This window comes from Schistocerca serialis, chromosome 4, assembly GCF_023864345.2.
Source record: "Schistocerca serialis cubense isolate TAMUIC-IGC-003099 chromosome 4, iqSchSeri2.2, whole genome shotgun sequence".
Lineage (NCBI taxonomy): Eukaryota > Metazoa > Arthropoda > Insecta > Orthoptera > Acrididae > Schistocerca > Schistocerca serialis.
In genome coordinates this window covers 884,253,338-884,397,516 of record NC_064641.1, presented here as the reverse complement: position 1 = coordinate 884,397,516, position 144,179 = coordinate 884,253,338, and the positions used below count along the sequence as shown (strand labels likewise).

General features: G+C 43.4%; 1 protein-coding gene across 2 annotated transcripts; it reads right to left on the bottom strand.

Moving 5' to 3' along the window:
- Positions 1-74,404: 74,404 nt before the first annotated feature.
- LOC126475033 (uncharacterized) lies at positions 74,405-143,661 on the bottom strand. 2 transcript variants are annotated; one of them, XM_050102578.1, is made up of 3 exons: positions 143,345-143,661; positions 133,767-133,951; positions 74,405-74,867 (listed from the first exon to the last, which is right to left on the bottom strand). In XM_050102578.1, exons 1-3 carry the CDS (start codon positions 143,581-143,583, stop codon positions 74,641-74,643), a joined length of 651 nt encoding a protein of 216 aa, XP_049958535.1. In that variant the 5' UTR covers positions 143,584-143,661; the 3' UTR covers positions 74,405-74,640. The 2 variants fall into 2 exon arrangements, with proteins under 2 accessions (XP_049958535.1, XP_049958534.1); XM_050102577.1 differs by lacking the exon at positions 74,405-74,867 and adding an exon at positions 78,004-78,356.
- Between the last annotated feature and the right edge of the window lie 518 nt (positions 143,662-144,179).

The window sequence follows — 144,179 nt, the reverse complement described above, 5'->3', positions numbered from 1 at the left end:
ACAAATTTTGAAGTAAGTTCAACAGCAACTAGAACATACGAAAATCCATTAGATGTTCTGACAAGCGGTCCCAAGAGATCAACAGCAGCAAATTCTTTTAATTTAGAAGGAATGATAGGAAACATCGGAGCACGATGTGAGACAGTAGATGGTTTCGCCTTTTGACAAAGTTTACAAATAGACAAGACTCTTCGAATTCTCTTTTCCATATTGTTAAAATAACAAGTCGTTCGAAGAATATGATAACATTTTCGTGGACCAAAATGTGCGTAGCTGAAATGAATGTACCAAATGAGCTGATTAACAAAATCGTCTGGAATGCAAAGTACCCATAGCTTGTCATCAACAGTGCAGCGTTTGAAGAGTATGTTGTTTCTAACCAGGTAATAATGCCGAATCTGAGTGTGTGTCTTTTCATGCCATTTACTTTTGATGTCTCCAAATCGGATCTTTATCTTGTTCATGAGCAATGTCTTTTAAAGATGTGGTGATGAAGTTTTCAAAGGCGACTTTCTGAATGTAAAGAATACTGAAATTTTTCTCGAGGTTGCCTTCTTTGTTACTTTTCTCAAGCCCAGCCGGTGCGCGTGACAGTGCGTCCGCAACAATGTTCTCCTTGCCGGGAATGTAGACTATTGTGAAGCGGAATTCTTGCAGAAACAATGCCCAACGTTTTAACCTGTCATGATTTAATTTTGAAGACATAAGAAATTGTAATGCACGATGATCACTGTATACTTTTACGTGCTTACCAGAAAGAAAGAAACGGAATTTGTTAAATGCCCAAACGATTGCTAAAGCTTCTAATTCAGTAACGGAATAATTTTTTTCAGATTTGGTTAGCACTCGGCTAGCAAAAGCAATGGTTTTCTGAATGGTAGTGTCATTTTCTATGGCTTCTTGAAATAAATGGGCACCAAGACCGACTTTGGAAGAATCCGTGCTAAGGCAGAAATCTTGTGACAGATCTGGATGAGCTAATATTGGCGCATGAAGTAACGCTTCTTTTAAAGAATCGAATTCCAACTGTGCTTGTTCGTCCCAGTTCCAAATAGTATTTTTTCCAGTGAGAGAACAAAGTTTTGGTGTAACAAGAATTTGCATATTCAGAAAACGACGGTAAAAATTTACGAGACCTAGAAAACTGCGGACTTGTCTTTTTGTAGACGGAACTGGAATGGCTCTGATTGCTTCTAACTTTTCAGGATCCGGCTGAATGCCTTCAGAAGAAATAATATGTCCCAAAAACTTCACTTTTGTCCTACCGAATTCAGACTTTTCCAAGTTAACTGTAATTCCAGATTCTGCAAAAATGCGTAACAAACTGTTGAGGATGCGATTATGTTGTTCCCATGAAGCTTCTGCTATTAGAATATCGTCCACATATAAGGTGATGTGACGTTTTAAGAACTCAGGCAATATGGAATTTAGCCCGCGAATGAATGCTGCTGAAGAAATGTTCAAACCAAAGGGAAGTTTCCGAAACTGATAACAAACGCCGAAACAAAGGAAAGCTGTGTATTTTCTACATTCTGGATGAAGTTCGATCTGATAAAAGCTGGATCTGAGATCAATGGAAGACAACACTTTTACACCATTAAAATTTTGAAGAAGTTCTTCCATCGTCTGCGGCCTGTCTGATTCAGGAATAATGATAGTATTCATTTGTCTCGAATCCAAGACAAGCCTGATCGATCCATTTTTCTTCTCAACAACATGTAATGGATTGTTGTATGAGCTTACTGCAGGCTCAATAATGCCCTCGTCGAGCATAGATTGTATTTCTGTTCTAACACGGTCCCTATAATGTGCTGGAATTACATATGGTCTAACACAAAATTTAGTATGCTCACGAACACGAAATTGGTATTTAAATCCCTTGATTGTTCCTGTTTTGTGAGTAAAAACTGTGGAATGTGCTTGTAAAATCTCAAAAAGGTCCTGCCTATCAGTGTCATTACAATTCTCAATTGTTTGAATTTTATTCTGAATTAACTTATTAGTGTCAAATGCGCCGTCGATATCATCCCTGTCAGTACTTGCAGAGTGATTGTTAGTGTCTAGTTCCGTAGAAAAGTCCGAACTGTTGTCTAACAGAAGGTAAAGCCGATTAATTTCCTCGTCATGGTTTGAGAGCCAATCTTCAAATTTCAAAGCTATTGACTTACCTTCTTTCTCTAAACCTATTTCAGCATCGTGAAAGTTTAAGATTGCTTTGTATTCATTCAAAAGGTCTACTCCCAATACAATTTCCGTCGACAATAAAGGAACAATAAGAAAGTTCATAGAGAAGCTGTGGCTTTGGCAAAAGAATTCTAAATTGGTTTGTTGGCGTACATCTACACTTTTTCCAAAGATTGCACCTTGTAATTTAATCTTACGTAACGGAAGTGTGGGGCAATCGTTCGATTTATTGCATTTGCTAAAGGCTGTTTCACTAATTACTGAGATGGGACTGCCAGAGTCAAGTACTGCCGTAAATTTTACGTCATTTACTGTAATGCAAATCACAGGATATGCAACGTTGTTATGTTTTACGTCGTGTTCTTGGAGTAAGATGTCCCTAATATCTTCCATTTTTACGTAATTACTAGCTACGGCAGCTGCGTCGTTAGTGTCATAAGAACGTTTTGTGGCTGCCAGCGGTGTGAGTCATTGCCTATTGTCTCTTTGTTGGCGCGCGTCGTTATTGGGATTTGGAGACCTAACTTCTACAAATTCACCGTGACGAGAGGGCCCTGCCCTGTTTAAATCCCGCCAGTTCTGATGCAATTCGGGTCTGTCGTTACGATCACATCGTCTGTCGTCATGTCGGTAGTTCCTGTAGTTTCTTTCTTGTCGGTTAAGTGGTGGAGAATTTCTCCCTGAATCGTAACTGCGCGCTGGACCGTTGCGTCTCAAGTTATTCTGTCTCCCGTAATAATAATTGTTTTGATTCCCATATTGTCTGTTTCTCTGATTGTCTCTGTGATAGTCATTACCGCGGAGAGGTGATCTTTCCCTTTAATTATTACTACTCTGCCAACGGTTGTCATACGGGTGGTGTCTGTTTTGGTCACGATTTGTGTTGTGAGAATAGCCTTGTCGCGTCCAGTTATTATCGAGGAATTGTGACGGATGTGACCTGTAATTGTTGTGTTCCTGTTTCCGCATTCCGCGATTGTCAGTGTCAATTTCCAATTCTTGTAACAGTCCCTGAAAAGCTTCAATGTCGTCTTTGCAACGTCCTGCCAAAATAATGTGTCGTAAATGTTCAGGCAATTTGATTAAGCAAATGCGGATAAGTTCTGAGGGGCTGTATGGGTTTGACAGGTACTGATTCTTGTGCAACATGTGTTCAAAATATTTCATAAGACTGGAAAATTCAGATTGTTCGAAACGTTTCATCATTATGATGCTATGTTTTACTCGATCTTGTGTGGCTTGAGACCAATATGCTGAGAGGAAGGCACGGTAAAACTCTCCTTCACTGTGGCAATCGTGAATTACCGATCGCATTCTTACAGCTGGTTCATTCTCCAAGTAGCCACACATAAATTCTAATCTGTGCTCTAATGACCAGTTGGGAGGAAAACAATGAGAGAATTGATGGAGCCATGCTTGTGGATGAATGTCGTTGCCAGAATTCTTAAATGTTTTGAATTTACGTGTAGTAATGAACAGCTTATAGTCAAAATCATCATGTCGGCGAGTCGCATATCGGTCATTGTTAGGTCGTGTCGGCCGTTCCATATCAAAATTCGGTGCACATTGCCAATTTCTTTCATAACTTCCGAAATGCCCTGTGTTATTATTTTGTGGCTGTTCCGTATTTCTGTGTCCCTCTTCCCGTATTGGGGCGCGAGTATCCTCTGAAATACGTAATTCTTGAATTACCTGTGTCAGCTGATCTTGTACTTCTCGGATTTCTCTTTTGTACTGTGTATTGATTTGATTTTGATTCTGTTTGAATTTTCTAATTTGTTCATACTCTTCTGTGTCAGTGAAGGCTACAGGTGTTGTGTTATTCAGATCATCATCTACCTTTGTAGATAAGTTAGTGAACTGATCTGAAAGTTCAGCTACTTTATCCGATAGTGAAATTATTTCCTCTGTATGTTTTTCTGAACCAAGTTTCAGAGTATCTACTGTGTCCTTTAAGTTTTCCTGAGTTTTTGCAAGTTGCGTAACCGAATCGGTAGATGCAACTGAGTCAATTTTAGCTTGCAAGGTGTCGTGATTTTCATGAACAATGGTTTGCAGTTCTTTTATGGCTGCTTCGTGATTCTGTAATACATTTTCATGCCGCGAAAAAATAGGTTGAAAATGCTCACAAATTTGTGTTTTTACGTCATTACAGACCTTTTGACATTTCGATTCGATGTTATGTAACTCAGTGGTTAAATCTTCACGTGTTTGTTCAAGTGTAGTGTCTAACTTTTGAAGATTTTGTTCCATTGTGTCTAACTTTTTGAGATTTTGTTCCACTGTGTCTAACTTTTTAAGATTTTGTCCCATTTGTCTCTGATTTTGTTCAAGTGTTGTGTCTAACTTTTGTAGTTTTTGTCCCATTTGTTGCATTAACTGTAATAACAATGCACTGGTATCTGAAACTTGTTCCTCAGTGCTTTTCGGCAGTGAAGTTGCACCGGCAACATTCACATTTTGACAAGCGGAAAATGTGTCTTGACTCATTTGGGAAAACGGTGAGGACGCAAAACCTGAATCTACAGTATTTGCAAAATTGTGTCCTGTCATTTCGGATTCCTGAGGCGAGCTGTTGCCGACCGATCGATCGATAATGCTTCCCTGTTCACTACCTGTTTCACTGTCTACACCATTGTTTGCAGCCCGCTCCATTTCCCTATGCACAATTACCAAATTACTACTTTGAACATCAGTTAATTCATTACTCGGTGGCGCTAACACACTGCATTCATTTTCACTGTCATTTCTCAGTTTACTTTGGAGCCTAGTATTACGTTTTTCACACGCCATTATTGTCACAATATTTCACACGACAACACAGAAAAGCACAATTTGAAGAGCAAAAATAAGAGAACATATTAACATAACACTGAAAATAATATCTAGTTAATTGCAAGCGTAGCTGCGAAATACTTGGTGCAAATCTATATGCATGCCACAACTGTTTTACTGTACAACAATGAAAGGCTACAACTACAAAGGGGATTCTCTCTACAATTACGCGCTAGCAATAAACAAAAGCTACACTAAATACACAAACTACAAGAAAAAATCAGAAGATTCCAGTGAGGTATCCTCGGCTAAGGGTCGCCATATGAAACGTCCCCTTTCAACAATTATACAAGACTGTGCTTAAAGTGACACACAATATTTTGTTAGCGCAACGCAATCTGACTTTCAAAATTCACTACAAAAGAATGGCCCTGACTAACATTAAACTATACCTTTCACAAATCACTTACCTCACAAAAATCTTCGCTGCTCAAGCTACTGCAATACAGCGAGCGCCACTACTGCCAGCTAAATAAAAGATTCAAACTATGGAAGGCACTAACTACTGATAGGGATAGTTAGCAAATGAAAGATATTAATAAAGAACAAACTATGTATTTACCTTGATATCATCATATATAAATATAGCAGTTCATGACAAATTTCAAAACTCCGCCATCTCTCTCCCCACATCCACCACTGCTGGCGGCTCACCTCCAACTGCGCAACGCTACGCGCTGTTCACATCCAGCTGCCGCTGCCCAACACTACAATGGCGAGTATTACAACAATGCAAAGCAGACACAGACTGCCCACAGCACAGCCAGTGATTTTCATACAGAGGTGGCGTTACCAATAAAAAAACCTAAACAGCCTACTTACAAGTATTAGGGTCATAGTTTAGCTAGAATATTTAGAGAGGAGTATGTCCGACGCGAGTATAAAGGTCCAGACTGTGATGTGGACGGTCTCGCGCTCGTGGTGTGTGAGAGAGGCAAAGCAGACGATTTTGAGTCATCACAGGTGACTTAGGTTAGTGGCTTTGTTTGCCACAATTTTCTTGTGTTTGGTAGCGAAACACGAACTGACCATCAGAATTGAAGCTTGGCTTATTTGTATAGACAGAATGTGAAATAAGTTAATGTAGGTTAGTACACGTTAGTGCACATTAGTTAACAGAAGCAAGCATTAGTACATGTTAGCTAACGAACATGGATCGGTAAAAGGACGTGGTGGTCGGTAGGGACTTCAACTATTTCATTTCAAGTCCAGGTGGGTGTGGCAGTGGCGAAAATTGATTCCAAGTCTAGGCGGACGTACCAGTTTTCCACATCAGAGAGGTTAATTAATTGATCAGATTAATTAAATAGTCATGCCGACTTTGTTACATTCAATTGCGGAGGTACTAAGCTAGGTGCACGTGATGGCTCATGTGTATGGACGTGTGTTTTCGCCAAGATCCTGGATTAGATAATCGAAGCATGTGGGCTGAATAATGAGAATCAGGTGATCAGTTAACTTAGTGAGAGCGTTCTTTGTCCGACAGAGCCACATGGTCGATGGCGCGTTGTGAAGTCAAGGAAGTTTCCAACTCGGTAGAAAAAACATTCCTGTTCGAGCATGTCGGTTCCTGTCTATCGGTCTTGAATTGCAAAGTTTATGGGGATGAGGGCGTCCTTTGTGCTCCATCACACGTGCTGGTGGGGCGGTATGTGGCGTGAGGGTGGTTTGGACAGAGCAAGCGTGTCGGTTCCTGTCCGTCGGTGCTGAGAATTTGCGAACTTTAGTACCTATATAGCTTTCAGCGTATCACGTGATAGAACTACCCAAACATCTCGGGCGGTTGTGTGAGTTAGGTATCGGCAGGTTCGAACCTGTTCAGAAAAATAAATTTGGGGTGAAACATGTCCTTTGACCAGCACATGGTCGACAGGTTCCATCCTGTCCAGCGTTAAGTGCTCGCGGGCTCGGAAAGATGTTTACGTAGTCAGACTCTGAGGTGAGCGCGGCTGACCATTTGTGGCTGGACCCTGAGGCGCCTCTCGTTGCCTACCTGGCGCGCTGGCTGTGGGGCTGTGTGGGCACCACTGGTCGCTTGACATCTGCCGGCCAGGTAGCTGCCGATGGAGTGGGCTCAGCCGGCCTCGCGTACGTCAGCTGCGCTCTGGAGCATGGAGAAGTCAGTTGGGACACACCTGCATGACTGTAATGTCTGAAATAAACAATCATTTTCCAGGTATTTGCAGAAGACTATGTCCGTCGCGTGTATGGAGGGTGTGTGACGTAAGCGGGGTGGCGGCGCAGCGATTGTACAGTTATTACGCGCGTGCGAGAGCGAGTCAATTAACGTGTGTTCTAGTGCAATCCAAACGTGCTGTTATATAGTCATGGCGGATCCACTGTCGAGCAAACATTGCCACCAAAAGTGTAGCACTGCGTTCTCGCTCGCACAGGGACACGTGGTGGACGGTGAGCGGTTGGCATTGACAGCTTTGAACGTGCCCAGGAAAACAACTTTGGTGCCAAAAGTGTGGCAGGGAACAGCTGACGGTTGTGTGATTCAGCTCCGAGGCAAACAATTTTGGCGGGAACCGTGCGGAGGCGGCGAATACACGTTGTGAGCGGACAAGGGGCCGCTGCGACGTCAAACTCGGCAAGTTCCAGCGTGTCCAGCGAAAACATGTTTATGACGTGGGAGCGTTCACTGGGCTCGGCCCCAGCTCGAGTGGCCGGCCACCTCACGTGACAGGCGTCGGCAGTGTCTCTGCGTGCTGGCCAGGGGGTGGCGAGGATTTGAACTGATTCAGTTGGAGCGCGGACGTCGTGGTGACTGCACTGCGATATCAAAGATGTGTGTGCTGACTGTGTTAGAGAACAAGTGATGACCGCACTTCTTGAAATAAAGTCTTCAGTTCCTTCCCCCCTGCAAAATCAAAGGACGTGGCTTATGTTAGTGTAAGAGCAGGTTATTATTTGACGCGATTATGATAGGCTACCAGTGAAAAAAGATAAGTGACGGAGAAAGCTCGTATGTGTGATCAATTATGGTGTTGGGATTTGAACTTGTGATAGATTTTTGTTATGGATGTAAGGAAAATGGCTTTCTCGCTGAGAAAATAGGACATCTTGAATAAATAATAAATTGAAGTACAATTTTCGAGACATTATCGTGTTGGAATTTGAATTTGGCGCAATTTTCTAGTGGAGGTAGGCCTATAGTAATAATAATAAATAATAATAATAATAATAATAAATGATAATGAATGATAATAAATGATAATGAATGATAATAAATGACAATGAATGATAATGAATGTTAATAAATGATAATGAACAATAATAAAGACAAGTACGGTCTTTGCATGCATTATCCTGTTGGAATTCAAACTTCCCGCCATTTTTTCTTCTGGATGCTTAGGTTAGTGGACATAGCACAATTGGCCTATTTTCCAGCCAAAATTGAAACTTCTCGCCATTTTTTGCTGAGGTTAGGTTAGTGGACGTAGCACAATTGGACTATTCTCACGCAAAAATCCGCCATCTTGGATGACGTCATGCGATGTTGCCAAGTCTACATGCCGCCATCTTGGATGACGTCATCACCGCCATCTTGAATAAATTTGGCAACAATGCAGAGTGTGCTGGCACGAAGGTTGTCCCACTACTACCGTTGAGCGCCCATAAGCCCGAACACACACACACACACACACACACACACACACACACACACACTCATAATCGCCCCAGTACCACACAAAAGTTGGCCTAGATGCTGTTGCATTTAATGGCGATGTATAGCTTCTGTGTCCCATCGTCAATGTGGAATGTGACAGTGGCAAGGCTGGAATAACCATGCAAAAGTGCATGAGTTGCAAATTTTTTTACTCAGTAGAGGGTTCATGTGATTACCGTAATCCCCTCACTCCCATAGAAACGTCGGCTTAGACACTGTTGTATGTAATGGCGACGCACTTTATCTGTCCTATTGTCAATGTGACTGTGCCCAGGCTAAATAAACATGCAATAGTGCATCGGTTCGTAGTTATATATACTTAGGAGAGGTTTCATGTGGTTTCCATATTCTCCTCAGTACCACATAAAAGATGGCCTAGATGCTGATGCATGGAGTGGCGATGTATTTCCTGTGTGTCATCGTCAATGTGACAGTGACAAGGCTAGAATAAACATGCAAAGCCGCATCGGCTACAAGGGATTTTTAGTCAGGAGAGGTTTCATGGGCATACCATAATCGCCTCAGTACCATAGAAACGTCGGCTTCGACCCTGTTGCATCCAATGACGATGTAACTTCTGTGTCCCATCGTAAATGTGACAGCGAGTAGGACAGAATAAACATGCAAGAGTGCATTAGTTACAATTTATTTTACTCAGGAGAGTGTTCCTGCGATTACCGTAATCGCCTCACTCCCATAGAAACGTCGGCTTAGACACTGTTGTATGCAATGGCGACGCAGTTCATCCGTCCTATCGTCAACGTGACAGTGCCAAAGCTAAAATAAAGATGCAAAAGTGGATCGGTTAGAAGTTATTTATACTTAGGCGTGGTTTCTTGTGCTTCCCATAATTTCCTCAGTACCACAGAATAGATGGCCTAGATGCTGTTGCATGCATTGGCGATGTAATTCTTCTGTAAAGTTTGGAAGGTAGGAGACGAGGTACTGGCAGAAGTAAAGCTGTAAGTACCGGGCGTGAGTCGTGCTTCGGTAGCTCGGTTGGTAGAGCACTTGCCCGCGAAAGGCATAGGTCCCGAGTTCGAGTCTCGGTCGGGCACACAGTTTTAATCTGCCAGGAAGTTTCATATCAGCGCACACTCCGCTGCAGAGTGAAAATCTCATTCTACTTTTGGAATGTCATTGGAGTACAGGATGTGCATATGTTACGAACAATTTTTCGTTGCACTATGCAAAGAAATGAGGTCATTATAACAATTAATATATGGTCGTTATTGATTGCGGTGTCGTTGATGATCTACGCGGCGACGTTTAGCTCGCGACGGCGCCGGTTGGTGTGTTCGGTGCTCGGCGTTCGCGGCGGCTGCGGAGAGGTCAACGCCTGCTCGCCGTCGCGGAACGTCCGAATCAGCTGATCGGCTGCACATTTGGCGATGCGTTTCTAGGCAACCAACGTAATATTTCCCTCCCGCTGCAGATGGTTAGCTAGTGGTAAAGAAGCATTTATTAATGCGGCAGTTGTTGTTAAGTTTTCGCCAGTTTCCGAGTGTCAAGTCAGCATTGTCTTGCAGAATACATGACATGGATCTTCTCCCGTGAATGCAGTTTGCTGAGACACTATTTCCATTACATGTCAGTTTTTGTCTTGATAAAATTATTTATGTTTTCGCTGCACTCGCAGGCACTGGTGAGTGTCCCAACACGAGCTTAGCACAAACATTAGCCGTTTCTGTGGTCGCTGTTTTGCAACAGTCCACGCATCGCATTCCAATCTCGCATTGTTGTACTCACTGAAATTACGTCTGTCCCAAAAACATTGACTGTGGGTTCACTTCACGTTAACAGTTCACATTTATAAGCAAATTCACAGTTTTTCGTGCGTAATATTGGCGTTTGGCGTCTCCACCGCTGTTGAACGTTCAATACTAGCACTTCACTGTCCGTATCACAGTTTCACCTTCACAGTTTTTCACACTGCTTAAAGTAACTGTTTCGATTAGTTCACAAACACTAATGTATTTCATTCAGTCTGAACTGGATTTTGGCTCGTGCTGGATTTTACCAGTCTCACGCACTAATTACCACTTTCCATTTTCCACTTACAGAGTCGTAACTGCATTCAGACTTTTGACTACACAATTGTATTTCCGTCTCATCTGAGGTAAGTCCCCATGTCATGTCTGCCCACTCATTGCGTACTTGCCCTCCAGAGCCAGGCTCGACCTTACGAAACTTTACCTCTCGCATTATTTTACACGTTTTGTAATCTCGGCCTAGCGTGCAAGTTCCTAGATTAGTGTTAGATTTGTGACTTTTGTTTACACGATAAATTCGTGCAAATCTCTGCCTTAGCAGATGGCAATATATTTTAACAGTGCTTCGCGTTAGTCGCGTTTACTGATTTGCTTTATACCTTGTCCACAACACCTGACGTACCTTAGGTGATGTACACCCTGCACTCATGTTGTATAGTAAATTATGATTGAGCATATTTCAGGATCGGTATAGACATAAATACATGGAATAACATATACACTATAATATTGAATTTCATTAAGTTTCACTACTACTACAGTTCAAAAATATTCATGACACACTAATGAAAAATTCTTTCATCATTAAATGCTGTTGGATTTTTTAAAAATATTTTTAAAGCATTTTTAAAAAAAATGAAATTTGTAAAATATTCTTAAACCTACGTTCATTTTTCTTTCAAAATGCAATTGCTTTCAAATTACTGTCATTCCTTAACATCTATAAAATTGAATCGCACTAATCTTGTGTGCCTCATTGTCTTTACCTGTTACACTAAAATCTACATTTACACACAGAAAAAATACACTATAAACTTAACCTACTATTCATGTATGTAAAAGTTGCTCTACTGCGCTAACTTCTTTAACTCTTTGTAAGTATTTTTTATTATTTCCTTCGTAACTGCCTCCCTATTTGACCACAGGATGGTGTAGTTTGCGTGACAGAAAGTATCGTGAGGTACCACTTCGATGTTATAGTCGTAGCCCTCGATAACACCGGGTTTTTCCGAAAACACATTCTCTTAACCTGTACGTAGCTGAATCAATTCATTTTGTTGTTCTTCAGTCAAATGTTCTGACTCCATGACTTTCATGGCTGTCAGTTTCCTTTTTTCCTCTATGTCTTCAGTAATAAACTCTTTATAATATGCTTGTCTTGTACTTAAGTAAGAATATAAATTCATTACCTGTATTCCTTCGAATCTAGACTGAAAGCTCCGGCAATATTTACCGTGCACTTCCCGTATCCTCAAGAATGGCAAAATTACACGTCTACCCTCATTCATAAGGCTTACTTCCCCGCACAAGAGGTCGATTTTTGCGTCCCTCTGGCGTAAAAATTCCATCCCCAGGATGCAAGCAACACCTAAACCCTTAACTACTAGGAACGAGCTTTTCATTGCTTCATTTCCTACCGTAAATTCGACTTGCACCTGGTGCTTTATGATATGAGATTGTGCACCTATTGCACCTGTAACACGACAATTCTTCACTGGCAATACTGGTATTCTATTATTTTGACTCAAGTACTGGTAAAAATTTGCACTCATGACACTGGTTGACGCAACGGTATCGACTATTATCTGTATTGGTGCTCCGTACATATCTGCTTGCAATATAGCCTGCACAACACTTTTGTCGGTTAGGTTACATTTCTGCGGTATGTCTACAAGTTCCTTTTCTATTTTTATTCCCTCATTTTATCTCAGCATAGAAAGTTTAAGGCTGTCATCCGTGAATGTGCCCTCACTACACCATCCCGCAGCCAACGACGGAGAGCGTATTGTGGCTGTTCTTAGTTTAACGGATGAGCATTAGTGGGTTGACAGTTGTCTGTCACTTCCACTAATCTCACATTGTGGTTATGGTTGTTGTTGTTGCTACTGTTTGGTTGGCCGCCCTGCCTCCCAGATGGTGTATTTTGATACTGTGTACGGCTCTGGTTTTGCGGGGGTCGGTTGTAACTTCCTGACATGTTCTGTGATGGACCTGGATTGACGTTCCATTGTCGGTTCATTATAACCACGCCACTGGTTTCGGTTGTTCCGCCATTGCGGATTACTGTTACTATTATATCCATTAGTCATGCGTCCATCATGATGTCTCTTCCGATTTTGACGATTATAACCGTTGCCGTTATAACCATTGCCATTGTTTGTGCTTCGATTCTGTTGCCGGTTCTCTTGCCTATTCCCGTTACCATTTGGTACTAAGTTACTACTGTTACTATGGCTGCCATTGTAATTGACTTTTTGTTGATTACAGCCTGCATGGTTCTACTTGTTTTCGGTTTTCTTGTCTTCGATCAATAAGTCAACAGAATCCACTATTTCTATGAATTGTTCTATATCATATTCCGGCACATTGATGAAATATCTTTTAATTTCACTGGGCAACTTCATTTTTATTAATCTGATTATGTCACGATCGGACATGGGCTCGTCGAAGTACCTGGTTTTGTTTATATACTTTTCATAATATTTGCTTATCGTTCCCACCTTAGGATTGCATATTTCTGGACTGTACAACTCCTTGCGTAGTCTTTCTTGGACGCTATCGGACCAGAATTTTTGCAAGAATGCACCTTCAAACTGTTGCATAGTTAGACATTTTTCGGACATGTCGGTGGCCCATAGTGCCGCGTCACCTTTAATAAAGGAGACCACGAACTGTATTCTTTGCCTTTCCGTTCATGTCCTGGGCAACTCATCCCTGAAGCTCTTAATGAATACCACAGAGTGGACATTTCGTTTGTCGCTATTGAAGGGTTGGAATGTCCTCTGTTTTAGCACATTGTCCTCTTTTTTGCACGTCTGATTGCTACCTTCTGTGACATTCATTACTTCGTGATGTGCGCTGCACGGTATCGCATATTGTTCGTGCCCGTAATTCACATTAGGTTGCGGTTGCACACTCGCGCCCTGCGTACCGTCTGCGTTATTATAGTAAGCAGTACGCGGTGTCGGATTCATTATCTGTCCGCCACTGTTTACATTGCTTTCCAATAAAGTCTCCGCGCGACCTCCTGTTGCCAATTCGGCAACTCCGCTGTCACACGGGATTTGATCTGTGTCAATTCGGCGTGTAGTGCGGCAGCGCTAGCGTCAGTATTTACACTCGCGGCCGCAGTCGCTTGTTTTTGAGCTGTTGTTACATCGCTTTCAATCTTTGCAGATATCTCGCGATCCTTTACTTTTAGCCATTCATTTAATTCTTTTTCGACTTTTTGAGCTTGTACTTCCAAATATGTATCAATACTTTTCCGTCCATATCTCCACATTATGCACGCGGTTGGTTAAAGTCTGGATATTGTCTTCAAGCCTAGCCTGCGATTTTGCATCTCGCCGGCTAAGTTTAGCACAAGATCGGGTATTTCTTTGCAAGCGTCCCGTATCTCGGTTAGTTCGCCTTAGATACTATCTAGTTTCGCTTCACTGCACTGCTCTTGCTCACTGAGCTTTTGAGTAAATTCTTTCCCTTGCTCAAGTAGCATCTGAGCCAGTTTTTCGTCTCTTTGTTGCCCTTGCTCATAGATCATCTGAGCCAGTTTTTCATCCCTTTCTCTGTCTCTTTCTTTTTCCCTCTGTTATTTTTCCCTTTCTTTCTGTTCTCTTTGTTGCTCTTGCTCATAGAGCATCTGAGCAAATTTCTGATCTCTCTCCCTATCTCTTTCTTCTAACCTGCTCAGAAATTCTGCAAATGGGTCTGCAATCGGTGAGCACACTGGTGCCCCGCTTAATCTACCACTCGATTGGCCCCTCTGCCCAGGCAATGGAATTGTTATTCTATTCCCATTCTGCTGTGTAGCGTCATTCAATGTCCACAGATCCTCGCCCACCGCTGCGGAAATTATGTTATCCGAGGCGGTGGCTTGGGATTCGTTTACATTTTGCAAATGATCCTCACTTTCCATGATAAAAGAATTTTGTTCGTCTGGTACGAATGCTTTAGGTTGTCCTATCTTACACATAATAAATTCACTTTAAGCCACTGGCAAATCTTTAAGACTGATACATACACGAATAATTATCCCCTCCAAAAACAAACACATAAATACACAAATACACATAATTAAATTTGCACTCAACTTACTATTTATTCACCGAAAGTATCTCATGTGCATATGGGTTCGATATTCCGCACAGAGCTACACAGAATGCTTGCTCAATAGGCCTTACCTTTGTTATTTCTCTTTTACGTACCCCTTTTTCTTTTCTACACTTTTTCTTCTCCAGATCTCCTCAGGGTGTGGTTTAGTTGTTGAACATGTAAAATAATTCATATAGGCATTAATATTTTACAACAAATAGTCACATACATAATTACATTCATTTCAGTAGTATCATATTAATAAATCTCGCATTTTCTTTGATCGGGCCCCAAAGTTGCGGCGCCAATCTCGCGTCCGTCGGCCGTCGTAATTTAATATATTATTTACCACAAAAATTTATTGGTAATGGTGATTGTTGCCGACTTGCGTGGTGGGCCTTAATCAAAATGATATTTCATTCAGTTTTGATTTACAATTAAATGCTTTTGTGAAGTTCTCTTTTTGAACAATATTTTTCTTCAGTATAAATTATTTGTTACGTTAATGAACGTTAGACTCGCTGAATCTTAAAACATGAGCATATAAGTTGAACAATGGAATAAACTTTTCATATTAATTTCCTCGGATAGTCAGTTCACTTTAAAGCAAAAAATCTTTAGTTATTAATTACAATTGCGGCCCACACTCGCGCGAGCGTATTTTTTCTTACCTCCGTTAACCATTGAATTGTAGTCGGAGTCCTGGCTCTGGCTCTCGGCTGTTGTACTGAAAATAAGAATCTTAAAACTACGTATTATCTGCAACGTCGGGCGGCTGTGGAGAAAAATGTATCTTATATTAATAGCGGGCGAGTTTTTCGCTGCCGCTAATTTTTATAAGTTAATATCGCCACGTAATGGCGTCGTTGGCTGCATCGGCCGCTGCGATTGTTGGACTGTAAATTACTCGAATGCAAGTTAATTCAAGGAGGACGGACATGAAATCGGCATCACCTCTTAAAAATTAAAAGTGCTCAATAATATTAAATCAATATATTATTTACTTAATTAGTACAAATATACTTACATTTGCCAGCACTCGCAAGATGTCCGTATACACGCAACCAAGACAAGAGAAGAAGTGAAGACGACTAAAAGATCAACAAAAGAGCGTATCTTGTGGTCTCTTTAGATAATTTTGTTATATTTCTTTGCCCTCGAAACTTACACAGAGAAATTATTATAATACGGATACATGAGAAAAATGTATATTATCCAATTTTTAAATGTCTCTTCTTTATAAATACTGTTTTTTAAGTCTTTTCTTATTATTTCACTGTGGACGCTATACAAAGCTACAATAAACATTCAAAAGTGCATCAGTTATAAGTGATTTTTAGTCTGGAGAGGTTTCATTGGCTTAACATAGTCGCCTCAGTCCATACAACGGTCGGCTTGCATCCTGTTGTGTGCAATGGTGAAGCAATATCTGTGTCCCATCGTCAATGTGACAGTGACAAGGCTAGAATAAACATGCAAAACTGCATCGGTTCCAAGTGATTATTGTCAAAAATGGTTTCATAGACATACCATAATCGGTTCAGTACCATTCAAATGTCGGCTTGGATCCTGTTTTAAGCAATGGCGAAGCAATACCCATGTCTCATCGTCAATGTGACAGTGCTAAGGCTAGAATACACAGGCATGCGTGCATTGGTTACAAACTATTTCACTCAGGAGAGTGCTCACGTGATTACCGCAATCATCTCCGTACCATAGAAGCGACGGCATAGACACTGTTGTATGGAATGGCAACGCAATTTGACTGTCCCATCGTCAATGTGCCAAGCTAAAATAAACATGCAAAAGTGCATCGGTAAAAAGTTATTTTTTGTCAGGAGCGGTTTCATTGGCTTAACATATTCGCCTGAGTACCATACGAACGTCGGCATTGACAGTATTGTATGTAATAGCGAAGCAATTTCTATGTCCCATCGTCAATGTGACAGTCCCAAGGATAGAATAAACATGCAGGAATGCATGGGTTACAAATAATTTTACTCAGGAGAGGGTTCATGTAATTACTGTAATCGCCTCACTACCACAGAAACGTCAGGTTAGACATTGTGGTATGTAATGGTGACGCAGTTTGTATGTCCTATCGTCAATTTATATTTAAGAGAGGTTTCATGTGTTTACCACAATCTCCTCAGTACTACAGCGAGAAGGCTAAAATAAACATGCAGAAGTGAATCGGTTATCAGTAATTATTAGTGAGGAGAAGTTTCATTGACTTAACATAGTCCCTCAGTACCATACAAATGTCGGCTTCACCCTGTTGTATGCAACCGAAGCTATTTCTGTGTCACGTCGACTATGTGCGTGTGCCAAGTCTATAATAAACGTGCAAGAGTGCACCAGTTACAAGTTATATACATACTCAGGAAGTTTTTCATGTGTTAACCGTAATCGCCTTAGTACCTCAGAAACGTCCATTTTGATGCGTTTGTACGTATGCTTTCTTGTCAATTTGACTGTGCCTTGGTTAGAATAAGCTTGCAAAAGTGCATTGGTAACAAGTCATTTATACTGAGGAGGGGTTTCATGTGCTTACTGTAATTGCCTCAGTACCCTTGAGAAGTCGGCTTCGACGCCGCCATATGCAATGGAGAAGAAATTTCTGTGTCGCATCGTCAAATTGAGGGCACAAAGGCTAGAACAATAATGCAAAAGTCAATCAGTTAGAAGTTATTTATACTCACGGGAGGCTGCGTGCACTTACCTAAATCGCCTGAGTGTCGTGGAAACGTCTACTTTTACCGTGTTGGATGCAAATGCGGAGCAGTTTCTGTGTCTCATCGTCAATTTGACATTGGCAAGGATAGAGTATACATGCAAAAATGTCTCAGTTACAAGTTATTTATACTCAGGAGATGTTTCAAGCGATTACCGTAATCGCCTCAGTACTAAAGAAGCGTCGGCTTAGACCCTATTGTATGCAATGACGAAGCAATTTCTGTGTCCCGTCGCGAATGTGACATAGGCAAGGCTAGAATAAACATGCAAGGGTGCATCGGTTACAAATTATTTTACTCAGAGCGGGTTCCTGTGATTACCGTAATCACATCAGTACCACAGAAACGTCTACTTAGACCATGTTGTATGCATTGGTGAAGAAATTTCTGTGTCCCATCGTCAATGTGATTGTACCCAGGCTAGAACAAGCATTCAAAATTGTATTGGTAACAAGTCATTTATACTTAAAAGTGGTTTCATGCGCTTACTGTAATTGCCTCAGTACTATAGGAAGTCGACTTAGACCCCATCATATGCCATGGAAAAGCTATTTCTGTGTCTCATCGTCAATGTGAGCATGCCAAGGCTAGAATAAAAATGCAAAAGTGCATTGGTTACAAGTTATTTATACTGAGGAGATGTTTCATGAGCTTACCGTAATCGCTTCAGTACCAATAGAAACGTCTGCTTAGACCCTGTTGTATGCAATGGGGAAGCAATTTCTGTGTCCCATCGTCAATCTGAGGGTGCCAGGGCTAGAATAAACATGCAAGAGTGCACAGGTTACAAGTTATTTACACTCAGGACAGATGTTTCTTTTAACCGTAATCGCCTCAGTACCAATTGAACCGGTTAGACAATGCTGTTGCCATGGCGAATCAATTTCTGTGTACCATGATCTATGTGACAGTGCTGAGGCTAGAAAAAACATGCGAAAGTGCGTCAGTTGCAAATTATTTATACCCAGGAGAAGTTTCAAGCGCTTACCGCAACCGCATTAGTACCATAGAAACGTCGGCTTGGACACTGTTGAATGCAATGTCGAAGCAATTTCTTTGTCCCATCGTCAATGTGACAGTGCCAATGCTAGAATAAGCATAGCAAAGTATATAGGTTACAAGTTATTTATTCTCAGCAGAGATTTTATGTGCATACCATAATTGCCTCCGTACCGTAGAAACGTCGGCTTAGACACTTTTGTATGTAATGGCAAAGCAATTTCTGTGGTCAATTGTCAATGTGATGGTGCCAAGTCTAGAATAAATATGAAAAAGTGCATCAGTTACAATCTTTTTGTAGTCAGGAGAGGTTTCATGTTCTTAGCGTTGGACAGTGTTACTAATCAATTCTTTAGAAAAGCCAGGTTACAATCTCACGACAGTTATTTAAAGGAAATAGGGAGCGCGGGGTCACTGGTGATGGACAAGCTTATGATTGTTTTACAATATTTAATTGACTCAAACCAGAATTTATTATAAACTCCAATTCGCACATTTTGCCTCTTACTGGTGCAATATACAAATTTTCACTTAATTGAATTACATAAAAATGAAGAAGAATCATATTTTGCGTCCGCAGTCACGGTGAATAATCAATCATAAACAATCGTTCTTGTTTAACCATATCTCAGAAGACTAGTACACACTACTTACTTCCAACACAAAGTTACAGAGCCACATAATACCTCAACTTCATTAAAAAAACAAAGATCTTAAAGCTTAGTAAAACTGAACTGCCAACATAAAGGCACACAGTGAAACATGTTTATACTAAATATGCAATGTGGGCCAAGCAAGGTCGCAAAACTGGCACACAGGAAAAATAACCATTTGAACATTCATTAAAGATACACAAATGATTAACATAAGTGTTAAATAAGAATGGCTAGTAATAACTCAACCAGTAAAATAACTTACAGAAACGCTAATATTAACAAAGCGGCCTCACTTAACTTTAGAGAACAGCGTTAAGGCCCTCAACAGTATTTGGAAACAATAACGGTATGGCCGGCAGGCAATACGAGCGTTCACTCGCCACAGCCTCTGCACAGGCACACTAGCAGGCGGTATATACAGGGTGTTTCAAAAATGACCGGTATATTTGAAACGGCAATAAAAACTAAACGAGCAGCGATAGAAATACACCGTTTGTTGCAATATGCTTGGGACAACAGTACATTTTCAGGCAGACAAACTTTCGAAATTACAGTAGTTACAATTTTCAACAACAGATGGCGCTGCAAGTGATGTGAAAGATATAGAAGACAACGCAGTCTGTGGGTGCGCCATTCTGTACGTCGTCTTTCTGCTGTAAGCGTGTGCTGTTCACAACGTGCAAGTGTGCTGTAGACAACATGGTTTATTCCTTAGAACAGAGGATTTTTGTGGTGTTGGAGTTCCACCGCCTAGAACACAGTGTTGTTGCAACAAGACGAAGTTTTCAACGGAGGTTTAATGTAACCAAAGGACCGGAAAGCGATACAATAAAGGACCTGTTTGAAAAATTTCAACGGACTGGGAACGTGACGGATGAACGTGCTGGAAAGGTAGGGCGACCGCGTACGGCAACCACAGAAGGCAACGCGCAGCTAGTGCAGCAGGTGATCCAACAGCGGCCTCGGGTTTCCGTTCGCCGTGTTGCAGCTGCGGTCCAAATGACGCCAACGTCCACGTATCGTCTCATGCGCCAGAGTTTACGCCTCTATCCATACAAAATTCAAACGCGGCAACCCCTCAGCGCCGCTACCATTGCTGCACGAGAGACATTCGCTAACGATATAGTGCACAGGATTGATGACGGCGATATGCATGTGGGCAGCATTTGGTTTACTGACGAAGCATATTTGTACCTGGATGGCTTGAACTGGCGCATATGGGGAACCGAAAAGCCCCATGTTGCAGTCCCATCGTCCCTGCATCCTCAAAAAGTACTAGTCTGGGCCGCCATTTCTTCCAAAGGAATCATTGGCCCATTTTTCAGATCCGAAACGATTACTGCATCACGCTATCTGGACATTCTTCGTGAATTTTTGGCGGTACAAACTGCCTTAGACGACACTGCGAACACCTCGTGGTTCATGCAAGATGGTGCCCGGCCACATCGCACGGCCGACGTCTTTAATTTCCTGAATGAATATTTCGATGATCGTGTGACCGCTTTGGGCTATCCGAAACATACAGGAGGCGGCGTGGATTGGCCTCCCTATTTGCCAGACATGAACCCCTGTGACTTCTTTCTGTGGGGACACTTGAAAGACCAGGTGTACCGCCAGAATCCAGAAACAATTGAACAGCTGAAGCAGTACATCTCATCTGCATGTGAAGCCATTCCGCCAGACACGTTGTCAAAGGTTTCGGGTAATTTCATTCAGAGACTACGCCATATTATTGCTACGCATGGTGGATATGTGGAAAATATCGTACTATAGAGTTTCCCAGACCGCAGCGCCATCTGTTGTTGAAAATTGTAACTACTGTAATTTCGAAAGTTTGTCTGCCTGAAAATGTACTGTTGTCCCAAGCATATTGCAACAAACGGTGTATTTCTATCGCTGCTCGTTTAGTTTTTATTGCCGTTTCAAATATACCGGTCATTTTTGAAACACCCTGTACTTATCTATAGTCCGACCGGCCTCACAATGAGCGGTCCTCACAAAATTCCATAACCGCACCGACGCCAGGAAACGAGCAGACTTAACAAACGACCTGCAGCACAAATAGATTGCAATGAGAACAAGATCAAATCACAGCCGCACTCGAATATATAATAAGCACGCACCCAAATTCTTAACGGAGCAATACTCTACCATTACCCGTCGCTCAGTCAATTAGCAGGGAACTTAGAGATCACTTCCAGTTAAAAGTCATACGTAACTTAGAGCTTGCAAATTACGATCTGGGAGGCTGTTCAGCATAAGTCGACGAATCCACCACAATTTTGCACGTTAAGGCGCCCAATGATCGGCACCGTGCACGCGGCGCGACAAAAGACAAGGGCGGCGAGCACGGCGAGGCCCACGCACCAGGGTTAGGGACGTCAGCTTTTTTTCAACACATCGTCAATGTGAAGATCCAGGGGTTACAGTAAACCTGCAGTCTCACTATAAAGGTTCCAAGGACAGAGCGTTTGAAGCGTTGTTCCCCTGGACAGAAGTTGGCATGGTGCCTGTTGTATTCAACCCCGATGCAATTTCTGTGTATGATCGTCAATGTGAAGGTCCAAGAGACTGTAAATCTGCAGTGGTCCAACGGATATTATAACTGGACTCCCAGGAATGGTTCTAAGCACAGACACTTTGAAGGGTTACTCGCCTGGACAGATGTCGGCATGGTGCCTGATGTATTCAACGGCGATGCAATATCTGTGTTTCATCGTCAATGTGAAGGTCCAGGGGTTACAGTAAACCTACAGTAGTGCATCAGAAACTACTACTGGACTCCCAGGAAAGGTTTCAAGCCCAGACCGTTCGAAGCGTTACTCACTCTGACAAAAGTAGGCATGCAATTTCTGTGTTTCATAGTCAATGTGAAGCTCCGAGTGTTGCAGTAAACCTGCAGTGGTGGATCGGAAAGTACTACTGGAGTCCAACGTGAGGTTTCAAGAACAGACCTTTTGAAGCGTTACTCGCCTGGACAGAAGTCGGTATGGTGCCCTTTGTATTCAGTCCCGATTCCATTTCTGTTATTCATCGTCAATGTGAAGTTCCAAGGGTCACAGTAAACCTGCAGTGGTGCATCGGAAACTACTACTGGACTCCCTGGAAATTTTCCAAGCATAGATCGTTAAAACCGTTACTCGCCTTGACAGAAGTAGTCATGGCGCCTGTTGTATTCAATCCCATCGCAATTAATGTGTTTCATATTCAATGTGATGGTCCACGGGTTACAGTAAACCTCCAGTGGTGCATCGGAAACTACTACTGTCGTCCGAGGAATGGTTCCAAGCACAGGCCGTTTGAAACGATACTCGCGTGGACAGAAGTCGGCATGGTACCTGTTGTATTCAATCCTGATACAATTTCTGTGTTTCATCGTCAATGTGAAGGTCCAAGGGATACAGTAAACCTGCAGTGCTGCTTAGGAAACAGCTACTGGACTTCCAGGAAAGGTTTCAAGCATGGACCATTTTCAGCGTTACTACCCTGCACAGAAATCGGCATGATGCCCAGTGTATTCAATCCCGATGCAATTTCTGTGATTCTTCGACAGTGTAAAGCTCAACGGTTACAGTTAACATGCATTGGAAACAGAATTGGACTCCTAATACTCGTACAGGTTCCAAGCACAGACCGTTTAAAGCGTTAGTCCACTGGATAGAAGCCGGATTGGTGCATGTTGTATTCAAATCCGATAAAATTTCTGTGTTTCACCGTCAATGTGAACGTCGAAGGGTTACAGTCAAATTGCAGTGGTTCATCAGAAACAACTACGGGACTCCCAGAAATGGTTCAAAGCACAGACCGTTTGAAGCGTTACTCGTCTTGACAGGAGTCGGCATGATGCCTGTTGTATACAATCCCGATTAATTTCTCCGTTTCATCGTCAATGTAAAGGTCCAAGGGTTACAGTAAGCCTGCAGTTGTGCATCGGAAACAACTACTGGACTCCCAGGAAAGGCTCCAAGCACAAACCGTATGAAGCGTTACTCGAATGGACAGAAGTTGGCATAGTGGGTGTTGTATTCAATCCCGATGCTATTTCTATGTTTCATCGTAAATGTGAAGGTCCAATGGTTACAGTAAACCTGCAGTGGTGCATCTGAAATTACTACTGGACACTCAGGAATGGTTTCAGACAATTTGAAGTATTACTCCTCTGGACAGAAGTCAGCATGGTTCCCCTTGTATTTAATCCCGATGCAATTTCTGTGTTTCATCGTCAGTGTGATGGTCCAATGTTTACAGTAAACCTGCAGTAGTGTATCGGAAATTACTACTGGACTCACAGGTAAGGTGCCAAGCACAGACTGTTTGAAGCGTTACTCGCCCTGACAGAAGTTGCATGGTGCCCCTTGCATTCAATTCTGATGCAATTTCTGTGATTCATCGTCAATGTGAAGTTCCAAGGGTCACAGTAAATCTTCAATGGTGCATCGGAAACTACTACTGGAGTCCTATGAAAGGTTCCAAGCACTGGCCGTTTGAATCATTACTCGCCTGGAAGGAAGCCTGCATGGTGCCTTTCGTATTCAATCCCCATGCAATAATTACTCTGTTTCATCGTCAATGTGAAGGTCTAAGGGTTGCAGTAAACCTACAGTGATACATCTTAAAGTACTACTGGACTCCTAGAGTCAAAGCATAGACCGTTTGAAGCGTTACTCGCCTGGACAGAAGTCGGTATGGTGCCTGTTGTATTCATTCCCGATGGAATTTCTGTTTTTCTTGGTCAATGTAAAGGTCTATGGTCACAGTAAATCTGCAGTGGTGCATTAAAACAACTACTAGGCTCTTAATAAGTGTTCCAAGAAAAGACCGTTTGAAGCGTTACTCGCCTTGACAGAAGTCGGCATGATGCCTGTTGTATTCAATCCCGATGCATTTAATGAGTTTCAAGGTCAATGTGAAGGTCCAAGTGTTAAAGTAAACTTGCAGTGGTGCATCGGAAACTACTACTGGACTCCTAGGAAAGGCTCCAAGCACAGGCCATTTGAAGTGTTACTCCCCTCGACAGAAGTCAGCATGGTTCTTGATGTATTCAATCCCGATAAAATTTCTGTGTTTCATCGTCAATGTGAAGCTCCGAGTGTTGCAGTAAACCTGCAGTGGTGGATCGGAAAGTACTACTAGACTTCCAGGAAAGGTTCCAAGCACAGACCGCTTGCAGCGTTACTCGCCTGCACAGAAATCGGCATTGTGCCCTTTGTATTCAATGCCCATGATATTTCTGTGATTCATCGTCAATGTGAATTTCCAGGGGTCGCAATAAACCGGCAGTGGTGCATTGGAAACTACTACTGGACTCCCATCAAATGTTCTAAGCACAGATCGTTTGAACCGATACTCGCCTGGACACAAGTTGTATTCACTCCCGATGCAATTAATGCGCTTCAAATTCAATGTGATGGTCCAAGGTTACAGTAAACCTGCAGCGGTGCATCGGAAACTACCACTGGAGATCAAGGAATGGTTCCAAGCACAGGCCGTTTGAAACGTTACTCGCCTGAAGTCTGCGTGGTGCCTGATGTATTCAAACACTATGCATTTTCTGTGTTTCGACGTCAATGTGAAGGTCTAGCGGTTACAGTAAACATACAGTGGTGCATCGGAAAGTACTACTGGACTTCCAATAAAGGGTCAATGCATGGACCGTTCGTAGCGTTACTCCTTTGGGCAGAAATAGGCATGGTGCCTGTTGTACTCAACCCCGATGCAATTTATGTGTTTCATCCTCAATGGAGAGGTCAAGGGTTACAGTAAACCTGCAATGGTGCATCATAAACAAATGCTGGACTCCTAATAAAGGTTCCAAGCGCAAACCGCTTGAAGCATTAGTCCCCTGGGCAGTAGTCGGCATGCCGCCTGTTGTATTCAATTCAAATACAATTTCTTTGTTTCAGGGTCAATGTGAAGGTCGAAGGGTTACAGTAATCCTGAAGTGGTTGATTAGAAAAAATTACTGACCTCCCAGGAAAGGTTCCAAGCACAGATCGTATTAAGAGTTACTCGAATGAACGGAGGTCGGCATAGAGGGTGTTGTATTCAATCCCAATGCAATTTCTGTGCATGGTGAATGTGAAGGTCCAAGGGTTCCAAGGGTTATAGTAAACCTGCAGTGATACATCGGAAACTACTACTGGACTCCCAGGAATGGTCCCTATCACAGACCTGTTGCAGCGTTAATCCCACGGACAGAAGTCGTCATGGTGCCCTTTGTATTCAATCACGAAGCAATTTCTGTGTTTCATCGTAAATCTTAAGGTCGAAGGTTTACAGTAAACCTGCAGTGGTGCATCGGAAACTACTACTGGGCACCCATAAAAGGTTCCAAGCACAAACCGTTTCATGACTGGGTGTTGTGTGATGTCCCTAGGTTAGTTAGGTATAAGTAGTTCTAATTTCTAGGGGACTAATGACCATAGCTGTTAAGTCCCATAGTGCTCAGAGCCATTTGAACCATTTGAACCACAAACCGTTTGAAGCGATACTTGATTGGACAGAAGTTTGCATGATGCCTGTTGTATTCAATCCCGATTAATTTATCCGTTTCATCGTCAATGTGAAGGTCCAAGGGTTACAGTAAACCTGCAATGGTGCAGCGGAAACAACTACTGGACTCCCAGGAAACGTTCAAATCAGAGACCATTTGCAGCGTTACTCCCCTGGACAGAAGTCAGCATGATGCCTGTTGTATTCAACCCTCATGCAATTTCTGCGTTTCATCGTTAATGTGAAGGTCCAAGGGTTACAGTAAACCTGCAGTGGAGCATCGGAAACAACTACTGTACTCCCAGAAAAGGTTCCAAGAACAGACCTTTTGCAGCATTACTCCCCTGGACAGAAGTCAGCATGATGCCTGTTGTATACAACCCTGATGCAATTTCTACGTTTCATCGTCAATGTGAACGTGCAATGGTTACAGTAAGCCTGTAGTGGTGCATCGGAAACAACTACTGGACTCCCAGAAAAGGATCCAAGCAGGAACCATTTTGAGCGTTACTCCCCTGGGTAGAAGTCGGCATCGTGCTTGTTGTATTCAATTACGATGAAATTTCTGTGTTTTATCGTCAATGTGTAGGTCCAAGGGATACAGTAAACCCACAGTGATACATCGGAAACTACCACTGAACTCCCAGGAAAGGTTGCAAGCACAGATCGTTGGCAGCGTTACTCCCGAGGGCAGAAGTGGGCATGGTGCTGTGGCCTTCAGGAACCAAACTGACAGCCTGCAGCCGCGTGTTTCCCACTTCATAGGCACACCGAAGCACTACACAACTGACAGGCAATATTGATGAACGGCCACAACAACAACAACAACACAGCAAAGACACCAGCGGCCACCAGGGGCCACTACCCGCCCACATAAACATAAGGAAGAGGTCGCTGCAGATCCCGGAACTATTTTCACACGTCAAACCACGTGTTGGAAAATAGTTCCGAGGTACTCATCTGCCAAAGCGCTATAAAGGCCTGCAGTCGGCCTCACATCGGCAGTTCATCGACCGCCAGCAAACGGGGATAGCTGCCGCCGTGGCAGCCCGGCTTGAATCTTCTCGCTGATCTCTGGATTAGGCTTGGTGTATCGGCGAAGTCTCTGGCGGAGACTAGTAGGAAATTATTTCAGTTGTTTTCTATATTATTCTTGTATGTAGTTGTGATGCAAAGACTGATCACTGTTTAGTGTTGGTGTTATACTTGGATAATTTGTTTTGGTTAATTGAACAGTCCAATAAATCGTTTTCGGACTTTATTCGTTAGTTTCTTTTGCTTACGCAGACACATCAGTGGCGATGAGTTGGTTCGTAGTTTTCACGCTTTTGTTGCTCTTTCTCCTACATGGCAGTGGATATTCCTGGACTCGATCAGCCCTTGGCGCGCGTCTTCGCGCTTTTAGCGAGTATGCAGCAGACGAATGAACTTATTATACAGCAATTGCAGACTCTGTCTGCTGCGAGTGCTCCGTCTGCTTCCCCACTAGTGGGGCTGCGAGCCAAGCCTCTCGCTTTTCCTGTTTGACAAGTCGTTGGAGCCTTGGGGGAATTATGTACCACGGTTGGAACAACATTTTTTTGTCGCATGACGTCGTTGGCGACGTGCAGAGGCGCGCGTTTTTTCTCGCCTATGTCGGTCCAGAAATATATCATCTATTGCAGCAGTTGCACCCCGACACGGAGCCGCATGCTCTCTCAAACAAACAGTTGACTTCGAGTTTGTTGGAGTATTTTGATTCTCAGGTCCATGTGGCGGTAGCCCGTCACAAGGTTTTTTTTTTTTTTTTTTTTTTTTTTTTAAAAAAAATCAGAAGCTCCCCTCCCAATCTTACAGGGAGTGGATTTCCACACTTCAAGGCCTCTCCCGGGACTGTCGGTTTGTTTGTGGTAACCCCTCGTATTAACAGTCGTATGGTTCAGCGCTCATTCGGAACATGCTTCTCGTACATGCTCTGGATGACTCCTAGCGGACCGACCTTCTTAAGTTGAAGGATCCATCGTTGGATACTTGCTTAAATGTTGTCCGCGCTCATGAGCAGTCTACTCGCTCGTCGACCGAGTTGTTTCCCGCTGTGCAGGTCTTTGTCGCACACCCGTCGCGGCGCCCCCCCGTCTGGAGGGGCCTCCCCCATTCCCGGATCAAGGTGCTCGGCCGCTCCACCACTGGACCAGCAACCGCGAAGGCGGCGTCAGCCGCCCCAGCCGCAACAGCGGCAAGGGTTACCATCCTGTCAGCAATGTTTCATTTCGCACTGGCGAGCTGCTTGTCGGTTTCGACGTGTGACCTGTTCGGCCTGGGGAAAATGGGGCCACAAGGCGGAGGTGTGCCGGCGTCCTCTCCGATGCTCGTGGACCACATGTCTGTCGACACTCCCGACTCTCTGGAGGACGACCCCGTCCCTCCGCCGCAGATTTCCTTTGTGCAGTCCGACTTTCCACCTTCAGCAGCACCAATCACTCTGATGGTACATGTTGATGGGGTCCCCCTCCTATTTCAGGTGGATACAGGGTTTTCCGCCACCATCATCGATGCTGACTCCCACCGTCGTTTGGGTTCCCCACCTCTCTGTCCTTTTCATGCGGCCCTGCGGAGCTACAGTAATGATGTCATTAAACTCCAAGGGTGGTTCTCTGCTCGGGTCCAGTATCGCTCGGCTGACTTCAGGCTCGGGTATTGGTCCTCGCCGCACCCACGGCCACGATCCTATTGGGCATGGATCTTTTCCTGTTATTGGGCTTGGAGATCCATGATTCGGAACCAGCAGTCCAGTCTCTTTTGGCGGGTGACCACCTACAACAACTGTTGCAGGAATTCCCGGATGTTTTCTCCACCCCATCTCCGGGGGTTTCAGGGTTTGAGGCCCACATTGAACTCCTTCCCTCGGCTGTCCTGAAATTCCATAAGACTTGCTCGGTTCCTTTCGCCCTCTGTGCCAAGTTACGGTGGGGGCTTCAATGCCTGGAGGATGAGGGTATCCTTAGCCCCATTCCCCATAGCCGTTGGGCTACGCCCATCATCGTTCTTGAGAAACCCAATGGGTCCTTGTACATTTGTGGGGATTTTAAGGCCACTGTCAATGCTCAGTCTGTTATCGATTCTTACCCCATCCCGAAGGTTGAGGACATTTTGTCGAAATTGGCTGGTGGCAAGGTGTTTGCCAAAATTGACCTGAGGGATGCATACCTCCAGTTACCAGTCCAAAGCTGTTTTGGTCATCTCCACTACTTTTGGGCTTTTCCGCTATAACCGCCTTCCTTTTGGGGTCACTAGCGCTCCCGCCATTTTTCAGCACTATCTGGAGTCCGTGACGAAGGACGTTCCGGGTACAGCGAACTACCTGGATGACATCTTAGTCACGGGCACCTCCGCCACCTCTTCCGCGTCCTCCAGCTGCTGGCGTACGTTGCAACAAGGAGAAGTGTCTTTTCTTTGTGCCTCAGGTGACCTACCTCGGCCATGTCCTCAGCGCCTCCGGCATGAGCCCCACACCACAATATATCGAGGCCATCCAGCAGCTTCCACCTCTGCGGGATGTCTCCCAGCTCAAGTCCATCTTGGGCCAGCTTAACTACCACCACCGTTTTCTTCCACACGCTGCGCCTTGGCGGAACCTCTCCACCATCTCCTTCGGAAGAACGTTGTCTGGCACTGGTCTCCAGCTTGTGATCGGGCATTTCGCCGTCTGAAGGCGACTCTCCTGATGCCGGCTTGCCTGGTTCCATACGATCCTGCATTGCCTCTCAAATTGGCTGCTGATGAGTCTGACTACAGCATTGGGGCAGTGCTGTCTCACATCATCGACGGGGTGGAGAGCCCAGTGGCTTTCGTCTTGAAGACGCTCTCTCTGGCTCAGTGGAACTACAGCCAGATTGAGAAGGAAGCGCTGGCGATCATATTTGGCTTCAAGAAGTTCCACGATTTCATATATGGTCGTCGGTTCACCTTGTACATGGACCATAAACCGTGGGTCTCATTGTTCAGCTCTACGTCAGCCATCCCCACCCGGGCTGCTCGCTGGCTCCAGCGCTGGGCTCTGTTCCTCGCGGGTTATTCCTGTGACATCCGGTTTTGGGCCACGGCGCTGCATGCAAATGCTGACCTTCTATCTCGCCTACTGGTGGGGGCCGACCCCGTTTTCGACGCCGACCCTGTGGCTTGTTTCCACCTCAATGCTGCTGAAGCCAATGCTGTCACTGTCTTGCTGTTGGATGGCAAGCTGGTGGCCCGTTACATGGCCGAGGACCCTACCCTCTGGACTTTGCTGCACCCCATCCAACAGGGGTGACCGATGGACAGTCGTCACCTGTGGTCTCTGGAGGTCTGCACTTTTTGGCACCGCCACCAGGACCTTACTGCCCGAGATGGCGTCCTCCTCATCTTAGGAGATGCTGATCGTTGGAGGGTGGTCCTGCCTTCCTCTCTCCACCAACGCGCCTTAGAACTCCTTCACATGGGACATTGGAGTGTTGTCTTGACCAAGCAGCTGGGATGCCAACATATCTACTGGCGGAGGATGGACGCCGACATCGCGCGCATGGTGGCTTCATGTCTGTCATGCCAGCAGCAGCAAGTGGCGCCACCACGCCACCTCGTCCCGTGGCTGGATGCTCCTTCTCCATGGTCCCGGTTACAACTCGATTTCACGGGTCGCTTCCTTGGATTTTCCTGGCTTATCCTGGTTGACGCTGGTAGCAGGTTCCCTTATGTCTCCCGCATGACCTCTACGACATACGCCCAGACCATCCAAGCAGTTTCCCACGCTTTTGCAATTGAGAATCTTCCGGAGATGCTGGTGACTGAAAACGGCCCTCAGTTTACCTCGGCCGAATTCAAGGCTTTTTGCACCTCCTTGGGCATCCGCTCCTTTTTGTCCTGCGTCCTACGGATTGGCCGAACGTTTCGTTCGCATCTTCAAGGTCCATATGTCCAAGCTGCGCCCTCCCCACTCCCTGGACGATGCCCTTAATATCTTTCGGTTTTCCTACCGCTCCACCGTCCGAGAGGGGTCTTCCCCGACCGAAAAGCTTCACGGCCGCCCTCATCCCTCCGCCTTGTCCCTCCTGCATCCCCCTTCACCCCTCCCGGCGCCCCCGCACTCACCGCAGCCACGTTTTTGTCTGCAGGATCCAGTCTGGGCGCTGGTCTTCACCCAAAACCGTTCCCGGTGGGTGCCCGCATGGATATCGGCTCTCCTCAGTCGAGCTATGGCGGCTGTCACCCTCGACAATGGGTCTGTCTCCATGAAGCACATCAATCAGCTCCGCCCTCGGTTTGAGACGCGGCCCGTTCCACCGCCTCCGCAGATGCAGCCGGATGGCGGGGGGGTTGTCCCTCCTCCTCCCGCAGGGCCCCAACCGCAGCCGCCACTGCCTTCACCGCCTCCGCCGCCTCCGACTCCGACTCCGCACCCGCCGCCGTCTCCACTGTGTCCCAGATCACCGCGGGCGATCGCGCCTAGAGTATCAGCAACCAAACTGACAGCCTGCAGCTGCGGGTTGCCCACTTCACAGGCACACCGAAGCAATACACAACCGACAGACAAATTGATGAACGGCCACAACAACAACAACAACAACAACACTGCAAAGACACCAGCAGAAACCAGGGGCCACTACCGGCGCACATAAACATAAGGAAGAGGTCGCTGCAGATCCCGGAACTATTTTCACACGTCAAACCACGTGATGGAAAATAGTTCCGAGGTACTCATCCGCCAAAGCGCTATAAAGGTCGGCGCTCGCCCACACATCGGCAGTTCATCGACCGCCAGCAAACGGGGATAGCTGCCGCCCTGGCAGCTCGGCTTGGATCTTCTCGCTGATCTCTGGATTAGGCTTGGTATATCGGAGAAGGCTCTGGCGGAGACTGGTAGGAAATTATTTCAGTTGTTTACTATATTACTCTTGTATATAGTTGTGATTCGAAGACAGATCACTGTTTTGTGTTGGTGTTATACTTCGAGAATTTGTTTTGACTGATTGAACAGTCCAATAAATTGTCTACAGACTTTGATCGTTAGTTTCTTCTGCTTACGCAGACGTATCACATGGTGCCCTTTGTATTCAATCACGAAGCAATTTCTGTGTTTCGTCGTAAATCGTAAGGTCCAAGGTTTACAGTAAACCTGCAGTGATGCATCGGAAACTACTACTGGACTCCCAGCAGAGGTTCAAAGCACATACCGTTTGAAGCGTTACGCTGGAGAGAATTCGGCATTGGCCTTTATGTACTCAATCCCGATGTAATTTACGTGTTTCATCGTCAATGCGAAGGTCCAAGGGTTAGAGTAAACCTGCAGTGGTGATTCAGAAAGCACTACTGGAGTTCCAGGAATGGCTCCAATCACAAGTCGTTTGAAGCGTTAGTCGCCCGGACAAAAGTCAGCATGGTGCCTGTTGTATTCAAACCCGATGCAATATCTGTGTTTCATCGTAAATGTAAACTTCAAGGGTAACAGTAAACCTGCAGTGGTGCATCACAAACAACTGCTGGACTCCCAATAAAGGTTCCAAGCACAGACCGTTTGAAGCGTTAGTCTCCTGGACAGTAGTGTGCATGGTGCCTGTTGTTTTCAATTCCGATACAATTATTTTTTGTTTCACCGTCAGCGTTAAGGGCGAAGGATTAAAGTAAACCTGTAGTGGTTCATCAGAAACAACTACTGGACTCCTAGGAAAGGTTCCAAGCACAGACTGAATGAAGCGTTATTCTAATCTACAGAAGTCGGCATGAAGCCTGCAGTATTCAATCCTGTTGCAATTTCTGTGACTCATCGTCAATGTGAAGGTCCAAGGGTTACAGTAAACCTGCAGTGGTGCATGGAAACTACTGCTGAACTTCCTGGAATGGTTCTAGGCACAGAAAGTTTGAAGCGTTACTCGCTCTGACAGAAGTCGTCATGGTGCACTTTGTATTCATTGCCACGGCAACTTCTGTGATTCATCGTCAATGTGTAGTTCCAATGGTCACAGTAAACCTGTAGTGGTGCACCGGAAACCACTACTGGAGTCCCAGGAAATGTTCCAAGTACAGTCTGCTTGAACAGTTACTCGACTGGAGCAATGTTGGCGTGGTGCCTGTTGTATTCAATCGCGATGCAATTACTGTGTTACATATTCAATGCGATTTTCCAAGGATTACATTAAACCTGCAGTGGTGCATCGGAAACCACTACTGGAGTCCTAATAAGGGTTCCAAGCAGCGTTACTCCCTAGGACAAAAGTAGGAATAGTGCCCTTTGTATTCAATCCTGATGCAATTTCTGTGCTTCATCATCAATGTGAAGGTCCAAGGGTTACAGTAAATTTGCTGCTATCCGTCGGATATTGTTACTGGACTCCCGGGAATGGTTCAAAGCTCAGACCGTGTGAAGCATTACTGGCCTGGGCATAAGTCGACATGGTACCAGTTGTATTCAACCGCGGTGCAGCTTCTGTGTTTCATGGTCAATGTGAAGGTCCATGTGTTACAGTAAATCTTAAGCTGTTCATCGGGTATTGTTATTGGACCTTCAGGTACGGTACGAGTACAAAGCTAAGACCGTTTGAAGCATTGCTCCACTGGACAGAAGTCAGCATGGTACCTGTTTCAATCAAACGAGATGCAGTTTCTGTGTTTCATTGTCAATGTGAAGGTCCAAGATTTACATTAAACCTGCCATTGTCCATCCGAAATAGTTACAGGGCTCCCAAGAATGGTTCTAAGCACAGACCGTTTGAAGAATAAATGGCCTGGACAGAAGTCGTCATGGTACTTGTATTCAATCGCGACGCAGTTTCCGGTGCTCATCGTCGATGTGAAGGTCCAAGGGTTACAGTGAACCTGCCATTGACCACCGAATATTGTGAAGGTCCAAGGGTTACAACCTGCCGCTGTCGATCCGATATTGTTACTGGACTCCTAGAAATAATTCAAAGCGCAAACCATTTGAAGCATCACTCTCCTGTTAAGAAGTTGGCATGGTACCTGTTATATTCAATCGCGATGCAGTTTCTGTGTTTAATCGTCAATCAGAACGTCCAATTGTTACTCTAAATTTGCCGCTGTCCATTGGTTATTGTTACTGGACTCTCAGGAATGTTTCAAAGAATAGACAGTTTGATGTATTATTCGCGTGGACAGAAGTCGGCATGGTACCTGCCGTATTCAATCGCGATGCAGTTTCTGTGTTTCATAGTCAATGAGAATGTCCAAGGATTGCAGTAAACTTGCCGCGGTCCATCGAATATTGGTACTGGACTCCCAGGGATGGTTCAAAGCACAGGCCATTTGAAGCATTACTCGTCTGGACAGAAGTCGGCTTGGTCCCTGTTGTATTCAATCGTGATGCTGTTTCCGTGTTTCATCGTCAATGTGAAGGTCCAAGGGTTACAATGAACCTGCCGCTGACCATCGGATATTGTTACTGGACTCTCTGGATTGATACAAAGCACAGCCGTCTGAAGCATTACTCGCCTGGACGGCAGTCGGCATCGTCTCTAATGTATTCAATCCCAACGCAGTTTCTGTATTTCATCGTCAATGTGATGGTCCAAGGGATACGGTAGACCTGCCGCTGTCCATCGGATATTGTTACTGGATTCCCAGGAAAGGTTCAAAGCACAGACTGTTTAAAGCGTTACTCGTCTTGGCAGATTTCGGCATGGTGCCTCTTGCATTCAATCGCGATGCAGTGACTGTCTTTCATCGTCAAGTGAAGGTCCAAGGGATGCCATACAGCTACCGCTGTCCGTGGATATTGTTACTGGGCTCGCAGGAAAGGTTGAAAGCACAGACTGTTTAAAGCCTTACTCACCTTGTCAGATTTCGAGATGGTGCCTGTTGTATTCAGTCGCGATGAAGTTTCTATGTTTCATCGTCAATGTGAAGGTCAAAGAGATACAATAATCCTGACGTTTTCCGTTGGATATTGTTACTGGACTCCAAGGAAAGGTGCAAAGCACAGACTGTTTAAAGCGTTACTCGCCTTGGCAGATTTCGTCATGGAATCTGTGGTGTCACCACCAGACACCACACTTGCTAGGTGGTAGCCTTTAAATCGGCCGCGGTCCATTAGTATACGTCGGACCCGCGTGTCGCCACTGACAGTGATTGCAGACCGAGCGCCGCCACACGGCAGGTCTAGAGAGACTTACTAGCACTCGCCCCAGTTGTATAGCAGACGTTAATAGCAATGGTTCACTGACAAATATGCTCTCAATTGCCGAGACGATAGTTAGCATAGCCTTCAGCTACGTCATTTGCTACGACCTAGCAAGGCGCCATAGCATTTGATATTATTTTATGAAGCATGTACAGTCAAGAGAGATGTTCTACAATTATGGATTAAAGTTAAGTATTACAGCAACTGCGTCCGTTTTGCTAAGTTCTCATTTCCTTGTAATGTTCCAGACCTCGCCCCAATCTGCGTGAGCTTAAAAGCGTGCATTTCGGCCTCCTCTAGCAACACGGTGTTGGCTCTTCTGCCAACACTACAGTTGGCAACGAGGATTTAACGGTCGTACTGCTCTAATTTACTTGTGTCATGGCTTCGCCACAATCTCCAGATGTACTGTCTGAATTTTATCGCTTGCAGAATAAGGAGACGCGGGCGTTATTGGATGCCCTTGGACAGCTCGTCCATGGTCAACGTGCAATGCAAAACGATGTGGCAACCGCCGCTCCACCGCTCCCGCAGCCACAAAACGCAGTTGCACCACCTTTTCGTCCTTTTGATGCGGCACTGGAAAGCTGGACGGAGTGGTCACGCCAATTTGGATTACATCTCGCCGCCTACAGAATTCAAGGTAACGAGCGGCAGCCTTTTTTGCTAGCATCCGTCGGGGTGCACACGTACCGTGTGATAGTGAAATTATTTCCCCGACGCGACGTAGCAACTCTGTCCTACGAAGAAATTTTGTCTGCTTTAGATGCATATTTCAAGGAATCAGTCAATGTCGTTGCAAAAAGGTATACGTTCTTTCGTACCAAATGTACGGCCGGTCAAACTAATAGGGAGTGGGTTGCAACCCTGCAAGGCCTTACTAGGGATTGTGCTTTTGAGTGTGAATGTGGACTCCCTTATTCAGATACTATGGTACGTGATGCAATTGCACAGAACGTTTCTGATGTTCGTATAAGGGAACAGATTTTGAAACTAGTCAATTCCTCCCTTCAACAAGTGATAGACATATTGGATCGACAGGACACACTTGACTTTGCTCAGGAATCATTTGAAACTTCGCCAGCTGTGTCACATTAACCGGCCCGCCGGGCGAGCTGTACGGAACAGTAAACAGCCATCGTGCCCGTCCGCGCAGCTGCCGTCAAGCTCTCCGCTAAGTGTGCTGCGCATGCACGCAAATGCAGTGCTAAAATCATGCCCGCGGTGTGCTACTAGACATTCGGGTGACAATTGCCCGTCACGCCAAGCTATTTGCTTTTTCTGTAATAAAAAAGGACATGTTCAAAGTGTTTGCCAGAAAAAGCTCAGAACGGACACACACAACCATTCCAGGCCCTTTGCTTCGCGCCGGAATCGGAATCGAACCAAGAATACTCAGGCTCGTGAACCTTCGCCCATGGACATTCATGTAGTTAATTTCACTCCGCCCTGTGCCACTCTCTCTAACAGTGACTGTGTTCGTCCCACAAAAAGTGTGCGTCGACGTCGCCAGAAATCCCATCAAGTCGCAAGTGCTTCTGTACCAGTGTCAGTTCACGTTGCACGAGACAGTCGCTCTTGTCGTCAGCAGGACAATAAACTTTTTGTAGACTTGGACATTCGTGGCAACGTGATCCCATTCCAGCTCGATACCGGAGCTGCAGTTTCATTGATCAATAACGACACGTACAAACAACTGGGCACACCTCCGTTGTGTGCCGCAAATGTTAAGTTAAATAGTTATTCCGGTCAGGATACCCCTATGTTAGGACAGTGCAGCTTTCTTGCAACATACAAGGGACAAACAAAACTTGTGTCATTTTACGTACTTCGTTCTTCTGCTGCAATGAGCTTGTTTGGTTTAGATTTATTTCAGTTGTTTAACTTGTCTATAGTCAATCAGGTCCTATCAGTGAACCAGACTGCGCCTTCAGACAGTGTTTCTCGTCTATGTGAAGAATTTGCAGACATTTTTGCACCGGGTCTTGGTTGCGCTAAGAACTATAAAGCACATTTGGAACTGAAAGTAAACGCGCAACCGAAATTTTTCAGAGCGCGCAATGTTCCCCACGCATTGCGTGATGAGGACGCAAGAACAGTACACGATTTGGAATCACAAGGTGTAATTGAACGTGTGCAGGCTTCTCTCTGGGCATCACCCTTAGTAATTTTGCCAAAACCTTCCGGAAAATTGAGACTTTGTGTGGACTTCAAAGCAACAGTGAATCCACAACTAGTGATTGCAACTTTTCCTTTACCCCGCCCAGAAGATCTTTTTGACAAACTGTGCCCGGGTAAATATTTTCGAAGTTGGACTTCGCAGATGCGTACTTGCAAATACCGGTGGACGAAGAATCCCAGCGAGTTTTGGTGGTTAACTCGCATCTTGGTTTGTATCGATTCAAAAGACTGACAATCGGGTGTGCATCCGCCCCTGCGTTGTTTCAGCAATATCTACAAACTGTTTGTGCGTCGGTCCCTACTGCGGCAAACTATCTGGACGATATTGTGATCTCTGGAAAGACGGAAGAAGAACATTTACCCAATCTCAGAACATTATTTCAGGTATTGCGACAAAATGGTCTTCGCTTGCGGAAGGACAAATGTGTGTTTTTGCTCGTGACTTACCATACCTGGGCCATTTACTCAATGCCCAGGGCTTACATCCCAGTCAAGAGCACCTCCGTGCCATACAAGACTTGCCTTCGCCGCCGAATTTGAAGCAGCTACAGAGTGTGCTCGGAAAAATAAATTACTATCATCGCTATGTGCGCCATGCATCTTCCATTTCAGCTCCGCTTCATCGCTTACGCCGTAAAGGTGTTCCGTTCATCTGGACGACGGAATGCGAACGCGCCTTTCGCCATTTGAAATCGGCGTTGCTTTCAAATACTTGCCTTACGCCATTCGATCCCTAGAAACCCCTTTTGTTGATGGTAGATGCATCGGATTTCGGGATCGGTGCTGTGCTTGCGCACAAAGATGGTTCGCACGATCGCCCTATTGCCTTTGCGTCCAAATTGCTCTCGTCTGCGCAACGAAATTACTCACAGATCGAGAAAGAAGCTTTGGCTCTCGTATTTGGTGTTACTAAGTTTCATGATTTCTTGTATGGTCGTCACTTTACCATCATCACAGACCACAAACCTTTGACGTCGCTTTTTCATCCGAACAAGCCTGTACCTCCACGTACAGCGCAGAAATTCATTCGCTGGTCTATTTTCCTCTCGCAGTACCGCTACGATATCTTGTATCGCTCCACTGCTCAGCACGGAAACGCCGATGCGTTGTCCCGTTTGCCTGTTGCTGAGGATAGAGCATTCAATTCCTCCGAACTTGCTTGCATGTTCATTGATGCGGAAACCGTTGACGTGGTCGACTCCTTTCCGATTGATTTTCGTCGTGTAGCTACGGCCACAGCTGCTGACCCTGTCCTTGCTACAGTTTCGCGTTTTGTTGCTGCGCAATGGCCCTTGTCAAAGTCACGGATCGAGGATCCGTTGGTTCGCCGATTTTTTGCTCACAAGGAGAGACTTTTTGTTCGACGTGGTGTTTTGCTGTTGCGTTCTGATAATGATCAGTCCAGGGTCGTGGTCCCACGTTCATTACAGTCCTCTGTCTTACGGCTTCTCCACCAAGGTCATTGGGGTATAGTGGGAACGAAACAACTTGCTCGTCAGCACTGTACTTGGTTCGGAATCGATGCTGCGATTACGAATATGTGCTCTTCTTGCATGGCGTGTGCCGAACAACAATCCGCACCACCGCGGAAATTCTTAGCATGGCCGAAAGCCACTTCCCCTTGGCAACGCTTACACATCGGTTTTGCTGGTCCATTCTGGAATGCTCGATGGTTGGTTGTGGTAGATTCATTCAGTAATTTTCCTTTTGTTGTTCGGATGTCTTCCACGACGTCATCTGCCACCGTCCAAGCGTTATCCGCTATCTTTTGCATTGAAGGTCTTCCACGGACTATTGTTTCCGACAATGGCCCACAATTCATGTCCGCAGAATTTCAGTCATTCTGCAAGGCCAATAGTATTCAACAGCTGACATCCGCGCCGTTTTCGCCTCAGTCCAACGGTGCCGCTGAACGATTGGTCCGGACTTTCAAGTCACAGATGTTGAAGTTGAAAGAGTCGCATTCTCGGGAGGACGCGTTATTGCTCTTTTTGTCCTCGTATCGCTCTCAGCCCCGAGATGGTCGCTCGCCGGCTGAGTTGCTCCACGGTCGTCCTCATCGAACCTTGAAGTCTTTGCTACATCCGCCGCATCAGGTTCCTGTGCAGCGGCAGCCACCTGCTTTTGCTCCCGGCGACGTTGTATACTATCGCAACTATCGAGGTTCACGGCGTTGGCTCGCAGGGCGCATTCTTCGCTGCCTCGGCCGCGCTATGTATCTGGTTTTGGGGGCCTCTGGTGAGGTGCGTCGGCATCTCAATCAGCTACGCCTCTGTCGTCGCACGGGTTCTGCCGCTAACCGTCTGCTTTCAGCGACGGTGCCGTCCGGTCAGCGCCCTGGGGACCCATATACTGGCTCGCCTCATCCCCAGGTGTTACCGACGCTGCCTTCAATTTTGCCCCATGGCGACGCGCCGCCGCCGCCTGTTCTCCCGCCGGCGCCGCCCGCAGTGAACGCGTCGCTGCCACGGCCGGGCGCCTCCCTGGGTCACGCGTTGCCGCTCGCTTCCCGTGACCAGTTGTCCACCGACATGGAACTCTTGCCCGCTCCGGACCAGATGTCGTCTTCGCCCGTCGGGTACCTCGACGCGATGGAGGTCGACCCTTCGGCCCCTCCTGTCTCTCTATGGGCGCATCCACCGCATGTTGGCGTGCACCCTGGACTAGGTTTTCAGGCGTTTCCTAGCTCCCCTCGGACCGAATGGCCGGGTGCGGGTGGCACAGCCTCGCCTGTTGTTAGGCTCCCCACCTCGTCGCATACGTAAACATGGTGTCCTCCCCACGGCGGGCGGAAGTCTTATAACACGACCGTTCGCCGATTTGCGGGGGAGGAATGTGGTGTCACCGCCAGACACCACACTTGCTAGGTGGTAGCCTTTAAATCGGCCGCGGTCCATTAGTATACGTCGGACCCGCGTGTCGCCACTGACAGTGATTGCAGACCGAGCGCCGCCACACGGCAGGTCTAGAGAGACTTACTAGCACTCGCCCCAGTTGTACAGCCGACATTAATAGCAATGGTTCACTGACAAATACGCTCTCAATTGCCGAGACGATAGTTAGCATAGCCTTCAGCTACGTCATTTGCTACGACCTAGCAAGGCGCCATAGCATTTGATATTATTTTATGAAGCATGTACAGTCAAGAGAGATGTTCTACAATTATGGATTAAAGTTAAGTATTACAGCAACTGCGTCCGTTTTGCTAAGTTCTCATTTCCTTGTAATGTTCCAGACCTCACCCCAATCTGCGTGAGCTTAAAAGCGTGCATTTCGGCCTCCTCTAGCAACACGGTGTTGGCTCTTCTGCCAACACTTCAGAACCTATTGGATTGAATCGCAATATAGTTTCTGTATTTCAGCGTCAATGTGAAGGTCCAAGAGATGCTGTATACCTGCAGCTGTCCGTCGGATATTGTTACTGGACTCCCAGGAAAGATTCAAAGCAAAGACTGTTTAATGCGTTACTCGCCTTGGCAGATTTAGGCAAGGTACCTGTTGTATTCAATCGCGATGCAGTTTCTGTGTTTCATAGTCAATGTGAAGGTCCAAGGGATGCAGTAAACCTGCCGCTGACAGTTGGATATTGTTAATGGACTCCCAGGAAAGGTTCAAATCACAGACTGTTCAAAGTGTTACTCGCGTGGGCAGATATCGGCATGGTGCCTGTAGTATTCATTCACGATGCAGTTTCTGTGTTTCATCGCCAATGTGAAAGTTTAAAAAATCCAATAAACCTGCCGCTGACCATCAGATTTTGTTACTGCACTCCTAGGAAAAGTTCGAAGCACAGACTGATCAAAGCGTTACTCGCTTTGACAGATGTCGACATGCAGACTGTTGTATTTAATCGCGATACAGTTTCCGTTTTGTCATTGTCAATGTGACGGTCCAAGAGATGCAATAAACCTGCCGCTGTCCATCGGATATTGTTACTGGAGTCCCAGGAAAGATTCAAAGCAAAGACTGTTTAAAGCCTTGGCAGATTTCGGCATGGACCCTATAGGATTGAATCGTGATATAGTTTCTGTATTTCATCGCCAATGTGAAGGTCCAAGGTAAGCAGTAAACCTGTCGCTGTCCGTCGGATATTGTTACTGGACTCCCAGGAAAAGTTCAAACCACAGACCGTTTAACACGTTACTCGCCTTGGTGACTTCTGCATGATGCCTGTTGTATTCAATCGCGTCGCAGCTTCTGTGTTTCATCGTCAATGTGAAGGTCCAAGGGATGCAATGATCCTGCCGCTGTTCGTCGGATATTATTACTGGCCTCCCAGGAAAGGTTCAAAACACTGACTGATTAAAGCGTTACTCGCCTTGAGAGATGTCGCCATGGTGGCTGTAGTATACAATTTCGTTGCAGTTTCTGTGTTTCATCGTCAATGTGAAGGTGCAAGGGATGCAATAAAACTGCCATTGTGCGTCGGATATTGGTACTGGACTCCCAGGAAAGGTTTAAAGCACAGACTGTTTAAAGCGTTACTCGCGTTGACATTTGTCGCCATAGTGCCTGTAGAATTCAATCCCGATACAGTTTCTGTGTTTCATCGTCAATGTAAAGGTCCAAGGGGTGCAATAAACTTGCCACTGTGCGTCGGATATAGTTACTGGACTCCCAGGAAATGTTCAAAACAGAGACGGTAAAAGAGTGACTCGCCTTGACATATGACGCCATGGTGGCTGTTATATTCAATCGAGACGCAGTTCCTGTGTTTCATCGTCAATGTGAAGGTCCAAGGGATGCAATAAACCTGAAGCTGTATGCCGGATATAGTTACTTTACTCCCAGAAAAGGTTCAAAGCACAGACTGTTTAAAGCCATACTCATATTGACATTCGTCACTATGGTTCTTGCAGAATTCAATCGCGATGCAGTTCCTGTGTCATTGCCAATGTGATGGCCCTAAAGATGCAATAAACCTGCCGTTGTGCGTTAGAAATTGTTACTGGACTCTCAGGAAAGGTTCGAATCACAGACTGTTTGAAGCATTTTTAGCCTTGACAGAGGTCACCATTGCGCCTGTTGTATTCAGTCACGAAGCAGTTTCTGTGTTTCATCGTCAATGCCAAAGTCCAAGGGATGCAATAAACCTGCCACTGTGCGTCATATATTGTTACTGGACTCCCAGGAAAGGTTCAAAGCACAGACTGTTTAAAGCGTTACTCCCCTTCACAGGTGTCGCTCTGGTGCCTGTAGTATTCAATTGCGATGCAGTTCCTGTGTTTCACCGCCAATGTGAATGTCCAAAGGATGCAATAAACCTGCCGTTGTGCGTCGGATATTGTTACTGGACTCCCAGGAAAGGTTCAAAGCACAGACTGTTTGAAGCGTTACTCGCCTTGACGGGTGTCCCCATGGTGCCTGTGGTATTCAATCGCGATGCAGTTTCTGTGTTTCATCTCTAATGTGAAGTTGCGAAGGATGCAATAAACGTACCGCTGTGTGTCTGATATTGTTATTGGACTCCCAGGAAGGGTTCAAAGCACAGACTGTTTAAAGCGTTACTCGCCTTGACATATGTCGCAATGGGGAGGGGTTTATTAGTTATTGGGAGCTCCAACGTTACGCGGGTGATGGAGCCCCTTAGGGAAATAGCGGAAAGGTCGGGGAAGAAGGCCAGTGTTCACTCTGTCTGCTCCCAGGGGGTCTCATCCGAGATGTGGAGGAGGCCCTACCGGCGGCGATAGAGAGCACTGGGTGCACCCGACTGCAAATTGTTGCTCATGTCGGCACCAATGACTCCTGCCGTCTGGGTTCAGAGGTCATCCTCAGTTCGTACAGGCGGTTGGCGGAATTGGTGAAGGCGGAAAGCCTCGCTCGCGGGGTGGAATCAGAGCTAACTATTTGTAGTATCGTTCCCAGAACCGATCGCGGTCCTCTGGTTTGGAACCGAGTGGAAGGCTTAAACCAGACGCTGAGACGATTCTGCGGAGATCTGGGGTGCAAATTTCTCGACCTCTGCTATCGGGTGGAGAAATGTAGGGTCCCCCTGAATAGGTCAGGCGTGCACTACACGCCGGAAGCGGCTACAAGGGTAGCGGAGTACGTGTGGAGTGCACATGGGGGTTTTTTAGGTTAGAGAAATCCCTCCCTAGGCCCGACAAGACGCCTCCTGAGACGCGGCAAGGTAGGAGTAGGCAAAATGCAACAGGGAATAACAATATTAATGTGCTAATAGTAAACTGCAGGAGCGTCTATAGGAAGGTCCCAGAACTGCTCTCATTAATAAACGGTCACAACGCCCATATAGTACTAGGGACAGAAAGTTGGCTGAAACCAGACGTAAACAGTAATGAAATCCTAAAATCAGATTGGAATGTATACCGCAGAGACAGGCTGGACAGTGAAGGGGAGGCGTGTTTATAGCGATAAGAAGTACAATAGTATCAAAGGAAATTGACGGAGAACCGAAATGTGAAATGATTTGGGTGAAGGTCATAGTTAAAGCAGGCTCAGACATGGTAATTGGATGTCTCTATAGGCCCCCTGGCTCAGCAGCTGTTGTGGCTGAGCACCTGAAGGATAGTTTGGAAAATATTTCGAGTAGATTTCCCCACCATATTATAGTTCTTGGTGGAGATTTTAATTTGCCGGATATAGACTGGGAGACTCAAACGTTCATAACGGGTGGCAGGGACAAAGAATCCAGTGAAATTTTTTTAAGTGCTTTATCTGAAAACTACCTAGAGCAGTTAAACAGAGAACCGACTCGTGGCGATAACATATTAGACCTTCTGGTGACAAACAGACCCGAACTATTTGAAACAGTTAACGCAGAACAGGGAATCAGCGACCATAAAGCGGTTACGGCATCGATGATTTCAGCCGTAAATAGAAATATTAAAAAGGGTAGGAAGATTTTTCTGTTTAGAAAAAGTGACAACAATCAGATTTCAGAGTACCTGATGGCTCAACACAAGTTTTGTCTCAAGTACAGATAGTGTTGAGGATCAGTGGACAAAGTTCAAAACCATCGCACATTATGCGTTAGATGAGTATGTGCCAAGCAAGATCGTAAGAGATGGAAAAGAGCTACCGTGGTACAACAACCGAGTTAGAAAACTGCTGCGAAAGCAAAGGGAACTTCACAGCAAACATAAACATAGCCAAAGCCTTGCAGACAAACAAAAATTACGCGAAGCGAAATGTAGTGTGAGGAGGGCTATGCGAGAGGCGTTCAATGAATTCGAAAGTAAAGTTCTATGTACTGACTTGGCAGAAAATCCTAAGAAATTTTGGTCTTATGTCAAAGCGGTAGGTGGATCAAAACAAAATGTCCAGACACTCTGTGACCATAATGGTACTGAAACAGAGGATGACAGACTAAAGGCCGAAATACTAAATGTCTTTTTCCAAAGTTGTTTCACAGAGGAAGACTGCACTCTAGTTCCTTATCTAGATTGCCGCACAGATGACAAAATGGTAGATCTCGAAATAGACGACAGAGGGATGGAGAAACAATTAAAATCGCTCAAAAGAGGAAAGGCCTCTGGACCTGATGGGATACCAGTTCGATTTTACACAGAGTACGCGAAGGAACTTGCCCCCCTTCTTGCAGCGGTGTACCGTAGGTCTCTAGAAGAGCGTAGCGTTCCAAAGGATTGGAAAAGGGCACAGGTCATCCCCGTTTTCAAGAAGGGACGTCGAACAGATGTGCAGAACTATAGACCTATATCTCTAACGTCGATCAGTTGTAGAATTTTGGAACACGTATTGTGTTCGAGTATAATGACTTTTCTGGAGACTAGAAATCTATTCTGTAGGAATCGGCATGGGTTTCGAAAAAGACGGTCATGTGAAACCCAGCTCGCGCTATTCGTCCACGAGACTCAGAGGGCCATAGACACGGGTTCACAGGTAGATGCCATGTTTCTTGACTTCCGCAAGGCGTTCGATACAGTTCCCCACAGTCGTTTAATGAACAAAATAAGAGCATATGGACTATCAGACCAATTGTGTGATTGGATTGAGGAGTTCCTAGATAACAGAACGCAGCCTGTCATTCTCGATGGAGAGAAGTCTTCCGAAGTAAGAGTGATTTCAGGTGTGCCGCAGGGGAGTGTCATAGGACCGTTGCTATTCACAATATACATAAATGACCTTGTGGATGACATCGGAAGTTCACTGAGGCTTTTTGCAGACGATGCTGTGGTGTATCGAGAGGTTGTAACAATGGAAAATTGTACTGAAATGCAGGAGGATCTGCAGCGAATTGACGCATGGTGCAGGGAATGGCAATTGAATCTCAATGTAGACAAGTGTAATGTGCTGTGAATACATAGAAAGATAGATCCTTTATCATTTAGCTACAAATTAGCAGGTCAGCAACTGGAAGCAGTTAATTCCATAAATTATCTGGGAGTACGCATTAGGAGTGATTTAAAATGGTACGATCATATAAAGTTGATCGTCGGTAAATAAAGCAGATGCCAGACTGAGATTCATTGGAAGAATCCTAAGGAAATGCAATCCGAAAACGAAAGAAGTAGGTTACAGTACGTTTGTTCACCCACTGCTTGAATACTGCTCAGCAGTGTGGGATCCGTACCACATAGGGTTGATAGAAGAGATAGAGAAGATCCAACGGAGAGCAGCGCGCTTCGTTACAGGATCATTTAGTAATCGCGAAAGCGTTACGGAGATGATAGATAAACTCGAGTGGAAGACTCTGCAGGAGAGACGCTCAGTAGCTCGGTACGAGCTTTTGTTAAAGAACATACCTTCACTGAAGAGTCAAGCAGTATATTACTCCCTCCTACGTATATCTCGCGAAGAGACCATGAGGATAAAATCGGAGAGATTAGAGCCCATACTGAGGCATACCGACGATCCTTCCTTCCACGAACAATACGAGACTGGAATAGAAGGGAGAACCGATAGAGGCACTCAAGGTACCCTCCGCCACACACCGCCAGGTGGCTTGCGGAGTATGGATGTAGATGTATTCAATCGCAATGCAGTTTCTGTGTTTCATCGTCAATGTGAAGGTCACAGGGATGCAATAAACCCGCCACTGTGTGTCGGATATTGTTACTGGACTCCCAGGAAAGGTTCAAAGCACAGACTGTTTGAAACATTAATTGCGTTGGCATATGTCGCCATGGTGCCTATAGTTTTAATTCGCTATGCTGTTACTTTGTTCCATCGTCAATGTGAAGGTCCGCTGGACGCAATAAACCTGCCGCTGTAAGTAGAATATTGTTACTAGACTCCCAGGAAATGTTCAAAGCGCAGACTATTTAAAGCCTTACTCGCTTTGACATATGTCGCCATGGTGCCTGTAGTAATCAATCGTGATGCAGTTTCTCTGCTTCATCGTCAATTTGAAGTCCAAGGGATGCAATCAACCTGACGCTGTGCGTCGGATATTGTTACAGGACTCGCAGGAAATATTCAAAGCACAGACTGTTTAAAGCGTTACTCTCCTTGACATATGTCACCATTGGGCCTGTAGTATTCAATAGAGTTGCATTTTCTGTATTACATCGTCAATGTGAAGGTCCAAGGGATGAAATAAGCCTGCCGCAGTGCGTCAGATATTGTTACTGGACTCCCAGGAAAGGTTGAAAGCACAGACTGTTTAAAGCGTTACTCGCCTTGACAGATGTCTGTATGGTGCCTGTTCTATTCAAACGCGATGCAGTTTCTGTGTTTCAACTTCAATGTGAAGGTCCAAGCGATGCAATAAACCTGCCGCTACGAGTCGGATATTGTTACTAGACCCCCACGAAAAGTTCAAAGCATAGACTGTTCAAACCGTTACTCGCCTTGACAGATGTGGCCATGGTGCCTGTAGTATTCAATCGCGATGTAGTGTCTACGTTTCATCGTCAATGTGAATGTCGAAGGGATGCAATAAATCTGCTGCTGTGTGTCAGATATTGTTACTGGACTCCCAGGAAGGTTCAAAGCACAGCTTGTTTAAAGCGTTACTCGCCGTGACCTATGTCGCCATGGTGCCTCTTGTATTCAATCGCGATGCAGTTTCTGTGTTTCATCGCCAATGTGAAGGTCCAAGGGATGCAATAAACCTGCCGCTGTACGTCGGATATTGTTACTGGATTCCCAGGAAAGGTTCGAAGCACAGACTGTTTAAAGCGTTACTCCCCTTGGCATATGTCGACATGGTGCCTGTAGTATTCAATTGCGATGCAGTTTCTGTGTTTCATCGTCAATGTGAAGGTCCAAGGGATGCAATAAACCTGCGGATGTGCGTCGGATATTGTTACTGGACTCCCAGGAACGTTTCAGAGCACAGACTGTTCAAAGCGTTACTCGCCTTCGCAGATGTCGCCATGGTGCCTGTAGTATCCGTTCGTAATCATAATCCGTTTCATCGTCAATGTGAAGGTCCAACGCATGCAATAAACCTGCCGCTGTGCGTCGGATACTGTTGCTGGACTCCCAGGAAAGGTTCGAAGAACAGACTGTTCAAAGCGTTACTCACCTTGACAGATTGTGGGGCGGCACGTGGAATTAAATGTTATTATTTAAATGTTCCTATTATTTGTGCTGTTGTTTTGCCGTTCTCAACACTGGCTCTCTAACTACAATCTTGGCAACCAGAAAGTGATTATCAAAACGTGAAGCCTGTAATTAGAATTCCTAGTGCCCACTTCATCTGAGAAACACACTTATAGCTACAGCTTATAGCACTGAGGAATTAGGAGATTATCTGGGATTCATAATCAAAAACGATCGTGGAAAAAACGTTCACTGTATTCTGAAAGTCACAGATGAAAAAAAAGAATCCACACAATCTGACTAACAGAGCAGTTCAGAGTCTAATGCGCTGATGCAACTATAACTGTCCAAATTAAATGTTTAAGTGAATGCTCGCCATAATTTGATGATAATGTTCATCAAACGCCACGTTAAATAATGGTAGAATGTCCGTCTCGCGACGGCACGTGAAAATACGACATACGCAAACTGAAGATCGATAATTAAAGTCAACCCAGAATTAACACTTCACTCGAGAATGATTTCATGGTTACACGTAATCCGAGTAACTCAATACGACATCCGAGGCTGTTTATAGCAATGATACCGACGCGACCCGACTCCCGACACAGATGGTGTGCTATTCAGCGTCTGGAGAGAACTGGGGCCTTGCTTCCTCGCGCAGCGTTCTTATATATAAAGCCGCGGTGCGGACGGCTAAGGGAACGCCTGATCAAATCGGCTCTCCCGACTAGCCGCTGGGCTAGTAATGCACCACATTAAGGTATTGAATAAATCATTGCTTCCTTTGCTGATGGCCGATGAAGCTCTCAATTTAAATGTGCATTCAGCACCCAGGTAAATAATCATAATAAAAGTTTGATGTGGCTAAGTTAAATATTTTGGGCGAGAGAATTAATTTAATTACACTGCACGCAGTAGACGAGCTCTGAACTTGCCCTTCGGAGATACGCTATCGCTATAGTTCTATAGTTATTCAAATGAAACTTCTCACATCTTTATGGTTATAGCGGATCTCCATTCTACTTAAATATAAACATCCTAGCCTTATTTATTAGCCTACTTAATCTATCTTGCTTCCTTAATTTTTAAGACAGAAACCAGAAAATTATGAATTTCAACTAAAATCTTAATATTAAATAATTATGAAAAAGGAATCTAAATATAAATTTTTAAGTCTCTAGCTCTTTTCTGTTGCGCCAATGATTTTTACCGAAAAACGTCCAAATTTCGAAAATGGTTAAAGTTATCGAACTGATATTCAACACATATTAATTTAGTATTACTCCTGACATGCTAGAAACATTTTAGGTTATTTACTTGATTTTTAAAGTATTGCGCAACATTTATGACGTCAGAGCTAGTTACAGCGGACTGGCTGGCACACAATGGAAAGACTGACGTGAATTTACTACAGCGTGAGTAGGCTGCTTCCCTACAAGATGTCGCCATGGAGCCTGTAGTATTCAATCACAATGCAGTTTCTGTTTTTCATCATCAATGTTAAGAACCAAGGGATGCATTAAACCTGCCGCTGTGTGTCAGATACTGTTACTGGACTCCCAGGAAAGGTTCAAAGTAGAGACCATTTAAAGCGTTATTCGCCTTACCAATTTTCGGCATGGAGCCTGTTGTATTCAATCGCGATGCAGTTTCTGTGTTTCATCGTCATTGTGAAGGTCCAAGGGATGCAATAATCCTGGCGCTCTGCGTCAGATATTGTTACTTGACTCCCAGGATCGTTTCAGAGCACAGACTCTTCAAAGCGTTACTCGCCTTCACAGATGTCGCCATGGTGCCTGTAGTTTTCAATCGCGATGCAGTTTCTGTGTTTCAACGTCAATGTGGCAGTCCAAGGGATGCAATACACCAGCCGCTCTGCACCAGATATTGTTTCTGGACTACCAGGAACATTTCAGAGCAAACACTGTTCAAAGCGTTACTCGCCTTCACAGATGTCGCCATGGTGCCTGAATTATCTGTTCGCGATGCAGTTTCTCTGTTTTAATCGTCAATGTGAAGGTCCAAGGGATACAATAAACCTTCCACTGTGCGTCGGATATTGTAACTGGACTCCCAGGAAAGGTTCAAAGCGCAGACTGTTTAAAACGTTACTCACCTTGACAGAGGTCGCCATGGTGCCTGTAGTATTCAATCGCGATGCAGGTTCTGTTTCATCGTCAAAGTGAAGGTCCAATGGATGCAATAAACCTGCAGCTGTGCGACGGATATTGTTACTAGACTCCCAAGAAAGGTTCAAAAAACAGAATGTTTAAAGCGTTACTCGCCTTTAAAGTTGTCTGCATGGTGCCTATTGTATTCAGTCGCGATGCATTTTCTGTGTTTCATCGTCTTAGTGAAGTTCCAGGGGATGCAATAAACTTGCCACTGTGTGTGGGATATTGTTAGCGGACTCCCAGGAGAAATTCAAAGCACAGACTGTTTAAAGCGTTACTCTCTCTGACAGATGTCGGTATGGTGCCTCTTGATTCAAGTGCGATTCAGGTTCTGTGTTTCAACGTCAAAGTGAAGTTCCATGGGATGCAATAAACATTGCCGCTGCACATCCTATATGCTCACTGGACTGGCTGGAAAAGCACAAAACACAGACAGTTTAAAGCGTTACTTGCCTTGACATATGTCGGCATGGTGCCTATTGTATTTAATCGCGATGCAGTTTCTGTGTTTCATCCTCACTGGGAATGTCCAACGGTGACAGTAAACTTGCCGCTGTCCATCGGATATTGTTACTGGACCCTCAGGAATGGTTCAAAACACTGACCGTTTAAAGCTTTCCTCGCCTGGGGAGAAGTCGGCAGGGTCCCTGTTGTATTCAATCGCAATGGAGTCACTGTATCTCATCGTCAATGTGGAGATCCAGGGGGAACAGTAAATTTGCACGGGTGCATCAGAAAATACAACTAGACTCCCAGTTAAGGTCCAAACCGAAGACCGTATTATGCTTTACTCGCCTGGACAGAAGTCGGCATAGCGCTTTTTGTTTTCAATTGCGATGCAGTTTCTGTGTCTCATTGTCAATGTGAAGGCCCAAGGGTAACAGTAAACCTGCACTGGTGCATCGGATACTACTAGTAGACACCCAATAAATGTCCAAGCCGCAGACCGTATTATTCGTTACTCGCTTCGACAGACGTCCGCATTGTGCCAGCTGTATTCAATCGCCATGCAAGTTCTGTGTTTCATCGTCATTGTTGAGGTCCAAGGGTTACAGCAAACCTGCTGGTGTCTATCAGATATTGTTACTGGAGTCCAAGGAATGGTTCAAAGCACAGACCATTTAAAGCGTTACTCACGTGGACACAAGTCGGCATGGTGCGTAGGGTATTCAATCGCGATGCAGTTTCTGTGTTTCATCGCAAATGTGGAGGTCTAACGGTTACAGCAAACCTGCTGGTGTCTATCAGATATTGTTACTGGACTCCCAGTAATGGTTCAAAGCACACCCCGTTTAAAGCGCTATTCGCTTGGACAGAAGTTCACATTCTGCCTCTTCTATTCAATCACAATGCACTTTCTGTGTTTCATCGTCAATGTGAAGTACCAAGGGATACAGTAAACATGCTGCTTTCCATCAGATATTGTTACTGGATTGCCAGGAACGGTTTAAATCACGGACCTCTTAAAACGTTACTCGCCTGCACAGAAGTCGCCATTGTGCCTGTTGTATTCAATCGCGATGCAGTTTCTGTGTTTCATCGTCAATGTGAAGGTCCAAGGGTAACAGTATACCTGCCGCTGACCATCGGAAAATTTTACTGGATTCAAAGGAATGGTTCAAAGCACAGACTGTTTAAAGCATTACTCGCCTGGACAGAAGTCGGCATGGTGCCTGTTGTATTCAATCGCGTTGCAGTTTCTGTATTTCATCGTCAATGTAAAGCTCCAAATGTTACAGTAAACCTGCCGCTGTCCATCTGGTATTGTTACTGGACCCCGAGGAATGGTTCAAAGCTCAGACCTTTTAAAGCATTACTCCCCTGCATAGATGTGGGATTGTGCCAGTTGTATTCAATCGCAATGCTGTTTCTGTGTTTCATCGTCAATGTGAAGGTCCAAGGGTTACAGTAAACTTTCCACTGCCATCGGATATTGTTACTGGACTCCCAGGAATGCTTCAAAGCACAGACCTTTAAAAGAATTACTCACCTGGACTGATGTGGGAATGCGCCTGTTGTATACAATTTCGATGCAGTTCCTGTGTTTCGTCGTCAATGTGAAGGTCCAAGCGATACAGTAAACCTGCCGCTATCCATTGGATATGGTTACTGGAGTCAAAGCACAGGCCGTTTAAAGCATTACTCGCCTGGACCGTGTCAGCATGGTGCCTCTTGTATTCAATTGTGATGCAGTTTCTGTGTTTATCGTCAATGTGAAAGTCCAATGGTTACAGTACACCTGCCACTGTCCCTCTGATATTCTTACTGGACTCCCACGAATGGTTCAAAGAACAGACCGTTTAAAGCGTGGACAGAAGTCGGCATGGTCCCTGTTGTATTCAGTCGCGATGCGGTTTCTGTGTTTCATAGTCAATAGGAAGGTCCAAGGGTTACAGTAAACCAGCCGCTGTTCATCCTATGTTGTTACTGGACCCCGAGGAATGGTTCAGAGCACAGACTGTTTAAAGCGTTACTCGCTTGGACACAATTTGCCATCGTGTGAGTTGTATTCAATCGCGATGCAGTTTCTGTGTTTCGTCATCAATGTGAAGGTCCAAGGGTTACAGTAAACCTGCCGCTGTCCGTCGAATATTGTTACAGTACTCCCAGGAATAATTCAAAGCAGAGACCGTTTGATGCATTATTCGCCTGGAAAGAAGACGTCATGGTACGTGTTGTGTTCAAGCGCTTACCATAATCGCTTCAGTAGCTACTGCTGAATGCACTTGCGAAGCAGTTGATGAAATCCATCATCAATGTGATAGCGCCAATACTAGATTAAACATGATAAAATGCTTTTGTTACAAGTTATTTATACTCAGGAGAGGTTTCATGAGCTTACCGTAATCGCTTCAGCACCAACAGAAACGTCGGGTCAGACCCTGTTGTATGTATGACGATGTAGATGAAGATGAAATGGGAGATACGATACTGCGTGAAGAGTTTGACAGAACACTGAAAGATCTGAGTCGAAACAAGGCCCCAGGAGTAGACAACGTTCCATTAGAACTACTGACGGCCTTGGGAGAGCCAGTCCTGACAAAACTCTACCAACTGGTGAGTAAGATGTATGAGACAGGCGAAATACCCTCAGACTTCAAGAAGAATATAATAATTCCAATCCCGAGTAAAGATGGTGTTGACAGATGTGGAAATTACCGAACTGTCAGTTTCATAAGTCACAGATGCAAAATACTAACGCGAATTCTGTACAGACGAATGGAAAAACTGGTAGAAGACGACCTCGGGGAAGATCAGTTTGGATTCCATAGAAATATTGGAACACGTGAGGCAATACTGACTCTCTTGTAGACTTAGAGAAAGCTTTTGACAATGTTGACTAGAATACTCTCTCTCAAATTCTGAAGGTGGCAGGGGCAAAAAACAGGGAGCGAAAGGATATTTACAATTTGTACAGAAACCAGATATCAGTTATAAGAGACATGAAAGAGAAGCAGTGGTTGGGAAGGTAGTGAGATAGGGTTGTAGCCTCTCCCCGATGTTATTCAAGCTGTATATTGAGCGAGCAGTGAAGGAAACAAAAGAAAAATTCGGAGTAGGTATTAAAATCCATGGAGAAGAAGTAAAAACTTTGAGGTTCGCCGATGACATTGTAATTCTGTCTGAGACAGCATAGGACTTGGAAGAGCAGTTGAACGGAATGTACAGTGTCTTGAAAGTAGGATGTAAGATGAACATCAACAATAGCAAAACGAGGATAATGGAAAGAGTCGAATTAAGTTGGGTGATGCTGACGAAATTAGATTAGGGAATGAGACACATAAAGTAGTAAAGGAGCTTTGATATTTGGGGAGCAAAATAACTGAAGTAGAGAGGATATAAAATGTAGACTGGCAATGGCAAGGAAAGCATTTCTGAAGAAGAGGAATTTGTTGACATCGAGTATAGATTTAAGTGTCAGGAAGTCGTTTCTGAAAGTATTTGTATGGAGTGTAGCCATGTATGGAAGTGAAACATGGATGATAAATAGTTTGGACAAGAAGAGAATAGAAGCTTTCCAAATGTGGTGCTGGAGAAGAATGCTGAAAATTAGATGGGTAGATCACGTAACTAATGAGGAGGTATTGAATATAATTGGGGAGAAGAGGAGTTTGTGCCACAACTTGACAAGAAGAAGGGACCGGTTGGTAGGACAAGTTCTGAGACATCAAGGGGTCACAAATTTAGCATTGGAGGGCAGCGTGGAGGGTAAAAATCGTAGAGGGAGAGCAAGAGATGAATACACTAAGTAGAATCAGAAGTATGTAGGTTGCAATAAGTAGTGGGAGATGAAGAAGCTTGCACACGATAGATTAGCATGGAGAGCTGCATCAAACCAGTCTCAGGACTGAAGACCACAACAACAACAACATCCTGTTGGAGGTTGAACTTGACACCATTTTCTAGGGGATGGGGGGTTATTTTAGTGGACGAAGCCCAATTGGTCTATTTTCTCGCCATTTTCGTGGTGTGACGCATTATCCTGCTGGAATTTGAATTTCCCGCCAATTTTTTTCTGGAGTGTTAGGTTAGTGGAAGTAGCCCAATTGACCTATCTTCCCGCCAAAATCCGCCATCTTGGATGACGGCATGCACTGTTGCCAAGTCTACAGGCCGCCATCTTGGATGATGTCTTCACCTCCATCTTGAATAAATATGGCAACAATGGTATGAGGGGATATACACAGGTTGTCCCACTACTCTTAGGACCCATACAATATTGGCTACCAGTTTGTTTTTCAAGGATCTAGATCGCTCCCACATGAGCACAATGTGCTCCCTACAAAAACATTATTTATTACTAACTGGACATGAAAACGCAGGTACTTCCACTTCTAACGACATCCTAACCAACACAAAGCAACCCATCCAATACTAACCCATGTTCCATCGGAACACATTGGTGACTGCAGCATAAGTCTCCAGGTGTGAATTGGAACAGAACCTCCTTCTTCCCGTGGAGAGGAAGGGCACTGCGCAGCTAGCAGATGTCACAAGCCTTTTGCAATGTGAGACTTTCTGGAAGAGAGTGAACAGGGTTCTGGAAGATACCGACGGGGAGGTGGAGCCATGCCGACTCCATCGCCATGGCCAGCAATGCTTGGTTTCTGAGTTGAGGATCCATGGCACTTACAGCCCGATCGAGGCGGTCCTACATATTCTCCATTGGATTTAAATCTGGGGAGTTTGGCGGCCAGTTGAGTACTGCAAACTCTCCCTAGTGCTCTTCGAACCACAACACGTACACAGCGAGATGTGTAACACATTGTCGTGTCCTGCTGGTAGATGCCTTCGTACTGAAGAAAAGCAAACTGCATGTACGGATGTCCATGGCCACCAAGGATAGATGGATTCTTGCGCTGATCCATTGTGTCTTCTAGAGCGATGAGATCACCCAGAGATTACCACGGAAATATTCCCCACACCAGAAAACTCGCTCGTCTGGCCTGGATCGTTCCGACAGTTGTAACAGGGCCATACACGCCAACGGCCAACATTCAGTTGCGGTACTGAAGTGCAAATTTTAGCCTTCGTCGCCAATGAACAGTATTCAACATGGATGCACGAACTGGGCGCCTGCTGCAGGGGCCTGTACGCAGCAGTGTTCACTGAACGAACGTTGGGGAGACATCGTTGGTAGCCCCGTGGTTCACCTGGGCAGTCGTTCACTCAGCAATTGCAGGTCCAATCACGCCCTTTTACATCTCAGCAGCCGTCGTTCACCGTGTAATCTGCGGCCCTTGGGCACCATCATGGACTCGGCACCATTTTCGGATACCACCATTTTGTCAAGCATGTTGTACATTACCACGGCGGCATTCGGACAGTTTAGAAACTTAGGCGTGTCGGAAATGGTTCCACGCTTGGCCCGCAAGCCAATTGCCCTTTTGGAGGTCAGATAGATAAACCGCCCCGTTTCCGCATTAGGACAACGACTGCACTGTTTTCCGCCCCCCCCCGCCACCCCCCCCCCCCTCCGAAGTGCTTTGTATACTCTCCACTGCTAGTACTGCCACCTGCCGTCTGTCATTGTTACTGCACGTTGACGTCGAACATAGGCGGTAGTCACATTACTGATACTAAAATGTAGACTTTCACGGCCGGAAATATCACGTCCATTATAATCATCCGGGCTATTATGCCGTGGTCGGTTGATGAATTCTGTGTCAATTCCCAACGTTTCGTCTCCGACTGCGGGAGACATCTTCAAGGGGGTCCGTAGCTCGATGGAAGGTCCAACACACCCACTGGCTCGCTACTGACTGCCGCTAAATTCCGTGTCCGCGCGCTCCCGCGCCGCAGCGTAACGTCACGTGTTTTGAATGGAGGAAGAGGTAGACGGAAAATTACATTTCCTCGATGTGCTTGTTTTTAGAAACGAAAATGGTAGTTTGGGCCACTCAGTATACCGCAAACCCACGCACACGGATCGTTATTTGCACCGGGATTCGAACCACCACCCACAACAGAAGCGGGGTGTTATCAAGACGTTAATGGACAGAGCTAGAAATATCCGTGAACCTGAGTTGCTCGACGCTGAGATGGAACATCTCCACAATGCACTAATGAAGAACGGATATTCGTCCGTCGAAATGAAACGTGAGTTGAGGCAGCCACGCAGAAATCATAGTGACGTACAGGCTACTGCAAAATTTAAGGTTTTCCTGCCGTTTGTTAAAAATGTAACGGAAAGAATAGGGAGGATCTTGACGAAGCGGAATATTACCGTAATTTACAAGCCCACCAGGAAGATACAGGAAAACCTTAAGCCTGCCAAGGACTCTCGCAAACCATTGGAAAAAGCTGGAGTGTGTAGGATCCCATGCAGCTGTGGAGATGTTTACGTGGGTACCACTAAAAGAACTGTTTCTAAACGTTTGGAAGAGCACAAGGGCAATTGTAGAAGAGGAGAAACGGAACGATCAGCTGTTGCGGAGCATGCTTTCCAGCCAGGGAACCACAATATTCGTTTCGAAGAGACGCAAGTACTAGCGGCCACAAGCGGATATTACCAAAGGCTCTACAGGGAGGCAATCGAAATCGCTAAACACCCTAATAATTTCAATCGAAAGGAGGAGGGTGTGAATTTAAACGGTATATGGATGCCGGTGTTAAAGAAGATGTGTACCACCCGTCCAATACTGGGTGATGGTAAAGGTGATCGACGGCGACGGGCAGCGGCCAATTGCACTGACGTTTTCAAAACACGTGACGTCACGTCGCGGCGCGGGAGCGCGCGGACACGGACTTTAGCTGCAGTCAGTAGCGAGCCAGTGGGTGTGTTGGACCTTCCATCGAGCTACGGACCCCCTTGAAGATGTCTCCCGCAGTCGGAGACGAAACGTTGGGAATTGACACAGAATTGATCAACCGACCACGGCATAACAGCCCGGATAATTATAATGGATAGTCACATTACTGTGACTCGACTGACAACGTTGATCATTTTTCCATATTTCGTATTGTGGATGGCTCTCTTGGAACTGTCCTCGCCACTTATAGTAACATAAACGCGAACTTTTTAACTCATCACGTCAGCACTTACATCTTGTTTACCAGGTTGCTGAATAACCTTAAACTGAAACTCACTTATTCTCAAAGCCCACCTTGTTAGTCTGGAACTTGGGTCCTCTAAGGTAAATGCCCATTTTAATGCGGCATGGTCTCTAATCACTGTAAGAGGAGGAGGATGAGATTAGTGTTTAACGTCCCGTCGACAACGAGGTCATTAGTGACGTAGCACAAATTCGGGTCAGGGAAGGACGGGAAAGGAAATCGGCCGTGTACTTTGAAAGGAACCATTCCGGTATTTGCCTAAAGCGATAAAGGAAAGTCGCAGAAAACCCAAAAGGCGATGGTTGGAAGCGCATTTTAACTGTAATCCTCCCAAATGTGAATCCAGTCTGATAGCCACTGCGCTTCCTTGCTTAGTGTGCTCATTGTAAATTTTCTTCCTGTCAAGATATATCTGTCATGTGTTGCACCAAGAACTAAAGCACGAAGCTCCTTTCCTGCTGCTTTATTTAATCGGCTGGAAGCATATGATGTTGAGTGTTAATGGCTGTCGGTTTCTTGAGACGAAATAACACAACAGCAAAGTTTGAAGGCTCTGTTGTGAGAATGAAGGCCTTCCTAAAACCTGGACAGGCTAACACTGGAGCTGTGATTAGAGCGATTTTAAGTCCTTCCATTCCCTTTTTGCATTCTGTCGACCAACTAAATGTAGTTCCCTTTTTGAGTAGCTGTGCTATATGCTATATTTGCATAACTGGCTATGAAACGTCTACAGAAATTCTATAATCCCAAGACTGGTTGTAGTTCCTTTAAATTCTGTGGTTCAGAAAAGTTCTCGATAGCTTCAATTAATTTTGGATCAGGTAATCGCCTTCACTGCTCTTAACATATCGAATATAGTTCACTTGACATATATCTATTGATAAACACAGATTTGCGCAACTTATATGTTCGAAAATTGCTTGAAATACCTCAGTACGGTGCTTCGTGTTTACACTGAAAGCTATTACATCGTCCAGGTATGCAAGAGCCTGTGCTGATGGGAGCCCTCATGGAACTGAATTCATCAGGTGCTAAAAGGTGACTGGCGCATTGCGATGTCCAAATGGCATATGGAAGTATTTAAGTGCCCCTGTTGCTGTAACAGATGAAGTTTTCGCTTGGGCACCTGGACTCACTGTCAGTTTATGTTATCCACTTGTTAGATTGTAAACCGAAAAAATACATCTGCCCAAGTGATTCAGGGTATCTACCAAGTTCGTTAATGAGCAAATGTCTGGTGTGGTTGCTACATTTAGAGCTCGGTAATCAACGCAAAAACGGAACTGTGATTCCCCAGAAACGGACTTCTAACAATAACAGCTGGTGAAGACCAGGCTGGATCTGCACGACCTTGCTTCTAGTAGTTCTTTAGCCATTTCTTCTCTTTGGCTGAATGGTACTCTGTAGGGTTTCTGAGTGATCGGCGCTGCATTTCCAGCATGTATACGACGCTCAACCAAATGAGTGACAGGTAAATTTGAAACTTTTCGGAAAAGATCGCCATACTCCAATAAAATAGGTGCTAAAAATTGCTGCTCTTCAGCTATCAAATGTTCTAGCTTTCACCAAATCTTGTTCTTAATTTCGACTTCTTGTTGCAATTTTTCAGTACCACTATAAAAATGTCTTCGTAGTTGCGACATTTGAAACCTCATTTGGAATCTGTATCAAATCACTTTACTTATGCTCGACAATTTAGCAACCATCATAACAGCGCATTTTGTCTGGTGACTCACAATTATCGGCCGTTTTTTACATTGGGGCGACTTGACTTCGACATAGATTGTTTTTACTGCTCCCTGGAGAATTTGCTGATGCTGATGAATTTGTACATCATCTCGGAGGGTTTGAACTGATGCGTCGGTTGCGTGGTCCAATACCACAAGTTGAGTACTGCTGCTCGTTTGCTACCAATCTGAAAAACGATTTTCTAGGAAGCAGTTACTACGCCCTGGTCTGATATTTCCTTCTGTGACAAAAGTCTCTGTCTCGTTAGCATACAAGAAATTAAATCCAAGTACACCACCATAGCGCATTTCATTATTTGGAACTACTTGTAGCCTCGCTGTTTCTTTTTCTTGACCTAAACATAATTCAGGATCCGCCATTTAACCTGTGTGCCTTCGAACATGGCACTCTTAGCTTATCCTTTTTGTCAATGTAACAGCACGTTAGTGAAGTCTGTGCTCCTGTGTCAGTAAGTAGCTTGATTTGTCATTCACGAGATACAGCACCAACCACAAAGACATTGTCGATCTCATTTGTGCTCGATCAAACAAGAAACACTAGTAATAGGGCAAACTATGTTTCAGGACACTTTGTTAGTGTGAGTTGCCTAGATTCAGAGACAACCCTATTTTTCTCTTTTGAATGACAGGTCCTTGTTCTGCTAAGAGTAGCATGACCCCCTGGGGATAATCCATCCTTTTGATTGGCAGATCCTTAACCTATTGTTCAGCGAAGTGGGTTTCATTGTCGCCTCACCTCTCCCCCTCAACTCTGGAAAATCCACTCGCCGGTACAAGCACACTTTTGTTATCAATTTGATTGACTAATTAATTAAATCTATCAATTAATTAACCCCTCCCTCTCAGGGAATCCCCCCGGCCCTCCCCCACCTCGAAATTTGTGGTAAAAAGACTCAGTTGATCGACCATTTGGAGGGAAATCGATTGCAGTATATGGAATATTGTTTATTTAAACACTTTATGGGTTACGAGACATAGTATGGAACATAGTTTATTCATTTATGTAAGGAATTTGGCTGATGGCAGGTTAACAATTGCAGGGTATGGAATATTGTTTAAACAATTTAGACAATGTGTCAAATATTGTTCACATAAGAAATTTACTGGATAGAAGGTGATATACAGAATATTTAAACCACTGTGACGCTTTTTTATTCTGATCGTGCAAGGAATATAATCATGAAACACCAATACACGTAATTACACTGTTAAAAAACTTTCGATCACGAAGCATTCACCGTCTACTGAATAGCTCAGAATACCATCCACTCTGGCTGCCTGAAGTCAGCAGGGTGCACCGGGGACCCCACAAAGCGACATGTCCGTCAACGGCTGCGCCACGCGCCGGTGTCCTAGAGGTGTCCGTTCGGGCCTTGCGACTGACAGACAGGATGTTACGCAAATCCCCGAACAAAAGCTTCAGGGGACAGCAATCCTTTGACACCTGATACCCGAGAAATTCCTGTCAAAACGTGTGCTCTCTGTCTTTCTCCTCCTGTAACGTGTCACTACCGGGCCAGCATGCACCTTCAGTTGAGGTCAGACTGAACCACAAATAAAGCAGTGTTTACCTGCTAAAACCCTGTGGATTACCGACACACGTGAGAATTCCTGCCAAGGCAATTGCCTGACTGACAATGGAGTCCACTGGGGGCTCTAACCTGCCTCTGTGCTGCAGAGGAAGGCTCTCATGACAGCAAATTTAATTATATAGCATAAGATATACTGTTTATTTATAAAATTCAATTCCCAGGGGCTGTATATCACTTTTATTTGGTGGGAAAAGCTCACACCCAGCAACTACATGTCCTAATTATGTAATTACACTGCTGCAGATGGGAGGTGTCGTCCTTTGGAGACTTTTCATGTGTGTGCTCACCTTGACATGCAGTGATTAATTGAGCTAGTGGACAGTGTCACCACCAGAGACTGTCTCACCCCCTTTCCCTTCACCTCCTCGTTCCCCATGCATCATAGAAAAAATTGGTAGGAAAAAGACTCATTCTGTGCTGCAGAGGAAGGTTCTCACGACACGAAATTCAAGTCAGTCAATAATATATTGATATATATTCTTTCTTTAATTAGTTTGCACGAGGTAGGCTTCCCCCACTTGGGTAGACATCATGGCAGCACCCTCCACCCTCGCTCCCCATGAAATAATAACCGTAATCACTAGGGAATGGAATGAAGTGCAGTGTAGTAGCCACCGTCTGGGGTCTCCCGATTGTGTGTCTATCCTCAGGGCGCCGCCACGAAGATCAAAACAGCCCAATGTCCTAATTGCAGATCACGTTACTAAATACCATCAACTATGGGCCGGATACCGGCCTCTTTTGAGCTCATGATCCCCAAATGAAGCATCAAGTGGCGGCATTCTGTTGATCGACCAACTCCAAACTCGCTTCATGTCTCTGTTTCTCTCAAGAGGCCATGCCCTTCTTGTCTGTGTGAAACATCTCCAAACACGAAGATGGAGGTTTTCATCTCTCCTCAAAATACAGTATTCACATTGGCTAATGCTGGAGACAAAGGGAAGCTGACGCAATTTCGATATCAAAAATAGAGTGAAATAATCCATTTGCACTACCCTGTCAAATTAATTGTTTAACAATTTACAAGAGTCAAAACACTCATTTCCACCTTACAATGATCCTTCTTCACAATGAAACATATTTTCAGCGTTTGAATATAACATGCAAACCTTATGCAAATCAGATAATAAAATTTCCGTAAGAAATAGATCATAGCGCTAAATATATCCGAGGTCTTGTACACATAGATGTTTGAGAGCATAAACATCCTCCTCCACCACAACATTTCCAGTCAACATATGTGGTAAAAAAAAAGTCCTGACGATCATGCAATGGGCCGTCCACTGAGTGCAGGATAGCTCCGTCTGCGCCAGCTGGGAGAGGGAGACCCACACCTGCGCCAGTCATGCCTGCCCGCACCAACTGCATGCATGCACCCAGTACAACTATCAGAAACCATAAATTGATCAATCAGGCATTTCACATCGTGATTGGGTTTTTAAAAATGTTATAGAGTTTCTAAATTAGTTCTCTCCACTACACTTGCAAGGAGGGAGGTAGGTTCAACTGCGTGATAGAATAGTGACAACAGCAAATACCACTGCAAGACAGACCCCACTGCAATGTATTGAGAAGCACTAGCGATATGCTGCCGTAGCTAGATGTCACAGATTGCTATCAATTGGGAATCTGATGACGCGATTGGGTTTTCCCTAAATTGCTTCCTTCCGCTACATTCGGAAGAAGGATGAGGAGAAAGTTTCCACTGCATGATAGGGCAGAGACAACAAACAGCAAGTGTCACTGCAAGAAAGAGTCCACACGATGTATTGAGAAGCGCTAAACACGACGCACTTAAACCATGACCCAGTCTGTAGCAGCAGTTACCATGGGTAGATGTCGGAGTACGCTGAAACACTGGAATATCTCGCGCACTCACCTCCCAGACGTCCGAACACAGTGCGCCCGTCGACTCGTACACCAGCGCTGGCGTTCGGGGACCAGAAGAAACTACACTCCTGGAAATGGAAAAAAGAACACATTGACACCGGTGTGTCAGACCCACCATACTTGCTCCGGACACTGCGAGAGGGCTGTACAAGCAATGATCACACGCACGGCACAGCGGACACACCAGGAACCGCTGTGTTGGCCGTCGAATGGCGCTAGCTGCGCAGCATTTGTGCACCGCCGCCGTCAGTGTCAGCCAGTTTGCCGTGCCATACGGAGCTCCATCGCAGTCTTTAACACTGGTAGCATGCCGCGACAGCGTGGACGTGAACCGTATGTGCAGTTGACGGACTTTGAGCGAGGGCGTATAGTGGGCATGCGGGAGGCCGGGTGGACGTACCGCCGAATTGCTCAACACGTGGGGCGTGAGGTCTCCACAGTACATCGATGTTGTCGCCAGTGGTCGGCGGAAGGTGCACGTGCCCGTCGACCTGGAACCGGACCGCAGCGACGCACGGATGCACGCCAAGACCGTAGGATCTTACGCAGTGCCGTAGGGGACCGCACCGCCACTTCCCAGCAAATTAGGGACACTGTTGCTCCTGGGGTATCGGCGAGGACCATTCGCAACCGTCTCCTTGAAGCTGGGCTACGGTCCCGCACACCGTTAGGCCGTCTTCCGCTCACGCCCCAACATCGTGCAGCCCGCCTCCAGTGGTGTCGCGACAGGCGTGAATGGAGGGACGAATGGAGACGTGTCGTCTTCAGCGATGAGAGTCGCTTCTGCCTTGGTGCCAATGATGGTCGTATCCGTGTTTGGCGCCGTGCAGGTGAGCGCCTCAATCAGGACTGCGTACGACCGAGGCACACAGGGCCAACACCCGGCATCATGGTGTGGGGAGCGATCTCCTACACTGGCCGTACACCACTGGTGATCGTCGAGGGGACACTGAATAGTGCACGGTACATCCAAACCGTCATCGAACCCATCGTTCTACCATTCCTAGACCGGCAAGGGAACTTGCTGTTCCAACAGGACAATGCACGTCCGCATGTATCCCGTGCCACCCACCGTGCTCTAGAAGGTGTAAGTCAACTACCCTGGCCAGCAAGATCTCCGGATCTGTCCCCCATTGAGCATGTTTGGGACTGGATGAAGCGTTGTCTCACGCGGTCGTCACGTCCAGCACGAACGCTGGTCCAACTGAGGCGCCAGGTGGAAATGGCATGGCAAGCCGTTCCACAGGACTACATGCAGCATCTCTACGATCGTCTCCATGGGAGAATAGCAGCCTGCATTGCTGCGAAAGGTGGATATACACTGTACTAGTGCCGACATTGTGCATGCTCTGTTGCCTGTGTCTATGTGCCTGTGGTTCTGTCAGTGTGATCATGTGATGTATCTGACCCCAGGAATGTGTCAATAAAGTTTCCCCTTCCTGGGACAATGAATTCACGGTGTTCTTATTTCAATTTCCAGGAGTGTATAAAGAGCCACAGCCGCGGATGGGCGTGTATGCCAGCGTGCACCATCCCTGGCGAAAATCAAAAGTATAGCAACAGTCGTTTCGTACCAATATGAAACTGAATACTCGATTTACATCCATGATGTGGCAGAGAAATGGGCTACTTCGCAAACATCTTTGTTCGTCTAGAGGAGGGTACCGAAACAGGTTATCCATCGATGGTCATGTTTCATCACACATGAGTTGGAAGTCCTCTGATGACTGTGGTTTGGAATGGTTTGCTTTTAACGATCGCAGGTAGACAGTGCTCTAAGTCGCACACAGATCACACAATTGTATATGGGTTGATTGCAGGTTGTACCACACAAGTGATGCGGCTCGAGAGAACAACGGTAAAAATTGTTAAACGCGTGATAACATCTCCCTCTCAACCGATCACTCCATCTACTTCCTATCGTCCTTTAACGCAGATCCATGTAAGTTTAGAAGCAGATGGCTCTTTTTCGCAGGAAAACATCAAAGGCAGCAGTTGACTTGCAAGTATCAGTATAACCTCAATAGACATACTGTAGAATGTTACCATACAGCTGACGCCGCAAGGTTGTGATTAGCGGAGAATACAGAGAAGCACATTGTAAATACTATTTGTTAGTTTCAAACATCTAAATAGTCCTGCACAGGATCAAACACGCAATCCATCCTGTAGCTGTGTACTGCAGTCGCCCCAAGCGGTAATACAACGCTCTTTAGCTCAGGAAACTTTATAAAAATTTATAAAGCGATTACCGCTAACTTTGAGGTCATACTTGGGCTTGTGAGCCGACATATATACATTTATTATTCTATATTTTATGGTCATCCACGATAAGCATCTTATTCCAATCGTCTTATCACTGTTGATGCAGAATCACTGTTTGCCTGGCTCCGGTGCTTCCATGTCAATGTTTTTTCACATTCCTCTTTCTGTCGCATATTCCTTCCCCTGTACAAGAATTACCCACACCAAGCAGAAGACATGCAAGCACTCCCGCATTTCGGCGTATTTTCCCTCCATTTACACGTATTATCCGTCCATTTTTATCCATTTTATATCACATCTACACATGCAATCCGGACACCACTTCTTGTTCCGTATTCTAAAATTGCTTTTAAGTGTAGTACAGTTGCCAAACCTTGCGTAAATGCATTATCTTTCCCGTCAGACGGTATAGTATAGCACTGTGCTCGAGTTCATCCAGTTATCTCCAAGCATGCAAGTGGATCATCAGGGAGAGGGCAAGTCATGCATCTCTGGAAACCTTTGTAGTGTTTGGGTTACAGAGAATCGATGTTTCCTTTGATATGTAAGGTAGTGATTTTATCACTTTACAGTTTGCCGCCATAGTTTATCGTAGATAAACTTACATGGGGAATGTATATCATGCGCTGGGGATATATTTCTTACATTGGAGTATTAACAGCGTTCAATTCCGTATGATTAATAGGACAGAAGCTGCACTGCTTTAGCGTTATAGCACGTTTTAAGTGCAGAAATGTGTTCCTTAGGAATGCATGTATTTGTTATCTCTTACCAATACCTTCTTGGTACTGACCTCACGCACTAGAACAATTCTTCTAAATCGATAGCGCAGAAGATTTACGTAAAATGCTTCAAACTATGTCCGCCTAGCGCTCCATCATGCATACACCATATGCTTCTTCTTCATAACAATCTGTTATATCATCACAACACTTTCATATCTACTACACACCGATAAGAGATGCTACCCTCATCGATATGTGCGGATCTGGAGACATCTTGTGCACTTAGTAGGGTGCTGAGATTGGTGCGGAACAGTAGTTACAGACTCGGCTTGCTCTGTTTCTTTACAAGATGTGGAATGTGGCTGTTTACTTCTAGTCAACTGCAAATTAGATCGGCTATTATCCTAAGAATGCGAGAATGCTCTGTGACTCCCATCCACATAGGGAAAGACGGGCGATCGTAATTGTAAATTACGCCCTATTATCGAGGTGCTAGAAATATGTAGATCGCTGTCTGGTATATTTTGGAGTGTGTGTGTGTGTGTGTGTATGTGTGTGTGTGTGTGTGTGTGTATATACAGGGTGTTACAAAAAGGTACGGCCAAACTTTCAGGAAACATTCCTCACACACAAATAAAGAAAAGATGTTATGTGGACATGTGTCCGGAAACGCTTAATTTCCATGTTAGAGCTCATTTTAGTTTCGTCAGTATGTACTGTACTTCCTCGATTCACTGCCATGATTTCATACGGTATGCTCTACCTGTGCTGCTAGAACATGTGCCTTTACAAGTACGACACAACATGTGGTTCATGCACGATGGAGCTCCTGCACATTTCCGTCGAATTGTTCGTAGGCTTCTCAACAACAGATTCGGTGACCGATGGATTGGTAGAGGCGGACCAATTCCATGGCCTCCACGCTCTCCTGACTTCAACGCTCTTGACTTTCATTTATTGGGGGCATTTGAAAGCTCTTGTCTACGCAACCACGGTACCAAATGTAGAGACTCTTCGTGCTCGTATTGTGGACGGCTGTGATACAATACGCCATTCTCCAGGGCTGCATCAGCGCATCAGGGATTCCATGCGACGGAGGGTGGATGCATGTATCCTCGCTAACGGAGGACATTTTGAACATTTCCTGTAATAAAGTGTTTGAAGTCACGCTGGTACATTCTGTTGCTGTGTGTTTCCATTCCATGATTAATGTGATTTGAAGAGAAGTAATAAAATGAGCTCTAACATGAAAAGTAAACGTTTCCGGACACATGTCCACACAACATATTTTCTTTCTTTGTGTGTGAGGAATGTTTCCTGAAAGTTTGGCGGTACCTTTTTGTAACACCCTGTATATGTCATCTGTCTATATTCGCAGTCTAAGATATGGTACTCGAAAAGTAGTGGATGGGTGGTTTAGCGGTGATAGAGAAAGTAGGAAGCATGCTGCCATGTCACTGGTCGGCGTTGAAAAACTGGTGAAATTGCTAAAATTGATTGCGCTATCAACTGTGACACTTATTAAATTACATCGACGATGTCTTTTCCATCCCATCCGCCCACTGGTACGCCGTTGATTAGCACATAATGATTGACTGACATCACTTGTTTGAGATGAGGAAAGTCCTGGTGGAGGGGCAACAACTTCCGGAGATGGCTAGCACCGAAACAGTGATCGCATACATGACTGCAATATGAGGAATCATTCGAAACAGAACACTGAGCCATCTGCTACCCCATCACTGTGAAAGATGAGTTTAAATGTAGAGGTCATCAGTCATATTCCGACAGCTGTTTGGAAACAGTCCACAATGCCGGAAAACTCTTCCGGTTTCTTTACGTTGTGACTGTCTTTTAATTTAATCATCCAGTACGCATGTTATAGGAGCAGCAGCAACATGATTTACACCATACTATGTCCAGTTCACTATGAGAGCCAAGGGACGAAACATGTTAAGGTCACTTTAGCACCTGAAACATACCTCGAAAGCGTGATGGAAAAAAAAAATGTATGAGAGTGTAGAAAGCTGTTGTAATACAGTGCTTGGATCTGTTACAGCAGAAAAAAACAGCGTATCAGACAACAAAGCAGGGACCTTCTCTTGCCAATGATAGTCTGTGGGATGCTCCAATGGATCAATCCCTGTATATTTAATAGGATCGCCACATGCCAGCATATAACTGAAGACAGGGATGGGGAAAAATCTTCTCGAGTTCTCTGGCGGATGATATTAGCGGAGCTGTTATAGTTCTCAGTTATTCTCTGTTGGATGGTACAAAATAATGATAGAATGTTTGGGTGACAGAGTGAATGCTCCCTGAGAGACCCATATCGCCTTTGGAGTGCAGTATGTATATGTAGTTCAAAGACACACAGCAATGCGGGAGGAAAACCCTCGTCCTTCTTCCAGTTCCCATACTGCCTTTTAGACTACCTGGTGTTATAGGAGAAAGCTTCAATTTGGCGCTGACCTTACACATTATACACCATATGCAAAGATACGACAAAAGTCCCCATTTTCACAGAGTGGTCAAAAAAGATGGACCTGTCACATTAACTCAGCTCAACTGGTTTTTCCACGGGATGCAGAAGGTGGTAGATACAGTGTTCTCCGACTTCTGCTCAGTTTCGACTTAAATTGGGACGATCACAGTGACTAAGCTGCAGGGATGGCGGGGCAGAGACTGAGGAACAGTTACGAGATGGAGAGGGACTGTTTAAAGCCATGTTGGGGTTTTGCTGTAGCAGATAGGTTCAAAATAGGTGATTTGTTTCGGGATATGAGAGTGGTACGAATGTGATTCACCAGTGGTTGTAACCATTAAAAAGACATCTGCACAGGATCCAACGCAAGTATGTGGTTCATAGGAGAGACTTCACTCCAAATTACAGACAGCATTTCTACCAGAAAGCGAAACGCTATCAGCAACTCTTGTGTCTGCATGTAGACCCAAGACCACTTTTTAAGCAGGTGACGGTAACACAGTCGTTGTGATCGTGTTTTTAATAGTGCAGTCTTTACACGAAATGTATGTTGCCAGTGGGAGAATCCTTCTGTGGTCACTTCAGATATCGGTTCTCAAAAGTGTTCCTCGAAAAGAATATCGTTTTGAGTGCAACCTGACTATTGAAAAGGAAAACTTCTCGACATGCAAAGTGACTCTCATGATCAATTTAATTAATTAGCCTATGAATCTGATATCAGAGACATGCCGCCTGGTGGGTAGAGGCAATGCCTATGAAACCGCAGATATGATTCTTAACTTGACGTTTTCTTTCGTTGGGATGATATCTTTCCACAATATTTGAATCTCTCACCTGTACAGGGAAAGACGCATTGCACAATACATTTCAACTGTTGTCTATTGATACTCAACATTTTAGGCCCTGGAGACGAATTTTTCTAGTTAAATGCTCAAGTAATCTTAAATCTGATTTTTGTCGCTCTTGCTGAACAGAAATATCTCACCACTTACATTCAGTTTCCTACATACAACCATATTCAGTGTTTCTGTAACTGTCTTATAACAACTCATTCCCTGTCCTAACATTAATTAAATTGAAAAGTTTGGGTCTGCTGGTGACTAGGAGATCTAATATGTTGTCTTCACGAGTCACTTTTCTGATTAGCTGCCCGATGTAATTTTTGGATAAGGCATTTGCAACAGTTTCACATGAGTACCTTTTCCCACTACCCGCCTTAATCATTTGTCTCCCAGCCTACAGCTGACAAATTGAAATCTTCTACTTAATACTAAAACATGGCCAGAAAATTTATTCAAAATATTCTCCAAGTTTTTCCTCAAATTTTTCACCACTACTGCTCCAGAGGCAAGGCTTTATAAAAGTATCTGATGACCATATTTGATCATTTAACACTTATCTGCACTCAAATATTTCACAGTAGTAATCTATACTAACCTCATTAGATGATATCACATTTTTACAGTTATAAATATGACTCCAGGATTGGTATTCAACCTATCTTTGCAATACATATTCCAACCAGAATTTAGAAATTCACAGCTATTAACATATGGCTTCAGCCAGTTTTCTGTCCCTTGTACCATTTGGGCATTTACAAGTGAAGCTAATTCTGGGGACCTTAGACTCTCCTGTACCTGGTGTCTCAAACCTTTTGGTCAAACTGAAACAGGTGATAGTGGGTCCACAACAGATTATATGAGATAGGGAACCAACAGTCAGAAATGCATGTTTGTTGCTTTTTGGTCATACGTATCATACATCATATAACAACAACATAGCTCACAGTAATTGTTCAAAGTGACGACCACCAACCTCAGGGCACGTATTGCAATGGAACATGCAGTTCTGTTGTACACTGTAACAGACAGCAGGTGTAAACAGCGTACACTACTGACTACCAGATATACCGTACACAACGTAGCTCATAGCAAGTGTGTCATGTGACAACCACACGCATCTCACCAATGCATTAACCTGTGCCATACACACACTGCTATCCCTGGTGTCAGTTGGCCATTGATGTGTCCATGGTGAGCTACGTAACTGTATATATACATGACACTTAGTCAAAGATGGAACATTACTTGGCCCAGGAGGTGGCAGAGAGGCATTTTTTGTATGGTGTGGCAGGATGTAGTGCCCATAAAGCAGCACGAATGTACAGAGAACACTTCCCAACAGGCATCATCCTAATAGGAAGAACCAACTTAAGAAAGCTGGCCAAGGCTCCTGCCAAAGACACATCTGCACACCTAACCTTGAGGACATTGTGTGGCCGACCGCCCAGCAATAAGCAGGCATCACTTTGCCAGTGAAATGCACATTTCAAAGGATACAGTGTGGAGAGAACTGGGGGAAGGGACTATCGATGCTGGCTGCCTCGGTACTCAAGTTGTATGTTATACACCATTTAAAGTGGATTCTCACTGTTTAGTAATATGTAAATAGATGTACTATTGTGTACCATTTTTGTGCCATGTAACAAGCATCTGTGAGCAATATGTATAAGGACATGGCCTTTTGGACAAGGTGCTGTGTGCTTTTAAATATTTTAGCAATGACAAACGTTTATAATGCACTGAGTTTTATCCACTTGACATATTGTGCATGAAATTAAGTGAAAAATGAACATTTCACTACAAAAAAAATGTTTAAGATCTGAAGATGACAGCTAAGACTTGAAACCGGTTGTTTTGAATAAAGGATATTTTGTGTGATCTTGGGTTTCGAATGATTTGTAAGAAAGAAATGTAAAGTCTTCAGTAATGAAGTGGGATACCTAGGCCATATCACCAACGAAGGCTGAATCCAATCATCCAATGCTAGTGTGAAAGCAATAAAAAAGCTGCCTCATACAAAGAACATCAAAAAACTAGACTCTTTCATTGTAAAAGTAAATTACTACAGCAAATTCATCAAGGGATTGGCTTGAATCACTGCACTACTAAACCAGCTTCAAAAGAAAACTGCACATTACAAATGAATCATGCAGCAAGAAAGAGAACTTTTATAGTTTAAGAAGGAAATTATTAATGGAATGAAACTGTTGCACTTTAGCCCTACTCAAACTGTGGTATCAGCTACTGATGCATCATTGTATGGAATCTGAGCAATATTGTCTCACAAGTACCCATACGAATCAGAAAAATTCATCACCTTTGATACAGGACAGGTACAGCCAGATTGAAAAGGAATAACTTTTCAAAATCTACAGTGTCAAAAAATTTCTCCAGTATTTGTATAGAAAAGTTTGAACTGATCACAGACCACATGCCTCTGGCTTCAGTATTTCATCCAAGCAAGCAGATACCAGTAATTGTAGTTCAGAGACTACAAAGATTGGATATAACAATGAAATCCAATACAGGTCCACAAAAAACCATGGCAATATTCATGCCTTATCAATTTGCTCACTGGTCTGGATGAAAAATTCCATATACCTGAAGACTTCTGCTTGCAACTTCATGAAGAAATTAATAAACAGATAAATTCATTTCCCACTGATCATGAAAAATTGTAAAGGCATGAACAAATGATGCAGCACTAAAAATGGTTTTCTATTATGTGAAACATGGAAACCCAAACTATTTCCCAAGAAACACAACTTTTTGCAGCCATATTTTGACAAAAGGATTGCAATGACTTGTCACTTCTCCAGACAGATTTTACAAGGGTTATATCCAAAAGGTAATTTGGAAGATAGTTCATGATGGACATTGGGGCACTGTCAGAATGAAGCAAATAGCAAGAGGATGTTGCTGGTGGCCAAAAAAGGACAAAGGAATCGAAGAAATGGTGTGATGAACTTTATCAATAGATAAAACAAAATCCAAAAATGGATTTTCAGAACAAGTCCCAAGAACAGAACCATAGGAAAGTATTCAAAATCACCATGCTGGATCATTCTAGATAGCATCCTGGTTCGTAAGAGTGGACACACATTCATATTCCTCGTATACGAGGGTTGCCAGAAAGTAATGCACCGCATTTTTTTTTTTCTTCAACAATTCTTTATTGAGCATAATAAGAATTACACACATGAAAGAATGGAATTTTATCTACAAATCCTATTTTTCCACATAATCACCATCCCATTCTATGACCTTCCTCCAGTGCGAAATAAGGGCGTGTATGCAATGTCGGTACCAATCCATGTCCTGGTGGTGGAGCCAGTGCTTCACTGTGTGAATCACCTTCTCATCATCCTCAAAATGTCTTCTACAAATGGAATCCTTTAATGGCACAAACAAGCGGAAGTCTGAGGGGGCTAGGTCAGGGCTGTAGGGTGCATTGGGTAACACCCTCCAATCCTGTTTGTGATGTGTTCAGCAGTCCTAAGACTTGTGTGGGGCCGAGCATTATCGTGTTGCAGCAAAATGTCTCCTGGGTTTCTGAGGTCACCGGAAGCATGTCTTAAGTTTTGTTAATGTGTTGACATATGCTTCTGAATTAATGGTACCACATCACATCAGTGAGAATCACATCTTCACAGTCCCAGAACACGGTGATCATGACCTTACTGGCAGAAGCAGTTGCTTTAAATTTTTTCTTCTGTAGGAAGTGGGAATGGTGCCATTCCATTGACTGTCATTTTCTTTTGGTCTCAAAATGGTGAACCCAGGTTTCATCACCCTTCACAATCTATCCAGGAAAAGAAGGCCTCCCCCTCAGATTCAAAATTTTGCAACAAATGCTTTTTCTGTGCGATTTGGGATCCAGTGTTAGGCACTGCGAGACCCATCTTGCACACACTTTTGAATAGCCAAGAGCATGGATAATTGCATCCACACTTCCTTTGCTGATTGACAAATGCAGCACTAACTAACTGCCAAGTCGTAATCCGTCTGTCCTCGCGAATGATAATGTCATCTCGCTGCAACATGTCAGGGGTGACATCCGTGGATGGTCTCCCTGACTGCTGCAAATAGTGGAGCTCTGCTGAACAGCCTTCTGATGACATCACCCTCCGTGCCCAGTGACTAACTGTGCTTTCTTCAACAGCAGATGCTCCATAGACTTTGCAAAAGCATTTGTGAATATTCCCCAGTTTGTTTCTTAACAGTGAGAAATTCAATGACGGCACATTGCTTGTAACATAATTTACCTACAGGTGCCATTTTGTAACTGTCCTGCACCTACACTATCTGTTGGAAGTGACGGAAACTTGGTGCGCTCACTCAGGAAAAACTGTGGTGCATTACTGTCTGAGCAACCCTCGTATATGTATTTGACATAACGTCAACTACAGAAGGCACACTAAAGGCACTCCAAAAATTTTTTGTCACAAGATTCCCCAAGACCATTGTTTCTGACAATGGGGCACAATTTGTATCAAAGAAAATAGAAGATTTCTAAGGCAGGAATGGCATGGAACACATGACCACAGTTCCATTTCTACAGTTCCATTTCACACTGCTTTGAATGGTGGAGCAGAAAAATCTGTCAGACCTTTCAAAGAAGTCGTAAAAAAGACTAACCAAGAAGGAGAGAACAAGAAAGATGCCCTCCAGAAAATGCACAACTCCAAATCCAATAACTGGAAAACCACCTACTGAATTGCATGGCTGTCAGCCAAGTACCACATTGTAGCTGATTCTCACATCAAAATAAGATACAAACCCAAAGAAGAGATCCTAGTTCCAGATCAGTTATCAGCTATATGACAAAAATTTCTCAAATGAGCTATCAGTTGATTCACCATGGATCATTGGCAGTGTAATCAAACAGCTGAGAAATATCCTATACATCATGAAACTGCCTTACCAACCTGTCTATAGGCATCAAAATCAGCTCAGAAAATGCAGCATTTTTAAGAATACTGGACAATACAGAACTGAAGATGAATGGCACTTAATTCGACTACCTCCTGAACCAACAGTACAACAGAATAAAAATGGACACAGGGACAACACTTCACGGACTGGACCAGAAAATATACAGTTTGAGGTGAAACATAATGAACTTTAAGAAATCAACAAGGATTTGCTGAAGTGGGTACACGACAGCCCATCCTGAAATTAGCTGGATAGGAAATGTTGTGTGTCAAGTGTTCTACATTTTTAAAGAATTTCTATCCAGATATAGAAGTGCCATGACTATCAGTACTGTATTCAATTGTTAATTTGCCGTGCTTGTGTATTTTACAGAACATATGATAGCACAAACCTATTGCTTTGTGCTGTGTTAATAAATATGCATATTAATATATACGTTGTTTCAATACTTACATTAATTACAACTAATGTGGCCACTAAGTAATAAACATGTTATCTGCTAACAAAGTGAGTGGCACAAGGTCACATAGAAAAGCCAAATAATTGCATAACTTTAAGACAAAGTTCTTCTACAAAGCAATTGGCTCTCTCTCTCTCTCTCTCTCTCTCTCTCTCTCTCTCTCTCTCTCTCTCTCTCTCTCTCCCCCCCCCCCCCCTGTCTCACTCTCCTGTTTTTTAAACAAATGTTTAACATCATGAAAGCATTTGCATTTAACTAATTTATCTTATTGAGGACAATACACAGTTTCTCACCATTTTGTACAGCATCATCATTAATTAAAATGGAATTAAAAATCATCGTCAAATATAGTAACACTAATAAAATATGATACTAACAAGTAGTACCATTATCAACATCATTTCAGTCTTGCATTGATGACTCAGTATAAAACCAATCACAGTTATTGAAACCAATCACAGTTATTGCAATAATGACACTATCACTGAAAACAAAGTATAAAAATGCATTACTATCAACACGTATCTAGTGAAGGTCGTGAAAATTCTGTCCATAGTTTTTCAAATTCACTAACAAATGGTTGAACAATATTTGTCTGCGAAGTAACAATGACATTGTCCCAGTTGCCACTTATGGCCTGTAATGTCCAATTGAATGAGCCGGTTGCGAGAAGTTCATCATCCACAACGAAAAATTTGTGGTGCATCAAGTATGGAGATTTCTTCATACGAACTGGTATACCTGCACAACAGTTTAAATCAGTTCAATAAAATTTAATGTATGAAACATATAGTAGAGACCAAGATATTAATATCAGTTAGTTCCATTTCATTAATTGGTAAACTCACTCAAACCGGGGCAGGAAATTTATAAAATCATTGCATTTCTGTAATAATATATTTTTCTTACTTTAAGTTATCCTTAAAAGGTGAAGTAATAATGTAACTGTACCAGAAATTGAACCAGGGTCTTCTCACTATTTTACAGACTGTGATACTATTGTCAATTGCAAGACAGTGTGCAAGTGTGGAGCAACTTTGCTATTTTGGACTGCAGGATATTTTTGAAGCTTGAGTTCTGTTGTGGGACCAGGCTTCAGCATCAACACCCTTGCAATAAGGTAGCTGGTGAGAAAGAATAACTGAACACTTGTATGACAATTCTTTCTCAGCATGCCTTTCTCTGAAAAAACAACATATCGCATACGAATGGTGACACTGATACAGAAACTGATCTGTTTTGCTGGCTCAGTCTTCAGCAAATTTTTTGGAAGTAATTTGGTTTTGTTGCAAACATCAGTAGTAAAAATCACAGCAGATATTTTAGTTTCGCTTCAAAACAGCATACTGCAATGAAAATTGCTAATTTCTTGGACAGAACATACAAAAGAACAAGCTGGATATCTGTCAAACGTTCTCAACCTAGTAGTCAGAGATAAATGAGGTGGAATGCTGAATGGCTAGTGTTATCCAAATGCAAATGTACAGATTAACATAAAAATCAACCTAGTACTGGTGACTCAGTTCCAGCACAAGGAACTTTGATGTTCCATAAGAAGGTCCCTAACTTTCAACAAGAATGGGTTGGTAACTGTAAATCTGTCCACTTACATTATGTTTTAGTTCAAACATATGTATATGTATATGTATGGCTGTACTCAGATGGCAAATAATGATAATAAATTAAAAACAACATATTGACATAAACCTAACAGACCCACACGAGACCCAAAAAACTGTGCATATAAAAAATGACCCTCCTGAGGTGGGGGGTGAGGGTGGGGGTTGGTGGAAAGATCTAAATGTTGTGGCATGGAGACGGAGCTATGAAAAATGACCCAACAAAGGAGAGTAAAGAATGACAGGCAAGACAGAAAGGCACAGGTGGCCCTCATTAGAAGTGAAAAAGTTAATAAAACACTGTCACACCTACCAAATCACTGTAACAATCTGGCCCCCCTTGCACGCCGCACGCACGCAAGCACGCACGCACACACGCGCACACGCGCACACACGCAAGCACACAAAGTTGATAAGATTGTGTACTTGGTCAACATTAAAGAGCTCTGCCAAAAGAAGGAGTAATATGGAATTTTCGAATTTTATCCATTTTTGGTCCTCATCTGTCAGTTAGAGGACCAATTGGATGAAAATCAGTGTGGGTTTAGGCCTCTTAGAGGTTGTCAGGACCAGATCTTTAGCTTACGGCAAATAATGGAGAAGTGTTATGAGTGGAACAGGGAATGGTATCTACGCTTTATAGATCTAGAAAAGGCATATGACCGGGTTCCTAGGAGGAAGTTATTGTCTGTTCTACGAGATTATAGAATAGGAGGCAAACTTTTGCAAGCAATTAAAGGTCTTTACATGGATAGTCAGGCAGCAGTTAGAGTTTACGGTAAATTGAGTTCATGGTTCAGAGTAGTTTCAGGAGTAAGACAAGGCTGCAACCTGTCTCCGCTGTTGTTCGTATTATTTATGGATCATATGTTGAAAACAATAGACTGGCTGGGTGAGATTAAGATATGTGAACACAAAATAAGCAGTCTTGCATATGCAAATGACTTCGTGGCGATGGCAGATTCGATTGAAAGTTTGCAAAGCAATATTTCAGAGCTAGATCAGAAATGTAAGGATTATGGTATGAAGATTAGCATCTACGCTCCAGACTGAACGCTGAAAGGCATAATCAGTCTTAAATGATGATGATGATGATGATGATTGGTCCTCATCTTCACCCTCACAGCTGAGTACTTGACCCTGACTACCTAATGAAAAGATGGATAATAACCAAGGAAAAGAAACTGAAAAGCATTTGACCTGGGTAGAACTAGAATCAGCAGGGAATCATATGAAAGGAGGAAAGGCGCAATATGTAGATAATGTTAATAATGGATCACATATTGTCATGATAGAAGCTGAAACTGTATAATATTTTTTAAAATATTTATTGTAGCAATGGCTAACTGCAACTAAGACCATTACAATATATATTATTAAAAATGTTGGCATGGTGTAAGCAGAAATGGTAAGAGCAATTGGAGTTATAGGGAGGCAGTAGCTATACGCTATGACAAAGATAATTGGGAAGGAGATGAAAATACCTCACAATATGAAGAAATGAGTAACTGTCCATGTCTTCAAGAAAGAAAATGAGAGAATTTAAGAAAAGTGCAGGGGTGATTGATATCCCACAGCAAACAAGGTGCTAAGTTGAGAAGGACATACATGAATAGCAGACAGGTTCTGGCCAGAGATCAACAACAGTCGTTACATTTGTGGTAAGGGAGTTCAGAGGAGAAATTATTACGCATATGGGTCCACTTTGTTGATTGCCTTCCTGGGTCTTGAGAAAATGTTTGATAGTGTATGCCACATTAAACTGTGGAGGCTCTGGAGAACAAAGGTACGAAAAAATGGGAACTGACAAGATGAAAGAAATGTACCATGGAAGTAAAAGATGTATTAAAATAGGAAATGGTGCAACAGATCAAGTGAATCAGAAAACACATTTTAAAAAAGAAATTGCAATTTCACCCTTACTTTTTGTGGTTGTCATGCATGACAATGTACAAGGTGGCAGGAGATGGATGGGATAATGATAAATGAATGGCCTTTGCTGATGAACAAATGATCTGGAGACATAAGGAAGGTAAGGTTCAGTAGCAGTTACACTAGATTCTCACTAATCCGGTCATTCCTGACACACATGGGTGCTAGATTTTTGAGTGTCTGAAATTTATTTGATTTATTTATTTTGTTTTTTATTTATTTTGAAAACATATGGGATATTGTGTACTGTACTTTATTAAAACAAAGGATACAGTTTTAAAGCATAGAGGATATAGTTTATTAACCCGGCAGTGCACGCAGTACCATTATCAACATCATTTCAGTCTTGCATTGATGACTCAGTATAAAACCAATCACAGTTATTGAAACCAATCACAGTTATTGCAATAATGACACTATCACTGAAAACAAAGTATAAAAATGCATTACTATCAACACGTATCTAGTGAAGGTCGTGAAAATTCTGTCCATAGTTTTTCAAATTCACTAACAAATGGTTGAACAATATTTGTCTGCGAAGTAACAATGACATTGTCCCAGTTGCCACTTATGGCCTGTAATGTCCAATTGAATGAGCCGGTTGCGAGAAGTTCATCATCCACAACGAAAAATTTGTGGTGCATCAAGTATGGAGATTTCTTCATACGAACTGGTATACCTGCACAACAGTTTAAATCAGTTCAATAAAATTTAATGTATGAAACATATAGTAGAGACCAAGATATTAATATCAGTTAGTTCCATTTCATTAATTGGTAAACTCACTCAAACCGGGGCAGGAAATTTATAAAATCATTGCATTTCTGTAATAATATATTTTTCTTACTTTAAGTTATCCTTAAAAGGTGAAGTAATAATGTAACTGTACCAGAAATTGAACCAGGGTCTTCTCACTATTTTACAGACTGTGATACTATTGTCAATTGCAAGACAGTGTGCAAGTGTGGAGCAACTTTGCTATTTTGGACTGCAGGATATTTTTGAAGCTTGAGTTCTGTTGTGGGACCAGGCTTCAGCATCAACACCCTTGCAATAAGGTAGCTGGTGAGAAAGAATAACTGAACACTTGTATGACAATTCTTTCTCAGCATGCCTTTCTCTGAAAAAACAACATATCGCATACGAATGGTGACACTGATACAGAAACTGATCTGTTTTGCTGGCTCAGTCTTCAGCAAATTTTTTGGAAGTAATTTGGTTTTGTTGCAAACATCAGTAGTAAAAATCACAGCAGATATTTTAGTTTCGCTTCAAAACAGCATACTGCAATGAAAATTGCTAATTTCTTGGACAGAACATACAAAAGAACAAGCTGGATATCTGTCAAACGTTCTCAACCTAGTAGTCAGAGATAAATGAGGTGGAATGCTGAATGGCTAGTGTTATCCAAATGCAAATGTACAGATTAACATAAAAATCAACCTAGTACTGGTGACTCAGTTCCAGCACAAGGAACTTTGATGTTCCATAAGAAGGTCCCTAACTTTCAACAAGAATGGGTTGGTAACTGTAAATCTGTCCACTTACATTATGTTTTAGTTCAAACATATGTATATGTATATGTATGGCTGTACTCAGATGGCAAATAATGATAATAAATTAAAAACAACATATTGACATAAACCTAACAGACCCACACGAGACCCAAAAAACTGTGCATATAAAAAATGACCCTCCTGAGGTGGGGGGTGAGGGTGGGGGTTGGTGGAAAGATCTAAATGTTGTGGCATGGAGACGGAGCTATGAAAAATGACCCAACAAAGGAGAGTAAAGAATGACAGGCAAGACAGAAAGGCACAGGTGGCCCTCATTAGAAGTGAAAAAGTTAATAAAACACTGTCACACCTACCAAATCACTGTAACAATCTGGCCCCCCTTGCACGCCGCACGCACGCAAGCACGCACGCACACACGCGCACACGCGCACACACGCAAGCACACAAAGTTGATAAGATTGTGTACTTGGTCAACATTAAAGAGCTCTGCCAAAAGAAGGAGTAATATGGAATTTTCGAATTTTATCCATTTTTGGTCCTCATCTGTCAGTTAGAGGACCAATTGGATGAAAATCAGTGTGGGTTTAGGCCTCTTAGAGGTTGTCAGGACCAGATCTTTAGCTTACGGCAAATAATGGAGAAGTGTTATGAGTGGAACAGGGAATGGTATCTACGCTTTATAGATCTAGAAAAGGCATATGACCGGGTTCCTAGGAGGAAGTTATTGTCTGTTCTACGAGATTATAGAATAGGAGGCAAACTTTTGCAAGCAATTAAAGGTCTTTACATGGATAGTCAGGCAGCAGTTAGAGTTTACGGTAAATTGAGTTCATGGTTCAGAGTAGTTTCAGGAGTAAGACAAGGCTGCAACCTGTCTCCGCTGTTGTTCGTATTATTTATGGATCATATGTTGAAAACAATAGACTGGCTGGGTGAGATTAAGATATGTGAACACAAAATAAGCAGTCTTGCATATGCAAATGACTTCGTGGCGATGGCAGATTCGATTGAAAGTTTGCAAAGCAATATTTCAGAGCTAGATCAGAAATGTAAGGATTATGGTATGAAGATTAGCATCTACGCTCCAGACTGAACGCTGAAAGGCATAATCAGTCTTAAATGATGATGATGATGATGATGATTGGTCCTCATCTTCACCCTCACAGCTGAGTACTTGACCCTGACTACCTAATGAAAAGATGGATAATAACCAAGGAAAAGAAACTGAAAAGCATTTGACCTGGGTAGAACTAGAATCAGCAGGGAATCATATGAAAGGAGGAAAGGCGCAATATGTAGATAATGTTAATAATGGATCACATATTGTCATGATAGAAGCTGAAACTGTATAATATTTTTTAAAATATTTATTGTAGCAATGGCTAACTGCAACTAAGACCATTACAATATATATTATTAAAAATGTTGGCATGGTGTAAGCAGAAATGGTAAGAGCAATTGGAGTTATAGGGAGGCAGTAGCTATACGCTATGACAAAGATAATTGGGAAGGAGATGAAAATACCTCACAATATGAAGAAATGAGTAACTGTCCATGTCTTCAAGAAAGAAAATGAGAGAATTTAAGAAAAGTGCAGGGGTGATTGATATCCCACAGCAAACAAGGTGCTAAGTTGAGAAGGACATACATGAATAGCAGACAGGTTCTGGCCAGAGATCAACAACAGTCGTTACATTTGTGGTAAGGGAGTTCAGAGGAGAAATTATTACGCATATGGGTCCACTTTGTTGATTGCCTTCCTGGGTCTTGAGAAAATGTTTGATAGTGTATGCCACATTAAACTGTGGAGGCTCTGGAGAACAAAGGTACGAAAAAATGGGAACTGACAAGATGAAAGAAATGTACCATGGAAGTAAAAGATGTATTAAAATAGGAAATGGTGCAACAGATCAAGTGAATCAGAAAACACATTTTAAAAAAGAAATTGCAATTTCACCCTTACTTTTTGTGGTTGTCATGCATGACAATGTACAAGGTGGCAGGAGATGGATGGGATAATGATAAATGAATGGCCTTTGCTGATGAACAAATGATCTGGAGACATAAGGAAGGTAAGGTTCAGTAGCAGTTACACTAGATTCTCACTAATCCGGTCATTCCTGACACACATGGGTGCTAGATTTTTGAGTGTCTGAAATTTATTTGATTTATTTATTTTGTTTTTTATTTATTTTGAAAACATATGGGATATTGTGTACTGTACTTTATTAAAACAAAGGATACAGTTTTAAAGCATAGAGGATATAGTTTATTAACCCGGCAGTGCACGCACCTGGAAACAGGTGGCAGTACATGCAGCTGGTCTCACAGATCCTTGCAGTTTCTATCTTTCTGAATTTGCATTTAGATGTATATTATGGAGGGAAGCGTTATTAAATGAAGTAATATCATTAAAAATCAGTTTAGTAAATATATTTAAGGGATAAATTTAGTATTTTGGTCAAAAATATTTACACAAGTGGAGATACATAAAATTTAGCTTTTATCAAATTAATGCATCTATTCAATCAGATATTTTGCTGATACAGTCTTGGCACACAGTAACAGAATGTTCAAGGCAAATGCATTTCGTGCAGTTCTTATCTATATCTTGTTTTCTGTTTCTGCTTCTGTAGTCCACGCACCGTCCTCGTGAAGTCGCAGTTGATTCCACTTCAGAAATTTTCACACTGCAAAGCTCTCCAATTCTCTCAGTTGTCTTCCTTGGCAATTTTTTGACATTACTCTTTGCTGAAGATGATCATGCAGAAGCGCAAAAGAAAGCTGCCTCAAAAACTCTCTTCTTCTCAGTTGTTCTTTCTGATTTGAGTTGAAAATAATAGCAGCATTTATCGCAGCTGTGTTCATGATGCTATAAAATACAACCATTGGCCATCTTCTTGTGTTTCTGGCTACATTATATGTTGCACTCATTCCATCTACAACATCAACTCCACCCTTAGTATGGTTATAGAAAGTGATAATTTCTGGTTTTTTATAATTCCCTGTATTTTTGTCAATATTTCCATTGTGGTGCATCGTTGACAGTAGTAATACCACTCTATTTCATTTCGGCACATAAGAGACTAAGGTGCAATTTTTCTGAAACCCAAACATAGATGACTTTTCTTGTCAGTTTTCAGTGTTAATAAATCCCCTTGGGACTTATCTCTTGTTCCTCCTCAGGGTACCAACGACAGTCGTCTTCTTCGTAATCAATGTGTTTGAAAAATCATAACTTGTAAAATAATTGTCGCAAGTTATGTTGCAGCCTGTATTCGGGATAGGTTGGCAAAGTCTCTGAACAAGTTCAACTGGTCTGCTGTCCTGTCTGTAAGGGCCTTCAGGCTGTTGCCCAACACATACCTCCGTGTTGAATGTGTAAAACATTCTGGCATCCACTGCTGCAAAAATCTTTACTCCCTACTTGTTTGGCTTATTTGGCACGCACTGTCGGAATCTACATCTTCCACGGAATGCTTCTAGTTTTTCATCAACTATCACGTATTCAGAAACTGTATAAGCCTTCTGAAAGTTTTCAACAATTAGGCTGAACACCTGTCTTATCACTGCCATATGATCCGTTTTCTCCCTTTCCATTCTCGTTTGCTTATCGTTGAATCTGCGGCATCAAAGGAGAAAACGAAATCTGTTTATGCCCATTGCGAGATGAAATATTTCAACTCCTATGCCATCTGTTCGCCACAAATCTTGTAGACTTAGTCGATGGGCACGCATTACACCGGCATAGTACAATAATCCCAAGAAGTCCTTTATTTCAGCTTTATTAGTTTGTTGTGCATCTCTTTCCCTTGAAAAGTTTCCCTGGATACTTTGAATGTACCTATTAGTGCAGTCAACGAGTATGTGTATAATGTTTTCATCAAAAAACAGTTCCCAGCACTGTAGAGGATTTGTAGCACTTTTCCCAGCACCTTTCACACCTGGTAAATGAGTTATGATGTTATAACAACGTGTGCAGGAGTTCTTTGGTGGAGCACGTGAGTTCCATACTGTTCCGTCTTTACCGACAAACACATCACTGTCAGCACATCACATCACTGATTCATCACTCGACATTTTTTGTTCGGTGCCGGAATCACTTTTCCACTCTGGATCCTGGATTTCTTCAAAGTCGATTCCTCCATCTTCAGAATCACCACAGCCACTTTCAGCCATTACTTCTTCGATCAAGTTCCTAATTCTTTCCTCCTAGGCCTCGTACGAATAAGCCATGATGCAGTTACAACACTTACAAAACACTAAAATAAGGTACAAAGCACAAAAAATCTGTTCTACCACTAAACTAACCAGATACCACAAATATGTGCGCGCGTGAATAACCTTGGCGGAGCTAACAACAAACTGACACTAGAGCACGCGGCTGGCCTGTGAGACCCTAGACCTCTTTGTTGTGAGCTAACCAGAAGTGCTATTGTTGAAATACCAGATACACCATACCAAACGACTCCTATTACACTAACTTAAAGGTAATGAGAAGATAGCTTCTTGGAAACAACTTTCAGACATTGCATTAATGTGAAAATATTCTCCTTGGTCTGACAGACCACCTGCGTGTACTGGCGGGTTAAATCTAAAAATACATTAATTTTCAAAGAAAACTTAATCCTTGAGTGTACAATATACTGGACATAATTATACAGTCGTATCACTCACTATGAAACATGTCCCTAATTTTTAACTGTCACAATGATGATACGCGATGTTGGCATGCTTTATCATGCAACTGCTTTACAAGCATTGCATTGGTACTGCATGTAACTGGTTGTTGCGTAATGTACTCCAGGAACACTGCAGCTTCAGCACTAGCAGTTTGAGTAATCTTCATGCTCTCTTTTCCTCTATCCTCTTCTTCATCACTTTCCTCATTACTTTCTAGCACACTTTTGATTGTTTCTTCATCTGTTAAAAGTTTAGTCCATATCACAGTTTTCCTCATCCAGCCAGTTAGTAACATCTTCATCATCAATTTCTTCTCCTCCTAGAAGGTTGTGGAACATGTCAGCGTACAAAGTAATTGATAATTCCGAACTGACTGGCTCATCACTGTCATTCACTACTGAAGCCAACTCAGCATCAATGGATGGCCACAATTTTCTCCAGCTCTTCATTGTGGTAGCGCTCTTCACTTTATCCCATGCTTTGGCTGCTTGGAAAACAACATCACGTATGTTAACTGCTTTTCACGCCTTCAGCATAGTCTCGATAAGAGTCGTTTTCACTTTCGTTCAGCAAGGAGACGAGAAGTGGATGTCAATAATGACATTTAATTAATTCCAGAATTCCCTGGTCCACAGGCTGGATTAGGGCCGTCACACTGGGTGGGAGAAAGAGTGCTTGTATGCCATCGGACTTTAGAGAAACATCTGAAGGATGACTGGGAGCACTGTCAATTATAAGGATAGCTTCCAGTGGAAGCTTGTTCTTTTGCTCTTTTCTCACTGCTGGTAGAAATGTTTCATGGAACCACCAAGACAATATTTGTCATCCATCCACACTTTTTTCTGAATACAATACTGCACTGGTAGAGCATTTATGTCAGTGTGTTGAAAACAATGTGGATGTTGGGATTTTCCAATCACCATAAGCGGTAGTTTATGACTCCCATTTGCATTACAACAAGCCATTAATGTTACGCACCGTTTCTGTTTTTTGTAACCACGAGCTTCCTTCTCATTGTTGGCTACTAATGTTTCTGAAGGAAGCATCTTGTAAAAGAGTCCTGTTTCATCAGCATTACACAGGGCATCAGCATCCTTATTGTTAGCTGAGTGACAATTCGCTCGCAGCAAACAAGTTACTACTGCCAAGTTGTTTGTTAAATGCAGCTGCTTTTTCCTTTATAATCAGGCCACTGACTGGAATTCCTTTACTGCGTTGTTGTATGAACCATCTATAAACAGCTACGTCCAGTTCTTCATTCTCACTCTTTCGCATAACCTTCCGTTTTTCCAACTTACTATCCATTTGTGTTGAGTACTGTCGAATATCATCATCTTTCTTTTTGATGTCATAAATAGTTGCTCGTCCAACACTGAAGTCAGCCAGCAATTTCTTTCTACAAAGAACCTCGATTTAACTTATCTAAAATTTCGAGTTCCTGCTTGAGGTATAGCGTAACATGTTTCCTTTTAGAAGACATGATTCCAAACTGTAAAGAAAGCTGCAATTTCAAATACAGTACATAAAACAACGTTTAAGCAAGCATTTTTGCGCATGATAATTCATTGGGCACGTGTTTTTGGATATGCGCCAGATTACTGAGAGGCTAGAATATTGAGGGCCGGATTAGCAAGAGCATAGTGTACATGCAGAGGTAGAGTTGGTTGGATAATACTGTATGAAATGCGAGGACAAGTGAGTTCTTGAGTGAGACCAGGAAAAGAGAGAGATTGGATTAATGAAGTTAAAGGGACCAAATGACAAGGTCATTAGATGCTCAATCCTTTGTGTGTCAAGATGGGAATAGTCCCCAGAGGGGAAGGACACAAAAGGGAAATCCCAATTAACTCGATTGTGTCCAAGAACGAAGAAAACCAAAAGATAGAAGCAAGCAAATGTGAGAAAGGGGTAAAAGGGCGAAGGCGGAGAGTTGTCCCTCTCAGAAACCAGCTGGAGGCCCAACAGGACACGTTATGTGACCGGAGACACACCTTCTGCACCTGACTGATGCTTCCAGACCCTGCATTACCATAAGAAAACTACCTATAGGGACATGATAAAATGTCTGGAATGGGAGCAACGATGATGAGTATGTCAATCAACAACAGATGTAAAAGAATAATATGAATTAAAAGGGCTGCAATGGCCGACAAGGCTTCATGTACAAACACAAAACCATCTCAGCTACTTCGGTATTATCTGCCAGCAGTGGAGGTAGCATGTTGGTACAATTAAGATTTCACCATAAAGTGGCAAAATTAGGGCAGTCCAGTAGATTGTGGACACTGCGAGACATACTGACAGTGTGGTGGATCCTCATGTCAGAGGATGTGGCTGCGGGTCAGCCAAGTGTGGCCAATGTGAAGCCAAAGGACAGCAGATGCCCTGTGAGAAGCACGAAGGGAAGACTGCCACATTCTCATGGTCCCTCTTTATGGTTCACAGTCTACGTGGAGGAACCAGGGGACACCAATCTGCATTCCTAGCCTCCAACAATTGCTGGCGTAGAGTAGACCAAAGATCTGGTTCCTGCACCCCCTTCTCCAAAGTCTGCGTCCTGGTAGCCAACTGGGGTCATACGTGCCCAAATCAAAACCATAGAACATTAACACAGAGGGGAGTTAAACGACTATACGTCAGTCGCAATTGATAGAATAGAAGACAACTAAAAATAGGCATGTGGAAAATGGGCTAAAAAAGACACCATACAGAAACAGAGCTCCAAAACTAAAAATTAAATGGCCTTCGCCAATTGCTTTGACAGATAAAAAGTAAAACACAGTCAATAGCCCGCACGTCATTTGCTAAAATGGCTGATAAATCTGTTGGCAAACCCAAGCTGGAACGTAAATGGTTAAAAAAGGGGCATTGCAATAGGAAGTGGTGGATAGTTAAAATTTGGGTGAAATATGTACAAAGTGGTGGGGTAGCGCCACTTAGCAGATGATGATGGCTAGAAAGGCAGTGCCCAATACGCAGCCAAGTTAAAATAATCTCCTGGCAGGAGGGCTGAGAGGAGGTTGTCAATGGTGCTGGGTGAGGCATAATAAGCCAAAGCTTATTCCCATGAAGGGAGGACGATTCGCGATGCTAAAGTGACACCACCTCTTGACAGACGGCAATGCAGAGATCATTGGAGGGAATATAGGTACCCACAGGCTGAGGTAAGAGGACTGCAGCCTTCGCAGCAGCATCAGCAGCCTCGTTTCCTGGCCAACCGACATGACCAGGAACCCACAGAAACATGACACTGGCTCCACCAAGACTGAGCAAGTGACAGTTTTCCTCGACCCGCTGCACTAAGGGATGAGCAGTGTACAGCGCACAGAGACTTTGAAGGGCACTGAGTGAGTCTCAGCAGAGGACACAATTGAAAAGGCTGTGCTGCCAGATGTACTCTGTGGCCTGATACAAGGCAAAGAACTCGCCTGTAAATATTGAGCAATGTGCTGGAAGCCGATACGAAAGACACGGTTGCCAATGACGAAAACACACCGGACCCCATGGTCAGTCCGAGAGCCGTCAGTGTATGCAAAGGTACTAATGCGAAATTCCATGCCAAGGTCGTGAAACTGAAGGTGATAGACTGAGGCTGGAGTAGTGTCCTTAGGCACCGAATGAATGCCAAGGTTAACATAGACCGCTTCATGAAGTCAAGGGGGTGCAGCGTTCACATCCACCAGGAAAGCTGCAGGTAGTGTGAAGTTAAGCCACCATAGCAAGTGCCGAAAGCGGACTCCGGGAGGTAACAGAGAAGAGGGAGGAGCCCCATACTGATGATCAAAGGAATCATCAAAGAAGGAGGCATAGGAGGGGTGGCCACGTATGGCAGACAAATGGGATGCATACCTGTTGAGGAGAAAGTCACAGCGGTAGGACAGTGGTAGTTCAGCAGCATCAGCTTATAGACTCTCAACCGGGCTAGTGTAAAAGGCATCAGTGGCCAAACGGATGCCACGATGGTGGATAGTATAGAGATGACATAAAAAGGACAGATGTGCAGATGCACAAACAAAGCACCCACAGTCAAGTTTTGAATGGACATGGGACTGGTACAAACGGAGGAGGGTGGTTCGGTCGGCACCCCAGGAAGTACCGTTGAGGACACGTAGGACAGTGAGGGAAAGCATATGGAGGGCTGCCAGGTAAGATACATGGGAGGACCAAGATAATTTCCTATTGAGCATGGGCCCCAGGAATTTCGTAGTTTCAACAAATGGAAGAGCAACAGGCACAAGATGTAAAGATGGTGGGAGAAACAAAGTGCACCACCAGAAATTCATACAGAGAGTTTTGTCAGTGGAAAAGCGAAAGCCATTGTTGATGCACCTGGAGTAAAGACCATAAGGCAGTGCTGAAGACACTGCTCAGTGAGACAGGTCCATGGAGCCAGAGATGCCTGAGGCGGGGAGGGGGGGGGGGGGGGGGGGCGACAGGCCATTACAGGGTTAATGGTGATTGGTGATAGCAAAGATGACGACGCTCAGGGCGGAATCCTGAGGCACACCATTTTCCTGGATAAAGGTATCTGACAAGGCAGAACCCACATGCACCTTGAAAACTCGGTCATGTAAAAATGCCTGACAAAAACAGGGCAGGCACCAATGGAAGCCCCTTGTGTAAAGGGTACGGAGGATACTAGTTCTCTAGCAGGTGTAGTAGGCCTTCTCCAAATCGAAAAACATGACCACAGTCTGGGATTTGCGCAGAAAACTATTCATGACATGGGTGGACAAAGTAAAGAGATGGTAAACTGCTGAACGCCATGCTCGAAATCCACACTGTGCATTCATTAGTAAATGGCGAGACTTGAGCCACCACACCAGCCGGGCATGAATCATATGTGCCATCATCTTGCAAACACATCTGGTAAAAGAGGTGGGGCGGTAGTTGGAACGAAGGTTTTTGTCCTTATCGGGCTTAGGTATGGGTATGACGGTGGCTTCATGCCAGTATCCAGGAAATGTGTCCTCTGCTCAGATGTGATTGTACGTGTTAATCAGAAAATGCTTGCGCGCAAGAGAAAGGTGCTGCAACTTCTGAATGTGGATAGCGTCTGGACATGGGGCGGAGAATCGTGATGAACTGAAAGCATGTCGTAGCTCCCTCATTGAAAAGGCAGCATTGCAGCACTCAAAATTTGGAGAAGAGAATGGTATCACATGAGCATCCTCCGCTCGCTTCTAATGGAGGAAGGCAGAGTGATAGTGGGAAGAGCTGAAAACTTCCGCAAAATGGCGGACCAAGGTGCTGCAGATAGCAGTAGGGTCCATGATGACGTCGTCAGCTACTGTCAGGCTGGAAATTGGGGAATGGATCTTGGTTCCAGATCACCATTGGAGGTTGGCCCCCACAATGGAGGTAGGTGTGGAACTGTTAAAAGAACTAGTGAATGAAATCCAGCTAGCTCTTTTGCTATCCTGAAGAACGCAACAACACTTTGCACACATCTGTTTATAATAAATGCAGTTTGCCAGTGTAGGGTGGTGGTTAAATACGCGGAAAGCATGTCTCTGAGCGTGAATTGTGTCGCGGCATGCCTCAGTCCACCACGGGACTGGGACAATACGTGGTAAAAAGGAAGTGCGGGGGATGGAATGTTCTGCAGCAATAAGGTTCAAATGGCTCTGAGTGCTATGGGACTCAACATCTGAGGTCATCAGTCCCCTAGAACTTAGAACTACCTAAACCTAACTAACCTAAGGACATCACACACATCCATGCCCAAGGCAGGCTCGAACCTGCGACCGTAGCGGTCGCGCAGTTCCAGACTGAAGCACCTAGAACCGCTCGGCCACACCGGCCAGCTCTGCAGCAGTAACGATAACGTTTGTGAGATATTCTACCTGGTCATCACAACTGGAGAAATTTGTTCTTTGAAGGTAGTCAGGGAGGAGTCAGAAAGGAAAGTTAGTGCTCCAGTGTTAAGGCAGAAGAGGTTAAATTGGTTAAGAAAGTCAGCCAAGAGGGCACCTCTCTGACAGGTCCTGGGAGAATCTCAAAGGAGATGACACGCATTAAAGTCGCCAAGTAGCAAAACTGGGGGAGGTAGCTGCCCAATAAGTTGAAGGAAGGCTGCCCTGGTGACAGTGAATGACAGAGGGACATATATGGTACAGGGGAAAAAGTCAGGTGAGGAAGGAAAAGGCGGACAGCAACAGCTTGGAGATTGGTAGTTAGGGAGATGGGTTGACTATGAATGTCATCCCGTATGAGCAGCATGGCACCCCCACGAGATGGAAAGCCGACTTCAGGGGGAAGGTCAAAATGAATCAGTAAGAAATGTGAAAGCTCACAGTGGTCGTCAGCATACAATTTTGTTTCCTGAATTCAGAGTACAAGGAGATGCTTTGACACTAAAAGCAGCCATAAATCCTCTTTGTAAGACTGAAGGCCGCGAATGCTCCATTGGAGGAGAGTCATGAGGAAGAGATGTAGGGGTGTCACCTCAGCGGCTGCCGACTGACAGCTGGGGAAGAGGTGCTACTACAGGGCACAGGAACAGGAGGATCCTGCTCCATGGGGTCAACAGAAGCATCAGCTTGCTAGTATGGTTGGTCTGTGGAGTCCAATGGTTGTTGGTGCGCACAAACGACACAGAGGCTGGCCGGGCTAAGGTATCACATGGCGATACCATCGAAGAGGATCTTCGAGGTGGTGAAGGAGAAGACCTTTTGCTTTTGGTGGACTTCTTCGAGCCTTTCCGGTCAGATGAAGACTCAGATGTTGTTGGGCTGGAGGGACAGAGGAAGTCTTCACGAGAGTATTCCTTCTGTCCTTTCCGGCCCACTGGTTGTGTAGCTCGTAGCTTCACCCCTTGAGGTGAGAGTTTGAGGGCTAGACAGGGGGATGGGAATGCTACCTTGACACTGGGTGATTTCACAACCTCAGAGCAGAATTGGAGGTAGCTTGTCTGCATGGCCAAGTCCTTCACGGAGCGAGGAGTAACAAGAAGAGAACTATAGGTACCAGACAGGAGAATGCAGTGTTTGTGACTAGCCAGTTACTTGCGAGCGACTGGATAAGACACCTTTTGCTTTACCCAGATCTCTCGAACATCATCAATATACACTGCACAATCCTGAGAGGAGGCAACATGGCCGCCATTGCAGTTGATACACTAGGGAGAAGGAGGTGGACAATCACCCTCATGTGCATCCCTACCACAGGTGACACATTTGGCTGGGCCTCAATAAGACATTCTAGTGTGGTTGACACTGGTAGCAGCGAATTAGGTTCAGTATGTACAGCTGGATGGTGATAATTCCATAGCCTGCTTTGAGCTTGGATGGAAGCACCACCCTATCAAAGGTGAGAAAGAGAGAGCGGGTGGGCACTAAGGAGGAAGCTACCTCTTTTATTACAGATGGATGGCAATGACACCCTGATCAGAGAGGTAGGATTGGATTTCAGACTCGGTTAGACCGTCAAGCAGCCTGGTGTAAATTACACCATGGGAAGAGTTTTAAGTTCTATTATAGGCCTCGACACGAACAGGGTGATCGGGGAGACGCGAGGCAGCAAGCAGTTGTGCTTGAGAATCAGAAGTGGTCTCCAAAAGCAAAGTGCCATTCCATAAACAAGAGTAGGATTTCGCAGGGCACCTTTCTGAATAATAAACGGATTTACCATGGCTAAGGACTGACCGTCTTCAGTATGTGAGACCACGAGGAACCATGGTGCAGGGGGAAGGGTCTTTGAATCATTAGCACCATTATGTTAATGTTTTGTAGACGCTGAGTGGGAAGATGATTGACTCATCACGAGGAAATCCCCCATGATTGCCAGCGTCTCCAATGGCACACTCCTTCCAACTGCGGGGGCCCCTTTCACAAGGGGGTGCACCCACCTTAGGTGATTGTTCACACCTCAGGTCACACCTCCGGAACATGTGACAGAGAGACCTATAGGCAATATGGGAAGTTTACGGCTCAGGCAATCACCCCTTCCTGGGCCTGGCCTGTACCAGGGGGTACGAGCGAACCCTACCTGTCGACCCCGGGCTGGGAATTATGCGTTACCCAGTCACCTGTTACGCATCAGATTCGTGGGCCAGCCTGCAGGAGCGCACAGGGAGGAAGAAGAAAAAAGAGGATCCTCAAACACCAAAATGGAGGAATGAGAGGAGAAGGGAAACAGAGAAAGGAAAAGGGAGTGAAAAACAAAGGTGACACTGTGCTTATGTCAGCGACAGAAAGTGGAACATTCCCAATAATACCCCACACGTTCTCCAACGGAGGGGAAAAAGAATAGCAGAGGATAGACATGCAGCACAGACGGGAAAAAATGCTGCAAAGGCTGGGGCCTCATGGTAGCCACGCAAGAACCCGCCAAAGAGTGGTGAGCCCCTCAGGGGCGGGGGGTCAGCATGTTCGTTCCCTGGTATCTCAATGTGCCCAGGGGTCCATACAAAGATGACCAATCGTCCAGCTTGATAGAGATAATACAGCAGATCCTCGATAGTCATAACCAGTGGGAGTTGAGGGTGGCACTGTTTGACAGCTGTACGACTACTCAGGGAATTCACTATCGATCAAGAACGACTCACCAGTGCAACAAAAAAGGTAGCTGAGGGCTTGAGCAATGGCAACAAATTCTGCAATGAATGCACTACGTCTCTTCAGCAGGGAGCTTAGTTCACTGCATCTTCATACATATAGGCAAAACGGATACATCTGCTGACCACAGAGCCAACAGTGTATACCAAGTATGAGCCTGGAAATGCATCTAGGATGTCCAGAAAAAGTCGGCAGAAAAACGTAGGGTCTATTATGTCTATCAGTCCAAAGGGAAGGTCGAGTCAGATCTGAAGATGTGATACTCACCATGCACGCGCATGTGATTTCTGCTGGGCAAAGAGGCAACAGTGCGGAAAAATGGGGTTCACAGCAGAGACTATATATAAAGACTGCAATCAAGATTTCAGAGCTTGACCTCTGTTGTGGGAAGCAGATCTCCCTTCCAGGAAAAAGGAAGTAGTAGTTCAGATGCTCAGGGGAGCAGAGAATATGTATGCCATAGTTCAGCAGCAGTTGTTGGCGCCTGATCTGTATGGTACGGACGCCAGCCACCATGAGCACCCTGCTCACAGGGCTGATCTGAGAGGCCCCTGGCGCAAGTCAGAATCCGCAATGGTGTATCAAGTCCAGCAACCACAATGCTGAAGGTGATGCTGAGCCATACACCTGGTTGCCATAATCATAATGTGGCAGGATCAGAGCTTTGTAGAGCTGCAAAAGTGTGAAGCAGTCTGCACCCAGATGGTGTTACTGAGACAGCAAAGAGCAGTCCACTTGCTCAAGTTGACAAAAATGGGGAAGCCACATCAACCGGGCACCTAAGACCAAATCCAAAAATGATAAGATTACACCACACTTTTGATAATTGAGGTACAGTTCCGGCTGAGGATGGACCGTAGATGATAAGGTGCATAACACAAGTCTTGGCAGTGGGAAACCAGAAGGCATGGGTGAGAGTCCAGTACTGTGCCTTTTGTATGCCGCCCTGCAGTTGAAGTTCAGCAATACCCATAGTTGAGGAGCAATAGCAGATGCAAAAGTCATCGTCATACAGGGAGGGTGACACTGTTAGACTCCACAGCAACAGCTAGACAATTAACAGAGACTACAAAAAAGGGCACTCTCAATACAGAGCATTGTGGAACCTCACACTCTTGTGCATGGAGGTAGTGTGGGAAGCATCAACATGAAACCGGAAAGTACACTGAGACAAGAAGTTCTGAATAAAAGTTGGGAGTTAGTCCCGGAGCCACCTATTCCTGAAGGGTAACGAGGACATGGTGATGCCATGTGGTGTCACAGGCACTACGCATGTCGAAGAAGACAGCGATGAGATGTTGATGCCAGACAAAAGCTGATCATATAGCAGACTCCAGGCACATCATATTGTCAGCAGTATAATGACCACAGCGTAAACCATCCAGGGACAGAGCCAAAAGACACCAAGACTCAATTACACTAGTAATCCGGCGCACATCTAAAAACACGTCCACAATGAATTATCATGCGCAACAATGACTACTTAAACAATGTTTTAGAGACTGTATTTGAAACTTAGTTTTCTTTATAATTCATAATCATGTCTTCTTAAAGGAAACATGTTATGCTAGACCTCAAGCAAAAACTCGAAATTTTAGATAAGTTAAATCGAGGTTCTTCGCAGAAAGCCATTGCTTCCTAGAGTACATTATGCAACAACCAGATACATGCAGTACCGATGTAATGCTTGTAAAGCGGTTGCATGATAAAGCATGCCGGCCAGTGTGGCCGAGCAGTTCTAGGCACTTCAGTCTGGAACTGAGCGACCGCTACAGTTGCAGGTTCGAATCCTGCCTCGGGCATGGATGTGTGTGATGTCCTTAGGTTAGTTAGGTTTAAGTAGTTCTAAGTTCTAGGGGACTGATGACCTCAGATGTTCCATAGTGCTCAGAGTCATTTGAACCATTTGATAAAGCATGCCACCATTGCGACAGTTAAAAATTAGGGATATGTTTCATAGTGAGTGATACGACTGTATAATTATATACAGTAAACAAACAAAAACTAAGTTTTCTTTGAGAATTTTTGGATTTAATAAAGTATAACCGCTATGTTTCAAAATTGTATCCTTTCCTTTAATAAAGCACACTACACTATATGCCCTATGTTTTCAAAATAAATAAATGAATAAAAAAGTGTTCAGACAGTGAATAATTCAGTACTTTCACTAATCTGGCGCCCATGTGAGACAGGAATCGCCAGATTAGTGAGTGTCTAGTGTACCAACACAGCCGTCAGCTCACTATTTGTTTGAGCAACTTGCAGAAAACATTAGTGAGGCTAATTGGACAATAGCTGCCTATCTCACTGGGGTGTTTACTCAGTTTCAGCACTGGGAAGATCACAGTTTTTCACCAATGAGATGGGGACTCACCTTTGCTCCAGATACAGTTGAAAATGATAAGGATGTGACGTTGGCCGATATGTGTTTGAGCATTTGGTTCTGTATGCGGTCTGAACCTGGAGCTGAAATCAGGGCAAGGGGCTAGCAAACTGAGAAATTCCCACTCAATGAACGGGGCATTACAGGTTTGCAGGTGATGTGAAGTAAATGGTAAAGGAATGTCGCTCTACCTGCAGTTTGAGGAAACGAAATGCTGGGTCATAATTCTGGCACAGAGGCTCAGGCATAATGAAAACAAACTATTCAGCAACAGCATCTGGATCAGTGTAGACATCACAATTCACAGAGATACCAAGTACACCCACAGTGTACTGGTGTCCACAGATGCATTGAATCTTTGCTCAAACATGCGAAGGAGGGGTACTTAGTCCAATGGTAGCAACATATCGCTTCCAGCATTACCGTTTCTGTCATTAGACCTTGTCCCAGACCTCGGCACTGAGCTGTTTAAAGGCAATAACGTGCTCCACCAACAGTTGTCACTTGTGGCATTCAAGAGCCTGCCTGCGATCTCTAATGAACTTGGCGATTTCAGAAGTCCACCAAGGTACTGCACACCTCGTCACTCCAAATTATAATGCAACTCGTCATCAGTCTGTAAAAGGAAATCTTAGTGAAAAATGATACCCTTTGTCACCCTGCTTGCTGCCGGTGAGTTGCGCCCATGATTGAGCAGGGAATAGGCCGTTTTAAGAAGAATAGAACCACATTTCATCTTTGCAATTGCTTCCACTTCTCCAAACCTGTCTTCTAGGTGTACAACAAAGAACAATGGCTTTGTGGTAAAAAAGGAATCCCAGTTCATCCTAGAACAAACCCAGAATTAGCAGATTATTTCTCACCTTTTCTCTGAGCCCAATGTTCCTCACATAGTGTAGCCATAGAAGGTAGCATTTTAGGGTCAGGCCTCTCTGCATCATAATACATCCTAGCTTCAGTAGTGATTGCCAGTGTTGTGTGGCCACTAGCAAAGAAAGTTTAATTCACTTCACTTGTATATTTTCTGCCAGGGTACTACACACTCTGTACAGGGGCTCTTCACACTGGCACCACACAGCCACAGCGACGGTTGCCTGGACAGTAAACCATTGCCCGAATTCCCTGTGCCCCAGCGATGATGGATACATACTCATTGGCTTGCATGGGGAGTTTCCAGCTCAGGCACCAGCAGTGCAATCCCTGCATGGTCAGTGGGCTGCCACCGAGCAGGTACTTTGATGACCCCACCAGCTGCCCCCCTCACAACCTAATGGCTACCATGCTGGGTTTTGGGCGTAGTATTACTGCAAGAAAGAAGGGTGCAAAGAGGGAAAGGCACAGAAGATGGAATACACATTGCACTGGGTGACTTTCCCTGCATGATTTGCACTTCTGTAACATTCAAAAAAGAAGTAGCAAGCCAGACCCAATAAGGGGACCATATAATGAAAAGTTGTAGAATGCTGGAAGGTAAGAAAATGAATGTCCAAAACACAAACCAGATCCAAGCACGTCGTAGGACGTGGTGATGTGTCGGCCAAGTGTGGGCAATGCAAAATGAACAGAACAGTAGATCCTCTGCGAGAAACACAAAGGAAATGGTTGTGGTTACCTTTATGACCTGCAGATTGTTCAGAGAAATCATGTCACGCCAATCCATGTCCCAAGACTCCAACAACTATCAGCACTGAGTCAACCGAAGGTCTGGTTCCGCTACCCCCATCTCCTAAGTTGGCATCCTAATAGCCAACTTGGCCAATCAGTCAGTACGTTCATTCCCTGAGATCGTGAACAGCCACAACCAATGGGTGTTGAGGGTAGCACAGCTCAATAGCCTGAAGACTATGCATGCCAATTAAGAATGTCTCCCAAGTGACAAAATGAAAGTACTGAGAGCTCAAACAATGGCCACCAATTCTGGAGTGAATATACTGCATTCGTTTGGTAGGGAGCGCAGTTCACGGCACCTTGCATTTGATTAGGTGAAACTGGTTCATCTGTTGACCATGGCGCCGTCAGTGTAAACTACTTCCAAACCCAGAAATGCATCGAGGACAGTCAGGAACAGGTAGTGTAAAACCATGTGGTCAACAGTGTCTTTTGGTCCAAAGGACAGGTCGAGTGTGTGGAGCCAGATCCAAAGATGGGATACATGCCATGGGTGCATATGTGATTGCTTCCTGACAAGAGGTGACAATGGGGGGATGTTGGAGTTCAGAGCACACCACTGTAAGCGAATTGCTATCATGACCTCAGTCTGGGATGTTGTTGTGGGAGATAGATCTCCCTACCATGAAAAAGGACATAGTAGTCCTAATGCTCAGAAGAGTAGCAAATGCATTGACAGCTGAGGCAAACACATCCCAGTCAACATTGCTGAAAGCCGATCTGGCTGGATACTCAGACAAGTGATGCTATGGATGGGACAGGATGGTCGGAAAATGATCACTGTCACACAAGTCGTCATGGGCTCTCCAAAGGATGGAGGGGAGAGGACAGGGCTACAAATGAAGAGATCAATGGCTGAATGAGATACATATGCAACACTGAAGTGTGTGGGGGCACTGGCATTCAAGCAACAAAAGCCAAGCTCTGCAAGCAAAGTTTCGATAGCTTTACCATGGCCAGTGGCCGTAGTTCCACCCCATAAAGGGTTGTGGGCATTGAAGTCACTCCCAGATATGAAAGGGTGGTGGGACTTGATGAATCAGTGTAGACAACATGTTCCGAAATACTTCACTGTCAGGACGCAGACACATATTACAGACAGTAAAATCCAGAGGCACCCTCACACGAATAGCCCCAGCCTACAAAGTCATATTGAGTGGTACATTTTCGCTGCAGACAGGACAGAGCCCAGAATGTGTGAAAACCCCGCCCGATGTCCTCTCACAGACAGCTTGGTTCCTCAAATAGTGCCAATAGCCAGGAAGGGTATGGGTTTGCAATGCTAAGAACCAAGTTTCTTGGAGGGCAATGCAGTAAGCTGGAAAACGCGTAAGAGACGTCATAGCTCAAACAGGTGGTGGAGAAACTGCTACAGTTCCACTGGAGAATCATGCTATCAGTATTGAAAACAACGAGGAGGTAGGTCACCTGGTCATGAGGATATGGCATCAGTACACATTAGATCTGAAGCAGGTTGTGTGGGAAGATCCGGTGCCACAGTTGCCACCGAGAACTCCACCAGTCGGAACATGTGGGGCCCACTGGAACTTCCTCCATCTTTTGAGGTCTCCTTTTTGACCTTTTTCTCCTTTGGTGATTATGATGTCCATGTGGACTAGTCTGGTCTAGCTTCAGCAACAGAGGAGGAATGTGAAATGTGAGATCCAGCAACCTGTGGCTCCTTCAGCTGGTATGCAGTTGCAGATCAGTGGAATCCTGAGAAGAGAGTATCCCAAGGGATCCCTCTCAAGTAAGGGGCACAGGAGGAGCGTGTTGCTTCTTCAGGTTGTGGTAGGGGATCGTCATCCCCCGTAGTTGGGGAGTCGACACACCTAAACTGCGTGTGGGGGAAACAGCAGAAGGAGGGCCCCCACATCAGGGGAGTGGGTCTCGTCAAGTGGCCCTGAGGGCCTGGTGTAGAAGGCACCAAGGGCAAGGGTACTGTCTCTAGAGAGGATGACAACATCATAGCTGCAGCTAACATCATCGTTATACATACAGGACGCATATGATCATATTTCTTCTTGGCCTCCAGATGATTGAATAGGTCAAGAGTCTTGTATTCTTGTTACCCCCCTTTCTCTCTCTTGAAGACTGTATCCCAGTGAACAGGAGGAATAATGCTCCCCACAGTTGACACAGATGGGGAGGGGGTGGGGGTGGGGGGCACAAGGAGCATTCATATTTAACTGTCACCCGTAATCTCTACAGACAGGGCTGGTGTTACGATGCAAAGACATGTGCCCGAATCTCGTGCATTTGAAGCACTCAATGGAAAGGAGACATGCGGTTTCACGTCACCTTGATCTTTTCAAGTAATGAGTCACCTTCAAAAGCCGAGATGAAGACCCAGTGTCAACCTAGATGTCCTTTGGTCCCAGTTGGACACGATGGACAAAATGCACACCCTGTCATTCCAAATTTGCATGTAACTCGCCATCAGACCATAAAAGGAGGTTACGGTGGAATGTGATACCCCATTAACATATTAAGGATGTTATCGGGGAGTGGAAGAGGGAGGGAAGGGGGGAGGTGATAATTAAAGGTATGTCACCCAGCTTGACACAGGCCTATGACTGAGCAGAGGATGCCGTTTTAATCAGAACTGAACCACTTTTCATTTTTGAAATCACTGCCACTTCCCAAACCTATCCTTGAGCTGTTCAACAAAAAATAATGGCTTTGTGGCCATAAAGGAATCCTCGTCAGTCCTAGAGCAAACTAAGAATTGTGGAAAGTATTTCTCTCCTTGACTCTTATTCCTACGTTCCTCATACAGAGAACCCAACGAAGGAAATACTGTGGGGTCAAATTTTGTCACATTCTAGTAATTGTTTCCTTCAGCAGAGACTGCTGAGGCCTTGCGGCCACCAGTGAATGAAAGTTTACACCACTTCATTTGTTATTTGCTGGTCATCTGCCTTGGCGCTACCCACTCCAAACGGTTGCTCTCACTAAGGATGCTACCCCGCAACAGCAACAGCAATAGCAATCTGGACAGTTAATTGATGCCTGAAGTCCCCGTGCCCAGGCACAATGGGCACATACACCTTGGCATACATAAGGACTTTCCAGCTCAGGCACCAACAGGGTGATCCCTGTGTGGTCAGGGGACTACCAGAGTGCATGTACCTGATCACCCCCCACCCCTCCCTGCACTTATAGGATGGCTACTGTGTTGGGTTTTAGATGTAACACTCTTGCCAGAAATTGAAGGTGCAAAGGTAGAAAAGCATGGCAGGTGAAATGTTCATCACGCTGGGCATCCTTCCCAGCACTATCCACACAGCTGTAAAATTTGAAGGGGAATAGTAAATCAAACCTAACGATGGGGAATATGTAGTAAATGACAAAAAGTTGAATAAAAGGCCAGAAGATAAAAGAAAGCTAGTGTCACAAATCATAACCCAAACCCAAGCATAGTCGGCAGCTAGGAAACTATCCACTGGAAAGAAAGGAGGAAAAGTGTGGTGTCACCGCCAGACACCACACTTGCTAGGTGGTAGCTTAAATCGGCCGCGGTCCATTTAGTACATGTCGGACCCGCGTGTTGCCACTGTGTGATCACAGACTGAGCGCCACCACAAGGCAGGTCTCGAGATACGGAATAGCACTCGCCCCAGTTGTACGACGACTTTGCTAACGACTACACTGACGAAGCCTTTCTCTCATTTGCCGAGAGACTGTTAGAATAGCTTTCAGCTAAGTCCATGGCTACGACCTAGCAAGGCGCCATTAGCCTTACATAGTTTGAAAGTTATCATATGAAATGTCTCATCAAGAAGGCTGTATTCATCAAAGAATAAAAGATAAGTATTCGAGGAGCTGCATACTTTTCTTATGAGAATTCACTACTTATCCTGTTTCAGAATTCACGCCAGTCTGCCTTAGATAGCGTGCATTTAGGCCGCCTCTATCTACAAGGTGTTGGCACATTAACCAACACATCAAAGAGACTAGTACAAGGATGGACTTGCAGCACAGAAAAGGAAGTAGTGCTGTAATACCTGGGCCCCATGTTAGCCAAGTACATACTCTGAAAAGAGATGTGAGCCCCTGGGGGAAATTAAAGTTAAAACATATTACTACTAGTGAGAACAAAACCAGCAACTTCATGTTTACAACACTTCAATGCTACACATACTGTTGCAGAGAACTGTTGAAAAGCCTGAAATGGTTTGTCCTTAACTGCGCTCGAAAATCTTCAAACGAAGTCTATTTTTTTATTTATATAAATGTGTTATACTTCTTTAGTAAATAGATGTCTTGGTAATGACCTTCAAAACCTACAAGTATTAAGAAAAAGGACCAGTTTATAAGATCCTGTGTAAGACTGGACTCTAGGTCAGCTGCCATCAAGGCAGCAAAAGGATAATGTACAGGGTAATTATAATTAAAGTTAAACTTTCAAAACGCTATAGAAATAACACCACTGGTCAGAATGACATCAAATTACAACGGAATATTATCGGAGAAGGGGGAAAACGTATGGCAGAAGAAAAAAAAATAGTGTGAAAATTGATCAATAGCTGGCGTTGTATGTCTCAGAATATGTAAATGAAAACACCTCTCATGCGCACAGCTTACTAAAGTTAGTATAAACATGCCGGGTAAACAGCTTTTCCTCCTTTCACGTCTGCAATGTTTGCCAAGGCTGTCACAATGCTGGATCACGCTCTGCTTGTAAAGCTGTACTCCAATAATGATGACTGTGCACACATCGCTCAGCAGAAGTTCCGGTCACTGAAGGGTTTGAGAAAAGGTGTTGGCCCGATGGCCACTGTGAGTCTGGAGAAAATGATTCGGAAATTCGAAAAGACGCGTTCTTTAGGTGTGCAACCTGGTACAGGCAGGAGACAAATTGATTTGATGTCAGTGGAAGCAGTGGCCACTGCAATGCAGGAGGAGATGAATGGTGGTGTGCAAATGTGTGGTGCACAGAGAACTGCCCGAACATTGGACATACTCATGAGCATGGTGCGTAAAATCCTACGAAACATCCTTCTTTGCTATCCATTCAAAATTACCTATGTGCACGAGTTGCTTTGTGTTGGCCTGCCAGCATGAGAGACCTTTGCTTTAGAATTTCTTGCTCGCATGGAAGTGGACAATGATTGGCCGTGGTAGCCCACTTCCATCTGACAGGATATGTCAATACACAGAATTGTCGAATATGGGCAATGGAAAATTCACACACAAATCACCCAGTACCATTTCATCCTGAATAGGTCATTGTGTGGTGTGGGTTTTCGGCATCATTTATCATGGGACCATATTGTTTCAAAGAGGCAGGTGCTTCTGGTCCTGTTACCTGTACCATTGCTGGTAAGTGCTACGAGTGTCTTTTGCGCAACAATGGCATTCCAGCTTTCCAACAGCATGGGTGGGATCATTTTTATGAAAGATGGCGCACCTCTGCACATCACAAATCCAGTTAAGCAGCTGCTGAAGTGTCATTTTGGAAATGCTAGAATTATCAGCCATCATTTCCCTACACCCTGGCTATCCCTATCACCCGATCTTAATCACTCTGGGGCTATCTGAAAGATGTTGTGTTCAGTGTTCCAACTGCAAACTTAGCTGGATTGAAGGCACATGTTGTGCAACACATTCTGAACATGATTCGCGCAGCACTTTGATCACTTGTGGAACATGCAGTTTCTCGATTTCAACTTGTTGCAGAAAATGGTGGACAGCATACCGAACACGTTTTGCGCCAGTCACACAGAAATTGATAATCACATTTGATTTTGATTGATGCTTTTTATGCGGTTTTTGGCCTCAGGACAATTACAAACCGATGTGATTCAGGCTTTTTATGCGGGTTTTGGCCTTAAGACAGTTAAAAACTGATTTTTCCCATCCCATGTGATATGACCTTGCCGTGGTGGATGGGCTTACGTAACTAACAATATCACATGTGTGCACCCATGCACACTGCGTAGTACAGTTTGTTTAATGCCAAACATACACTTGAGGCATTGTATGATTCATTTGTCATTTGTAGTCTACCGCTATTAAATTATGATGCTTACAGCACCATCTATTGCTGCATTTTGTAAATATATATTTTTCTTCTGCCGTACGTTTTCCCCCTTCTCCGATAATTTTCCATTGCAATTTGACATCTAACCAGTGTGTTATTTCTACTGGTGTTTGATAGTTTAACTTTTATAATAATCACCCTGTATATAATTTTTTTTCCCATCGACATCAAACCTAGAGGAACCACCATTCATCATGGCAGTCTACAAACATATAATAAGGCTGGAGAATAAACTAGGGACTAATGGCACTGCACGAAGTGTCATATTAAATGTCCATAGTTCCAGCATCAGTTACCCCCGCCCTCCCCAAGTGTGTGTGTGTGTGTGTGTGTGTGTGTGTGTGTGTGTGTGTGTGTGTGTGTGTGGGCGGGCACGCGTGCGCGTTTACTCTGGATTAGGGGCATTCAACGATAACGTTATATGAAATTAGTAGAAGCAAATATGGTTAAAACAGAGAAAATGTGAGAAAAGAGAGAAAAAGCTATCTGGGACAAAACTGCACTCATTCTCATAAAGTCTCACTCAGGATTGCCTGCACGCACACACACACACACACACACACACACACACACACACTAAAACTTACCATGGAAGACAGCATTAAAATTAATTAAATTCAGATCTTATAAAACTTGCACTAACATGATCGCACAACTTGCATCCCACATCAAAGGTTTCAATAACAACTATACACTGAAGCATCAAAGAAACTGGTATAGGCACGCATATTCAAATACAGAGATAAGTAAAAAGAGATAAGTAAATGGGTAGAATACAGCGTCGCGGTCGGCAATGCCTATATAAGACAAGTGTCTGGCGCAGCTGTTAAATTGGTTACTGCTGCTGCACTGGCAGTTTACCAAGATTTAAGTGAGTTTGAATGTGGTGTTATAGTCAGCGCACAAGCGATGGGACACATCATCTCTGAGGTAGCGACGAAGTGTACTGTGAATATCAAGAATCTGGTAAAACATCAAATCTCCAACATTGCTGCGGCTGGAAAAGGATCCTGCAAGAACAGGACCAACAACGACTGAAGAGATTCGTTCAATGTGACAGAAGTGCAGCCCTTCCGCAAATTGCTACAGACTTCGATGCTGAGCCATCAACAAGTGTCAGTGTGCAAACCATTCAATGAAACATCATTGATATGGGCTTTTGGAGCCAAAGGCCCACTTGTGTACCCTTGCTGACTACATGACACAAAGCTTTATGCCTCGCCTGGGCCTGTCAACACCGACATTGGACTGTTGATGGCTGGAAACATTTTGCCGAGTTGGAAAAGTCTCGTTACAAATTGTATCGAGTTGATGGATGTGTACAGGTATTGGGACAAACTCATGAATCCATGGACCTTAGTCTGTTCAAGCTGGTGGAGGCTCTGTAATGTTGTGAGGCGTGTGCAGCTAGTCATATGGGACCCCTGTTACATCTAGATATGACTTTGACTAGTGACGCGTACGTAAGCGTCCTGTCTGTTCACCTGCACCCATCCATGTCCAATGTGCATTTCGATAGACTTGGGCAATTCCATCAGGAAAATGTGACGCTCCACATGTTCATAATTGCTACAGAGTGGCTCCAGGAACATTCTTCTGACTTTACTTCCACTTGTCACCAAACTCCCCAGACACGAACATTATTGAGCATGTCTGGGATGCCTTGCAACACGCTGTTCAGAAGAGATCTCATCCCTTTGTACCCTTATGGACAGCCCTGCAGGATTCATGGTGCCAGTTCCCTCCAGCACTATTTCAGACATTTCTCGAGTCCATCCCATGTCGTGTTGCGGCACTTCTGTGTGCTTGTAGGGGCCCTACACAATATTAGGCAGGTGTACCAGTTTCTTTGGCTTTTCAGTGTATATTTCTAACAGCAGTCAGGTTGCCTCATGGAGTAGGCCCCTGTCTTCAATCTGCTATATAGACTTCTAAATCCTAATTAAAATATAATGTTTTTCCCAACATATCTGATGAAAATTTTAGTGATTGGTTAGTACAGTCTGGATGGGAGGTCAATTGGTCTACATTTTGTTCTGGTCTTCTCTGTCTCTTTTCTGGCAAAGTACAACAATTACAACATTGTTCCAGTTTAGTAAATTGTTTTCCTTCACAGACATTCTGGAAATAATTTTGCAATTTCCTTCAGGGGTATTTTCTTTCTACGTACTTAAATTGGCACTGTACATCTCGCCTAGCATTACTTTGGCAATTTCAGTATCTGTTTTTCTGATTAATCATTAGAACTATGCACAAAATTAACCAGATCTCAGAATTCTTTTACAGTTTTCTTCCTGTTGTTAGTTACTGTGCTATCTTAACTAATTAAAAGTGATGTCTACCCTACAAAGCTTGACATATACTTTTCTTTATACTATGAAAAATCCAGGTGGAATGGAACAATTTAATGAAAGATATATTTGTTACTCGCCATATAACAGATATGCTGAGTCATAGAAAGGCACAACTAAAAGACTGCTGGAAAGTTAGCTTCCGGCCAACAAAGCCTTTGTCAAAAATAGACAACATACAAACACGCACACATTCACGGAAATGCAACTCACTCACACACGACCACAGTCTGGCAGTTGTAGCCAGATTAACTTCCCAACAGTTTTTTTGTTGTGCCTTTCTGCAACTCAGCATCTCCACTGTATGGTGAGTAGCAACTATCCTTTTCATTACATTGTTGCTTTTCTTATACTGATTGTTTTCAGTTATTTGTCATATTTTCACTGTACCTTCGAACACACTCTTAGAAACTGATTTCAGTAATTTAGTTTAACTCACCTATTCTATCATGTTCCAGTTACTGTTTTCTTGCAACCCTTATTTTTTCTTTAACAGTTGCCTTGTTCCAATTTTAGGATTATTTCCTTTGTCATTTTCATAACTGCATTTGCTATTTGTGTAAGTACTTTTGTTGAAGAATTATATCTTTTTCAATGGCTGTATAATCTTCATTTTCTAAGATGCTGATCTTCAGGGTGAGAAGAAAAGAAAGGCAACTTACGGAACACTGTAGGAGATGCATTAATTTCTACACTAAACAGTTAACAGCCACTGGGGAGTGGGCAGGAAAACTAACACTTAAAGTTGCCCCTTCTGTGTATGACAGTCTGAGAATGCATTTATCACATAAAACGGAACTACCAATCACAAGGAAAGGCTCACACTATGTATTCACTTGATACACTTTTCAGATAATGCTGTACTGCCTAGTAGTATCACAGGTCTCCACAATTTTAACGAAGCATTTCTAGTCTCCTGCATCCATAGTTAGTGGTGAGTCTGTGTCTCTCACAAGCCATTAGTGCACAATATGTTGTCTCAGTAATAATTCCAGATTGCAACACTGGCTAACAGTGGGAGGATTCTGCATTCTCTCAAAGCAACCAAACACACTAAGTGTACCTTCACAGAATGTGTATTAGGCCCAATTCACTCAGAAACGGCATGAAGTGGACATGGCCACTGTCTCACACCATCTCGATGTTAACAAATGAGACAATTCACATGGAGGTGGCATGGTGGAGACATCACTTCATGGTCCGCACCACATCCATTTGCAGGCACAAGTGGGGCACCAAAGTGACACGTGGCAGAGGCATTCAAGTGATGTGCTTCTGTTTTCAGTTTTGAAGTCATCCGATGTAGCTCAAAAAAATCTGTTTTATGTAGATGAAGCAAAGCTACAACCATCTCTGTAGATAGTTTCCAGCAAAACTTTTACCTTTTTGTATAAAAAATTAAAAACCACTGTTTTGGGATTCATGCCTGTTCTCTGCTATGCAGCCTTTCTAGTTCGATTTTGAGAAAACTACTCATATATATATATATATATATATATATATATAAAAAAAACAAAGATGACGTGACTTACCAAATGAAAGTGCTGGCAGGTCGACAGACACACAAACACACACACAAAATTCAAGCTTTCGCAACAAACTGTTGCCTCATCAGGAAAGAGGGAAGGAGAGGGAAAGACGAAAGGATGTGGGTTTTAAGGGAGAGGGTAAGGAGTCATTCCAATCCCGGGAGCGGAAAGACTTACCTTAGGGGGAAAAAAGGACGGGTATACACTCGCACACATATGCAGTGTGTATATGTGTGGATGGATATGTGTGTGTGTGCGAGCGTATACCCGTCCTTTTTTCCCCCTAAGGTAAGTCTTTCTGCTCCCGGGATTGGAATGACTCCTTACCCTCTCCCTTAAAACCCACATCCTTTCGTCTTTCCCTCTCCTTCCCTCTTTCCTGATGAGGCAACAGTTTGTTGCGAAAGCTTGAATTTTGTGTGTATGTTTGTGTGTCTGTCGACCTGCCAGCACTTTCATTTGGTAAGTCACATCATCTTTGTTTTTAGATATATATTTTTCCTACGTGGTATGTTTCCCTCTATTATATATATATATATATATATATATATATATATATATATATATATATATATATATATATACACACACACACACACACACACACACACACACACTCCGTCTTATAATATGTCACCACAGATTGATAGTAAACTGCTTTTATTTTCATTATTGTCCATAGTTATTGTGATACATCACAAATACGTGAACCACTGGGCATATTTTGAAAAGTTTTCTGTGAAGAATGTAGTTGCCAGCCAGTTTACATTTGCTGGGTTATAGGACACAGGCTGCTGCATATCAAATATAACAGTGGAAGGGGAACGATACCTCTCTCAAGTCCTTACAGCTGCACACTATGTGAATTTGTGACTCATGTTTCTCTTTCATATGTGGTTTATGAAGTCTTCAGTTAATATTGCATTAAAGGTTATTTTCATTTTAAAACTAGAGGTAGACAATGGCAGGTCCAACAGCAGTAAAGCTGCATGCCCTCGGGAAAAATTACGGCCGTAGTTTCCCCTTGCTTTCAGCCGTTCGCAGTACAACAACAGCAAGGCTGTTTTGGTTAGTGTTACAAGGCCAGATCAGTCAGTCATCCAGACTGTTGCCCCTGCAACTACTGAAAAGGCTGCTGCCCCTCTTCAGGAACCACATGTTTGTCTGGCCTCTCAACAGATACCCCACCGTTGTGGTTGCACCTACGGTACGGCTATCTGTATCGCTGAGGCACGCAAGCCTCCCCACCGACTGCAAGGTCCATGGTTCATGGGGGGGGGGGGCTACACTAAGTAAGAAACATAGAATCGTTGTAGACACTATGATAAAGAAAAGTGCGGTATGATAACAAGTTTTTTCTGGACAGCGTGCTCTTAAAAATGAAGTCATCCAAAGGATACAGACACTCTTTGAAGTATGGATTGTTGCCACTTCCTTCCGAAACGCATCTACATAATTTAGTAAAGGGTCTCAAATGCTCACATGGAATCAATATGCACACTGAGGAAGCAATTCAAGAATTATTTTCAGGGAAAACAAACACTTAGATGTGCCGATTTCTGATGAAGTTAAGTTCCAAGAGGAACTGCATTTCAGTAGCACTTCATTCAAAGTTGATGGATTTGTCAATTTAGGGGAATATACTCCAGATGAATGTAAGAATAAACTTGCAAATCATGCTCTGGGGTTTATGTTTGTATCTCTACTGCATACCTGGATCCAACCTGGTCCTGTGTACACTAGGCGCAATGCAACTACTGGAGACATCATCTAACAGGTACTGGTTGAAGTAATTATCCAGCTACAGCATGCCGGGACAGGAATTATTGCATTCGCTTCTGATGCCAGTCACCCGAATAAAAATGTCTGGCAATGTTTAGGAATTAATGGAATAAAAAATAAGGTTACCTGCTCTGTATCAAATCCAGTTGACAAAACTAGAAGAATTTGGGCATTTTCAGATGCTACTCATGTAATGAAATGCATAAGGAATAATTTTTGTGATAATTCGGAGGTACTTTTCGGCGATGAGATCATCAACTACAATTTTTATCAAAGAGCTTATGAACAAGATAATTCCTAAGAATTTGCCAGATTAAAAGTCTGCCCCAAGTTAACTTTCATCCATTTGTATCCATTTCAACAAACTCGCGTAAGATTAGCTCTGCAGTATTCAGTAACTCAGTAGCCAATGGAATAAAATTCTTCAGGGAAATTGAAGTGGCAGGATTCGAAGGCAGTGAATCAATGGAATCATTCACTACATATATGAACAACTTAGTGGACGCACTTAACTCATTTCCTAAGGATGCTTTGTGCAAAAACTCCAAGACTCACTAAATGTTAATGAAATGGAAAAGCATTCTTGCCAATAAAAGTAACAGCTTTGCTTCTAAAAGAACTTTCCAGTTTCTGGGGGTAATAATTGAAAGTACATTAGGAATATTTGAATACTTATGGAACAGAGGTTTCAGCTACATCCTGAGAGCAAAATTTAATTGGGATCCAATTGAATGTTATTTCGGTATCATAAGGTCTCTGAGTTGTAACAATCACCTGTCAGTAATAGACTTCCTGAGCTTGCACATGTTATAGTGTGTTTACATTCCTGCTAAACTTTAATTGCCTTCAGTGGAAACTATGATGATAATTTTCTCTGATTTCATACGAAATCCAGATGCGGATGTTAGCTAGAGATTTGCAGCAAAAGAACAGAGACAGAGTTCTGGAACTGGAAGACATAATTAAAAAAACACTTTGTGTTCCACATAACTTGGAAGGGCTTCAACATGATCCACAACATATGCCGGAGGCTCTTTGACACTCCTCAGCAAAAGAAAGTTTAGTTTATCATCTGGCATGTTGCGTGGTGCTTCAAGGACGAAGATTCACAAAATGCCTGAAGTCTTTGTTCCTTCTAAATGGGAATTCATCTGAAAAGCCACTTTTTACTGGCATCTATTAAAGATTCCTACAGGAAGGACATTGATTACATACCCAATGAAAGGCATCTTCAATATTCTTATCCAAGTGGAAAAAATCATTGCGATAAAACTGCGTGAGGACAGCTTATGGGGCAACATCTTTTATGAATGTGTAAATAGTCTGAATCACATTAGTCTTGAAATATCAAATGTTGAGTGCTGTAAGATCATGAGATGGACATCGTTCCTAAGCTGATTCTTCATTACACGAAATGCCAGTTTTGCATGGGCATTAAACAAATGCGGAAGGACCTGAAGTCTACAAAGACTACTCGGAAACTGTCTAAACTGGTAGACAACTGATATCCACTGAGGTAAATTAACTATATCCACATACCTTTCATTTCGTTACATAAATTTCTTGAACAAACCAGTTCGTGTGCTGCGACTGCCATGGTAACATATACTTTCGTGAGTCACAAGCGGAGCAGATGACTTCTTGTGGTGGAACTGATGAACTAGGAGATTCAGCACACTTTCTCTTCTACTCACTATGATTCTATGTTTACATTATATTTGCTCCACAATATACATCACAAATGATTAATATTTACTAAAATGACACTGTCATGAGATGATTGTTTAGGATGTTAAACAACATAGTTATTGGCATCCTTTTGGAATATGAATGCATGCATTAAGTGAATCAGTCTTTCCTCAAATATAACATTGTTGCAATGATTAGCCATGAACACAAATAAGCTTTTTCTTACAAAATGTGTGGTAATATCGACATTTGGAAGGGTATAGAAAGCTGCAACACCATACCAAGTACAGTTGAAGCCGAATATAAAATGGTTTGATACACTGTGGATTCGGATGTAATGCAGTATAAAGTAAGTTCCCTGAAATAAAATATCACTTACAAATGATTTTTGCAGTCTCAGTATAATTTAATAAACTGTGAAAGAAATCTTATTACAGGCAGCTTGTAGCCTTTCTGCAGTAAAATTTATTGCTACAACCTCCAAGCTCTCTAAACAATAACCAAAATATCAGCATTGTTGCTGGACAGAAGCTTTGAATACACGTATCATGGTTAACACTGTGACGTAGCCAACAAAATGACTATGCAACAGTGTTTGGCAATAACCAAAACGAGCGCAACCATCACGTGGATTATGGATTATTCACTCATTGTCTAGATTTCTGTGATGTCACAGAAGCAGAAAGCATATTCTGTGAGTAATAAATTAAAAATTATTGATCATGTGACGAATAGTGACACTAAAGAAAGTTTATCATGTGAGTGTGGTGTAACTGAAGGAACAATCAGGGGATGGGTGAAAGAGGAGAATAAACTTAGGAGTTTTGTAAACACAGTTTAAAGTGATGTGGAAAAAAGGACTAAACCAGGAAAATACAGTGAACTTGTTGTATGCCTTTATAGGTAGTTTTTAATAAATAGAATTGAAGGTGTGTCAATTTTAGGGCCAATTATTAAACCCTCAAGCTAAAAAATTTCACTCTGATTTACAAGGCAACGAAGGTTCGATAAATTCTGACAGATGGCTTTCAAGACGTCACCAAATGATCACTAAAGGAGAAGCAAGGCCTTGCGACAGTGACTCTGCTTCATAGTTTCATGGTACATGAAAATTTAAATGATAATCAAGCACATATTATGATGAAATGGGGCTTTATTATCGATTGCTTCCAACCAGAACTCTCAATTGCGGGGGAGGGGGGCGGGGGTTAAGAAGAAAAAAGGCGGCCAGGAAATAAGACATGTTTGAAAATGAACACAGATAGAATAACCCCCATTTTTCCACAAATAAATTGGGCAGCCATATGCTGAAACCTCTTTGTACAGGTAAAAGTAAAAGGATGAAATGTTTCAAGCATGTAAACATGTCATCATTACAACTCAATTACAGGGATTCAAAGAATGCTTGGATGACATGTGCCATTTTCACCGGTTTCAAGAAGAGTTTGTTCTGTCACTAAGCAAGCATCTATGGTCACTTATGCCGAGAGAACCAGCTCTACTAATGCTTGATCCACTGTCCAGCTCATTCACATGCTGATGTATTGTAAACAGAAGATGTAAAAATAAAAACTTTGTTTTTTGCCGAAAACACAATGGCACTAATTCAGCCACTGGATCAGGGCATCATATGAGCATTCAAGGCTCATTATTGCCATGAACTGCTGACTTCAACAGTAAATTCAGATGAAGAAATGGAAATGTTCTCGAAATCTGTTAATCTAAAGTTTTGTGTATTCAGCAGATGTGGGGTGGCAAAGTTTCGGTCCGACCAATATTAGAAATTTCTGGAACAAGTGTTCCATTGAGAAAAATGCAATAGATGGACACTGTAGTGATGTGGATTTCAACAGCAATGACATTTAGTCTGCATGTAATTTTCTATGATGCAATATTGATCTAGAAGACTAACTGCTGGATAGTCATCAACAATGAAGAACTGATTTCGGAGATCATAGATGACAAGGACATTACTGACGCTCTTCGAAATGAGGGTAGTGAAGCAATCGAGAATGAGGATGACGAAGCTGAAGAAGAAAGTACAGATGATGTTCCCAGTACAGGTGAAATGTTGGATAATATAAACAAAGTGATTACGTGGATGGAGTGATAAAGTGAACCTGATGAGCATAAAAGAATATGAACTAAAGAAACTGTTTGAAATGACCTGCCAAAGAAAGCTTACTGACTTCTTTAAAGCAGTAGAATAGTGACATACTGTAGCTTGCAGACAGTGTTATAAATTATCATATTGTATTTGACAGTGTACCACACTGAAACTAGCGTTATTATTTGGTCGACATTTGGGTGCAGTTTGTCCAAATTTTGTAGCCCATTTGGCAAATTTCTGAAATGTTTTACTTCTAACATTCTTTAAATTTAAATACCGTAGTACAGTATGTTTAATATTGCATTATGTGTTTTTCATAACTTTCCATGCGTAGTTTGCCATTACACAGCTCACTCTTGATATACTGCCTGTCAATAAACTTCCATGTCGGCCGTAATGTCTCTGATTCTCTCACCTTGGTCATCTCACGAGACATATGCGGGAGGGAATAACATGTTTTTCGAACATACATCCTTGGAATTTCAAGAGTAAAATCTTTCGTAATACACAACTCCTCCTTTGTAGCAACCGCCACTGGAGTTTTTTTTTTAGCATCATCATAATGCTCTCTAGTTTTATAAATGATCCCATAATGAAATTTGTCACTCTTTGTTGAATCTGTATCTCTTCTGTTAATACTGCTTGTTAAGGGTCTCACAATAATGAAGAATAATCAAGAATTGGGCAACCATGTGGGTGAATTACATTTCCTTAAGATTCTTCCAATGAGTCTCGGCCTGGCGTCTGGTTTTCCCACAATACTTCTATGTGATGGTTCCAATTCAGGTCACTCCAGACAGTTACTCCTAGGTATTTTACAGTTGTTACTGTTTCCAGTGATTTTTCACTAATATCATAATGTAACATTAATGGATCCCTTCACCTGTTTATGAACAATATGTTACTTTTATTTACGTTCAGGATCAACTAGCAGTCCCTGCAGCAAGCACCAATCCTCCACAAATCTTTCTGTTTGTAAACAGTTTTCTGGCATTGCAACCTTTGCTATAGACAACAGCATCATCTGCAAAAAGTCTCACAGACCTTTATCCAGTAGACCGGTTGTGCAGGGTGTTTGACTTCTAGAGGTACAGATGAAAGAGGTGAGTAGAGGAGAATGAGACAAACAAATAATCCTAATAAGGAAAGGATCCCTGGGGATCGAATGTGCAGATACGCATTTGAGAACGTACGCATTACAACATTATACAGTCCTCATGGCCATTCATGAGAAGACAGGCTTCAGCACATCTCTTCGTTGACACCTGTACATGTTCAAAAACCCAAGGCTTGTTCAGAAAGCATGACAAAAATTCATAAGGTGTTCCTGGAGTTTGAAACTATAAACCGGGCTGGAATACATCAAATATTTTGAATATCCCCTCAAATAAAATTCAAAATGGTTCAAGAAGACAGAAATCCTGGCGGGGAGGGGGAGGGCGGAGTACACGCACACGCTACAGTATAGGAAAGCCATGACCAATACACTTGTCATCGAAATGTTATTTACCAGTACTTAGGTCTCAAGAATGATGATAAAATCAAGTGAGATAATTTTATTACTCTGTAATTTATGCCTCGCTCGTGATGTTTGAAAATAAATGTAGCTTTAGACATTAATAGCATTGTGACATTGGCATGAGTGCATTCATTCATATGTCATATCAGGGAGGCCATTGGATTTAAGACCTATGTTCATTAGGATTATTTCTTTGTTTCATTGACCTCTATTTGCCCCTCCAATTGTCCCTGTAATCAAACACTCTGTACTCCATGTTAACAGTAATAGCTCTACAACACTCCTTTGCGTACTCCAGGAATTACCTTTACTTCCTCCTATAAAGTCATCAATCCAGTCACACATCTGGTCCAGTACTCACTCAATTTTGTTCACTAAACAACAGTGTGACACTGTGACACACGGTGTGACACACGGAACCAAAGGACAAAGGAAGCCAGATGGTTGTAATGGATGAACGGCTTAGGCAATGGAAAAGGTATATGAATTGGCATTTAGCAACATGAAATGCAAGAACACTGAACAAGACTGGAGGACTACAAATTCTGAAAAAGGAAATGAAATGGAATATTAGCATCTGGAACACACACACATTGTTTTACAGCTGTGGAGGCAGAGGATTTGAAGGCACAGGTTTTCTGGTTGACAATGCTCATAAGCCTGTCATACTGAAATTTAAGCCTGTTGGTGAAATAATCTGTGTATTACAAATGAAAGTCCACTTCTTCAATATATCCTTTACATGTATGTACAGGGTGTTTCAAAAATGACCGGTATATTTGAAACGGCAATAAAAACTAAACGAGCAGCGATAGAAATACACCGTTTGTTGCAATATGCTTGGGACAACAGTACATTTTCAGGCAGACAAACTTTCATAATTACAGTAGTTACAATTATCAACAACAGATGGCGCTGCGGTCTGGGAAACTCTATAGTACGATATTTTCCACATATCCACCATGCGTAGCAATAATATGGCGTTGTCTCTGAATGAAATTACCCGAAACCTTTGACAACGTGTCTGGCGGAATGGCTTCACATGCAGATGAGATGTACTGCTTCAGCTGTTCAATTGTTTCTGGATTCTGGCGGTACACCTGGTCTTTCAAGTGTCCCCACAGAAAGAAGTCACAGGGGTTCATGTCTGGCGAATAGGGAGGCCAATCCACACCGCCTCCTGTATGTTTCGGATAGCCCAAAGCAATCACACGATCATCGAAATATTCATTCAGGAAATTAAAGACGTCGGCCGTGCGATGTGGCCGGGCACCATCTTGCATAAACCACGAGGTGTTCGCAGTGTCGTCTAAGGCAGTTTGTACCGCCACAAATTCACGAAGAATGTCCAGATAGCGTGATGCAGTAATCATTTCGGATCTGAAAAATGGGCCAATGACTCCTTTGGAAGAAATGGCGGCCCAGACCAGTACTTTTTGAGGATGCAGGGACGATGGGACTGCAACATGGGGCTTTCGGTTCCCCATATGCGCCAGTTCTGTTTATTGACGAAGCCGTCCAGGTAAAAGTAAGCTTCATCAGTAAACCAAATGCTGCCCACATGCATATGGCCGTCATCAATCCTGTGCACTATATCGTTAGCGAATGTCTCTCGTGCAGCAATGGTAGCGGCGCTGAGGGGTTGCCGCGTTTGAATTTTGTATGGATAGAGGTGTAAACTCTGGCGCATGAGACGATACGTGGACGTTGGCGTCATTTGGACCGCAGCTGCAACACGGCGAACGGAAACCCGAGGCCGCTGTTGGATCACCTGCTGCACTAGCTGCGCGTTGCCCTCTGTGGTTGCCGTACGCGGTCGCCCTACCTTTCCAGCACGTTCATCCGTCACGTTCCCAGTCCGTTGAAATTTTTCAAACAGATCCTTTATTGTATCACTTTTCGGTCCTTTGGTTACATTAAACCTCTGTTGAAAACTTCGTCTTGTTGCAACAACACTGTGTTCTAGGCGGTGGAATTCCAACACCAGAAATATCCTCTGTTCTAAGGAATAAACCATGTTGTCTACAGTACACTTGCACGTTGTGAACAGCACACGCTTACAGCAGAAAGACGACATACAGAATGGCGCACCCACAGACTGCGTTGTCTTCTATATCTTTCACATCACTTGCAGCGCCATCTGTTGTTGAAAATTGTAACTACTGTAATTTCGAAAGTTTGTCCGCCTGAAAATGTACTGTTGTCCCAAGCATATTGCAACAAACGGTGTATTTCTATCGCTGCTCGTTTAGTTTTTATTGCCGTTTCAAATATACCGGTCATTTTTGAAACACCCTGTATGTTCCAACAGAAGATACAGAGTTGGTGGAAAAAGATATATTCTATGAGCAATGGGACCAGGAAATAGCAAGGGTGGCAAAGCATGATGTTAAGGTGGTTATGGGGGACTTCAGTGCTCAAGTAGGAAGAGAAATTGCAAATAGGAAAGCAGCTGATAAGGAGAGTCTGCATGGAGCTTCTAATGACAATGGTATCAGATTAATTGCTTTTGTCATGGACAATAACATGATTATTAAAAGCACATGGATGCAAAGGAAAGATATAAGGGAAGTTACATGGTGCTTCCCATATGGGATCACAAAAAATCGATTGATCACCTACTAATAGACAGACGACATGCTTCAGATAAATTAGAAGTGGATAGTTGTGGTGCAGATGGAGATAGTGATCATTATTTGGTAAGAATCAAATACAGACAGAGGATAGATAGCCAATTACAGACACACCAAAAAACTATTGTGCCAAGGTTTGATGATGCTAAGTTAAGAAATTATGAAAATACAGTACAACAGTATAAAACTATTTTGACAAACAGACTTAATGAAGCCAAAGATCAGGCAGGACAGGGTATAGAAGAAATATGGGAAACAGTCAAATGTATAAAACAGGATACAACTGAAACTGTACTGGGTAGATAGAAGTAACTGAGAATCCAGATATGGTTTGATGACAATTGTAGGAGGAAGATAGAAGAAAGGAATGAGGCAAGAAAAAGATATGCTGCAGACGAGAACAAGAATTACTGTGGAAGAATACCAGGAGAAGAGAAACGAACCAGATAAGGAATGTAAGAGGAGAAAGACCGTATTTGAAAAACAGTGGATTGATGAATTAGAAGAGAGAAAGACTGCTCAGAAAACAAGGAAATGCTATATGTGGCTGAAAGATATAAAGAAAGGGTTCCTACTCAGAGCAGTTTTCTGTAAAGATAAGGAGGGAAATCTGATTGGAGGAAAAGATCAGATTTTGACAGATGGGTGGATTATTTTAGTGAATTATTGAAGACAGAATTGGAAAACATAGGTGAAGTAGATGCTGCGATGATAGAAGAGGTGGAGCAGGAAGTAAACAGAGAAGAAAAGTACCAGGAAACTGTCGAGTAACCTACACTGGAAGAAGTTAAAGCTAGTATCAAGACTCTGAAAAACAATAAAGCACTGGGAGAAGACAACATTACAACAGAAATGATTTAATATGGTGCAGAAAAACTAATTATGGTTTTGCATGAGATTATAGTGGAAATATGGCGAAAACAATATGCCGGAATACTGGAATACAGCTATACTCTGCCCTATACATAAGAAACATGATTGCGTGAATTATAGACGAACTGCACTACTCTATATAGAATTTAAAGTATTAGGAAAAATCATGGTGGGGCAACTCAGTACATATGTAGGAAAGTATCTAGGAGACTACCAGTGTGGTTTCAGAACTAATAGATCCACTACAGATCAGGTTTTTACCATCGGACAGATCCTTGAAAGATGTTATGAGTATAACATCGATGTCCACCAGCTGTTCATTGATTTCAAACAGGCTTATGATAGTAGCAAAAGGGATCAACTCTGGAAGGCAATGTAACTAAGACTGGTCCAAATGACTTTGAGAAGAGTATTATGTAAAGTAAAGGTTGAGGGCACTTTATCAAAGGCATTTGAAGTTAACCAAGGACTGTGACAGGGTTACGTGCTCTCCACTATTCTGTTTGTCCCCTTAGCAAGGATGATGCAAAAGGCAAAAAGTGGCAACCCTGAGGGAACACTATTTAATAGAGAGACACAGGATCTTGCATATGCAGATGATATTGATTTGTTATCCAGGAGGAAACAGGACCTGGAAGAAAAACTTGAAAAATTAGAAAGATATGGAGCAGAGCTGGGGCTGACAATCAGTCAAAGGTCAAGTATATGTTAACATCTAGGAAAGGTATAGTGAAGGAGAAAGAAGCATGACTTTGAATGGGCAAGAATTTGAACACTGTAAGAGCCTTTAAATATTTTGGGTCACTGGTAACTGAGAATAATGATATGAGAAAAGAAATACATGCAAGGATTACAGCTGGTAACAGGAGCAACTTCGCACTGATAGAAGTATTTAAGGCAAGAAGCCTTAGTAGGAACCTGAAGCTGACAGTGCATCATACAGTAGTGAGACCTGTGGTGATATATGGTTCAGAGACTTGGACAATGATGCAAAATGATGAGTTTTTGCAGAGATGGAAAAGGAAGATACTTAGGAAAACCTTTGGGCCAGTGAATGATAGGGGGTTTTGGTGACTCAGAAACGATAAGGAGACCAGAGAGTTGTACAACAAACCAGATATCATAACAGAAATTAAGAGTGATAGACTACATTGATTGGGACATGTAGAAAGAATGGTGAGAAGCTGCACAATCAAGAAAGCTTTCAAAGGAAAACTAGGTGGACGCTGTGTAAGGGGCACACCAAGAACCAGATGGCTAGACAATGTGGAGGAGGGATTGACAAGAATGGGAGTTAGAAGATGGAGAGCCAAGGGAGTCAGCAAAGAAGAATGGGCAAAGATTGTCCAGGAGGCCAAAGCCCTACACAGGCTGTAGTGCCAAGGAGTAAGTAAGTAAGTACATAAGTAAACAACATGTGACACTATATCGGACGCCTTCAAGTAGTCGAGAAATACGGCATCAACCTGGACATCTCTGTCTACAGCACTCTGTATTTTATGGATGAACAGAATGAGCCGAGTATCTTAAGTTCTCTCTACAGAATCCATGTTGGTTTTTATAGAGGGGTTTCTGTTCTCCAGAATGTACAGTGGGGGCCGTTACTGAATGGATTTTATAGTATAAAGTCTGATTTTCATTTTTCACTTGATGTTCACCAGTGCCTCCTGCCTGGCGGTTAGTTGCACCATATCAGTCATGTTGCACAAAACCGGACAGAACCACTTTGAAACTCATGTGTTGAACCATCAGCAGCTAAACTCATGTGTGGCTGACGAGGTAATGCTACCAAACTGCACGTCTACAATTTGGCTGTCCAATAGGGAAGGTTGGAGGCGGTCATGTGGGGGTGGAACCATGGCCAGCCAGCGGGAATGGACACGCCATCTGCTCTCTTCTGCTGGCGGCTTCCGACCTGACCAGATGCTCTCCTCTCCTGATCTTCTGGGCAGCAGCCAATTCAGTTTTGGCGGCTTCTCTAGGCCTGCCTTTCCTTTTTACGTCATTAAACATCCACGCATTTAAAATATGTTTGATTTTTCACCTCAATGGTTGTTTTTGTTTTGGTTTTAGGGCGCAAAACTGCTACGGTCATTAGCGCCCAGTCCGTGACTTAGGAAACAGTAAAAAACCGAAATTGAAAACCAGCAGCAATGGGAACGAAAGTCATAAAATTGGAGAAACTAAAAGCAGAAGGAAGGCTTAAAAATCCACTACAGAAAGGGATTGGTTGACCCCAAAAATAAAAAGGCTTCAAATGACTGACGTCATTTCACTGTCACTAATAAACTTGAGAACGCGGTTGGCTGAGCGCGTGTCATCTGCTAAAATCGACGATATATCAGGCGATAGCTGTAGACAGGAGCGTAACGGATTAAAATAGGGGCACTCAAATAAAAGGTGTCTTACCGTCCACAGCTGAGAGCAGTGGGGACAGAGTGGGGGAGGATCGCCGCTTAAAATATGTCAATGGCTAAAAAGACAGTGCCCTATCCGGAGTCTATTTAAAATTACCTCCTCCCGACGACGCGTTCGGGAGGAAGAGGTCCAAGTACAAGGAAGAGCTTTCACGTCCCGCAATTTATTTTGGGGAAGTGTCGACCAATGCGCGTGTCATAAATGAACAACACAACAACATAAAACGCTCCGTAGATCGGTGAAGGGAATCGATTGAATAGCTAGCCGAAGAAGAGAGACTGCAGCCTTGGCTGCAATATCGGCCGCCTCATTACCAACGTGTCCCGGGAGCCAGAGGAACGCCACCGAGACGCCCCCCAGGTGGAGCAAGCGCAGACAGTCCTGAATCCGGTGGACCAGAGGGTGCACAGGATAAAGAGCTTGGAGACTGAGGAGAGAGCTGAGAGAATCTGAGCAGATAACGTACTGTATCCGCTGATGGCGGCGGATGTAGTGGACAGCCTGGAGAACAGCGTAAAGCTCCGCAGTATAAACCGAACACTGGTCGGGAAGCCGAAAGTGATTTGGGGTGTCGCCAACAATATAGGCACTCCCTACACCTAACGATGTTTTCGAGCTGTCGGTGTAAATACATGTGGCGTCCGTCATTTGTGCACATAGAGCAGCAAATGCCCGACAATAAACAAGTGAAAGGGTACCATCCTTGGGAAATCGACAAAGGTCACGGAGCAGGCAGATCCGGGGACGGAGCCAAGGCAGGCGGTGCTGTACCCCAAGTTGTCAAGAAGGTTTTAGGAAAGCAGAAGGAAAGAGAATGGAGCAGTTGACGGAAGCGGATTCCCGGTGGTAGTAGGGAGGAGGGGCGGCCTGCATACCCTACATCAAAGGAGGCGCCGAAAAAAAGGTCATGGGCTGGATTAGCAGGCATGGAAGACAGATGGCTAGCATAACGACTCAGAAGGACTGCTCGCCGATTGGACAGCGGAGGTTCAGCAGTCTCAGCATAAAGGCTTTCCACAGGGCTGGTGTAAAAAGCTCCAGACACTAAACGTAATCCACGGTGGTGGATAGAGTTGAGACGCCGAAGAATAGACGGCCAAGCAGAGGAGTAGACTATGCTTCCATAGTCCAATTTCGAGCGCACTAAGGCGCGATAGAGGCGGAGAAGGACCACTCGGTCCGCTCCCCAGGAGGTACCATTCAGGACACGGAGGGTGTTAAGGGATCGCAGACAGCGAGCCGAAAGATAGGAAACATGGGAGGACCAGCACAGTTTTCTGTCAAACATAAGACCCAAGAATTTAGCGATGTCTGAAAACGGAAGGTTGACAGGACCTAGATGTAAGGAGGGCGGAAGAAACTCCTTACGTCGCCAAAAATTAACACAAACGGTCTTACTGGGAGAAAAACGGAAGCCGGTTTCGATGCTCCAAGAGTGGAGGCGTTCGAGACATCCTTAAAGACGTCGTTCGAGAAGGCTGGTCCATTGAGAGCTGCAGTAGATCGCAAAATCGTCCACAAAGAGGGAGCCCGAGACATCAGGAAGGAGACAATCCATAATTGGATTGATGGCAATGGCAAACAGTACAACACTAAGCACGGAGCCCTGGGGTACCCCGTTTTCTTGGGAGAAAGTACGGGAGAGAGTAGTGTTCACCCGCACCCTAAATGTGCGCTCTGCCATAAATTCGCGAAGAAAAAGGGGCAGCCGACCTCGAAAGCCCCAAGAGAACAGTGTGCGGAGGATGCCGGTCCTCCAACAGGTATCGTATGCTCTCTCCAGATCAAAAAATATTGCTACTGTTTGGCGTTTGCGGAGAAAATTGTTCATGATATAAGTGGAGAGAGCAACAAGATGGTCAACTGCAGAACGATGCTTTCGGAATCCGCATTGGGCAGGCATTAAAAGACTGCGGGATTCCAGCCACCAAGCTAAACGGTAATTCACCATACGCTCCAAAACCTTACAGACATTACTCGTGAGAGAAATGGGGCGATAGCTAGAGGGGAGATGTTTGTCCTTTCCAGGTTTCGGAACAGGAACGACGATAGCTTCCCGCCATCGTCTGGGAAAAGTACTGTCGGTCCAAATTCTATTACAAAGGCGAAGGAGGTAACGCAGACTATGGGTTGATAAATGCAGCAACATTTGGATGTGGATACCATCCGGTCCTGGGGCGGAGGAGCGAGAAGAAGAGAGTGCATGTTGGAGTTCCCGCATGGAGAAAACAGTATTGTAGCTTTTGCGATTTTGAGAGGAGGAAGCAAGAGAAACACTTCTTCGGGAGAAACACTGGCGGGTAATTTGAAGAGCTCGAAATCTCAGCAAAGTGCTGACCCAACGAGTTAGAAATTGCGACGGGGTCCACTAATGTATCATGCACGACAGTGAGCCCAGAGACCGGGGAGAAACTAGGCGCGCCTGAGAACCATCGAAGCCGACTCCAAACTTCCGAGGAGGGAGTGAAGTTGTTAAATGAGCTAGTACAGAATTTCCAGCTTGCCTTCTTGCTATCGCGGATGACACGACGGCATCGCACACAGAACTGCTTATAGCGGATACAGTTGGCCAAAGTAGGATGGTGGCGGAAAACGCGGAGAGCACGTCGCCGCTCACGTATTGCATCACGGCATGTCTCGTTCCACCAAGGAACTGGGGGGCGACGGGGCAATTCGGAGGTGGGTGGTATTGAACGTTCCGCAGCTGTAAGAATAACATCGGTAATGTGTGTGACCTCATCGTCGGGAAAAAGACGGTCATCGAATGTCGCTAGAGACGAAAAAAGTGTCCAATCAGCTTGGGCAAACTTCCAGCGTCGCGGGCGCAAGTATGGCAGTTGAGGCTGCAGGCTAAGGACACATGGAAAGTGGTCAGTCGAGTGTGTATCATCAAGGGCGAACCATTCGAAGCGCCGAGCTAGCGGAACAGTACTGACCGCAAGGTCCAAATGAGATAAATTTGTCGTGGAGGCAGACAAAAATGTAGGGACCCCAGTGTTGAGGCAAACTAGATCCGCTTGGTGGAAGACGTCTAGCAATAGTGAGCCACGTGGACAAGGATGTGGAGATCCCCAAAGCGGGTGGTGGGCATTGAAGTCCCCAACCAGCAAATAGGGGGGTGGAAGCTGACCAAGAAGATGAAGGAGATCAGCTCGTGCCATTGGTGTGGACGATGGAATGTATACAGTACAAAGAGAGAACGTGTATCCGGAAAGGGAAAGACGGACGGCGACAGCTTGGAAGGAAGTGTTTAAGTGGATGGGGTGATAATGGAGAGTTTCATGGAGAAGAATCATGAGTCCTCCATGTGCTGGAGTGCCTTCAACAGAGGGGAGATCATATCGGATGGACTGAAAATGAGGGAGAACAAAGCCGTCATGGGGATGCAGCTTTGTTTCCTGAAGACAGAAGATGACCGGCGAGTAGGATCGTAAGAGGATCGACAATTCATCCCGATTGGCTCGAATACCGCGGATATTCCAGTGGATAATGGACATAGGGTGAACAGAAAATGGAGGAATGTGACCAAGGTTGCTGTCAACTCAACGACTGCTCGGAGCTTGCGACCGACAGCATGGAATGGCATTCAGCCGAAGGCAGAAGATCCTGATCCATAGGTTGTTCAGGAGCAGCTCCTGCCACCAGCGATCGGCCAGTTGATCGGCCGCCAGCAGTGCGCCTCGGCGACACAGAAGACGGCCGAGGGCGATTTCCGCCAGGTGGTGCTGTAGATGGGACACGCCTTGGCGGACAAGGAGAGGAACTGGGTTTCTTTGTAGCCTTCTTGGAAGTATGATGTTTAGATGAAGGAGGAACAGATGGTTGGGAAGTTGCGGTACGTAAAAACTCTTCACGTGTATGCTCTTTTTTCGAAGTCTTGGTGTCTGACTTTTGGGCTCGAGATTTAGCAGAACCCGACGAAGGGTGAGCCAGAGAGTGGGCAGGCGAAAGTGGTGAGGTTGAACGGGCGATCATTGCGCTGGCCGATCTGACGACCGTGGCACTAAAGGTGAGGTCGCAAGTCTGCGTGGCCACCTCCTTTGTTGGCCGAGGAGAAGCAAGGACAGTGCTGCATTTTCCTGTCTGAGGCACGGTGGGCTGTCGACTGGCGAATAATTTTCGAGCAGCACAGGTTGACACCTTTTCCTTCACTCTAATTTCCTGGGTGAGCTTTTCGTCCTTAAAAACGGGGCAATCTCGAGAGGAAGCAGCGTGGTCACCCATACAGTTGATCCAGCGAGGGGATGGAGATGGACAAGCACCCTCATGGCCATCCTTGCCACACGTAACACATTTGGCCGGATTGGAACAGGACTGGCTGGTCTGATTGAACCGCTGACACCGATAGCAACGCGTAGGGTTTGGGACGTAAGGGAGAACGGAAATTATCTCATAGCCTGCTTTGATTTTCGATGGGAGTTGAACTTTGTCAAATGTCAAGAAGACAGTGCAGGTTGGAATGATGTTCATGTCAACCCTTTTTATAACTCTATGAACAGCTGTTACGCCCTGGTCAGACAGGTAGTGCTGAATTTCTTCGTCAGACAATCCATTGAGGGAGCGTGTATAAACGACTCCACGCGAGGAATTTAAAGTGTGGTGCGCTTCAACCCGGACAGGGAAGCTGTGGAGCAGAGAAGTACGCAGCAATTTTTGTGCCTGGAGGGCACTGACTGTTTCTAACAACAGGGTGCCATTCCGTAATCTGGAACAAGACTTTACAGGACCTGCAATTGCGTCGACACCTTTCTGAATAATGAAAGGGTTGACCGTGGAGAAGTCGTGACCTTCGTCAGACCGAGAAACAACAAGGAACTGTGGCAACGATGGAAGAACTGTCTGTGGCTGAGACTCAGTGAACTTACGCTTGTGAGCAGACATAGTGGAAGGTGAGGAAACCATTGCGGAAGAATCCCCCATGATTACTGGCGTCTCCGATGGCGCGCTCCTCCCTTGTGGGGGCCCTCTCTGAGGGCACTCCCGCCTTAGGTGATTGTTCACACCTCAGGTCACACCTCCCGACAAACGGACGGAGGGACCAATCGGCACTTTCGGAAGGTATCAGCTCGGGTAATCACCCCTCCCTGGGGCTGGCCATTACCAGGGGGTACGTACGTGTCCTACCTGTCTACCTGGGGCGGGGAATTACGCGTTACCCCGTCACCGGCTACGCACAAAAATGCAAAAATGCGTGGGTCGGCCTTCAGACACGCACAGGGAGAAAGAAAGAGAAAGGGAAAGGAAAGAAGAGAGGTCTCAAACGCCGCGGCGGAGAAAAGGGTAAAGAGAAGAGGTAAGGAAAAGAGAAGGACAAAGGAAGGAAGAAGACATACAAGCAAAGAAGGCGAAGAATGTGTTACATTTGTGAGCGTCCGTCTCCGGACGTAGGCACAAACCATACTCCCAGATGGGGAGAAAGGGAAGGAAAGAGCCAGTGGTGAGGGGAGGAGGGGCGAAGATGGGGGATGGGGAAGGATGCGGAAAGGGAAGGTATGCAGCCCGGAAAGGAAGGAAGGCCACATTAGCTTGGGGTCCCATGCTCGCTACGCACGTATCCACAAAAGAGTTGTGGACCTCCTGGGGAGACCTCCTCCACCTCAATGGGTGCCCACTGCTTTCCCCTCCTCGCCAATCCTGACACATTAACAAGAACATCATAATGGGTGAGCATAGAACATGTTCCAAAATTTTACTACACACTGACATCCAGGATATAAGCCCATAATTATGTGGTTTACTACTGAGAAGAGTGGTGTTATGAATGATAAAGGACAACTGAGTAGAGTATGACACTATGAGAAGGAAAAATAACAAAACAGAGTGTTTAGGAGGGATGAAAAGGCAATACTTCCTCCTTACACCTTAATGAAAAGAGTAAATACACCACTGAAATCCTTAAAACCATATCACACATGTGGCTGATTACAAAAAAATCAAATTAATATCTATTGCATAAAATCTTTGTGTAAAATATGCCTGCCTGATTGCTAAAACATATGTTCATAAGTAACAAACAAAATTCCTATAGTGAATTTTTATCTCTGCAGAACTGTGTGTGCTGATATGAACAAAATTCACAGTACATGACAATTAACTTAAGGAAAGATGTAAGATACAATAGCACCACAAATTAACGTGACTGGCCGATCACCTAACAAAATTTGGATGAAAAAAATGCTCTGTTACATATTAAAATGACTTTAAAACATGTTTGACTCCAAATTTTAAAACTCCCGCAACACTCATGTTGTTAGCAGATTAAATTGACGCACATCAGCGAGTTCCAATGACTGCCCTCCTTTCAGAAAGTAACACATATATAGTTAAAATAAGATATACAGTAGGGTTAAATTGTAAGCACTGAACACTGGCTGATCATCTTGTCCTGCAAGATATATGTGGATCATAGGTCAATGGCCTATACTAAATCTGGTGAGCATCACTTCCTTCCATCTCTGTTACTGGGCGGACATACATCATGGTTAAGAATTGGTATTCACTGGTTACAGTTTCTTGTTCATTACTTGCAACTACTGCTCTTCCCATTGACTCAAAATTTAGACGAAGACAGGATGGTTTTGCACTGCGCTATTGCTACATTTTTGTTTGGCTGCTGCATCAAGTATATTATTGCCCCCAATTCCTACATTCTGTGGTATTTCTCTTAGTTGTAAATTTTCAGGTAAGTGTCTTTGATGTTGTGAATAATTTTTTCTGTCCGATACATTTACGCTATTGACTATAGGGCACACAGGAAGTATGAGCAGCTTTAAAATTTCCTGTCAGAGTCATTTCTTATCCTCTCAAATACCTTTTGGAAAATGTAAAGTTCCATGTCATATACACTATACTTATTATGGTAACGGACCTTTAATAACTTTTGTGTAAGAACAACAGAGAATCTGGATAATTTTTATGCTAATTTAAAACACAGTTATGAATGTTTTGAGAAGAGAACTGTTTCATGTTTTCTCAATGATGTCCTTACAGTAGTCTGCAGGGGAAGGGGGGTTAGACCTGGGGGTTATGGAGACTTTTTCATATTTTGGAGGAGGATCTATGGTGACTTAAGCAGCCATAAAAAAGGTAAAGTTCCCGCACTGTTAAAGACCTCCGTAGCACTGACTTAAATCATATTCTTAAACGAACAGGTCACTAAAGTACATTTTTGCCTTTCCATGAGGGCTGGGGGGGGGGGGGGGGGGGGGGGGAGAGAGGAGAGAGAGAGAGAGAGAGAGAGAGAGAGAGAGAGAGGGGGCGGGGGGTAAGGGGATGGAGGGCTGTCCCCCCCCCCCTACAACTCCCCCCTCACCCTTCCCCTGCCCCCCCCCCCCCCCCCCCCCCCCCCCCCCCCCCCGTATGGGAACCAGTGCGAGTTCTGTTTCTAAAATTCAGGTCAGTTTCTTCAATATTCCATGGTGCAACCTGTTTCAATTGTTATTTCTGATGTTAATGATTGTGACTTCTAATCTGACAAGGCATAGTGCTGCATGGATATCAAATGAATATGTTGTATGCTGCTTGATTTTTTTTTTTTTTTTTTTTTTTTTTTTTTAATACAGCATGACAATACCTTCAGAGCACATGACTCAACATGAAACAATGTCACCTCATTGAGAGCAGTGACTCATCCGATTCGGTGCATAGGGTGAGTGTCAAGGTGATTTGTTAAGTACTTATAGCCAGCCAACCACTCGCATTGTGGACAAATTTACAATGCCTTTAGATAAGACAGACCTGTTAATCTACATAGTTCAACAGCAATCAAGTCTAGATCGAACAAGTGCCAGGTTTTAAAGCTACAGGAATCTCTCATTTCAATAGGTTCACTCACTAAGGCATCAGCATGTTAGATGCTATCCAACATCCTTTATCATCATTATTAGTCCCATAAATCTGACTGAGCAGTTAAAATTTAAAACAGTACCATTCATGACCAGGGAATATTTGCAATCTATGGATTTTTTCCCCTAATGAAAATTTCAACCTTTTTGGTGTCCATTGATCCAACCTCTTAATTATCATCCATCAAATAATGACTCGAGAAGGAACAGAAATTTGAAAATCATGAATTAATAAGGAGCACCTGACTAGACTCTCTACTGTAGACATTATGCCACTGATGGTGATGGCAAAAAGTGTATTTCCATGATGGGAAAATCTGATAGTAAGCGTCCAATTATCTAATGAAAATTTTGTTTACTCAATAACAACACATGAGAAGGGAAAGGAGTTCTCATTCTCCCCATTCATAAAGTTGTTTGACAATATTGTGCATCCATGTGCTATTGCAGGTTTTCTCAGTATCAAAGAAAGGCCCACAAGGCACTATTTGTACAGGGATGTTTCTTGTACTGCTAATTGAGGAGGGTGAAATTATCCAGGGTGGAGTGCTATCTTCTGAATCCATACAATGGATAGCTAAACAGTATTCTGAATGACAGAACTCACACAACACAATGGTTATGGCTGAGTTAAGAGTCTTTTCCATGCCAAACAGGGCAATGTTGCAATAGCTGCAACACATTAGCAAAGTGGCCATCAGTCTGAATTCCATGCAGGCAGCAAGGAAAGTTTCTTTTGATCACAAAATAAGGTAATACAGACAACTATTCTGAAACTTAGCTGCCTGAGTGAGATATATTTAATGACAGAACCAACTCCATTTTCTCCCACTGTGAATGACAATTATATATCTCTGTGTTGCTCAGCATAACACTTAGCCACTTTCTCTCTGCATCTGACTGAATGTGGGGTTTTTGATGGCTGAACAGGCGATTTTAAAGTAGTGTTTTATCACTGCCTGGATTGCATCTTATGGAGTGAAAACTGGGATGTCATCATTTAATACAGCAGTGAATGGAAATATACAGACTCTACGAGAAATCCTTCTCACTGACTCCCATATATTTGTTGAAGGAGTGGTATGTTTTATGTCACAAAAACCCACCTCATGACATCTTTTACGCTCATTGAAAATCTTCCTAGCTTTATCCTTGCTATTTCAAAACCATCTAGATAGTCTGTGGGCAGTCTGCTTCTGAATCTTCACAGCAACTGGGCAGTTCTTAAGATTTTGGAGACCAATCCCAAGCATAGCTTGAGCCACAACTTTGGGATAAAAAGACAGCACCCAAGTATAAGTCAGGCCGCGATTTTCTCAAAGCATAAGCCACCTACTGATGAAAACTGGACTCATTTCGCAGGAAAACAATATGCGATGTCTCCCTACCTGCCCCTTGACGGGTGCTGCCTTCTGTTGTCAACTTTTAAAATTATTTTGAAAGAAACATTAGCAAACATAACAGCTGCCGTTGTGAATGGCTGATACAAGTGATTGCACTGGCAATTTCATGTATGTACTCATTCAATTTCACAGTTTTCTATAATTCTGCTGCAAGTATGTCACATCTCTTCAGTGAGCAAGAAATTTTGGAAGCTCAAGAGGAAGAAATTACTCAATAACTCACCTCACACATTTTTCTTGGCAGAATAATTACATTTTCTGTCGTTATTTTAAAATGTGTACTGCATCAAAGAGCTAAAGTAAATATGGAAAATAAATATTTAAGCTTGGCCCCTTTTTAGTATGTATTACTCTTAAAGATACATCCATCAATATTTGCCAGTAATGCTTCAAATAACAGCACAAATAGCTGGTTTCCTAGGCTCAATTTTCTTTTAAGTGGCCGGTCTCCAGAGTGTTAATGGCAATTAACGATCACTGTACGCTTATGGAATAGTATGATTTTGAAAATGAGGCAGATTTTGGAATGGGTGCAACAGCAGCTTTGCGGATGATATTGGACTCGCCCACTCCTGGACACTGTGGCAGCCTTCTACCACAGTCACTGTCTGTAAAGCACATAACCAGCTGTACTGGGCATCCATTACTAGAGCTTTCATTGAAAATCTGCTCTCACTCCTAGGTGATTTAAGCTAGCTAGGTAAGTGGTCACCGGAACACAAGTCATTTTCCACTTTCTATAAACCTTTATCTGCAAGGGCAAGAGTGCGTACTGTGAGGTCTATGATAAAGAATAACCTCACTTCAGTTCTTAAATGTGGAATTTTTCACATTTTTATAGTGCCAGGTGTTCTAATAGAAGCTTAACAGAAAGCATGTGAAAACTCTAAATCAATAGTGTGATTTTTGGGGAAAATTTAAGTTTATTGTAATTATAGGCTTACGGAAATAGAGGTTTGTAGCAGTAGACAAGAAACTCAAATTCACTGAAACAGAAATGAAGCTGCATGCAAGATTCTTTGAGCAAGACCCAGTATCAAAGATGAATATCTATACAAATATAAATTGAAATACACCACTACACTTTTCTGTCTGTATGTGAAGGCTAATCTCTGGAACTACTCTATGGATTTTGGTACAGTTTTCCCAAATAGACAAACTGATTCACAAGGTTTGTTTATACAAATTACTAGTGCTACACCAGACAAGGTGTCCAGCTGTCGATGCTTAGAACTACCTGTAGAAATCCAGGAGGGTTACTAGTAAGCTTATAATTGGAGTTTCTATCAACCACTACTCATCGCCAGATGTAACCACACATAATCTTTGGAGGAGACCTTAAAACTAAAAACTAAACTCCTCCCGAACAGGCCATGAAGGCCCAAAAGTACCGACCGGCCGCTGTGTCATCCTCAGCCCACAGGCATCACTGAATGCGGATATCGAGGGGCATGTGGTCAGCACACCGCTCTCCTGGCCGTATGTCAGTTTCTGAGACTGGAGCCGCCACTTCTCAATCAGAGGAGACTATTATCCAACAATCAGTCGGGATCTTTCAGTTTTGCTATTGATGAGCATGACAATACATTTTGTGAAACATTTAATTGATAATTATCTAGAACAGATAGTTTCTGTGCTCACTCATGATAGAAATATATTGAATCTAATGGCAACAAGTAGATCTGACTTCCTTGAGGATGTCCACTAGGAAAATTGTATCAGTGAGCATGAAGCAGTTGTAGCAACAGTGGTCATCAAAGTACAAAGGGCAACTACAACAGTGAGAAAGATTTACATGTTCAGTAAACTACATGAATAGGCAGTAGTATCTCAATGAGGAACTTTAAACATTTAACTCTGGACAGGGGCATATAGAAAAACTATGGCTCAAGTTTAGAAGATTAGTTGACCAATCACGGGATAGATATTTACCTAATGGAACAGTTCATGATGGGAGGGACACTCCATGATTTACAGTCACTGTAAAGAAAATAATGAAATAGAGACTACTGCGTGACAAGTGTAAAACAATACGTGGGTACACAGAGAATGATTCTTCCTCTTCTGCTACAGTGCTCAACTATCAGGCTTGCTAGTAGCAGCTTGCCATACACTTCTGTCTTTGGCCTTCCTCTTGATAGTATGGGTGGTATCCTCCATGATCTGGTTGATGTATGCTAGTCTCAGTCTGCATCTTGTATCCTTCCCTTCTACTGTTCCTTCAATATTAATTCTGATGATATCACCGTGTCTCAGAAGATAGCTGATCCATGTGTCCCTCCAGTGTTTGATGAGCTGTGGAGCACCTCTTTCTTTGATATTTTGTCTATCCAGGAAATCTTGAGCATTAGACAGAATACAAATATCTATGGAGTGAGCACTTGGATGTGCTAAATGAGAATTCTGTCTGCAACATCTCCTGCAGCTCAAGTCACATGATTTTGGGAAGGGCATCTATAGCCCATATAGCTCTTAGTGTACTTTGAGTGTTATTACTTCGCTGTTACAGATAGGTGACCTTCAGAAATACCATCAAACTTTGAGTATGTGTTTTACAAACACCTTAAAAATTTGATACCAGGAACTGAGCTGGCTTAAAGAAGTGAAGAGCAATGGTATTGCACTTTGTCACCACAGTGTCACAGCGCAGATTCTACCACCTCCCCCCCCCCCTTTTTTTTGTAATGGAATAAGAAGTGAAACCCAACAATATTTTCTTATGTTTTCAATTGCACTTGTTCTTATTGTCAGATTAATTATGTTACAATGACACTGTAGAGGAAACTGTCTCATGCAGAAAAACTTAAGATACACGCAAGGGTTTGAGAATCTGCATACAGTGGAGGAAATTAATCAGACTGTCATGTATAAATTTTATCTGCATATGAACATAGCACAAATACATAAACACTGACTGGCCATTTACTCAAACACACTTGCGAATTTATGTATCATTTGTCTTGTAAACATATGGCCATAAAATCACAGAATTTATCTCTATAAATAAGACTTTATAATGCCGTGCCTCAATATTTTTCAGCATATTAAGTGACTCATATCAGTATGACATTTACAGTTATATATTTGTTGTACACATCTATGAAAAGTAATTGGTCTCTTTACATCCGTAGCAATGATAACATGCAGAAAAACAAACTGTGCTCACTTCATAGATGTACGTACTCTATGACATTAGACAGTGTGACGATAAATGTAACAACCCGCTGTCAAGGGGACAATGTGTTGAGCATTCACTGACTACTGCAGCAAAGAAATTCATAGCTAAAGGTTACTAGTGGTACCAAAGTTAGTGTCCAAACACTTATGAATGTGACAAACTGCAATTGAGGGTAGCAAAGCAAAGACAGAAATGATGAACTTCATTCATGGTTCTTTACAAAGAAAAACCAAAAGTATTACCCCACTTTAATTCTTTTTCCATTGCAAAGATGACGGAAACAAATATTAGTGTCAGCAGCATTGAGAAACAGTGAAACTGTGAAAACTGAACAAAGCCTCATGGCCCAACAGATTCCCTGTTACAATTCTACACCAAATTTGTGGCCGAATTAGCTTCTCTTAACCATAATATACCATAAATTCCTCCAACAAAAATCTGTGACTGGAAGAAAGTACAGGTAACACAAGAAGGGCAGCAGGAAAAACTACTGTAAAAACTGCTGTCAAATATCCTTGACATTCATTTGTTGTAGAATCTTAGAACACCTTCTGATCTCAAAAGTAATGACCTATCTTGAACAGAATGACCACATCTATCTCAACCAGCAAGGATTTTTAAAAAAATCAATCATTCAAAACCCAAATTATACTTTTTTCCTCCTTACATTCTGAAAGTCATAGATCAACGCAGTGAGACAGGCGCAGTATTTCTCAAGTTCCAAAAATCATTTGCTTTAGTATCAAACATACACTAGTACACGTGTATGGAATTATCAAGCAAAGTTTATCAGCAGACTGAGGATTTTTTGGTAGGAAGGACAAAGCATGGTATCCAGGATGGGGAGTTAAACAGATTTAGACATAAAGAGGCGACAGACTTAAAAATAGTAAGGAAATGCAATCAGTTCACAAAGGAGATTGTTTCCAAAACATTCATGTGGCCCATCCTAGAATAGTGCTACAGTGTATAAGAATCAATCCAAGTACAGCTATCAGGGAATTTTGAATTTAAATATAAAAAAGACAGTACAAATGATCACTAGTTTGTCTGACCCATGTGAGAATGTCACAGGGATGCTGAAAGAACTGAACTGGCAAATGTTTGATAATAGAAGTAAACTATCCCATGAGCAAGTGACAAGAACCAATTGTAAGTGATAAATCTAAGAAGCCTCAATAATCACACCCTTAGGGATCACAAAGACAAGATTAGACTAATTACAGTATGCACAGAGGCATTTAAGCAATAATTCTTCCCACACTCCATATGTGAATGGAAAGGGAAAAAGCTCTAATAACTGGCACAATGGAAAGTACACTCTGCCATGCACTTCATAATGGCTTGCAGAATATGGATGTAGTAAAAACATAATCTGGGATGCAAGTGTTGGAGGAACCAGAAAGCATGCATTCTAAGCACTGGTACTTCAACTGCAATAAATGGTGGGCAAATTCTTGAATGAGGTCTAAGAGGACTTGATCGTTTAACTCTCTCTGAGTGGGTAAGAGGCACAGCACACTGGTATTACAAGTGAAATATGCTCCGATACAGCTGTAAATTTTAGCCAAGTGCTAACTGTTATGGCTGAGGTTCATTAAGAATTGCCCAAATAGAACAAAAGCACCACCTATAAGAAAGTGGATCGTGTCATTTTGTAGGCCACTGTCATTCACGTGAATTTGGTCTGCACTGTTTTGTTGTGGGAAGCATAAAGTTGAGATATTTTAATGTCTTAGTTTAAATGATACATCTGGTGCCTTCATTTATTACTTCCAAAAATTATATATTGTTACTGATTAAAAGGCATCCACTAAGTAAACAAATACCATAATGTGAAACACGTATATCATCAACTGTACAAATCAGTTATCAACAGACAGTAAACTACAAGCATGACATTACCAACTTTTCTCCAATATGGAATTTTGGAGCCTTTATTGTCTGCCATTCCAGTTTCAGCAATGACACGAACTCTGACTCCTCGAGAATGCACAGTCTTCACAGCATCGGCAATATCTTGGATGGTGATCATATATATGCATATGTCTAATGTTCTTTTTGCACTTTGCAAGAATTTTATCAACCTCCTGCAAGGAAATTTGTACCAATTACAAACTTTAAACATCTTATAGCAAATACATATGTCATTGATTATGTGAATGTGACCTACATCAAAAAAATATGTTATATGATTCAAGTAGGTATTGGCTTCTTAGTGATTTTCTAATGCTTCTGTGACTAAGTATGCTGCTGAACTGTTGCGCAAACAAGAGAGCACTAACAATATAATATTCTTCATGGTTTTGTTAAATCATAATTACCCACATCACAATGAAAATGTGAAGTTATGTAAACACTGGAGTTCTTATAAGCTATAAGCATACATGTCTGACTACACTTATTACAAATATTATAACTTATTCTGTATTTATTAGGTAGAACAAAGTGGGTAATTTTAGATGAAAAAATTCTCGTATCACACACACACACACACACACGCACGCACACGCACACGCACACGCACACGCACACGCACACGCACACGCACACGCACACGCACACGCACACGCACACGCACACGCACACACACACACACACACACACACACACAGTTTACACAATTGGCATTGGTCATTATTCATTTAGTAACTCCACAGCTTATCTTGAAAATAACAAACATTTAAATCATAATCAATGACTCAAAAGTCATTTATGTTACTGTTTTCTTGATTCGTTAGTATATAAGGATAAATGGGTCGTATGTTGTTTGTTCATGTTGTGTTTTCACTCCAGGACACTAAAGAGGGGAAAATGTTACATTGCTGTTAAACTATCATAAAGTGTACTACCCCACATTTTATTCAATGGAAGTCAAAATTTATAGGTTATGCATTTAATTACAATTACATCTCCAATGGTTTGTTGAATACCAAGTACAAAATTTCCTATTCTTTAACCATACTGAAATCATAAATTTATGGGAGTTTAGTAATCTATGGTAAATGAAATTGCACACAATGCTAACAGCAACCTCGGACAGACAAAGCAGTTATCTGTAATGAAGCAGGCTACTGTCTGAAAAAGCTGAACAAATGTTTAGTCTGATTTTGATATGATTTCGTAGTGGTGACAATACCATTTAATGGCAGTTTTCATTCTCTTTCTTATGGTATACAACAAGACATAAGATAATGTAAGAAAATTCTTTTCAAAACAAAATTTAAAATTTTAATTTAATTTTTTTCAAAAAGTACATATTTTAAAATTTCCATGAATTGTTAGTGTTGCTGTAAATCACAGGCGAAAATATAATTATGGGATGATAATTTCTTCCCTACTAAAAAAAAGAAGACTGAAGCTCTATTTCCAATAATTCAGCTGTGTTCTCACGTTAATTATTACAACATTACTAATATTGACATTTATGTGAAAATAAACATGAACACTATTGTGATAAAGATTAAAGTAAATAGTCCACAGTAAAACTAACTATTGACAGGATCTGTTTATCATTTTCAATTTGAAACAGCTTCATTCATTTGGTACACACTACTTTCAAGTAAAGAATAAGTTCTTCCAGCAGAAGTCAAGGGATTTACTTACACAAGAAAATCCATTACTGATACCCAGAGAATATCAGAATATAAATGGCACAGCTGGATGAAGAAAAGTTATTTTCACTCCATCAAGTTCTTCATTTTTCTGTAAAATATATCCAATCAACAGTTTGCTTGACAGACAAAAGTTGTTTTGTTTTAGGGCTCAAAAACAACTGGGGTCATACAAGCCCAAGGCGAAATTATGGAACAAGTGAGACAGAGGAGTTAAAAAATGACTATATGTCAATCCCAATTGACATAAGAGAAGACACCTAAAAACAGGGATGTGGAGAAAGGGCTATAACTGACACCATACGGAAACAGATGTCCAGAACTAAAAATTAAATGGCCTTTGCCATATTGCGATGATGGATAAAAAGTAAAGCCCGGTCGACATCTCACACGTTGCTTGCTAAAATGGCCAATAGCTCAGACGGCAAACTCAAGTGGGAACAAAAACGGTTAAAAAATGGGCATTACATCAAGAAATGGCGGACTGTTAAAACTTGGGGGCAATGTGTACACTTAACAAATCATGATGGCTAAAACACATTGCCCAATACCCAACATAGTTAAAAATTACCTCCTTCCGGCAGGAGGGCCGAGAGGGCGTCATCCGAGCTGCTGGGAGAGGCTTAATAATCTGGAGTTTATTCCTTTGAAGGGAGGGCCAATGGCAATGCCAAAGTGACATCACCTCCTGACAGACGGCAACACAGAAATCATCAGAGGGTATATAGGAACTAGTGGGCTGAGGTACAAGGACTGCAGTCCTTGTACCTCAGCCTTCGCAGCAGCATCAGTAGCCTCGTTTCCTGACGGACTGACATGACCAGGAACCCATAGAAACATCACAGTGGCCCCAACAAGAGTGAGCAAGTGACTTTTTTATGGACATGGCGCACTAAGGGATGGCCAGTATACAGCGCATAGTGACTTTGAATGGCACTGAGAGAGTCTGAGCAGAGGTCACAATTGAAAAGCCTGTGTTGCAAGATGTACTCCATGGCCTGATACAGGGCAAAGAGCTCGGTTGTAAATACAGAGCAGTGTTCCAGAACCCAATATCTAAAAACGTCAGCACCAATGGCGAAGGCACACCCGACACCACGGTCAGGCCGAGAGCCATCAGTGTACAGAAAGGTACTATCACGAAGTTTCATGCGAAGGTCGTGAAACTGAAGGCGATAGAGCGAGGCTGGAATAGTGTCCTTAGGAGGCAAATGAAGGCCAACGTCAATACAGACTGCCGCATCAAGTCAAGGTGGTGAAGGGTCCACGCCCACCAGGCAAGTTGCAGGTAGTGTGAAGTTAAACCGCCAGAGCAAGTGCCGAAAGCGGACTCCAGGAGGTAACAGAGAAGAAGGACATTCCCCATAATGGCGATCAGACGAGTCATTGAAGAAGGAGGCATAAGATGGGTGGCCACGCTTAGCAGACAAACGGCATGCATACGTGCTAAGGAGAAAGTCACGGCAGTAGGACAGTGGTAGTTCAGCAGGTTTATCACACAGACTCTGAACCCGGCTAGTGTAAAAGGCGGTAGTAGCCAAATGGGTGCCACAATGGTGGATAGTGTAGAGACTGTGTAAGAGGAACGGACGTACAGATGCACAAACAAATCATCCATAGTCTAGTTTCAAACGGACTAGCGACCGGTAAAAATGGAGGAGGGTGGTTCGGTCTGCACCCCAGGAAGTACCACTGAGGACACGTAGGAGAGTGAGGGAATGCACATGGAGGGCTGCCAGGTAAGACACTTGGGTGGACCAAGAGAGTTTCCTACTGAGCATTGGCCCCAGGAATTTCATACTTTCAACAAATGGAAGAGCAACAGGCTCAAGATGTAACGATGGTGTGAGAAACAAAGTGCACCACCGGAAATTCATACAGATAGTTTTGTCAGTGGAAAAACGAAAGCCATTGTTGATCCTCCGGGACCAAAGATGATCAAAACATCGATGAAGACGCTCCTTAGTGAAACAGTTCCGCGGAGAACTACAATAGATGGCAAAATCATCAACAAAAAGGGAGCCAGAGATGCCTGGGGGGAGGGGGGGGGGGGGGGGGTTAATGGCGATAGCGAAGAGGACGGCACTCAGGATGGAACCCTGAGGCACACCATTTTCCTGGATAAAGATGTCCAACAAAGCAGAACCCATAAGCACCTTGAAAACTCAGTATTTTTAAAAGTCCTGACGGAAATGGCACAGGCTGCCATGGAAGCCCCATGTGTAGAGAGTACAGAGGATACCAGTTCTCCAGCAGGTGTCGTAGGCTTTCTCCAAATCGAAAATCACGACCACTAGTTGGTTGATTTAAGAGGGAGGAAGGGGGGGGGGGGGGGGATGGGACCAAACTGCTAGGTCATCGGTCCCTTGTTCCGATTAAAACAAAGCCACAAGAGTGAGAATGAAACAACACAAAACGAGGAGAAAGGAAAACCACAGGAACGACAGAAGGATAACAAACGCTACAAAAGAGGACAAGAAAACCACAGAGAGGTGCAAGAAACAGGGAGAAGAGATTAAAACAGATTACCATGGCTGGCTGACCACAAGAAGAAAAAGGAGAAGCCAGCCACTCTGCAACAACACATTAAAACCTTCATCCTAAAAGCACTTGGGTGGAGGACACAGAGAGACAATGGACATGCGCTAAAACTTGGATCAAATGATAAAACCCACCCTCATGTATAAAACGTAAAACCAAATCAGCCGAGGAGTTGTTGTCTGCTAAAATCAATGATAACAAATCCGGCAACCGAAGATGATGTCACAGGGCAGGCAACGTAGGGCAGCATAACAGTATATGGGCCACTGTCAACTGTGCGCCCCACCGGCACTGAGGTGAGTCTTCGTGGCATAGGGGGTAGCCGTGTGTCACCCAAATGTGGCCAATGTGGAGCCGGCAGAGAACCACGGAGTCGCAGCGAGAGGCCCGCATGGAAGACTTTCACACATTTGTAGTCTCCTTAATGGCTCGCAGTTTGTTGTGCATACTGAGACTATGCCATTCCATCTCCCAAAGCCGAATAACCTGCTGGCATAATATTGAATGCAGGTCAGTGATGGGGATGCCAATCTCCAGATGCAGTTTCCGTGTAGCCTGTTTGGTCAGCCTGTCAGCAAGTTCATTTCCTGGGATTCCAATGTGACGTGGGGCACAGACAAACACCACTGAATGATTGGACCGTTCCAGAGCATAGATGGACTCCTGGATGGTCGCTACCAGAGGATGGCGAGGGTAGCACTGGTCAATAGCTTGTAAGCTGCTCAGGGAGTCAGTACAGAGAAGAAATGACTCACCAGAGCATGAACGGCTGTACTAAAGTGCACGAGATGTGGCCACCAGCTGTGGGCTAGAGCACATGACTGCGCCTTGTGGATGGCTCCCTGTAGGCGCCACTCAGCAACACCAGTACTGGAGAAGCAGTACGAAATGCAAAAGTTGTCTGCATACATAGGTGAGACAGACGGCCCTAAAGCTGCTGCTAGACCATTAATGGCCAATAAAATTAGAGGGACACTCAATACACAGCCCTGCGGGACCCCATTTTCCTGGACATGGGGGGGGGGGGGGGGGGGGGGGGGGGAACTATGGGTGGCACCAACTTGGACATGGAAAGTACGGAGCAACAGGAAATTTTGTATAAAAATCAGAAGAGGGCCCCGGAGACCCCACTCATATAATGTGGCAAGGATATGATGTCACCAGGTCGTGTCATAAGCTATCCGTAAATCAAAAAAAGATGGCAACCAGATGCTGGCATCTGGAAAAGGCTGTTCAGATACCAAACTCAAGGGACATAAGATTATCAGTGGTAGAGTGACCCCGGCAGAAACTGCCCTGGCGTAGTGTCAGTAGGCCACGTGACTCCAGGACCCAACACAACTGCCATCTTACCATACATTCTAGCAGCTTACAAAGAATGTTGGTAAGGCTAATGAGCCAATAGCTGTCCACATCAAGTGGGTTTTTACCAGGTTTGAGCACAGGAATGATGGTGCTCTCCCGCCATTGTGATGGAAAGACGCCACCGCACCAGATCCAGTTGAAAATGACGAGGAGATGTCACAGTATTTTTTGCAGATTTGTTTAACTTTCACAGTGTGTCTGCAGATTCTTTTACTCCCTGTGTTACCCATGTCTTTGTTTTGCTTTTAATTTTGACTTGTTTAATAGGAAATACGATATCATAACAATGACAATAATTTACTAGGAATGACTCATATTTTTTATCTACATTACAAGTTGATTCTGTGTCCCAAGTTATAGTTTTTAACATGTGATTAAAAACCCTAACGCTGTCTTCATTTACAAATCTTTTCTCTCTGTATTTTTCATATACCACTGGATCCTTAATAGATATATTATATTACGTTAATGTGACTGCCTTATGATCCGAGAACCCCATCTCTATTGCTTCAGTGATATGCTCACACTTATTGACAAATACTTGATCAATTATTGCTTCAGACCCATTTAAACATCTAGTGTCTTCTGTTACTGTTGCTGTCATATTATAAGATTTCAAGTGTGTACCAGGGAAATGTGTTGGGACCCTTGCTGTTTATGTTGTACATTAATGACCTTGCAGACAATATCAACAGTAACATCAGGACTTTTGAAGATCATGCAGTTATCTATAAAGAAGTACTATATGAAAGAAGCTGCATAAATATTCAGTCGGATCTTGATATGATTTCAAAGTGGTGAAAAGATTGGCAACTTGCTTTAAATGTTCAGATATGTAAAATTGTGCACTTCACAAAATGAAAAAATGTAATAGCCTATGGCTACGACATCAATGAGCCACTGCTGGAATCAGCCAACGGAAGCGTCCGACTCAACCCGTCTACTTTCACCCATGACATAATGGTGTGGGGTGTGATGTCATTACGGTGCAGAGCTTATAAGTTGGTTGTTTTTGTAGATGTGTTGTTGTATTTTATGGTACCCTCTGGTAGTGGATGTGGACATGCTGAGTTTATTTTGTGTATTGCATTCATTTGAGCTTTGACTGTCTTGGTGCAAACATGATTCTGAGATTAGGTAGTTGGTTTGGTAACGTGGGTTGTGGAAGTGTTCTCAGTAAGTGATTAAGGTTCTTCTTTGTTTATGTGTTTGGCACCTTTGCTATGTCCGATTAGTCTGGTGTTTGTTGTGCGGAAAGAAGTCTAACTTTTTTTTTATTGTTTTTACATTAGGTATGGATATGACAGAGAAGTTCATGAGTGTATTACTACTTTCTGAGATGGGTGATGATATGATGTCTGTCATACAGTTTCTGCAAATGTTCGGTCTATTTTTAATTAACATAGTGAATATAAGGTATTTGGGTTTTTGAGTTGTGGGGGTTTTGGTTCCACTATTCGGAGTTGTAGGTGTTGGTTTTTTGGAATTGATAATTATGGTTGAGCAATATGGGTCTAGGGAAATGTCCAATTACTGTGGTTTTGTTGATGTAGCGGAATGCTCTAATTTAAATTTTCTTTTATATTATTTGTTTTGGGGTTGTGTGGTGTTTTCTTTTATTGTTGTATATTTGGCTTGTCCCTGCCCTAAACCCCCAATTTTCCACAGTTGTCCTGTTAATTCCCTTATATTTTTGGAGTACGATGTTACTGTCTCATTTTTTATTTTTGTTTGTGTTTGTTGGCATATGTCTGTAGTGACATCATTGCCGTCATTCCTTATATGCTGGAAGTAGCCATTTCAAGCTATATTGATGACTTTTTTTGTGTGTCAAAGCAGACGAGTGGAACTGGATGTTTCTGTAATGTTGCAGAGAGTATGTCCCATTGTATCAGTTATTAGGGTTTCTTCCCATTCTATTCATGTATGCAATGTGGGATGAATGATTGTTTATATGCCTCTGTGTGAGCAGTAATTATTGTAATCTTATCCTCATGATCCCATGTGAGCAATACGTAGGGGGATTGCAGTATATTCCTGGAGTCATAATTTAAAGTCGGTCCTTGAAACTTTGTTAAGACTTTCTTGGGATAGTTTACCTCTACCTTCAAGAGTCTTCCAGTTCAGTCCCTTCAGTATCTCTATGACTCTCTCCTACAGATCAAGCAAACCTGTGACCATTCAGGCTGCCCTTTTCTGTATATGTTCTATATCCCTTGTTAGTCCAGTTTGGTACAAGTTCCTCACACTTGAGCAATATTCTAGGGGGGTTCACATGAATAATTTGTCAGCAATCTCCTTTGTAGACTGATCACACTTCGCCAGTACTCTACCAAAGAACCGAAGTCTACCACTTGCTTCTTCCACAACTGAGCCTATGTGAGCATTCCATTTCATATCCCTAAAAAGTGTTACACCTCGCTGATTTGCAGGCTGTAGATGTAGATGAGTATTGGTGTAACAATTAACTTAAGCACACAGTTGAATTATTGGAAATAAGGCTTCAGTCTTCACTGTTTTTTACTAATGAAGAAATTATCATCCCAATTTACATTTTGGCCTGTAATTTACAACAGTACAAGCTACTCAAGGAATAAATTGGGAAATTTTAAAATACATACTTTTTTAAAATAAATTAAAAGCTTTAAATTTTGTTTTGAAAACCATTTTCTTTTAGTAACCTATATATTATCGTACAGCATAGGAAAGGGAGTGAAAAATGCTGTTAACGGTATTCATCCCAGATTTGTAGCACAATTAGGAAATAATCTACAGCAATTCTAAAAACTGCCATTTCCTGTATTTAGGTCCATTTATGACTTTGCAGCTCTGTGATGATTTGACATATCTCAGTAAAATTTCGTATTTTTCAAAGTCTATACCAACAATAAATTTGAACCAAATTTCAAGAAACTCTAAGATAATGAGGTTTAAACCCCATATTGATTTGAGATAGAATAACCCAAAGTGAAGTAATGTATCATGGCACATATGTTTAACTATCGTAAGTTTAGTGTACTTGGTGTACTAAACAGTAATTCATTTAACCAGTGATCTGTACACACGTCTAATGAACTCAAAATAAATAATAACATAAGCTCAGTTGTAGACATGAGGAAGATTTCGGGCTACTGGGAGGATACTGGAATAATACAGTCAGTTCATAAAGCAGACTGCTTACAGATCTCTTCTACTTCCCATCTTAGAATATTGCTCAAGTGTGTGGAGCCCACAACAAATGTCTCTAACAGAGGTTTTTTGATGTATACAAAGAGGGGCAGCACAAATGGTTATAGGTTTGTGTGAACCACAGGAAAGAGTCACAAGGAACTGAACTGGCAGACTCTTGAAGATACACACACACTGTCCTGTGAGAGCTTTCTTAGAAAGTTGCTAGAACTATGTGATGAATCTAGAAATAAACAACACCCTATGGACGTTAGTAAGAATGAATGTGTAATCATGTCTTTATTGTCGTTTTGTATATAAATGGGTTCGGATATGTGTACTGTCTGTGGGAATCATATCGGGGGTATCAGTTATGAGAACAGTAAATGTTACTCGGACTGAATGTGAAATCATGGTTAATTTCTGTATTCTCCTTACGTGAAAAATTTGTAATGTTTATTTCCGCATTGTATTTTGACTTGTTCTATATCTACATAATAAATAAAATATAGCTCCCATACGGTCCGCGAATGAAAAATTAGATTAATTCACCGTGGGCAGGTGGTTGATAGCAAGCATTCCTCCAGTGCTCCGGACGTGAATGAAATTTGAAAAAGCTCTAAAACTTGTACAACGAGAAATGCCCTCTGCCATGCAGTTCACAATGGATGTGTGTCTGTAGCCGAATACAACGGAGCTACGCAGACCTACAGAATGCAAACAAGAATATACAACAGGATAAACTTTGCATGTACAACTGCTTTATTTTAAATTAAAATTATTTAATTGACATACCTCAATTTGTAGTCTGAACAGTCTTTATTTCCACAACTACCACAGCGATAAATGTGTTGTCGACAATTCACACCTTTATCAGTAAAAAATATAACCTCATTCACTACCGGGTAATTCTTTCTAGTGGGTTTCCTTGGCTTATAATACTTCTTGTAACTGTACCAAATAAGTTCCGACAGTATAACACTGATTACAATGGCACCAAGCACTTTTGGCTTAAAAGAGGACAATTTCTCCATTTGCTCGTCTGCACTTTTTTGACTTACGCGCCTCTACCTTACTTTAGCATACCGCGTTCAAAGTTCTTGTTTGAAAGATTTTACAAAAGTGAGGAATGTATAATCAACTGGCTTCATAGCACTTTAATTTCATGTAATTTTAATGCTTTTCATAAAGCTTATTGGTCTTCTTTTCATAATATTGTGACTTCGTGGTTGTTGCGGGTTGCGGGGGGAGTTTAAATATAATGGTACATTTAGGTCTGCGGGGAACTTTCACCGCGGAGCAAGGCAGTGGGTCAGGGAAGTTTAGTGGATATAGATTGTTTACAGTCCAACTCACTGCGACATACAGCAACAGCAGAGATTTCACGGAAGTGGTCAGAATACCACTGTCTTCAAAACACTTCGACCAGCGAGCAGTACACTTGAAACTGTTGCATTATTCACGGTTTGACGCTGACACAAGAAAATGTAAACAAAGTGTCGAGAATAACAATTTCCGAAGAAGAAAGGTTCTAGCATAACAACCACGAAAGACCGCAGCAATCAGAACACAGAAGGCAGTGGGCAAGAACACGTAAACTGTAAGAAGATACACGATCACAAATCTACGA

What these genes read in the sequence shown, in the direction of transcription:
- LOC126475033 (XM_050102578.1), bottom strand. Translation starts at nt 143,583, where the DNA reads ATGGAGAAATTGTCCTCTTTTAAGCCAAAAGTGCTTGGTGCCATTGTA. An exon ending in TGTTCAGACTACAAATTGAG is followed by an intron (nt 133,952 to 143,344) that starts GTATGTCAATTA and finishes ATTTCCTTGCAG; the next exon opens with GAGGTTGATAAAATTCTTGC. An exon ending in TCCATATTGGAGAAAAGTTG is followed by an intron (nt 74,868 to 133,766) that starts GTAATGTCATGC and finishes ACTGTTGTGCAG; the next exon opens with GTATACCAGTTCGTATGAAG.